Source organism: Micromys minutus (assembly GCF_963924665.1).
Source record: "Micromys minutus genome assembly, chromosome: 21".
Lineage (NCBI taxonomy): Eukaryota > Metazoa > Chordata > Mammalia > Rodentia > Muridae > Micromys > Micromys minutus.
The window spans coordinates 37274987-37412761 of NC_137956.1; the positions used below are offsets into that span (position 1 = coordinate 37274987).

General features: G+C 48.3%; 11 protein-coding genes and 2 pseudogenes across 21 annotated transcripts; 7 read left to right on the forward strand and 6 right to left on the reverse strand.

The window, feature by feature from the left end:
- Nucleotides 1-16031: 16031 nt before the first annotated feature.
- Nucleotides 16032-18063, forward strand: RPL29 (ribosomal protein L29). 2 transcript variants are annotated; one of them, XM_080933979.1, is made up of 4 exons: nucleotides 16032-16057; nucleotides 16370-16497; nucleotides 16767-16831; nucleotides 17579-18063. In XM_080933979.1, exons 2-4 carry the CDS (start codon nucleotides 16461-16463, stop codon nucleotides 17945-17947), a joined length of 471 nt encoding a protein of 156 aa, XP_080790105.1. In that variant the 5' UTR covers nucleotides 16032-16057; nucleotides 16370-16460; the 3' UTR covers nucleotides 17948-18063. The 2 variants fall into 2 exon arrangements, with proteins under 2 accessions (XP_080790105.1, XP_080790106.1); XM_080933980.1 differs by having other exon boundaries at nucleotides 16041-16057; nucleotides 16453-16497.
- Nucleotides 18064-19584: 1521 nt separating this feature from the next.
- ACY1 (aminoacylase 1) lies at nucleotides 19585-25100 on the reverse strand. 2 transcript variants are annotated; one of them, XM_080934051.1, is made up of 15 exons: nucleotides 24829-25100; nucleotides 24329-24433; nucleotides 23662-23726; nucleotides 23469-23573; nucleotides 22931-23025; nucleotides 22420-22496; nucleotides 22240-22329; nucleotides 22093-22149; nucleotides 21640-21713; nucleotides 21508-21557; nucleotides 21217-21361; nucleotides 21061-21129; nucleotides 20097-20176; nucleotides 19909-19969; nucleotides 19585-19822 (listed from the first exon to the last, which is right to left on the reverse strand). In XM_080934051.1, the coding sequence occupies exons 2-15, from the start codon at nucleotides 24420-24422 to the stop codon at nucleotides 19658-19660; spliced, it is 1227 nt and encodes a 408-aa protein (XP_080790177.1). In that variant the 5' UTR covers nucleotides 24423-24433; nucleotides 24829-25100; the 3' UTR covers nucleotides 19585-19657. The 2 variants fall into 2 exon arrangements, with proteins under 2 accessions (XP_080790177.1, XP_080790176.1); XM_080934050.1 differs by having other exon boundaries at nucleotides 24329-24437.
- Nucleotides 25101-26615: 1515 nt separating this feature from the next.
- On the reverse strand, nucleotides 26616-35596 carry ABHD14A (abhydrolase domain containing 14A). Of its 5 annotated transcripts, none has more exons than XM_080934053.1 (6): nucleotides 34638-35596; nucleotides 31383-31483; nucleotides 29964-30177; nucleotides 29703-29818; nucleotides 27138-27373; nucleotides 26616-26934 (listed from the first exon to the last, which is right to left on the reverse strand). In XM_080934053.1, the coding sequence occupies exons 3-6, from the start codon at nucleotides 30155-30157 to the stop codon at nucleotides 26752-26754; spliced, it is 729 nt and encodes a 242-aa protein (XP_080790179.1). In that variant the 5' UTR covers nucleotides 30158-30177; nucleotides 31383-31483; nucleotides 34638-35596; the 3' UTR covers nucleotides 26616-26751. The 5 variants fall into 5 exon arrangements, with proteins under 5 accessions (XP_080790179.1, XP_080790180.1, XP_080790181.1 ...); XM_080934054.1 differs by lacking the exon at nucleotides 34638-35596 and adding an exon at nucleotides 33853-33929; XM_080934055.1 differs by lacking the exon at nucleotides 34638-35596 and adding an exon at nucleotides 33508-33683 and having other exon boundaries at nucleotides 31383-31461.
- Nucleotides 33510-38502, forward strand: ABHD14B (abhydrolase domain containing 14B). 2 transcript variants are annotated; one of them, XM_080934057.1, is made up of 5 exons: nucleotides 33510-33548; nucleotides 34205-34287; nucleotides 35596-35808; nucleotides 36985-37226; nucleotides 37556-38502. In XM_080934057.1, the coding sequence occupies exons 2-5, from the start codon at nucleotides 34281-34283 to the stop codon at nucleotides 37733-37735; spliced, it is 642 nt and encodes a 213-aa protein (XP_080790183.1). In that variant the 5' UTR covers nucleotides 33510-33548; nucleotides 34205-34280; the 3' UTR covers nucleotides 37736-38502. The 2 variants fall into 2 exon arrangements, with proteins under 2 accessions (XP_080790183.1, XP_080790184.1); XM_080934058.1 differs by lacking the exons at nucleotides 33510-33548; nucleotides 34205-34287 and adding an exon at nucleotides 34577-34645.
- Nucleotides 38503-39460: 958 nt separating this feature from the next.
- Nucleotides 39461-49343, forward strand: PCBP4 (poly(rC) binding protein 4). 2 transcript variants are annotated; one of them, XM_080934850.1, is made up of 13 exons: nucleotides 39461-39567; nucleotides 45625-45769; nucleotides 45901-45924; nucleotides 46021-46053; nucleotides 46275-46391; nucleotides 46617-46748; nucleotides 46893-47021; nucleotides 47250-47324; nucleotides 47488-47532; nucleotides 47606-47669; nucleotides 47777-47829; nucleotides 47914-48083; nucleotides 48486-49343. In XM_080934850.1, exons 2-13 carry the CDS (start codon nucleotides 45689-45691, stop codon nucleotides 48772-48774), a joined length of 1212 nt encoding a protein of 403 aa, XP_080790976.1. In that variant the 5' UTR covers nucleotides 39461-39567; nucleotides 45625-45688; the 3' UTR covers nucleotides 48775-49343. The 2 variants fall into 2 exon arrangements, with proteins under 2 accessions (XP_080790976.1, XP_080790977.1); XM_080934851.1 differs by lacking the exon at nucleotides 39461-39567 and adding an exon at nucleotides 42816-42951.
- Nucleotides 49344-50033: 690 nt separating this feature from the next.
- On the reverse strand, nucleotides 50034-51110 carry GPR62 (G protein-coupled receptor 62; the record flags this gene model as incomplete). The annotated part of the gene is made up of 1 exon (XM_080934046.1): nucleotides 50034-51110. The coding sequence occupies one exon, from the start codon at nucleotides 51108-51110 to the stop codon at nucleotides 50034-50036; it is 1077 nt and encodes a 358-aa protein (XP_080790172.1).
- Nucleotides 51111-55245: 4135 nt separating this feature from the next.
- PARP3 (poly(ADP-ribose) polymerase family member 3) lies at nucleotides 55246-62362 on the reverse strand. Its single transcript, XM_080934462.1, has 11 exons — nucleotides 61928-62362; nucleotides 61226-61406; nucleotides 60628-60753; nucleotides 60287-60475; nucleotides 60011-60149; nucleotides 59678-59904; nucleotides 59273-59422; nucleotides 59035-59121; nucleotides 58639-58816; nucleotides 57371-57526; nucleotides 55246-57028 (listed from the first exon to the last, which is right to left on the reverse strand). The coding sequence occupies exons 2-11, from the start codon at nucleotides 61397-61399 to the stop codon at nucleotides 56859-56861; spliced, it is 1596 nt and encodes a 531-aa protein (XP_080790588.1). The 5' UTR covers nucleotides 61400-61406; nucleotides 61928-62362; the 3' UTR covers nucleotides 55246-56858.
- A 276-nt stretch (nucleotides 62363-62638) lies between these two features.
- On the forward strand, nucleotides 62639-70275 carry RRP9 (ribosomal RNA processing 9, U3 small nucleolar RNA binding protein). Its single transcript, XM_080934021.1, has 14 exons — nucleotides 62639-62878; nucleotides 63112-63197; nucleotides 66286-66395; nucleotides 66729-66796; nucleotides 66873-66914; nucleotides 67166-67292; nucleotides 68261-68385; nucleotides 68468-68560; nucleotides 68923-69023; nucleotides 69116-69250; nucleotides 69333-69395; nucleotides 69599-69824; nucleotides 69974-70047; nucleotides 70147-70275. Exons 1-14 carry the CDS (start codon nucleotides 62792-62794, stop codon nucleotides 70238-70240), a joined length of 1431 nt encoding a protein of 476 aa, XP_080790147.1. The 5' UTR covers nucleotides 62639-62791; the 3' UTR covers nucleotides 70241-70275.
- A 3744-nt stretch (nucleotides 70276-74019) lies between these two features.
- On the forward strand, nucleotides 74020-77235 carry IQCF1 (IQ motif containing F1; the record flags this gene model as incomplete). The annotated part of the gene is made up of 3 exons (XM_080934677.1): nucleotides 74020-74079; nucleotides 75244-75333; nucleotides 76795-77235. 3 exons carry the CDS (start codon nucleotides 74020-74022, stop codon nucleotides 77233-77235), a joined length of 591 nt encoding a protein of 196 aa, XP_080790803.1.
- Nucleotides 77236-93007: 15772 nt separating this feature from the next.
- On the forward strand, nucleotides 93008-93445 carry LOC308433918 (IQ domain-containing protein F5; the record flags this gene model as incomplete). Its single annotated transcript, XM_080934059.1, has 1 exon — nucleotides 93008-93445. The coding sequence occupies exon 1, from the start codon at nucleotides 93023-93025 to the stop codon at nucleotides 93443-93445; it is 423 nt and encodes a 140-aa protein (XP_080790185.1). The 5' UTR covers nucleotides 93008-93022.
- Nucleotides 93446-99415: 5970 nt separating this feature from the next.
- Nucleotides 99416-105441, reverse strand: LOC308434401 (IQ domain-containing protein F2-like; the record flags this gene model as incomplete). The annotated part of the gene is made up of 3 exons (XM_080934678.1): nucleotides 99416-99802; nucleotides 105198-105260; nucleotides 105424-105441. 3 exons carry the CDS (start codon nucleotides 105439-105441, stop codon nucleotides 99416-99418), a joined length of 468 nt encoding a protein of 155 aa, XP_080790804.1.
- Nucleotides 105442-106214: 773 nt separating this feature from the next.
- Nucleotides 106215-106630, reverse strand: LOC308433969 (small ribosomal subunit protein eS19-like; annotated as a pseudogene). Its single transcript has one exon. The product of its transcript is annotated as a small ribosomal subunit protein eS19-like (transcript).
- A 14461-nt stretch (nucleotides 106631-121091) lies between these two features.
- LOC308434476 (tubulin-specific chaperone A-like) lies at nucleotides 121092-121419 on the forward strand (annotated as a pseudogene). The gene has a single exon. The product of its transcript is annotated as a tubulin-specific chaperone A-like (transcript).
- The last annotated feature ends 16356 nt before the right edge of the window (nucleotides 121420-137775 follow it).

Below are 137775 nucleotides of genomic sequence, written 5' to 3' on the forward strand. Positions count from 1 at the left end.
TGAGAGACGGATGCTGAGGTGCCCACTGTATGGGATGAAGAGTGTGGGTTGTTAGAATGAGACCCAAAGTGAGGACTCAAGTGGTGAGAGGGTGATAAAGCCATCCAGGGTCTTTTTGCATGACTTCCTCAGGGAGGAGGTACAGGACATAGCTGAGGAGATGAAGTTGAGGGCCTGAATGTACCCCACACACACACCAAGAGCTGTGTAGGCTAGATCTGTCCTTGGGGATCCCTTCCATTCGGAACAGAACAAGATTGATGGGCAGCCTGTGTTCGGGGGAGGTACAAAGTCAGGGCTATGTTGGGAAGTTCTGGAATCCTACCAAAAATGGAGTGATCAGGCTGAGTCAGGTAAGGACAGCTTAACAGCACATTTGGGGGCCTGGAGGTAGATTCTCAAGCAGCTGTTGTGCACTAGGCAACCAACTGGAGAGAGCCAGATGGGCTCTGCCCTGGGATGATGAGTAGGAAGCTGGGTGGTTCAGTGGGCAGGGCAGAGACATGGGCTGTGTCTCATCCTGAACGTACAAGGAGCTGTTGTCTGTCAGGGCCCAACGGAGGAAGTGATATCATAAAGAACCAGCTTCTAGGAAATACCTGCATTTGTTGCCTTCCATATGGAGGCTCTTTGCTGGTTCCATTATGGAACTGGAAATTCCATCCAGATGATTAAGGCTCCCAAAATGGCCGGCTACTCAGAAAAGCACAGCCAGCCCCAAGAAGTCAAGAAGCTAGGTTTATCAGTTTAGAAATGCGCCCGGTTGGTAGTGGTACGCTTCATTTTGGTACGCGCAAAGCCAGGCACCCTGGTGCACACTGCAACCCCAGCATACAGGAAATGAGAGAGCAAGAATCAGACGTTCTAGGTCATCCTCGGCTACGTGGCAAATTTGAGACCAATCTGGGCCACGTGAAACCCTGTCTCAAGCAACAAGAAAAAGGAATTAAGTTAAAGAGACCTGGCCGGTTGGCTGGAGTGGGCTGGAGAGGCATCCCAGAGCCATCCTGGCCCAGCAGAGGAGGGACAACGGGGCAGGGGACAGGAAGGATGGTACTGACATGGCTGGACACTGGCATTTGAGAGCTGACTAGGATCCTTGTCTTCAAGTGCAACTTCAGTACCAGGGAAGAAGGGTATCGTCTGGAGGACCTGTTCTCATCCTTCTCGAGAGAAAAGGCCTAGGAAACCTTTGTGGCCTTCTTTTTGAGGCTAGCTCTTAAGATGCACCATGGCCAGAGGCCAGAGGCTGACAACTGAGTCTAGAGCACAGAGCCACTGAATCTCTTCTCGTTACTGGCTCCAGGGTGTTCTCTGTATAACCACAGGGGCTCAGCAGCCCTCATTGCTTAGGTATCCAGGTATTTCCTGACAAACATATGCAGTACCCACCTCAGAGATGTGGGGCCTCAAGGCTTCTGCCAACTGTTGCCCAGAGAGCCAGCCTTGTGACACATGCGCTCACGTATGCATAAACATACACCACACAGCCTGTAGCTCTAACTGCCTGTTGGCCTCTGAGCCCAACTGGGTTGAAACGTCACTATTCATTAGAACAGGTTGTGCCCTTGTGCCTTCAGGGCACCGTTCCAGACACCAGAGTCATCTGGCTGATCTGATTCAACTGGCCACGTGCTTTCTCCTGTCTAACCTCCAAAGGCGGGCCAGGCCTCGCTCCATGTCCTCTCCCTATGGTACCTGGCTTGGTGTACAATACACAGAGGGAGAGGGGTAGGAGTAGTGAATAAGTTACTTTTCCAAAGACCCTTTAACAGGTGGCATGTGTAGGACCTTGAACCTAGGACCTGTACTTACAAGGGCTGCCTGCCTTACCCGGGATTTGCCCCCCTCCACCCTGTAGGATGTAGGATGGGAGGGGGGACCTTCGATCTGTGCTCTCTGACCAGGGTAGATCACCAGGTTTTTGTGTGGTGTGTGTGTGTGTGTGTGTGTGTTCTGTTCTGATACCGGGCATCAGACTCGAAAAGGTGGTGCTCACCTGGAGAAAGAAGATACTGCCTAGTCTAGAAGTCCCCCATGGATGTCACCTTTAGGGTCTGGAGCTGGCAGAGAACACAGCTGGGAGATGGGGCAGTGGGGGAGGGCAGACAGCACAACACCCATCCCAATTCAACTTCCGCCTTCTCCATGCCTCAGCTTAGTCAGCCAGCCTTAGGTAGAGCTCGTTTCTGCCGGTCACTGACTCTGTGCCCTCGGGCAGCCTGCTGAATCCTCAGCTGACTCACCCAGAATCAGGTTAACAACTAGAGAGATAGAGTTGTGTGGATACAGACCCCAGGCCTTGTAGGTTTCACAAGTATGGCTACCCTGTATCTCCCCAGTTTCTGAAAGGAAAAAAACCAAACCTGGAGAAACAGGGTACTATCCTGAGGCAGTGACAGGGACAGGGCTAACACTCTGGTTCTTCTCTTATAAATGTGGCAGCATGCTCACCACAGTGACTCCTGACCACGGGGGTTGGGTCCAGTAAGGCCCAGCAGCTGAAATCTACGGTAGAAAAAAAGTTACTCATGTTCAGTGAGTGACCATAAACACGGTACCTGGGTTACCCCCATGAGGACTTCCCTGAAAGGACACTCTGCCCCGCATACGTTTGCCTAAAAAAATCTACCTTGCGCAGTCATTGTTCCTTCTCTGTGTTAAGCCCTGCCCACACCTCTGTACACCAAGTCTCCCAGATCACTGCCCAGAGGCTATCTTGGGCCACACTCTTGGCCTAAAACATCTGCTGGATGTGGCTAGACACGTCTTGCCTTTGAAGACATTGGACTAAGATGGCCAACACCTTATTGGCTCATTCTCAGAGCCACACCACGGTACAGGCTGTTCCTGGAAGACTGTAACAGGAGCTGAGCTTCGTAAGGACAGTGCCCATGGCCCATAGAGCCCAAGGCAGCTCTCAGGCGAGGGCCTGCTGGCTACGCAAGGAAGTGTACAAGCTCTACAGAGCTGTACCCTGGCAAATCAAGGCCTGGACTTCAGGGACGACATTAGATGTTTACTCGTAGCACCACACCAGCCTTCGTAGGAGAGCGATGTCACCTTTCCCAAGCGGTGATGGCTGTGGAGTTGTATATCCTGAGGTCTGAGCAGTGTTGGGAGTTGGTATCAGTTTCTCGCTGCCTTGGCTGACTCTGGGAGAAGGGGCCACCCTTAGTTCCCTTTTGTAGATGAAGTTGGAAAAACTCAGAGAGAATGATTCCGTTGTCAGCAATCACACACTCTCCCGGCTCCACTTAGCCTAATCCCCTGAGCAGGTGCTGTAGCGGCCATCTTTCCGAAGGCGTAGCTGCTACCAGCAAATGGGCTAGAAGCACAGAGAGCAAGGCTGAGTGGTAGGGCAGCCAGAGGCCTTGCGCTATGGAGAAGGAGGTAGATGTCACCGCAGGAGGACATCCTGGTTGGACCTATCTCTTTGCCTACTCATTGAGCAGGGTAAAGAGCTCTACAGTCTTGAGGAGGTGATGGCAGAGGTAGCAAGGACCGGAGCTCCTAGCAGACAGCCCTCAGGGGAGATGCTGGCTGCACAGATTCAACTGTTTTATAATCGTCTGTCTCATTCCTGTTACTAAGAGAAGCCTGGCTAAAGAGATGGCTCAGTGGTTAAAAACACTGACTGCTCTTCCAGAGGTCCTGAGTTCAACTCCCAGCTACCACAAGCTGGCTCACAACCATCTGTAATGGGATCTGATGCCCTCTTCTGGTGTGTCTGAGGACAGTGACAGTGTACATTAAACAAACAAACAAAAAACGGACAAGCCACAGATAGTCCCATAATCCTCTTCGGAAGCCCCACTCCTACCATCAGAGCAGAGATCTCTGGTGGAAACCCTGTGGAGTGCTTGAGACAGATAGGCACTGTTCGTTTCCACAGCTTAGTTGCAACAATGTATGTGTGGTGAAGCCCTGGATGGTTGGCTGGATGAGTGGATGGTATTTGCATGTGTAGTTCCTACGGCTGCTGTGAGAGAGCCCCACAGATTTAGTGGCAAAACTCTCCCAGGGAGGGCTACATCCAACTCTCTCCAAGAGCATCCCTTCCCTTGCCTCTCATGGCTTTCCACTCATTTCCTATGTCTTCTGGTCCTGTTTCTTCATCTTTAGACTCAGCCATGTTGACCAAATCCTTCTCACTCTGTACCTCCTTGGACCACTCTTTAGACTCTTCCTCGAGACCCTAGTGATTACATTAGCCTCACTTGGAAAAATCCAAGATAATCTCCCTATTTTGACTCCAGATAAATTAGCAACCTACATCCCATCTGCTGCCGTAACTCCCTTTTGCCATGTTAAATAACGACTGTAGGTCCTTGGGATTAGGACATCTTTGGGGGACCATTATTCTGCCGCTCACAGATGTTAGTTGTATGGCTGTGCTGATGGCGGGTTGAAGGATGGATGGAAGGATGGATGCTCACCAGACCCTGTGCCAGGCAGTGGGGATGAGCAACTTGAGACAGAGAACCAATTTACTTCTGTGGGACTTTGTACTGGGGTGAAGGAGGCCAATTAACTATGTGTCTGTCCCTGGTTTATCTGTTAGAACTATGTGTCTAACCCTTGTTTGTCTGTTTCAATGTAACAAGATTGACATAAACACCTGCAAGGGGCAGTGAATAACGGTAAGGAACACTTGTGATTTACCCCAGACCTTGCCAGTGGCAAGCTCCCTGAGATCTAGGATTGGCTCTGTCTTGCTCATACCTGTGTCTCCCCGTCATTATGAAATGTGCTTGGCACCTGAGGAGGCATCTATGGGGGGGAAAGCTTCCTGGTGTGCCTCCTTCACCCAACCCTGCTTCCTCCAGAGTGTCACAAATTGCCATTTGTCACTTCCTGGCCTCTTAACAGTTCTGTCACATTGATATCAAATCCTCAAACTATATTGTTTAGTTTTGCTTGGGGCTTTGAACTGAATGTAACTAACCCCTTGCAATTTGCTTGCTTGTCCTCATTAACATAGTTTAGAAGCTGCTGCTGCTGCTGCTGCTGGTGGTGGTGGTGGTGGTGGTACACTACTCTAGTCCCAGCACTCTGGAGTCAGTGGCAAACAGATCTCTTTGAGTTCACAGCCTGTTCTGCAGAGCGAGTTCTGGGACAGCCAGGGAGGGATACACAGAGAATCCCTATGTGGGAGGGAAAAAAAAGTTTAGGATTCACTCCTGGGGCTGGGGGAGAAGCAGTCAGTTGGATTTCTGAATTCTGTCACTGCTATTCCTGGAGTTCCTAGTTTCTGCTTAGGAACAGAGCTGCTAAAAATGTACCCAGAGCTGGCCTGGGTTATTGTTCTTAGAATCATCACTGATCTTGTTCCCAGACAGGTAGATACACACTTTCTCTTTCTTGACCTGGACCCCCTGCATGCTCACCAAGAGGTCCTAGCCACGGGGCTTTTGTAAACTCAAGGCAGCCAAGGGTGAGTCCTGGGAGAGGAGGTGTTGGGTCGGAGGCACAGAAGCAGGAAATGTATCACACAGAACCCCTGCTCTCTGCACATCAGATTGCTGGCCGGAACTTCAGGACAGGAAGAGTCAAAGGAGACCGGCTGTCAGGTAGTACTGGCTTCAGAAGTCCAGCCATCAGGTTAGGTGAGGTCCTCTTCAGCGCTTCAGTGTCATCATGAAGGGAGGACAGATAACCTTAGTACTATCCCCTCCTGGGCATTAGGGAGCACCCGAGGGTGCTCCGTGGCGGCTAGTTTGTATGTTGTTTCCTTGCTCCTGCTTTATTCCAGTCCACCCTGGAGTGCTTCCTCGACCCACCCCCTTTCCAGATGACTGCCATGCTGCCCTCTTGCTGAGTTGCCGTGGGCTCGCCTTCCGGCCAGTTGTGTTCCTTACCCCTGATGTGCCCAGGTGGCCCTGGTATATGGAACTGGGGCTAGCTTTGATAGCACCACTGCAGGTAGAACACCCACCAGATTGATTCCACACATGTCCCAGCTTCCAGACACCAATGTCTGCCAGCCACAAGCCCGTGGGTCCCCCACGCTCGCCGCCAAGCCTTCTCTATCCGGAGGACTCCAGGTCTGACGATGCCCGCACTGTGCTCTGAAGAGTGCTCACAGGGTGTAGACCCTTCACCTGACAAACGAGCCTGACGCACTATAGACAGGTAAGACACGGCCTGAACAGCGGGGACGGAGTCATCGCTTAGTTTTATAGCTGCACCTAATTTTCAGACGGGGATGCTGGGCTGTGTCTCACACAAGGTACAGATGCAGGCCTTTGCCTGATGCCTGGCAGGCCTGCATTCCAGGCAAAAAGCCAGAGTGCACAGGGGGTGGCGAGGGCTCTTGTCCAAACAGACTATGCTGTTGCAAAGAGCCCCCATGCCACACCTCTCAGCCAGGCCAGTCACCCCAATACAAAAGAGCAAGGGTGATAGCTGCCTGCCTCCAGCCCTGCTCCAGAAGCCTCTGAGGCATAGACCTGGAGGCTAGAGGGAAATGTGAAGGGACCAGGCTCCCTTCTGCAGACTGTACCCTTTTCCCACCTGCCAGCACACACTCCCTTCGGCTTCCTTTCAGGGAACCCCCTCCTGGCTGCTGCCACATTCCCTACAATGCCGCCCCCGCACCCCCCCAGGCCCCTCCTCTGCGCCAGGGTGGGAGCCGCAGCGATTCAAGTTATTTTTAGCCAAACAGCCTCCTCCAGGAGATTCGAGTCAAGGGGAAGCCGCCCCCGCGCCTCCAGGAGCTGCTTGAGGAAAAGCGACCGATTAAAACCAGGGCTGCGCGGGCTGGGTGCCAGGCGGGCAGCAGGCGGTGAGACAGTCCTCTCCCTCTCCCGAGCTGGCTCCGAGTGCTGGTGTGCGTTGTTAAGAGTGCCTGGGTCCCCATATGCCCTTTATTGCCACCTTTCAGCCTCTGTCCTTCAGCCCAACCCACCGGTTCTGCCTCCAGCCACCACCCCAAGCCACACCCTCATCACAAATCCATTCCAAGCAATGCACCAAGAGGACCAGCAGGCAGCCTCTCCTCCCATCAGGGGAGATTTGGGAGTAGGGTAGAGGAGCCTTTATTTTGCCTCTCTGGGTTTCTGTTCCATCAATCTATCCATTCACCCATCCATTCATCCTTCCTTCTGTTCTTCCCTTCCTTTTCTCCCTCTCCTTGTCTCTCTTCTCTTTCAATAAGGTCTCGTGTAGCCCAGGTTGTATCAAACCTACAGATAGCCTAGATTCCTTGACTTTTGATCTTCCCATAGCTCCTGAGCACTGTGGGGTTACAGGTATATACCCTCATGTAGGGCTCAAGTCACTTTTTGTCTTTTCGGTGAACAGGATGAGAAGGTACTGACTCTGGCTGCCAGCCAGCTCCTGGTCTTCAGGAGTTACCAAGAGGCAGAGGCCAAAGCAACTGTCAATCATAAGAAACAGGCGAGTAGTCTGGGAATTAATCAGGGCCAGAGAGCGCCCTTGTGAACAAGTCACTGAGTCAGGGTCTTGTAGATGCTTGGAATGAGCTGGTCCTGAGACCTCACCACAACCCCCCACTGTGGGGTGGGGTATTTGCTCAGGGCAACAGACTTCTGGAGAAGGATTCTGACAATTTGAGAGAGTGCCTGAGAAAGTGGAGAATTTCCTAATGACAGGAATGGAGACCAGGATAGGATAATCTACATCTCCCAGCTGCCACTGATGCCTCAGCTCCCTCTCCCTGAGAACCATTTACAGCATCAGCTTCCTTCCTCAAGCTGTCCGAGGAGTTCAAGCCTAGGAGAGTGCCCAGAAGTAGTTTGATGGAGGAGAAAAAGCTCTGTTCACTTTCTGGAACTTCAGTCTTATCTGTATCATAGGATTATCAAAAAGTCTCAGAGTGTAGCAAGGTCCCATCATAACCATGCAAAACTTCCCAGAACACGCACACACAGCACACACTTACTCTCTCACACACACTCACACACACAAACACACTCACACACACTCACACACTGCCAACTCTCTGGAGTTTCAAAAATGCAGTAACAGTTCAAGGACATCTGGATCAATTAGGACGACTGTGTTACACCTGGCCTTTGTCCTGCCCACCTTGCTATGCCCTTGACCCCTCTGTCTGACTCCACAGGCCGGCCTTTTCACAAGAGGGTTCCCAGGACTCTTCTCCATCTCCTGCTCCCCCTCTGCTCAGCCTCTCCGCAGCCTCCAGCTTCTTGGTGGTGGTTTTAGTGCTTTGCCAATCAGCTTGGGACTTGCACCTTACAAAGATAGCTGCTAATCTGCCAGGTGGAGCCCTTTGTACCTGCAGTGTCCCAAGAATTTCCTCAGTCTGTGTGGAGGGCAGTGAAGAGACAAGTGGAAAGGTTTAGCAGTCCCTGGACAGTTGGCTGAGTGTCTTACTCAGTGCCATCCAACTAGACAATAAGTCTGCTGGGTTGGGAGTCCCAGTGCCCACTCCCACATCTCCCTTTTTAGGGACATATGAGGTGTTTAGAGGCACCCCCATAGACCTTCTGCTCTTCCTGTAAAATCAAGTAGTCTCTAGGACCAGAGGCAGGCTTCGTTCTCCTTTCAGCCCATGCTGCCTCCGGTTGATGGTGGGAAGTGGGCATCTCTCAGAGTCCAGGAGCTGATGGAAGCAGGGCAAGCTTCCTGGGGAACCCCTAGGAAGAACTGAGAGGAACGCTGCTTTCTCCTGCTGTATGATTCCTTCTGTGGCCTTCCTTGCTTGGCATGCCTCAGCTCTTCCTTCCCTGCCTAACTTTGCCACATTCTTCCCTCTTGCCACGGAACTACCTCCTTTCCTGCCTCAGTTTCCCCACCCGTAAGCCTGTTGATCTTCAAGCCCTGTTTCAGGAGGTTGGTTCCCTAAACTTGGCAAGGGAAGCTCCCAGGTCAGACCCTCGGGCTACTGGAAGAGGGCCCGGAGCTCAGAGACTTGAGGCTTGAAGTCCTTGGGCCTTGATAGTCCCGGCATCCATTCTGAGGAATTCTTTGAAAGGTCACATCATTGTCATTTGCCTTCTCTCCCCTTCCAAGAGCCTTCCAGATGATCCCCAGGTCCTGGGAGGCAATCAGAGCTTTAACCCTAGGGCTGCTTGGTGAGCGGAGCCTTCTCTCCCCTACCGCCAGGCCCTTCTTTAGCCTGAGCTGGGGGTTGGGGTGGGGGGAGGATGAGAGGGGAATCCAGGCAAGAAGGGGTTACAGGAGAAAGGGGAACTGGAAGGGGGTTGTGGTTGCCAAGGCAACGGCATTGCTGGGGCCAGTGGAGGCTGCTGGGGAGGGAAGGAGAGGGGTGTCCCTCTCAGCTTGCAGCTTCTTTCTTCCTGTTCTGATGCTCTTTGTTTAAAAAAAAAAAAAGAAAAGAAAAGAAAAAGAGTCGCCTTAGCCTTACCCTTTTGTGTCTGGAGGTGGGAGAGGGGAGTTACTTCAGGGGTCTGCTCTGCCCTGCTGAGCTCACCTAGTTCATCCTCCCCTCCCACCCTCCTGTCTGGTCAGTTTCTTACTCTAAGCTTGGTTCTCACCCGACAGCCTGTCTTCCCAGAGCAACAACAGTGGCCCTGACCTGAGCTGGTAGGAGTCTGTCCCCCTCCCATGGACACACAAACCTCCTTTATGGGCCTGCCGAGGGTTGCAAAGAGGGTCTGAGTAGAAAATCCACCCTACCCCAGACTCCAGATATTCCAAGTAATTGTTGGCCAGGGACTTTTATATCACCTGGATGTCACGGGTATTCTTGCTTGGCCTCTTGGTAAACAAACCATCTTATGTTCCCAGGATCCTGGTGTGGACCTAGACCATAGCAGCTCTCCTCAGGGCTGTGGGCTCTCCAGAAGGACTCTGTTTCCCAGCTGTGATGTAGGTGACCAGACATCTCTATTGATCAGCTGCTGTTGTGTATCTACAGCTGACCCTCAGCCTCCAGCCTGGGTGCTGGGAGGCTTCCTGCTCATTCAGTGTTGGGTGCTGCAAACTGAGGTTCGGTGAGGGAAATGCACTTCTAGCCCGTGGAAGTCGGGATCTAAACTTAAGTGTAAACCTCGGCTTTGGGAAACCTGGAAGTGGCCCAGAGAAGCTGTGCCCAGTGGTGCCCAGGAATTGACCTTTTCTTCTCTGGGGAAAGACATCTCACCACCACCTTAGGACTCTTTAGTCCAGGGTGACCTGAACCAACCTAAACTCCATCTGCAGATCTGTCAGCCAGAAGGGAATGAGGGGTGGCTGGGTGGGGTGGCTGCAGGATCTTCCCAATGGAGGGCGCAGAGCTGGCATTAGTTGGCCTGCCTGCCTGCAGCCGCTAAACTTCATCTACGGTCCCATGCTGCCCCCTTGTGGACAATCTCACATTTCCCCATGTGGAACACCTTAGTCCCCAGACAGGTGCCATTAGGGGAACTAAAGGTGGTCTGTTAGGACCTAGCAATGGACTAGGCTGCACCTTCCACTTCTACTGGAACTATCAGATCCTGAGCCCAGGGCAGTGTTTCACACTGAACAGCTTTCTTTTCCCCAGGAACTTTGAAAACCCAGATTCTTGGCAGGAAGTACATTTAAGAGTTGTATTTTTTTTAACCCTTCATTCCCTGTTGTTTTGTTTGCCTCCAGGCTCTGTGACTGTATAGCTCTTGTATTAGGGTACTCACTGCCCCTGGGAGCAGACAATGGCTTGGAAACAAAGGGGGTGGGGTAGGGTCAAGGTCTGTCCTACCCCAAGGTGACCTGGAATCCTTCATTCAGTCAAGGACAACCTTGCATTTGTGAAATGTGTGCTTTTAATTTTTCAACCATCTGTCAGGTCCCCGTATACACCCAGTGCTGTGAAAGATGCCGCTAACATGTTACTTTGCTGAGCTGGCTCCACTGAACCTCACTGTAGATCTGGAAAGGCCAGAGAAGGCTGTGTGGTTTATAGAGATGGCGGGAGAATTGTTCAGTCCAAGTTTGTCTCGGACTTGTTTATCTCAGACTTGTCTTGCCTTGCTTTAAACCCCTCTCTGTCTTGTATCCAAGATGAGACAAACAGATCCTTGTGCTGCTGAGTTCAGCTTGAGAGAGTTCAGCTCAGAGAGAGGCAAGAGGGTCCAGACCTCCACTAAGACTGGACTCACAGCAAAAACCACTTTCTCAAAGATAGTTAGTGCTGGGTGTAGTGGCATACTCCTTAAATCCTTGAGAGGCAGAGGTGGGGCTGGAGAGATGGTTCAGGTTCAGTGGTTGCTCTAAGAGCACTGACTGCTCTCCCAGAGGTCGTGAGTTCAACTCCTGACAACCACATGGTGGCTCACAACCATCTGTAATGGGTTCCAATGCCCTCTGTGGGTGTGTCTGAAGACAACTACAGTGCACTTACATGCATAAAATGAATAAATAAATGAATCTTTTTTTTAAAAAAAGGAGAGGCAGAGGTCTTTGTGAGTTTGAGGCCAGTCAAGTCTAAATATTGAGTTCAAAGCCAGCTGGGGCTACATAGAAAGAACCTGTCTCGAAAACAAAAACAGAAAGAAAAAAAAACCCACAGAAGACACAAATAGAATGGAAAGACCCTGGAGAAAGGGTAGCATTCTTTATTGCTGACTTTGTACCTGAAGCGCCTTTGGTATTTGGTATTGCTTATTCACCTATTCTCAGAATAATTTATCGATATATTTATATAGTGTAAAGCTGGGGCTAGAACTCAGGGCCCTGCATATTCTAGGCCAGTGCTTTACCACTAGCTTACACCACACACTCCAGAATTGCATTCTTGCGTGTGTAAAATTGAATGAGGTTATGAAGGATTTTCTTTAAAAAAAATTAGATTTATTTGTATGAGCGTAAACATTTTTTTAAGATTTATTTGTATGAGTGTTTTCCCTATATGTGCACCATGTGTGTTCCTGGTACCTGTAGGAGTCAAAAGAGGTCATAGGATCCCCCTGGAACTGAAATTGCAGACGGTTGTAATGTGGGTGCAGGGAACCAGGTTCTCTGCAAGAGCACCTGGGTGCTCTCTTTAACAGCTGAGCCAGCCCACCAGACTTGTACAGACGGTTTTCAGGACAAAGATGTGTACACATTGTGACAAGATGTAACTAACTGAATGACAAAAGGGTTCCCAATAACATGTCCTTTATGAAGAAGATACACAGGAGTAGAGAATGAAAGAATAAACTGTTGCTAGAAAGAAAATTATTCTTGGGCCATGGCTGGCCTTAACACACATCACGCCTTGAAAACTATGGTTGGGCTGGACAGAAGGATCAATGGTTAAAAGCACTGGCTTCCATAGGTCCTAAGTTTGGTCCCCATCACCCAAATGACTGCTCACAACCATCTTTAATTCCAGTTCCAGGGAACCTGGTGCCATCTTCTGACCTCCCTGAGCACCAGCTGCTGGGATTAAAGGTGTGTTCCTCCCCTCCCCCAGCTGCCTAAAAAAAAAAAAAAAAAAAGAACTAAAGAAAAAATGTGGCTGGCTGGTGGCTCCAGGTCATGGATTCTCTTGGACAGGTCTCATTGAGTTATAGTCAGAGAAAGTCTTCATTCTCTGCCTTCTTAGGCTAGTAGCTGACCTTTCACCTAGGTCTCTTCCTATGGTCCCTCCCTGCCCAGCACTACTGCATCGACAACCACCATCTTTGAATTTGCCTCTCCATCAGCCTGTGACTTTTCCATACTGTTCATTCTGCTACTGTCAATTTGTAAAAAATGCCCTTTATTTTTATCTGGTGTGCATGTGTCTGAGGGTGTGGGATCCCCTGGAACTGGACTTACAGACAGTTATGGGCTTTGATGCAGGTGCTGGGAATTGAACCTGGGTCCTCTGAAGAGCAGCCAGTGCTCTTTACTGCTGAGCCACCTCTCCAGCCCCCACTACTAACTTTTCCAGGAGCTGTCTGAAAGAACTGGAAGATGAATGCGGATGTGCACTCGCCAGAATGCATGTGTGGAAGTCAGAGGATAATTTGGGGGAGTTGGTTCTCTCCTTTTACCAAGGGATCTGGGGTTTGAACTCAGGTTACTGGACTTGTGCAGAGGGCTTGACCTGACCATCTGAGCCTGGTCCCTTTAAAGTCATCACATTCCCTTTGTTAAACTCTTCCAAAAATAGTTACCTTTCATCCCTCTGTTCCAACCTCTGACCTCACCACTCCTGTTGACAATGGTTCCTGTTTATGCTGGCTGTTTCTGAGTTCTTGATGTCCTGTTTAAAAGAATCGAAACCCAAGAGCAACTGGTTACTACCCAGGGCTTCCTTTTGTGGGCTCCAGACTCTTTAAAAATATTGATTAAAACGACAACAAAAAAGGGCTAGGCTTTGTGGAGCAAACCTTTAATCCCAGTGCTCAGAGGCAGAGGCAGGCAGATCTTTGAGTTCAAGGCCAGCCTTGCCTACAGAGTGAGTTCCAGTACAGCCAGGCCTATGCAGAGAACCCGTCTTGGTAAATCAAACCAACCAAACAAGCAAACAAAACTGTTGATGGACAGATGTGATGGTACTCATGGTTAATCCCAGCACTAGGGAGGCAGACAGAAGTGGATCTCTTGTGAATTTGAAGCCATCTTGTTTTACATAATGAGTTCCAGGCATCCAGGACCACATAGAGAGACTATGCTTAAATAAAGAAAAATTAGTAAAAAGAGATTGTACCTGGTACAAACCTTTAAGGGGAGTGTGCCTTGGAGGCTAAGAAAGTAATTCAGTCAGATAGTGCCTACCTAGTATTCATGTTGCTCCCCAGTACTGCATAAAACCAGGTATGGTGGCTCATCCCAAAATCTCAGCATTCAGGAGGTAGAAGCAGGAGGATCAAAAATTCAAAGCCATTCTTATCTACACAGCAATTTTGAGGCTAGCCTGGGACATATGAGGCCTCATCTCAAAATAACTAAAATTAGAAATGTATAAAATGTATAGAGCCATGAGATGGTCGTTATGTCTGACAACCTGAGTTTCTTTGATCCACATGGGGCAGAGGAGAGAACTGACCCCTACATTATCCTTTGACATCCATCTGCATTTTGTGGCGCGCGCGCGCACACACACACACACACACACTTTAGAAGTTAGATTGGTTGGAGGAATGGCTTGGTAGCTAATAGCACTCAGTGCTCTTCCATGTTCAATTCCCAGCAACCACATGCAGCTACAACCATCTGTGACTCTTGTCACAGGGACCCAGTATGTTCCTTTGGTCCCCCTAGGAGCCAGGCATGCATATGGTATGGACATATGTGCAAGCAAAACACTCATATACATAAACAAATGAAACCTTGAAAATAAATATAAAAGGGACCCCAGGCCTTATGCCACATGGATTGTGAACTGTTGGGCAAAGTAGAGGGCAACCGAGATGCTAAGGAAGAGCACCACTTACTCAATTTAGATTTCTCTCTCTGGTACAGAGACTGAATTTAGGGCCTCCTGCATACTAGACAAACATGTACCACACTACCACGCTGCTATGTTACCACCATAACCTGTCCCGTCTTTAACTTTTTAATTTTATTTTTGATTAATTAGTTAATTTAACTTTTTTGAGACTGGGTTTCTCAATGTAACCAGCCCTGGCTGTCCTGAACTTGATTTGTAGCCCAGGCTGGCCTAGAACTCACAGAGATCCACCTGCTTCTGCCTCTCTAGTGCTGGGATTAAATGTTTCCGCCACAACTCCTGGCTTTTAAATTCTTTTTTTTTTTCCTTTTTTTTTTTTAAATTGGAAATTTTCTTTATTTACATTTCAAATGTTATCTCCTTTCCCAGTTTCCCTTCTGGAATTTCCCTACCCCACTCCCACTTCCTTTCAAATTCTTAAAATCACTATTTTTATGAGCCTGTATGTGGATGTTTAAAGCAGAGGACAGTTGTCAGCAGTCTGTCCTATCCTTCCACGCTTGGTTCTGGGGTTTGAATTCATGCTTGAGCTACAATTATTCTGACCCGCTGAACTATCTGCCCAGAACACTGTTTTGCAGTTAGACACAGGGCATCATGCTGCCCGGCCTAGTCCTAGCTATGTAGCTTAAGATGACCTTGAATCCCTTATTCTCCTGCTTCTGCCAAAAACTTAGGCCCTACACACTGAGTAGATGGTGTGAGCTACCATGCCTTTCTGGAGATAGGGTCTTTCTGCATAACTCTAGCTGATCTGAAACTCACGACCTGAGTTGGGGGGGGGGGTATCCTGGCAGTTTAAGTTTTTGTTGTTGTTGTTTTGGTTTGTTTCGCTTTGGTGTTTTGGAGATAAGGTCTACCTGAGTTACTCAGGCATATCTCAGACTTACAATTCTCCAGCCTCCAAGTAGCTGCGATTACCTCATCCGCTTCATCTCACACTTAATGCATTAAAAACAAAACAAAACAAAACAAAAACAAAAACAAAAAAACCTACAAAACTGCCGCTATGTGTAATCAGCACATTATCCACCCAGGCCTTTGAACCAGACTTGGACTATCGTTGCGCTCTCCCGTCCCCCTCTCTCTCATCTTCGGCACCCCAAGTCTAGTCTATTCCCTTTCCTAGTTCATCATTCTTCACCATCTTCTGGCAGCCAGCACCCTGTGTGGCAGTCTGCACATATCTCACAGCTCTTCCTCTCTCCTCTGCCCTCTACAGTTCATTACACAGAGGAGTCAGGCGAGGTTTTTAAGAACACAGAATGTTCTTCGTTCCCCCATATTCATCCCTCAAAGGCTCCCTCGGTTTTCGGGGTCTTTATAAGTCTAGCCCACGAGCGAAGTAGGCACTGGAGGAAGAGGACAGACGCGGGGCTGGCCGCCGTCGTGGTCCATGCGAGTAGCAAGCTCTTAACCCTAGCAGCAGAAGGCTGCGGCTGGAGGATGGACACAGAGGACGAAAGACCGGGTCAAAAACAGGGGGAGGGGTTAAGCAAAGAAAAAAAAAAATTGAGAGGCGAAAGAGGGCGGGACCAGGTTCTAAGCCCTCCCCTGTCTAGGCCTCGGCCCTTTCCGGCCTTGGAACCTTTTCCATCTGCCAGCAGTGAGGGAAGCTTTTCCGTTGGACCTTCCGGCGGCGTCGGCCCTATTTCCCGTGCTGCACTGCGGGTCTTTCTCTTTCTCTTCCGGTCCCAGGCGCTGCGGGAGCCGCGGGTTACCGTGAGTGTTGGCCTTACGGCATCCGATGCCATCCATAACTACAGGGTAGCTGCGGGTCGCGGGGCAAGCGACACGTGTCGCAGGAAGGACAGGACGGGCGTCTGCTTGGCTATGGGGGCGTAGAGAATGCCGGGCGGGGGTAGTGCATGGTTGTTCTCAGGGAATGGATGGAGGGAAAAGCCGCCACTGGGGCCGGCAAACTTAGTTTCAGGACCTCCTTGCTCGCGTTTGAGAGGTGGGGTCGCATTTTGTGAGTACGATCAGACTGGTGGATGGCGTAAATCGGAAGCGTCTGCTGCGGCCTTTTTCTAGTTTCTTCAGGTCTCACCAGTTCAGGGCGGCAGAGGTGTTCCAGTGTGGGGAACCCCAGGACCGATCTCATATCTTTCCTGCAGGTGCAGACATGGCCAAGTCCAAGAACCACACCACCCACAACCAGTGTAAGTTTCTTGAGCTCCAGCTGGTGCCTGTTCCCTAACAAAGATTGGCTTAGGGTACCTAGATTAGAGCTGAAGGGAGGACAGGGCTCCCTCGGGAGCCTGAAGCTGATTGTGTAGTTAGCTACTTTTGAGATTACAAGTTTGGGAGCCACAGTGCTCTGCACTCTGTCCTTAGTGTGTTCTCAAAAAGACTGGCAACAGTGATGTTAGGTGGTCTTATTAGAATGATATCTCATTTTTTAAATTTGTAAATATTTGTTACCCTACAGCCCGCAAATGGCACAGGAATGGCATCAAGAAACCCCGGTCACAAAGATACGAATCTCTTAAGGGGGTGAGTGAATACAGTGGATCATAAAATATTCCTTAGCTCCAGGTGCAGTCTAGGGCCTGTTGTAAGTCATTTTGTGTGTGTGTGTGTGTGTGTGTGTGTGTGTGTGTAGACAGGGTTTCTCTGTGTAGCCCTGGCTGGCCTGGAATGCACTATGTAGACCAAGCTAGCCTTGAACTCAGATCTACTCAGGAGTGGTGGGATTAAAGGTGTTGCTTACCTCTGGTAACCCTTAACTGCCCTTTGATGTATTGGTTTCCCAGTACCTTCTGTTCCTTTCCTCTGCCAGACTCGCAGAAAAGCTTTCTTTGACCTACCCAGTCTTTGTGTAACTTGGCTCCTGAGAACAGAACTGCTTCTCTTGCTCCATCTTGAGGGAGGGAGTGGTTCTGGGTATTGGGTACCTTATGGTCTGCTTCTAAGCTGTCTAGTTCTGTGCATTTGATCGTACCTAGTACTAGGCTGAGGGTATCTGAGCCTGCACTTGGTCTGTTTGTTGCCTGCAACCTTGCTCTCTGATGTTCATCTGATGGACTGGGCTTGGTATCTGATACTCTTCAGCTGAGGTAGGGAGGGTGGCCCTGTGGGAGTCTCAGGAAACAGCTGGTGGATATCTTGAAGTTCACACTATCCAACCTTTTCATGGTTGAGGTTAACTTAATCCTGTTTTTATATCATCTTTGTGGATAGGGGCTCGAGGAAGTGAGCTGGGACTGTTCTATGCTACCTCATATCTTTTCTATTTTCCAGGTTGATCCCAAGTTCCTGAGGAACATGCGTTTTGCCAAGAAGCACAACAAGAAAGGTCTGAAGAAGATGCAGGCCAACAATGCAAAGGCAGTGAGTGCACGCGCAGAGGCCATCAAGGCCCTTGTGAAGCCTGAGGTCATCAAGCCCAAGATGCCAAAGGGCCCCAGCCGCAAACTCAGCCGTTTGGCTTTCATCGCTCACCCCAAGCTTGGGAAGAAGATTCGAAGCTACATGGCCAAGGGTCGTAGGCTCTGCCAACCAAAGCCCAAGGTTCAAACCAAGGCAGAGGCCAAAGCTCCAGCTAAGGCCCAGGCTTCGGCTCCAGCTCAGGCTCCCAAAGGTGCCCAGGCCCCTGTGAAGGCTCCGTAGAAAAGGCCCCTGCCAAAGTGAAGACAGACGGACAGACTGCCGTGACACACCCACCTACACACTATTGCAGATGACCAGTGTCCTATGCTGTTTTTACAAATAAACTTGAAACAAGATCTGTTAGCTTGTGTCTGTTGTCATAGGATGAGGGTGGAGTTGCTGCCCTCTGGATGGAAGGGGTTGCAGCAGTGAATAGAATAGTCCTTTTAGGGAGCCCCGAGGTAGGATCCTGGAGAGGAGCTTAGTAAACAGAATGGCACCTTGGGCATTAGCCTGCTCTGCTCGCTAAGCTGAGGGAATGGAAGGGCCCTCCTTTCTAGTTATGCTCTAATCAGACAGGACCACCAGGCTAGGGGCCATAGGTAGGTTATATTGAATCTGGACAGAGTATGATGCTACCTTATTGCCCTGCTAATGAGCCATGGCTCTAGGTGAGGTGCAGCACAGGCATATGGTCTTTTCTAATACTCTGGGTGGAGGTCAGGGCACTTGTGGACTGTCGAGTAATCAAACTAGCTTGGCAGGTGTTTACATACTGAGCAACTGCCAATCTCATGGGCTTGCATCAGCCCAGGCTGGCATCGAGCCTTTTTATATTTGTGTATGAGAGATGATGTGTGGGTGTCATGACACCCCTGTTGGAGTGTAGGTTAAGAGGACAGCTAGGATCAGGACCTTTAGTAGCAAGGGTCTTATATGCTGAACCAACCTGATAGCCCTGGCCTTGACAGATGTGTAGCCTCTCCAGGTACAAAGATTGCAACTAAAGGTCTTAGTCTTCAGAGCAACCAGTAAGTGACTGGTGCTTGTGGGACATGTAGAACAGAATGGACCCTTTCCTGAGTACAAGTAGTAACCTTAATCCAACCCTGGAGCCTTTGGTTGCTCAAATAGTTGCTATCATCCCGTAGGTTTAACCCATGATAGGGTGGCTCTGAGGTGTGTTAGTGGTATTCTTGCTACCCATGTATGAAATTGATCACATGGCTAGAGATGGCAGGAGAGGCAGCCTTGTAGCTCTGAGAAAAATAGTGCCTTTAGGGACCTCTGCTCTGATGGGGGAGCCTTAGCTCTAGTGCAGTGTCAAGGACCCTAGTGCAAAGACTGGCAAGGTTCAACACGTGAGCAGTTCGAAGTGCTGGCCCCTTACTATGAGCAGGGTCATGTCTAAAAACAGCATACCCAGTGGCTACGGGCCAGTGTTTGGGTTCTTGTCTACAACTACAGTAGCTTCCTTGTCCTTATTCCTGTGCTTATGGAATTTAGTCTAGTTTTCAGTTCCTGGAGCCCTGGAACTGCTAACACTGTTGGGGATGGCCTGGCCTATTTCTAGAAAATCAATGGACCACTTCTCCAAACCTTCAGTATCCACTTGTGACGGGCACAGTATTTTGACCTTGCAGGTCAGAAGTGTGCTGGGTTCATGATACAGAAACAAGGGCCTCAGCCGGGCGTAGATGTGATGTAGTAGTACTACTGAATGATGTGCCATGTCAAAAGGCACAAAGCAGTTTAGGAGTAAGAAAGGTCCCAAAAATCAGGCTCGATTTTCCCATCTGTGAAATGGAGATGAGTCCCCAGAGAAACAAATCTCTACTCCGTGACTGTCCACAGTATAAAGAATATCCCATCCGATACTGACTTTATTACTGGGCAGGGGCAACAGATCCTTGGCAGTGGTTGGGCTGAAAGCTATGAGGGTTCTGAGGCTCAGCTTTCACCAGGCAGAGCCGGCACACTAGCAAGTGCAGCGAGTAGGCGTGTATATATGTCAACCCCACGTAGAAACACAGCCTCATGCAGCCGTTCGTTATGGTCATGTAGTAGCACGGGTGTGCGGTTCATGGGCGAGAAGCCCAGAGCTGGGATCCCCATCTGTAGTGGTGAGAAAATGCTGTTAGAAGAAAGGCAGCCTTCAGACTCCCCACTGCCTGGCTCTGCCCTGTGAGTGAATAGCTCACCGCTCGGATGTAGCGGCTGTCAGTGGCAGCAGGAAAGATCTCTGGCTCCAGAGAGAGGTTCCTGAAGGGGAAGAGCCTGGTAAATGGGGAGAACCCAGAGGGCCAGAGGATGGTGGGAAAACAGGGAGACGACAGGGAGGAGAGGTTCTGAGATGTGGGCAAACAGAAGAGGGCTGGTCAGTGCTCACATTTCCTTGCAGGCCCGGCTGAAGGCTGCCCACCAGGGATTTGTATCGTCAGTGGGTGTCATTCGAGGCTCTGTGAACTTCTGGAGAAGGGGAGGGATGACAAGGACATGGGGCTTTAGTTCTCACACACTGTGCTGTGCTTGGCACAGGGCACACCCACCCACCTACCAGGCTTCCCAGTGGCCAGGACAGCCCCAGGTCTTCTTCCAGTCCTTCCAGTGCCCTAGGTCTGGGTCTTTCCTCATCTACTTTACTCTGCCCTTCAGATCCTAACCCAAATGCTTGCTGCAACAGGTGTCCTGGGCCTCAGACTAGTACAAGGCCCCACTTTCCTGGACCACATGTGAGCACAATCACATAATCATATCATAGTAATTTTTCTTTCATTCAAAACATAACTTCTTTACATAGCTGTCGCTGTCCTGAAACTTAGTATGTAGACCAGGCTGGCTTCAAACTCACAAGAGATCTGCCTACTTCTGTCTCCCAAGTGCTGGAATTAAAAGCATGAGTCACCACATCTTGCCTTTGGATGGCTTTCTAAGATAGGGTCTCAGCTGGCCTTGAGCTCACTACGTGGCCAAGGCTGGCCTTGAGCTCCACCTCTGACTGCTCATAGGCACATGCTACATTCCTACTTTAGGAGGTGCTGGGGCTCAAACTAAGGGCTTCAGGAATCCTAGGCAAGTACTCTACCAACTGAGCCACACTCCAGATCTCCTGTCAAAGGTTGCAAACATGGTTCCCTGTTCCATGCTGCAGCGAACATGAGGCAACAAAGACTCACATTTTATCCCTTACCATTCAGGATGGTCTCTACACTTACTGGGTCAGTAAAACATCTCTTACAGTTAAGGAATCAGCCTTAATCAGATATACGCAGAGGTCCTACATAAGCCCAGACCTAGTAAGTCCACACTTCTGTGGCCCTGATGTTCCCTCATCATAGGTCCCAGATCAATACCTGAGCAAACTCAAAGGTGACCCCCTCTCCTGCTTCCTGGCACCAGCTCTGCAGCTGCTTCTCAAAGGCCTGAAGAAAGGAGTGGGAGCTGAGCCTCTAGTTTAGGATGGAGAGAGAACCCAGGCTCTCTCCCTCAAACCTGGGTGGAGGTGGCACCTTCATGTCTACATCTGGTGCCACTCGGAAGTCAAAGCTGGCGCTCATTGTAGCAGGTACCACATTATAGGCCACACCACCTTCGAGCTTAGTCAGATTCACCGAAGTCACAGCCCCTTCCTTCAGGTGAGGGTTCGCATTCAGCCTGCATCGGTGCGGGATGGGGTGGGGGATGGGGGTGGAGCGTGTGAAGAGTGGGGAGGCAGAGAGCAAGCGTTGAAGATAGCACACGTCTTGCACAGCCTTCCAGAGCCACCCCCTCACCCCACCCCCTTCCCAGGCTGCCTTTACCTCTGCCTTTCCTTCTCCCGGAATGCCAAGATGGAGCTTATAACCTTGTGCTAGAAGAGTATGAGGTGAGATGTTAAGTGTGGCCCTGGGACAGAGCCTCCCGAATGCCCAGACTCCCCATGGACCACACACCAACTTCTCTGCCGCTGTATCCTCAATGAAGCGTGAGGCATGGCCTGGCTTCCCAGTGCTGGTAACCCGTACCCCTGGGAGGAAGAGCGTTATTGGCATGAGAGAGCTGGAGACACATCCTGAACTCTGAGCCCATGGCCGAGAGCAGGATCCTAGCAAAAGTCAAGAGCTTGCCCTCAGAACCCAGGAAGGCAAAAGTCTGGATGCCTCAGGCATCAACTTCCGGAAGACCCTGTACTGTGTGAGACCTAGCTCTGTCTGGCTGAGTTTGTACCTGTCTAGAAAAGGCCACTGAGGGATGAGGAAAAGTCACTGGGAGTAAGCAGGTTAAACTGCACAGCATGAGAAAGGGTGGGACACAGTGGGACTGGTGACTCTGGTCAGCTGACCTGGGGGATGGCTACAGGAAAGGAGGCAGCAAATGGCACCCCTCTCCCCCAAACCCATACTCACACCAAGGACTCCGCTCACTATAAAAAACAGTGAAGGCATCAGTGGGGTTGGCCAGGCCTGAGGGAGAAAGTGGGTATATAGGGTGGAGTGACTCAGCTTTCCCTTACAGCTTCCCTATACCTGGGAGAGGCTGGCCAACCTGCTCACCCTCATCCAGAGCAAAGCCTGCCCGCAGAGCCTGGAACTCAGGCCTCTTCACAAACAATTCCATCCCCTTGTGACCTCCGACCTCCTCATCTGTAAAAGTGTCAGGGATGTGATGTGAGATACTTCCTAACAGACCTTCCCTCCCCTTCTCAAAGATGCCCCTCCCCAAGCCACTCCTACCAGGCACAAAGGTCATGTGGATGGTTCTAGGGAAGCGGTGGCCCTCGCTCTTCAGCCTCCTCACAGCCTCCAGGTACCTAAGAGAACAGAGGTTAAGCACTCAGGGTGTGTGCATGGTGTAGTCTTGTGCCCTAGACACTTCCCTGCCATGCATTTCAGGGACTCCAGAAAACTCCCTGCCCTTTTCTGGGCCTGTTTCCCCATCCATAAATGATCAAGATGATCCTTGCTTGGCTTTTTTTTTTTTAAAGATTTATTTATTATATATAAGTACGCTGTAGCTATCGTCAGACACACCAGAAGAGGGCATCAGATCTCATTATAGATGGTTGTGAGCCACCATGTGTGGTTGCTGGGATTTGAACTTAGAACCTCTGGAAGAGCAGTCAGTCAGTCAGTGCTCTTAACCACAGAGCCATCTCTCCAGCCCGGCTTGGGGTTTTTCAACACATCTCTGTGCTCTTGCTGACTCCAGAGGGCCAGCAGGGGACTGGGAAGGGAGAATACTCACTGAATAGTAACACTCTTCATGTCCTGGGCACCCCTTGCATAGATGTAGCCCTCGGAATCCTTGAAGGCTTCAAAGGGGTCATGACGCCAATGTTCCTGGGGGCAGAGGAGTGAAGAGAGGCCCGCCATAGAATTGAAATGAGAGAGACAGAAGGCTAGAAACCCTAGCTATCTGATTTCCATCCCCAATTTGTCTCCTGCCGTCACCCCCTCCCTAGCACAAAACCCTTACAGGACAAAGGCTGCTTGCGTGGAGCCATGCCATATGAATTTTAAGAGTTAGAGGTGGATAAGCTGGGCATAATGGCACACCCCTTTAATATCAGCCCTAGGAAGGAAGAGGCGGGTCAATTTTTTGAGTTTGAGGCTATCCTGGTCTACACAGTGAGTTCCTGGTTAGCCAGCACTACATAGCGAGACCCTGTCTGAAGAAACAAAACGAAATGGAACAAGAGAGATTAGCACCATGGGTCCCTGGGAAATCCTGATGTCTACACTGTGTCTTTCCTGCAGGCCTGCACACATCCCTCCATACACACCTTGAAGACAGGCACCACGTCTGTGTGGGAGTTCAGCAAGATGGAGGGAAGTGACGGGTTGGTGCCTGGCCAGGTCAGCACGGTGATCACATAGCCAGGCACCACCTGCAGAGTCAGGACAGGGAGCAGTCAGCACCAGGTGATAAGGTGTCCCCAAGCCATGGCCCCACCTGGCCCAAAGCCCCAGGCTCACCTCTATTTTCTGACAGCTCAGACCCAGCTGGTGAGCTCTCTCCTCAAGGAAGGCGATGGCACTTCCTGGGAAAACAGAGAGCCTAGGCATTGTTTTTGCTGATACCCACAGGCCCAGGCAGCCCAGAGATGTATGGCTGCTTTTCCAACACAACCTCAGATCTTTCAAGACATCTGCATCAGCGTCCCAAAGCCTGTCAGTGACCCTCTGTGAAGGTCAGCTGTTTTTTTTTCTTAATGATAGAGAAGTCAGAGATAAAGAGACTCACCTAAAAGCTCTCAGTTTGTTAATCTTACAACAGGATTTGGACCTATGCACAACATTCCTAGCCACTACACCAGATTCCCTAAGAGCTGAAGCCTTTGTATAACTTTGGTAGTGTTAGACCAGGGTTGGTTGCCCCAGTCTCCACACACTGGCCTTTGAGGAGTGAGGTGAAGCCATGCCTTCCTTAAACTAGCTGCCTTCCATAACCAGGAAAAGGGTGGGCGCACAGTGGGTGGGAACCGTTGCCTTTGTCAGCTGACCTAGGGGACGGTTACAGGAAAGGAGACAGCAAAACCAGCAGTCGGGTCTCCTGGGTGGCAGGTGTTGAAAGGTAATGTACAGCATACCCCCAGCCCTTGAGGCCTCATCACAGGCCCTAAGACCCTGCCTGCATTCTCACCATAGTCAGGATTGGGTTGCACAGTGCGGATGCGCAGGTACTGGCGGAAGAGCGTCACGGAGGGGTGCTCAGACTCAGGACCCTTGGTGGTCATGACGCGGCGTGCTGGCTGGAGTAAAGTGAATAGTTAATTGCTACTCCCACCCCCAGAAGTTGGGGCCCTGTGGTCTGTACCTGAACTCTGGCCTTTCCAATGTTGTTCTACGGGGAGGAGGATACTTTGGTTTGGCTCCCCCATTCTGTGCCAGGCCAGGTGCTGGCTGCTTTCTAGACATTTCCTCATTTAATCCTCAAAAGAGTGGAAGTAACTTTGATCCTCCGAGTGCCCACTTGACTTAAGAGAAAGCTACGGCACAGAGCCAGCTTAGTAGGAGAACTTGGTCTGAATGAGACACTGACTCCCTATACCCGCCTTAAAATATTTCTCCCAAAGGCCGGGCTTTTATGCCACTGAGCCACGGAGCCCCATACTCCTCAACCCCTCCTTAAGGTCTTCCAACCTTGCTCTCTCCAGGTCTGTCCTGTGCTCTCTCCTTTCTCAGGGCTCTCTTGAGACTGTGGCCGGAACTCAGGGTCCACCGAGGTCCAATCTCAAAACCGCCCGGGGCCACCCACCACGTGGCCTGGGCGGAGTGGAGGGGCGGAGACCGGAGACTATAAGGGCTGTCTCAGTTCCCGTAGCGGAACCGGTGCCGACGTCTCTGCCAGGCTCAGCGTGGGGCCTGTGCTGGGTAACTGGAAGCTTGGATCCCGGATCCACCCCCTGGGTCCTTCTCACTGAGGCCAGCTCCGCCCTCCCGACACCCCGCCTTGGAGCCTGGACCGCAATCCCAGATGGTCCCGCCCCCAGGGGACCCTCCTCCCCTTGCAGCCTCCGGATAGGGCGAGAAAAGAGGGCGGGGCCTGGCGCTAAAAGTCTCCGCAGCGCATTAGGTACTCATCTGTTCTCTAGGTGTCTCCCTGCAAAGTGCATCCTATCTTCTCTGCCCTTTCTTACCTCCATTCCTTAGGGAGCCCCCACTCCACCCCCAGATTGCCACATTCCTCCTGTAGTGAGGTTTTGTTTAGTGACTGTCCTCCCCATTCCGTGAGTTCCAGGGCGCTCATGAGCCCATGGGTTCTAACCCTGGCCAGGCAGAGTGGGTGTCTGGGCAAGGTACCATAACCATAAATGAAGTTTAAATACCCGGATGGGAGAACGCGTGACTCTGTCCACGAGTTTCTGGGTGGCCAAATCTGTGTAACGGTGGATAGAACCGTATGTGTGACATTATTCGTCTGAGATGGTGGGCAGAGCGTCATGTACAATCGTGACGCCTCTCAGTATGGGAGATGGGGAAAAAGCAGCTTGGCTGACCCTACACTGAACTCTAAGCTCTTCTGTCTCCAGCTTAGAGAGAAACAGAGGCACAACTGTTTCTCTGGCCGCCTGCAGGCGGTTTGTAACTGTAGCTGCCCACTACCTACCTACTTACCTAGCTGTCCTTTGTACTCCTAGAAAATTCTGCCCTCTGTTCCAGAGGCTGAGCCAGCTCTGGGAGGGGTAAGGGGCAGAAGACTTCAACCCCTGGAACCAGGGGACAATCAAGGAGGGGTTCATCCCATACCTGGGGTTGAAGTCTCTGGCTGCCTGCCCACCCTGTTCACCCTCATAAGGAAGCAAGTTTAGTGGCTCAACAGTAGTTTTAATTACTTTTTTCCTTTTTAAAATATTTATTTATTATATCTGAGTACACTGCTGCTGTCTTCAGACACACCGGAAGAGGGCGTCAGATCTCATTACAGATGGTTGTGAGCCACCACTCGGTTGCTGGAATTTGAACTCAGGACCTCTGGAAGAACAGCCAGTGCTCTTAACCCCTGAGCCATCTCTCCAGCCCAGTCATTTTAATTCTTAAACCACACTCCAATCTCTACCTTCACATACTCTGCCTTCACTTGGTGAATTGGAAAGTGACCTGTGTTCCCTACGGACCCCAGTGGGACAGAAGCCCCAGTAACTCACTTCCGGCTCCCTCAGCCCTGTTATCCACATTCAACCCCACTATCACTTCCCCTGTTAGATACGTTACCATGCCATTTTACAGAGGAGGAAACTGAGGCACAGAGAAGGGAGCACAGATTATGAGGAAGTAGTATACTCTCACTTAGACTTCCTGGAGCACCGCCTCCAGCCTCCCAGCCCCCCAGCCCCAGCACAACTGCAGTTTTGCTGCCCACTCCCAGCTTCCCCACACAGTCAGGAAACTCATCACTCTCCAGCAGGACAAAAAGGCTTTTCTTTATTGTGCCTGTGAGATGGAATACAGAAGTCCTGCCTAGGCTTGATCCTATGTCCCCCAATCCCAGCCGGGGACTGCCACCCTGGAAGAGGAGAGAGAGAGGGTCTAGTCTTCAAGGTCAGTCCTGGGAAATGAGTCCATTCAAGGCAAATGGTCGAGGAAGGCAAGAAGGGCGAGATGAAAGGCTTCTGGCTTGTGGAGGTAGCAGGCATGACCTGCCTTGTGCAGCTTCACCACAGAGTGGTTGGGCAGGTGGCGGAGCTGTTGAAGTGACTCTCGAGCCAAGGTGTGGTCCAGTTCCCCATACAGGATAAGAGTTGGGGTCTGCAGGGCAAGGCCAGAGCTTGTTGATCCTGGGGCTTGGTGAGGACAACCACAAGCTATTCCTTTATGGAGTCTTGTCCCACACTGTACTTCTTCCATGGAACTGCAGGGTCCAACCCTCTGAGATGACCCCACCCCCACCCCATAACACACGACACAAGCCAGGGACAGAGAACTTTGCAGATCATTGTCTGAGTAAGTACCTTCACAGCCTGGAACTGTTCCTGTGCGTAATTCCGGGTGGAGGTGGGTGCAATGGGCACAAATCCACGTAGCTGGTGGTGGCTTCGAATCAAGAAGGGTAGGGCATAGCTGCCACTCAGTGAGGGGCTCACCAACACAGTATTCTGCACCTGTAGGTCCTGGAGCACTCCCTCCAGCAACGCCACTCGGCCTGCCTCTGTGCTCACCTCCTTCGAAGGGGCTGAGTTCCCAAAACCTGGGTACAGCAGCAGGCACTACCTCAGAGGAGCTACGGAGTGCTCAGGACTTCCTGCCCATTGCAGTGGGAGAAAGAAGGACGCAGCACATTCTACCCCAGCTAATCTCAGAAGTGAGTTTTTATAATATAACTGGTCCACTAAATCAAAAATAAAAACGTGATCCTAGCAGGTGAGAAAGCTCACTGGGTAAAAAGCACATATCTGGATGACTAGAATCTGATCCCTGGAACCCACGTGGTGAGAGAACACTTCTCACATAAACTTCTAAGCTGATAACACCCGGTATTAACAGAGATGAGGAGTGGACACCTCTAAGACTAACAAAAGGATAAATCTATTATGTAGCCTTTCTGGAAGGAAAGACATTGTCGAAAGTGTATCTATACCCTGCCTGTAGTGATAATTCTTGAATTGTGGTTTCTTAAAAACAAACAAACAAACAAAATCCCACAGGAATATTATAAGAATATGTGTTTGTTTTGTTTTAATCTCAGGTGTGAGATATGGGGCTGCTCTAGACTGTCCACAGCAGCTGACTATGATTTGTCTCATGCTTTATCAGAGGTGTGGATTTACCAGCTGCAGATCGTTTCTGTGACTGTGATGTTTGAAATGTTGGGACTTTTTTAGAGGGTATATAAATGCTAGGCCCCGATAGATGGGGTTGGTGGCTGGTGATCATTCAGGGAGGTTGGTTGAGGTTTGTTAGTAGTTGTGCTCAAAGAAGAAACAAGAAAGTAGGTAGATTCATAGATCTCTCTCTCCCCTCTCCCCTTCTTTCCCTCCTATCTAGTGAGAGAGGGTACAACCAGGGGGATAAAGGGTGGGAAAAAGAAGAGTCTACTACATACCAAAGACCAATTATATCTGACCCACCAATGGTCCTTGATAGTTAGAGAAACTATTGCCCAATGTTTTTTGTTGCTGGTTTCCCACCCAACCTCCCACACCCTAGCAAGGTTTCTCTGTATATCTCTGGTTGTCTTGGAACTAACTTTATAGTCTAGGCTGGTCTCAAACTCAGAGACACCTGCCTCTGCCTCCTGAGTGCTGGTACCATGTGCCACCATGCCCAGCTCTCTTAATAGTTAACAAATATCCAGGGAGGTTTGGGTTACATGTTTGAGCATTTCAGGTGACAATGACAATGTTAGATCTACTCACTGAGGGATGTGCACACAAAGTCTACCCATGCCTCCCATGGCTCACAGTGCAGGATTAACAACAGAGAAGGAGGTTTGGAGGACCTGGCTTGGCCTACAAGTCATGGTGTAGCCAAGGAAATTAAGGTGTAAATACATTCCTTAAGCAAGCAAGATGCTAATACTCCCAACGCCCACATACAACCTGCATGCTGTTTGTCTGTGTCCTTATTCTCTCTCTCTCTCTCTCTCTCTCTCTCTCTCTCTCTCTCTCTCTCTGTGTGTGTGTGTGTGTGTCTGTCTGTCTGTGTATAAGTAGACTGAGCCTAGGACCTTGCACATGCTAGGCAAAGGTCTATCATTGAATTATATTCCCAGGGCTTTTTTTTTACTTTTTATTTAGAGGCAGGGTCTCTACTACATTGCCAGGCTAGCCTCGACCTCACTCTGTAGTCTATGCAGGCCTTAAACCTGTACACCAGGTCCACCTGTGTTATCTCTATGCATGGAAATACCTGAAAGTGGGGCTGTCACTCTCGGCTGTTTAGAAAGGAAAAAGAGAAGTAGCATTGGTTTCTAAGGACTTCATTTAAAAAAATAAAAGTGATGGGGCTGGGAGTGTAGCTTAGCAGTTGAGTGCCTGCCTGGCATTCTAGAGGTCCTGGGTTCAATCCGCAGTACTAGAAACAAGGAACCCAGAGAAAAGCATGCTCCATGTGTAAAGTTAAGGAGACTCCAGGCTGATGATTGTTTAGTTGCTTAGTGAGTGGGTAAAGGGGCCAGCTACCAAGCTTGCTGGTCTGAGATTGATCCATATAGCATAAGGTAGAAGGAGAGAACCGACTCTTAACAGTTATCTGCCCCTAATTGGAAAAAAAAAAAAAAAGCCACGAAAAATTAGTTACAAAACCCACAGAGAAATCCCTCTCTGATAGTTGCTCATGAAATGAATCACTTTTCTGTTTTCTCTCTGTCGTGCAATAAATAACTCACAGTGTAGTTTTCAAGGTAGAAAATAAAAAGAGGCTTTTATTGTGGTACTTTCTTGTGACCTGCAACTGTTTTGTCCAGACACGGGCACCCACATGCCCATGCTTTGCCACCCCTCCAATTCTCTCTCTGGTGACTTCCCTTGTTCCGACTGCAGCCTGCCCTCTCTAAACTTGAAAGTGGGGGTACTTGCCTGGAAGGTCAATGGCCACAGCCCGGTAGCCTCTCTTTGACAGTAGCTGCAGTGTGCCCAGCTGCTCCCATGTGTGGGAGTTAAACGCTTTTCCATGGAGAAACATGACTTCTGCCCTGCAGACACATGGGGAGACATGTGCTATGGGACCTGGGCAGCCAGTATCCCTTCTTCCCAGGTGTCTTTTGCTGCCCTCCTAGGCTCTGAGCCCCATGAGTTGGACTAGGGTCCCTCCATTAAACCCTGGGGTAAACCATTCACCTGTGTGCCTGCTGGATTGGCAGCACCTCCCGGTAAAAGATCTGAGAACTGCCTCTGGTGAATCCAGTCAGCACAGTGACATTAGGGCCTCTCCAGAGTTGGGAAGTCTGCTCGGGTGGGCCAGGCAACCCCACATACAGTAGGAACATGAGCAGCAGGCCTAGACCCAGCAGGGCTGCCTGGTACCGGCTCATGAAGATCCGTACCACACAGCCTGGAAGAGAAAAAGGAAGAGATAGGCTGAGGAACACTTGTAACCCTCTTCCCTTCTCTTGCCCTTGAATATCTGGACCTGGATGCTAATAGCAACCAGCTACTTCTCAGACCAGGGCAAAGGCCTGGGACACCCCACTATAAGAAGAAGTGCATGAGGGCTGGAGAGATGGCTCAGTGGTTAAGAGCACTGGCTGCTCTTCCAGAGGTCCTGAGTTCAAATCCCAGCAATCACATGGTGGCTCACAACCATCTGTAATGGGATCTGACGCCTTCTTCAGGTGTGTCTGAAGACAGCTACAGTGTATTCATAATAAATAAATAAATAAATAAATAATCTGTAAAAAAAAAAAGTACAGGAGATGTCCCTCATATTTTATGGTCATAATCACCACTGACTACTGTGCTTGGGTCTCTACACTAAGTATTCAGAGGCCACAGAAAACAGTGAGCAGATATGATTATAGTTCTCTGACACAAAGGAATCCAGGCTCACAGGTGAATTCTCTGCTGCAGTGGGGGAACCAGAACCCAGGGCTAGTGTCTGAGACGTGTCACGTGTGTCCTGGAAGAAACCGCTGTACCGGCAGGAGATGGGTGAACTACAGAATCAGTGGCCGATGGAGGAGTGAAGGCTGCTAAAGGTCAAAGTGTGCGGAGAGACCTCCACTGAGGGCCTGCCCAGAAAAGACAGTCTTTCTTCACAATGAATAAACTGCTAAAACCAGAATGTGCTCTACAATAGGAGATAATTCACGGTCGCCCCAACCTTTATGGGCCAGTTCGCAGAGAATCCTGGGCATAATGCTGAGGTGTGAGAAGGTGGGGGCTGGGAGGTCTGGAGGGGGGTCCAGAAATGGAAGGGGAAGCTTGAAGGCCAGAGAGAAGAATATTCCCCAACCTTCCCACCCCACTTCTGCCAAATGATCTTTCCATAGACTTCTCTAGCAGGTTTCGTCAGCCCAGAGGGCTAAACTCACAAAGGGCAGGTGGTCTTGGTTTGAGAATTCCCCTCTGCCTCGAGTTGAGTCCTGGTACCTGCCCAAGCTTCTTGTGTGATTTTTTCACAATATACTCTGCCTAAGCTGGTGGGGATGCGGTGTCCCTGTCATTTAACGGACCTAAGATAAATGTGCTTGTCTTATTTTGGGATTCTGGATGCAGTGGTAGGGCTAGGAGCTGGGGCCCACCTGGGGCCACACCCACCTCTGTGGAACTCTTCTGGAAGCCTCGGTCCCTAGCTCCGAAGTCAGGCAGTGTGTGGGCTGCAGCAGACCCTCCAGTGCTGATGGAAAATCAGGAGCCAGCTAGAGAAAGAGCACACTCTTCTCCCTAACCTGGAGCAGCCAAGGATGCCTGTCTCCAGCGCATCTTTAGCTCAAGTTCCCAAGAGACGAGCATCCCAATGGACCACTCTTAGTGTCCTGTGCTTCTTTCGGGACCAAGGAGTGGCATTTCACTCATTGCCACAGCAACCTGGGTGCCCAAGACTAGACAACTGTAGGGGTTCTGGTGCAGACTGCTCTGCAGGTGGAGGAGGTTGGAGTTAAACTGTGCTTTTTCTGGTTACTGAAATGCCCCTCTACCATGGGACACAGGTGTGCACACACTCATACACGAGAGCCTCGCTTCCACACACTTTTCAAGAAGCTATCCCCAAAATGTGCAGCAGCCTCTTTGCACTCCCATTGACTTATGCAGTCAGACTCTTACAGTAACACCCACAAAATCCCATGCATGGGTGTGATAACAGTCTCCTCCAGGGGCTGGAGAGATGGCTCAGCAGGTAAGAGCACTGACTGCTGTTCCAAAGGACCTGAGTTCAAATCCCAGTAACCATAAGATAGCTCACAACCATCTGTCATGGGACCCAAAGCTCTCTTCTGCTGTGTCTGAAGCACAGTGTACTCACATACAATAAATAAATAAAAAACAAAACCAAAAAAAAAAAAAAAAAAAAAAAAAAACCCAGTCTCCTTCATTATCAAAATATTCCAAGCTGCGGAGGAGTCCCTTAAGCAGGGAGGAGAACAACCAGAAATTAGCTTCAAAAACTCCCTGAAACTGGCAAGATTCACTAAGCCCTTCCCTGCCAGAGTAAACCACAAAAGCTGAGAACCCCCTCTCTCACCAAGTAAAGCCAGGCTACAGAGAAGACTCTGAGAGCACACCTTCTCCCTGAAGAAGCAGAAACCAGCTGAGCTGCCTACAAGAGGCTTTCACCATAGGCACTTGGGAAAGACTCTCCAACCAGCTGAGCTGCCTGTTGGCTGTGCAGTGTGTTCCGTGTTTCGTGGACTGTCACCTCTGCTCTGGGCTTTGGTGATGTAGCTGGCTCTGAGTCCTTTCTGCTCCCGTAACTAGTTCCTTATCTATATTTCTGTAAGTAACCCCAGTAAAAATAATTGGTTCACCAAGCTGGACTCTGGTGGTTTTGGTTCTGTGGTCTGTCATGGGTTCCCTATCCGGAATAAGTAGATAAGTAGATGTGTGTTTTCTCTCCCCAGGAAATATTTTGTCACAGGATGTTATTCTGTGACAAAAAAAAAAAAACAAAAAGGCAGAGGGATGGATAAATAGGATTTCAAAGTCAGGTATGGTGGCCCGTGGCTTTAATCATAGTACTCAGGAGACAGAGGCAGGAGGAGCTCTGTGAGTTTGAAGCCAGCCTGGTCTACATAGGTAGTTCCAGGTCAGCCAGGGTCACATAAAGACACTGTCTCATAAAAATAATCTGTCCTCTGACCGCCATACACATCTCCCCTAGATAAATCAAATATTAAAAGGGGAAGAGTTACAGGTGAAGACACTTGGTGCCAAGCAAGCCTGACAATCTGGCTTTAATCCTTGGAATTCACAGCAGTTTTAAGATGAATGGACTCCAGCAAGTCTAAACTTGACCTCTCTATGTGTTCCCACCAATATAAATACATGTTTAAAAAAATAAAAAAGATCCAGGGAAAACCAAACTACTAGCAAGCAAGGACCTGGGGGGCAGGCGGGGAGGGGGGGGAGGAGAAACGCACCAGCTGAGGGACACACGTAAGCCTTCGGAAATACACACACTCAGAGATAAACACAGAAAAGAGTCGTGCAAGCAGGCAGGCATACCGAAAAACACCTACCCCCACATCCCCCGCCAAAGTGAAGAGAAGCACTTAACACCCAGACCTTTAAAAACACACACACATTCGCATGCACAGGGACACGGGAACACTGTACACGTGTTGCCCCGCGCTTGCGCCTTCCAAAGAACTCTGCCCCAAGCGGCAGGGACAAGGATGGCTGATCCTGGGACAACCTGCAGGCCTCCTTCCCTGGGGACACTCACCGCGCAGACAGGAGTGACCAGAAGGGCTCAGAAGGACTCCGGTGAGGCGGGGCCCGGGCTAGGTGGAGCCAACTGCCAAACAGCCTAGCTGCTAAGGCATAGCCTCCCGCCTGGTAACAAGCAGGCCAAAGTCCAGCCACCGCGCTTGCGCAGTACGCAGCTGCAGGCCAACCATGGTTACCAGGGAAAGATGTGGGGCGGTGCCCTAAAGCACCGAGGCCCGCCCCTCTCAGCCCAGGATTTTCGGAATTGTTATTGGGCTGAGGTCTGAGAACCTGTGGAGAGCCACCCGGTTCATCAATTTTCGCAGGTTTGTTTGCAAAATGGGGTTTAGGAAAGACTCACCGCATAAGGATGTCATAGAACTTAAGGACAGGTCAAGAGTTCTTGGCACCGAGGTCTCCTAGCGTAAATGCCAGATGATGCTATTGTCATTGCAGCAGCTCCAGGCTTTGGACAAGCATTTTCCTTACTGGCCCCATTCCCCTGTCGGGTTAGGGATTGAGGGGTCCTTTAACTCTGATCTGCTCAAGACATTTACTATTGGTTGGCAACCTGTGATCAACGTCTGGTCTGTCCCAGGTTCAGGCCTCTGTGTAGCAACCAGACCTGGAGCAGGGAGGCCGTGAAGGGCGCAAAAGATTCACTGCTCATTGGTACCCTGCCGAGGTTGGCATTAACCAGATTCATTCTACAGGCTCAGAACAGACTCCAAGGCCATCTGGCTGAACTTTGGCAGAGCCTTTCACTCAGATATGTAGGATGTCAGCGTTATGACAGGTGCACAACTCTTCTTGTATTATCCTGACTGGGGGTGAGGGCTGGGACGGGGGGATGGGGGCGGACAGCAAAGATACTAGCTTTCGCCCTTAAGTCAAGCCATTTCCATGTGGAGCAGATTTTTGAGGGTTTCGAGATCAACCCTGCACATGGAGATGAAGGTGGGCTTGGGGAAACAGGTTGGATCAAAGAACGAAGGGTTAAGGCGCAGACGAGCCTAGTGGCAGCTTGTGACCAAGAGAGGGCGTCTGGAACTCTTAGGCCTGTCCCACCTCCTGCCCAGCCCCTTTCCTACTTCCATTCCCACCCGCCAACAGCACACGCCATTCTCCCGCCGGAAGACCACGCACATTTTCAGGTAGCACCCTGGACTCTCGACTCTCTTTGCGTCTTCACTCAGAGCCCACCTTGTCCCAAGTCTTCTCATCTCGGCTCTCCAGGTCACCTCTCTCCGGGCTACCCCTCCTTCCCGTGCTTCCTTCAGACAGACTCAGGGATCCGGAACGGTGGCCAGTGAACCGAGGGAGCCTTGGCACCGCGGGTGCCCGCAGCGTCAACTGGTTGGGCTCCAGCGGCTAGCACCCCGCGTCCCTGGCAGTCAGAAACTCCAAAGTCCTTGCTGACCCATGCATGTGTTTATGCTTCTGGAAAAAGGGCCTTCATCCCAAACTAACTTGGTCTCCTGCCTGTATTACTAGTTCACTCACAGTACGCTAGTGCCTGTTTAGATGAGACAGTATTTATCCTCGATTGAGCACTTACTATGTCTTTGGCATGCATACTTTTTGCCCTCCTGCATAATTTCATTTAATGTCTATGAGCTAGTATTAAATAATCCCATATACCAGTTTTTACTGGTAGCGATCACCCTGTTTCTTTTTTCTTTCTTTCTTTCTTTCTTTCTTTTTTTTTTTTTTTTTTTGCATAGTTTTGGGGTTTGTTTTGTTTTCTTAAGACAGGGCTTTCGCTGTGTAACCCTGGCTGTCTTGGAACTCACTCTGTAGACTAGGCCAGCCACAAACTCAGAGATCCACCTGTCTCTGCCTCCCAACTACTGGGACTAAAGGTGTACACCACCGCCGCTCAGCAGATTTTCTTAAATTCTTAAGTGACGTGCGTAATTCTGCCATGTTTCCGTTAAGACAGTTAAAAGCCCAACGTCAAGCAACCAAGTGAGAGCGGCAGAAACAACACCCGCCTTTCCTGATCTTAATTCAGATCCTAGAGACCTGGTAGTCACCTAACTGCTCCCTGCTGCTCGCAGGCTGGGGTTCCTTCATTCCTCATCAGTCTGGCTTTGAACTGCAGGAATGGCCAGTGTGGATCAGCGCGAGGGCACCATCCGGGTGCAGGACCAGAGCCTCTTCTTCAGAGAGGCCCGGCCTGGCAATGGGCAGACTGTTCGCTTCTCTGTGCTGATGTTGCATGGCATCCGTTTCTCCTCCGAGACTTGGCAGAACCTGGGTACTCTGCGTAGGCTGGCCGAGGCTGGCTACAGGGCTGTGGCCATTGATCTGCCAGGTACTTCCGGGTTAGGGCTTCTGGGCCAGGGTTGGGGAAACTTAAGGACGCAGGACTGGAAGGACTTAGCCAATCTGGGCCCTGAGCTTGAGAGAGTTAGGTAGCTAGACTTTTGAACTTGTCAGGTCTTGGCTCTAGAAGGGTCAATACACTGCTCGGTTTCCTTTCACTGGGACTGGGCCTGTGACTCGATGCCTCTGAGCTCACTTCCTCATCTGTAATGGTAGGTAACACACTCCTGCTGGTCACGGTCCCTAGTGAGCACAAGAGGTCATCTGTGTGAATGTATTAGCTAGTCCTTGACAGTAGAGGGTGTCCAGCTGACTGGAAGCAAAGTACCTGGATAGAACCATATTCACAGTCTGGTGGTGACAGTCACAATGAGTCTTCCAGAGCCTTGGGAAGCATGGCAGGGCCTGATCGGTAGCTAAGTACACGGTCACCTGTTTGCAAGCAGAGTCCTTGGACTGGGCACTGGAGGGGGTGGGAACAGCTTCCAGATTGCTTGACATAACCTGAATCACCAGGCTCCACCACTTTTAGCCCCTAGTGAGGAATTGGAGACACAGCCTATCTGACAGGATCTAATCCCCTCACGAGCTAGAGCTGATACAGTTTCAGGTTTCAAGGGCAGATTTCCAGCCTAGCCAGGCTGGCTTCCAACAGTGGGTTGGGCTGAGCTTCATGGTGAAGATCTACACTAATGTTGTTGTGGGGAAGGGCCACTGGTAGGTCCCACTAGGGAAGCATTCTCCTCATCTGTGATCCTCCAGGACCCTGCTACCAAGTCAGGGCTCGATGCCTTTTACACAGTTAAATATGCACAACTTTAAATTCCTTGTCCGTTTTAAAGAGGGGAAACTGTGCAGCCGAGGAGGGCAGAGAGGCCTTACCTATGGTCATCGTTATAGCAAATGGACAACTGGGACCCAGGCTAGCCCTGATAGTCTCCAGAGCTTCATTCTTTTCAGACACTGTTAGTACAAACACAAACATGGACGGAATTGTCTCATTCTCGCCACAGATAGAATACGCTGGGCTGTGGACGTGGATGAGTTCAGTCTGCTGGGTGTTACATGAACCTGGGCACGGAGCGGTTGACCTAGGAGCACTTGCTGGAGGAAGGGACCCTTCCCATTCATTGCTCTTGTCTCTCCTATGCCTGAATCCCTGCAGGTCTTGGGCAGTCCAAGGAAGCAGCAGCCCCTGCCCCTATTGGGGAACTGGCACCTAGCAGCTTCCTAGCTGCTGTGGTGGATGCCTTGGATCTGGGACCCCCAGTTGTGATCAGTCCATCATTAAGTGGCATGTACTCACTGCCCTTCCTCGTGGCCCCTGGGTCTCAACTCCGAGGCTATGTACCGGTGGCTCCTATCTGCACAGACAAAATCAATGCTGCTGACTACGCCAGTGTGAAGGTACCGTGCGTGTGTGCTTGTGTGTGACAGTATCTCAGGAACAATCGGGGTCCCTCCCTGGCCTGCCTTCATCTGGGAGCTGGGTAACCAATGGGGTGGTTTCTGGGGAAGACTCCTTTTGGTTGACTTGGCCGATTACTAGGCCAAACCCTGTACAGAACTGTGTCCTAGAGAAAGTACAAAACCACGTCCCCACCCACCGGATCGGCTTGTCTCTCCTCAGGAGGGTAGGAAGAAACTTTAAGTGGTGGTGAGGCCTGAAGCTAACTCACCTTTAGAAGGTGGGCTGGTGCGACAAGCCCCCGATTCTGTCCTTTCCTTCCTCTCAGACTCCAGCTCTCATTGTATATGGAGACCAAGACCCCATGGGCTCCTCCAGCTTTCAGCATCTGAAGCAGCTGCCCAACCACAGAGTGCTGGTCATGGAAGGGGCGGGGCATCCCTGTTACTTGGACACGCCTGATGTGTGGCACAAGGGGCTGCTGGATTTCCTGCAGGAGCTAGCATGAGACTCGGTCCTGCTGATGGGGCGACAGACTGCTTGCTCTAGGATCTCTTGCTGTCTTCTGCTCTCTGGCTTGTGCCTCACCTGCAACAGGTCTGTTCTATGCATCTGTCTGGGTTCCTGTCATTTCTGTTCTTCTCTTGCAGTGACAGATCAGATCAAGAAGGTAAAATCAAGTGGAAAAAGCCTTGGATTCAAGGGGAGAACTCTGATTGTGGGTAATCCGTGAGCTTCTCCTACAGGCTTCTTGCTTGACTCTCACTTCTGCCTTACTTTACTTTCTGATCCATCACCCTCTTTAGCTGCACTACAGGACGGTCATTCCTCTTGCTCCCCTACCCTTAAGGCCACAGTTAACATACGTGTATGCTTGTTTAGAGCCATCCCACACCCTAACAGAACCTTTCCCTTGGGGTCCACATGGCTGGACCGATACCACATTCTTTGCCTGCACAGGTACGTGTGCGGTTCCCAGAAGGAGGGAGTCTTTGTAAGAGATCCACTTGCCAGGATAAAAATGTGGCCGCCCCTAGATTTCTCTTACCTACCCCTTGCAACTGGTCCCAAACCAGAATTGCTTCCTCAGAAGGAGAGATGTGCCCCCCTGCTTTTCAAATCTCCCCATTTTTTTCCCCTTTCTTGGTGGCTGCACATCTCCCCAGGATATCAAACATAAATCTTCTCAACCAAGCCCATTTCCTGCTCTGAGGTTTGGGATTGGGATGGGGAGACCGACTACGGAGGTCCCTGGAATAAAGTGATTCAATTAGACCTCACATGCTTTTGCTGTCTCCGGCGCGCCGCCCCTCCCCCCTCCCCTTGGGACTGCCACTGTGGGCTCCTCCCCCACCCTGGCGGGACCAGATGGTCCCCCTGCCCTTTGTCCACTAGGCCAGATGGAGGGAAAGGGAGATTGGATTCCCCTCCCCACCCACACACATCCAGGTGCCAAGAGACTAGGCAGAGGGGGGAGGTGTAGGTCAGTGGGACCCACAAGAGCCGATTACCGAAAGAGGGAGAATATCTGCTGAGATGGGGGAAGGGCAGGCTCACCCCCCACACACACACCAAACACACCTATCCCTTTCCTAGTACAGGGGTTAATGGCACACTGACCCTAACAACCCTAACTCCAAAAGAAATTTGGCAGTAGATTTGAAGGATCACGAGACAGTAGCTTAAAGGCCACACGGCTCTCAGGCCCCTCCTTCAGTTGGTCGGGTAACCTCTCCAGGGAGGACCAGGGCCGGACAGTGCGGATGCTGTAGGTGGCGGGTCTAGGTGGGCTGGACCCGGGAGTGAAGGATGGTGAAGAAGCAAGAGCCAAGGCAGGGTGGAGGGCTGTGGGACAGAAGCCGGGAGGCTCGGCCAGGACTGAGATGAAAGCTGCGGGGAGCTCGGCAGAAGCGCTGGGCGGGAAGGACAGGCCGGGCGAGAGCCACACAGGGAAGATCCGGGGCCCCTGGTGAGCCGCAGAGGAAGGGTCCATCGCTCCCTCCCGGAAGCGGCGGATGCTTGGGGCGCCGGACCACGCGGAGCGGGGCGGGGCGGGGCGGGGCGGGCGGCTGCGGCACTGGGGCTGCTGGGGCGGGCCCGCCGCGCTGTAATCGGATCCGGGGAGGGGGCGGGGCCGGGCCAGGCGGGCCGGGGGGTGGGGGTGGGGGGGCGCGGAGCCGGGCTCCGGGCCGGCCGGGCTCCGCGCCTGTCAAACCCCTCATTGTTCGCAGCTGATGTCACTCGCAGTTGTGAGCGGCCGCCTTTCCCGGGGACAATGTGGGACTGAGCGGCCCAGCCGCCGCGCCGCCGCTGCCGCCGCCGCAGAACAGCCCCAGCGAGGTAAGGCGCGGGCCGGGCGGGGCACCGCGGGCCATTGAAGTTTGGGGGTTCGCTGGGGGGTGAGGGGCGGAGAATCCGCTCTGGTGTACATCCGACCGACCGCGGACCTCGGGGGGACTGCGAGGAACACGTTCTCTGTCCAATGCGGCTGAGGCCTGTACAGGTGGGGGGCGTTGGTTTTCCAGGGGAACACCCCACTTCAGGGAGGGGTTTCTTGGACCTTGGGTACCAGGTTTGAGGCTCTCACCCTATTTGCCGTTTCTGTCCTTTGGGCTTGCTCTCAGTTCTGGACCTCATGCCCCGGGTTCGGGTTTTACTTCGCTTCTGCTCTCATCTGCCATTCTCTGCAGCTCCTGGCTCACACACACCCCTTCCCATTCTCTGCAGTCCTTAGAGGAGCCAGACACAGACCTCTAGGCCAAGGTGGATGGAGATTATGGTTGGGAGCACAAACTGTTCTCCCGTTTCCTGTGGCTCTTCATCTCCAGCTCTGACCTAGCTTCTTGGCTAGGGTACTGCAGATGGAGGTGAAGGGGCTCTGCCACATACTTAAACCTGGCCCTCATGCATCCCTGGCCAGGAGAGGGAGGTGCCCACCTCCTCACTCTCCTAAACCAGGCCCGCCATCTTGAGACCTGTGGCACCCAGGGCCCCGCCCCACCCCAGCACCCAAGGGAATGGTCCCCAAGGGGGATGTACTTTGCTTGGTCCATTCATACCCCTTCTCTCAGAAAGCGTGGCTTCGGGTCCCCACCAAGCCAAGGATGGTTACCTTCTTTCTGGACCAACAAGGCATGTGTCCCCAGGGCCCCTGTCTTCCCCATAAGCACACCAAGCTTTGGTCAGGAGTTGATCTCTGACTCTCAGTGTTCAGTGGGGTCACCCTGGTGGGCCTCAGGGCCAACACCTGGGAGGGTCCATTGTTTTTACATTTGAGAATATTTTCCTTCTTGGTCCTAGAACCCCCTCAACTTTCAAAGCACCCCTATCCCAGCCCCCACCCCATAGGCTTCATCAGCATGCAGGCTCAGGCTGCCCAAACACAAGGGGATTGTTCTCTTTGCATGCTCAGGGTGGGGGGCTGGGAGAGGGCGGCCCACACACCCTGGCAGGCCCAGGCTGCAGAGAGGCTGGCTTGCCCCACCCTGTGTCCCCAGACAGACTCTGTCCACCCGCCCACTCTCCTCCAGCCTCCATACCAAAGCCTAGCTCCTGAAGGAAAGGGCTCTAAGCTGTACAGGTGGACCATGAGTACTCCTGGCCTGCCTGCCTGCCTCCTGTGAAGTCCTCTAAACAACTCCCTTCCTCCCTTAGGCCTCAGGTTCCTCTCTTGATTGGTGAGGCTTTTCCAGTTGTGATTGGCTGAACCCACCTCAATGCTGTGAAACCTATCTCTCACACTCCAGTGTTCCTACCCAGCTCCTCTTCCTGCTAGGGGACCCAGTCTGGTTTCTCAGAATTCTCAAATTCCTTTCTTCAGCAACATGCCCGGGGAGCCCCTGGGGCTGAGAACCCAGCAGAAACGGGGGGGGGGGGGGGGGGGGGGCTGGGAGGCTGAGTGAAGTTGGAGTTCTAACCAGGCATGTCCTAACTCTGCCCACGTGCTCGGTCCCCCAGCCCCAGGATTCTGAGGCATGGTGGTGATGGTCTCTGATATTCAAGGCCTGGGAGCCCTAACTCCTCCCCTTACCCCCAGGGCCAGGTCCTGTCTCAAATTTCCTATTCTTCTGTAAGCAGAAAGATAGGCTCAGAAACGTCCACTGGGCCTCCTTTGACTTGCAGCCACGTCTTTGGAAAGTGCAGAGGCTGGAGGAATTTCATCTGACCGAAAGGTTGGGGAGGGCTTCATGGAGGAAGAGGCTTTTGAGAATTTTGTCAGAGTGAAGGGGATACGTATTGTATTTTAAGCTGGCATTGTTAGCTGGCTAAGGTTCTTCTGTCTGAGGCTTGCAGTTGCTGGGCCCATTTTGTGGCCTGGTATGTCTGAGGGATGGGGCAGAGATGCGACAAGAGAAGTCAGTAGGAGCTAGATCAGGTTTTAATCCCGAGGGGTCTTAGGGAATCATGGATGGTTGTTAAATAGCAGAATGAGCATTCAGTATGAAGATCTGCAAGTAGAGAGCTCTTTCAGCTTGGAGACACAGGACCAGTGAGCGGGTCCTGAGCCTGCCTTGGGTGCCCTGGCTGTGAAGACTCTTTGGAGGCTCTGCAGAGGGTAGAACATTTCTGGCGCCCACTAGTTTATCAGCTTCTAATCGACGTTCCTCTTCGCTGGTACTTTATAAGACAGGCTTAAATCAAGGAACCAGAGCCTGGAACGTCCCTGGTTCTTTCCCCTCCTCTCCTTCCTCCAGACTAGGGATGATTGGTCATCCCGGGAGGCTGAAAGGCTGAGGCTGGGTCCGAGGATGCTGGGCAGTTTTGTGGAGACCAGGCTAATCAGCAAGGGTGAGCTGCCCAGTATAGGGATGGACAAGGGAGTCAAGGCTGTCTACCCCCTCCCCAAGGCCCAGTGGCCACACTCCTGCCACACCCTGCCATGCCCGATGCTCAACCATTCCCAGCATCATCGGGTGTGGCCAGTATGGCTGTTTTTGGAGTGAGGCTTGAAGGAGACTGTTAGTTAGGATTGCTAAGGGAAACATGTTGTGAGCATGAGATCTGGGGTGAAGTTGGAGACTGGATTTCCCCAACCTTCCTCGGCCCAGGTGGGTCCACAGTATCTAGTGGCCCAGACACACTGGGCAGTAGAGCAGAGGGAATCCCCCAAGGGGCGGGCCAGTCTACTTGGTTCAACTGGCCCCAGGAGCCCTCCCCTCCTCTGGATTGTTCTTCCATTAGAACAAAGCCAGGGAGGACACTTGATCCCCGTGTGTGGGGGGGAGCTGGCTAAGCCCCCGGCCCTTTGATTGGGCAGCTGTCATGGGAGAGAGACAGCTGGGGGGGGAGGGGCAGGAAGGGGGCAGCCACCATCGCTTACACAGCTGTCACCCCCCTCCCCAGCCTCTTCAGCCAGAGTGGCAGGAAGCCAGGTTCAGAAGGAGTAGGCACTTGGTCTGGGGAGGGGGCCTGAGAAGCAAGAAGGAAGGCCTGAGGTCAGAGGCTTGGTCTGACTGTGGGATGTTCTTGCCAGGGAACTCTGCTGACCAGAGGGGGCTGGGCACCCTCAGAGGTGAGCTGGAGGTCAGCATGGCATGATGTGTGGCTGCCACGTGGGTGGCCCAGCAGAGACCTGGGGCCCACCAGACTGGAGCAGTAAAGATACTCCTCCAAACTCCAGAGAAAGCAGGGCATCTGCTCATGAATGCCCAGTGGGCCTACTTATGCTTGGGGCTCTGAGAGAGAGGCCTAGAGGAGGATCAGAAGCCTTATTCTTTCCAAAAGGTAGGAAAAACTCCAGCGTCTCTAGAACAGGGTAACAGAGATACCAACAGCTCTTTCTTACCCCAGCTCTCCAGACAGGGCAGGTGGGTAAATCCAGATCCAGGCCAGGGAAGAGCTAGGCCAAGATCACCTACTGGATTTGGGGCAGTGGGTCTTTGCTTACAGACCCAGTCTTCATGGCAAGACTGAGCAGTTCTGCCCACATTCCATCTTTCCTGGGGTCCCACAAGAAGTGAGGAGATGATGTGGGGGTTGCTTTCAGATCTCCCACTATTTATCACCCAATTAGAGTTCACAGAATTCTGGAGCTGAAGCTATCCATCTGTCCAGATAGGATGGACAGCCTAGGTCAGGCAGGGGCTCCCCAGGCCACTGAAGTCTCAATTCCACTTCAAAAAAAGGCTGAGAGACCTAGATTGGAACAGCTACAAATGGGACACAGATGGAACCTGGTCCAGCCCTACACTAGCTTATTGGACCCTGTTGTTCCCTCCACTCCCTTTCTTTCTGTGACCTTGAGCAGATTACAGACCCTCTAGCTATTAGGTTGCCCTTGTGTGCCGCAAATTCATCTGTTCCCGTCACCGGCATGTCTGAGCACCCTCTCCAGCCTGGCTCTGAACTGAGCCCTGGGGACACAAGGAGAAGGTGGCAGCTTTGGCTTCTGTTCTAAGGGGCTCCCAGGCTTGGCTGTCCAGGGAGACAGAAACTATTCACGTCATCACAGGCGCTTTGATGGGGGAAGTGCAGGCAGCCAGGGGAATGTCTAGCAAGGGCAGCCAGCATGAGGTTGGCCAGGATGCCCAAAGAACACAGGCCCCGAATCTATTTGCCGTCTCCACCCTCTTGAGAGTCGATGGCAGAGCTCAAATGAAAGAAGTGGGCATCCAGGAAAAGGCACTTAGGAACAAGGTTGCCATCCTGATTATCTCCAAAGCAAGGAGGGAAGGAGGCTGTGTTTGGTACAGTTCCTCACTCAGGCATCCAAGAGAAAGCCAGGTTGGGAACTTCCTGTACACTCTCCGTAACCAGACTCAAACTCAGGTTGACATTCTGAGGAGGGCTGTGGGCAGAGTGCTGAAACCTGGATCCCTGTGTCAGGATAGGACAGAGGATTGGCAGAGCAAAAGGCGCTTCCGCTGGGAACACTTATCCCTTGCTTCAGCACCCTCCTGGGCAGAAGGAATTCCTGTGGTTAGTGATGTCTGGGTCCAGACCTATTGTCTGTCCTCCTTGGGCTATGGTCCCCAGTGAGTTCACCATCAAGGCTGGTCCTTGAAGAGAGACAGCCGCTGCTACTGAAGGATTTCTGAGGAGGATTAAGGTTCAGGATTAAGTTGAGGCATGAAAAGGGGTCGGGTGGGGAGGGTTGGGACAGAGCTAATCCCAGGAACTAATCTCAGGCTGGGCCTTACTCCATCAGTTATTGGCCCTGACATCCCCGCAGCCCACCAAATCCTTCTTTCTCTTACCCATTACTACGCCCCAAGGAGGTAGATCCTTTTTACTGTGTGTGGAAATTGAACCCCAGAGCCCCAGTGACATGTTTCTAGTACATTAGTGTGTTCTCGGTGGAGAGACCTCGTCTCTGTGCTTCTTGGTGTGTATGGGCCATTCTGAGCACACAGGAAATGGATCAGAAATACCACCATAGGGAGAGCCAGCCCGCCTTTACTTCTGTGTCGATGTTGAATGGATCATACCCAGAGCTATTTGTAGTGACCCTCTCCTGACCCCTGGTCTATAGGAGATCACCTCAAGGACTCCTGACCCAAACCTTTACTATGCTCTCGCTTCCTTTTTCTCTGGAAGCAGATACCTCATATTTAGAGTATATTTTTCTTTCTTGGTTGCTTTTTTTTTTTTTTTTTTTTTTGAAATGGGCTCTTACCACATAGCCCAGGCTAGCCTTGAATGAGAGCCTCCTGCCTTAGCTTGGGTGCATCCTGGGTTTATAGGCCTGTGCCACTATTCCTGGCCCAGAGTACGCTCAACCTTAACTCCACAATGGAGGCTAGGTCTACAGGGATCCTCTCTTCCAAGTCGGGGAGGAAGCTATCCAATGAGTTATCATAGATGTCCAGACCACTGTGTTAATTGCGCTCTCCTCTCATGCTAGGACAGCATGTGTTCTAGGCAAGCATTCAACTACTGAGCTATAATCCCCTACCATCCTTCTAATAGCTGGGAGGAAGGGAACAATAATCAAGGAAACTGGGTGTCTATCATGTGACTGTCTTATTTTAACACTCAGAAATTTGGAGTGTAGGGATTCAGTAGTTATTTTCTAGGTTGGATGACTAAGGCCCAGAAAGCTTAAATGACCAGGATTACAAAGCCAAGAAGATACACACAAACACACTGGTCAGAAAGGCATTTAGGACTCAAGGTCTGGGGCTGGAGAGATGGCTCAGTGGCTAAGAGCACTGACTGCTTCCTGGGGAGAGGCCAAGGGCCCTGATGCTGAGGGTAGGGGAGGTGGCCATTTCCCTCCCTGAATCACTCTTCCAGAGGTCCTGAGTTCAAATCCCAGCAACCACATGGTGGCTCAGAACCATCCGTAATGGGATCCAATGCCATCTTCTGGTGTGTCTGGAGACAGCTAAAGCATGGGGTTCCATGCCAAGATAACTGGGACTCCTATCAGACACTCTTCTCTCCTGCCCTGTCTAGAGCCAGCTGAACCACAGCGTGGACACAGTCCCAGGCCGCTGTGGCCCCAGCCCCGCCTGACAGGATGAGCAGTTCAGATGCGGGGCTGGAGGAGGAGCCGGAGCTTAGTATCACCCTCACCCTGAGGATGCTGATGCACGGGAAGGTGAGTGGGTGGGGCTGGCACAGCCCGGTGGTAGCCTGGTCTCAGTGCTGCCTCCTCCCTGCATGAGTGACGGGAGGAGCTGGGCCTGGAGCATTCACACCCATCTGAGTCCACTGTTGTTATCTTTGCAGGAGGTAGGCAGCATCATTGGGAAGGTAGGTGTCCAACTCTGCTCCGTATATTCCCCTTGACCAGAGCCTTAGCCTGGTAATGAGGTGACCGGTTAGGAATCTTGGTTTTGTCTCCTACAGAAGGGAGAAACTGTGAAGCGAATCCGGGAGCAGGTAAAGATGCGGTCAGGGGAGGGGCCCGGGGCCCTGATGCTGAGGGTAGGGGGGGTGGCCATTTTCCGCCCTGAATCACTCCACCTGTGATAAATGAATGCACAAGGAGAATGGCAGTTTCTAGTCCTGGCTGGGGCCTAGTGAGAGGGACAGAGAGAGAAATCCCTGCCACCACGGTGGGGAAGATGCCCTGCTGCACAGTGCTTGTCCCACACCTGCAGAGCAGTGCCCGGATCACCATCTCCGAGGGCTCCTGCCCCGAGCGAATTACTACCATCACTGGCTCGACTGCCGCTGTCTTCCATGCAGTCTCCATGATTGCCTTCAAGCTGGATGAGGTCCGTGCCTAGCTGGGGTGGGAGTCTGAGGGTGGCTGCCTGTGAGAAACCTGACCCTGTCTCCAGATAGCAGCTATGGGGGAGGGAAGGTCAAGTCCAAGGCCGAGTTGCCTTGGAGGAGGTCTAGGGAGGACGCTTTCTCCTTCCTCTTCAGGAAAGCTCTTGAGGGAGGGTGGAGGAGTATCCGGGACCTACCTGACTGACTCACTGTCCCCCTGCCCCTAGGACCTTTGTGCTGCTCCTGCAAATGGTGGCAGTGTCTCCAGACCCCCAGTGACCTTGCGTCTTGTCATCCCTGCCAGTCAGTGTGGATCACTGATTGGGAAGGCAGGCACCAAAATCAAGGAGATCCGAGAGGTGAGCAGAGAGGTAGCTACCTACCGCCCATAAGTGTATGTCTTCAACCTTTCCATGAAGGAGTAAACTAGGCACTCTAGGCCCTTGTAGCCTTTCGCTCGGCTATCAGAGTCTAAAGAAGTGGTCACTGATTTCTATTTGTAGACTACGGGAGCCCAAGTGCAGGTGGCCGGGGACCTGCTTCCGAATTCCACAGAGCGTGCTGTCACTGTGTCTGGGGTGCCTGATGCCATCATCCTGTGTGTGCGGCAGATCTGTGCTGTTATCCTGGAGGTGCTTCCTGGGGTGGGAGAGAGGGATGGAGAAGCCCCGGGTGCTTGTCCGCCATCTAGATTGTATGGCTGTAACATGGGGTGGGGTGGGGTAGGCAGAGCTGCAGCTGTGGGTTATTGGTAAGCTTTAGGGCACTCTGGGATACATTCTCCCAAGACTATGGGAATGTCTTAAAGCTCTTGGGTACTTGGGGAAGCCTGATAAAGCTTCTCAATTTGTGCCTTCCAGTCCCCACCCAAAGGAGCCACTATCCCGTATCATCCGAGCCTCTCCCTAGGTACTGTTCTCCTCTCTGCCAACCAGGTGAGGGAAGCATCTAGAGAGGTTAGAAGCCTTACTGGAGAATGGGGGACCGGGGTGGAGGAGGGAGAGGAATAAAGAATTGGGGGGGGGGTTCTGAGAGGAGGATGGGGAATAATCTGACTGGATTTCCCTAACTCCCTTTTCAACCACTTTGTTCCCACAGGGTTTCTCTGTCCAGGGTCAGTATGGAACAGTGACCCCTGCAGAGGTGAGTGACTCATAGCCTGAAACACCCCTTCCTGGATTGCCCCCTTTAACCTTTGACCCCTGTTCTGGCCCAGGTCACCAAGCTCCAGCAGCTCTCAGGCCACGCAGTTCCCTTTGCATCACCCGGTGTGGTGCCAGGTAAGCAGTTCCCACTGCAGGAGGCAGCCAGCACTGGGCATCCCTTGCAGTGGACTGGGAGGTCCACAGAAACCTCAAACCAACCCAGCCCTTCTTCTCTGCCTCAGGACTGGACCCCAGCACACAGACCAGCTCGCAGGAGTTTCTGGTTCCCAATGATGTGAGCAGAAGCTTGGGCTGGGGGTGGTTAAGGTGATCCAGGGGTCTAGCCCTTGCTCAAGGTCAAATTCTGCCTCCCTTCTAGCTGATTGGCTGTGTGATCGGACGCCAGGGCAGCAAGATCAGCGAGATCCGACAGATGTCAGGGGCACATATTAAGATCGGGAACCAAGCAGAGGGTGCTGGGGAGCGGCACGTGACCATCACTGGCTCACCGGTCTCCATCGCCCTGGCTCAGTACCTCATCACTGCCTGGTGAGTATGAGCGGCCTGGGAGCACAGGTGGGGGGAAGGGGGGGAGGAGGGAGAGCATCTCCTGCATTCTGAAGCAGTTCCTTAGTGCTCCTCAGCTCCTCCTCTTCTTTAGGTATTCTAAGTCATCCATGTTGCCTGTTTACTACTTCTGTATCCATTCTTCATACCCTGTCTTATCCTTGTCGGTTTTCCCGGATCTTCTCTCCTATTTCTCCTCTTAACCTGTTTTGTCTGCCTGTGGTTTTTGCCCTCCCTCCCTTCATACCTTCCCTACCCTTCTCCCAAACACACCCAGCCCATGCCCACCTCCGATCTACTCCTCTCCTATTTTTTGGCTAACCTCATGACTCCTGTCTCACCCCCATCTTTCCCTTCATCTCCCCTCTGTATCCCTCTCTCCAGTCTAGAGACGGCCAAGTCTACCTCTGGGGGGACGCCTGGCTCAGCCCCCGCAGACCTGCCCACCCCTTTCTCGCCACCCCTGACGGCCCTGCCCACAGCTCCCCCAGGCCTGCTGGGCACACCTTATGCCATCTCCCTCTCCAACTTCATCGGCCTCAAGCCTGTGCCCTTCCTGGCTCTACCACCTGCTTCCCCAGGGCCACCGCCGGGCTTGGCGGCCTACACTGCCAAGATGGCAGCGGCCAATGGGAGCAAGAAAGCTGAACGGCAGAAATTCTCTCCCTACTGAGGCCGGCTGAGGCACAGGCGGGGGCAGGCAGGACTGCCGGCAGGGGCTGCCTCCACATCCTTCCTGCCCAAGGAGACTCCACCATGGGGTCTCAAGCGCCAGTAATGCCAGACGCATGGATGCACCCCTTACCCTGCCCCATCTTTGGAGATCCTCCTTAGAGAGGGGACAGTTTCTGGCCCATGGTTCTAGGAGTATGGCAGCCCCAGGGCAGGGGCCCCACCCCTTCAGATCTATGCTTGGATGCAGGGAATGGCCAGGGCCTCCCCAATGCCCTGCTGTGGGAGTGGCTACTCTCCATCCCTTTGGGCTTCATCCTGCTGCCCTAGTGGGAATTGGAGGAGAGTGAGGGGTGGCTGGGGCCAAGCTTCTCTTCATCCCCTGCAGATCCTGCTGCTTCCACTGATACCCTTTTGACTGGAATAGACTGGCTGGGCTTGTCCAGGGGCAACCCAAAGAGAGGGCTCTGCCTGTAGCAGGGGACGTGGCCTGGGGGCAGGGGCCCAGTTCTCAGCAGCAGACACTCTGTACAGTTTTTTCAATCCCTGTTTTTGAATAAATATTCTCAGCGACCAGAAAGCCGTGAAATAATACTAGTGTTGGGGTAACAAAACTTCCAGGGATGGGATGTAACCGAAACCCCAAAGAACCCCAGTCTGAATCCACCAGATCTAGTTGACCCACAGTCCCTTCTTTGTGTCAGTTCTGGGGTGAAACCACAGGGCCCTTTGTGCGGTCATGTGTTCAGTCTCCTGCCTTTAACACCAAACCAATCAGGCCGTTTTCTGAGCAGATTGGGTGATGAGTTTGAGTCGAAATGCCCAGCTTCTCCATGGTCCAGATGGCAGGGAACTCTGCATGCCTCTCCACTGGTTCCTCCTGCTATGGTAAAATCCAGACCTTGTCCAGCTTGGCTCATCCCTCTGGCTGTGAGCTCTTAGGACCCATTTTCTGACCATGCCTGCCTTTCTCCTTTCTGTTCATGAGTTCAAAAGGCCTACACTGGAGGGGTCCTCGGGTATGAATGGTGCAGCACACAGATGGGAACACTGAGGCCCCTGGAAAGGTAGGATTGAGTTCAAGGCCACACAGGTAGTCTTCTGCCCAGGATCAGGTTCCCAAGAAGCCTCACCAGGCTAAGTACCACCCCCTTCTGCCATATCTGGAGCCAGCAGTACGGTAGAGTACCTGCCACAATCGGAGCAGAGGGTGAATGTGCGCCGTCTGATCCCGCCCTACTTTCCCCAACTCAGGAGAAATCAGGTGGTTTCTGACACACTGGGGCTCTGTCCTGCCAATTCTCGGGTCTGTTCTGGTGCCTCAGAAGGGCCTAGGGCAGGATCCTTGCGGAGTCCCTGGAGGCGCTGAAGGAGCGTCCGCAGGTCCCAGGCTTGCGGCGTGCAGGCTTTCGGGGCCCGAGGCAGTGCTCTGCGGGTGAGGCGGCCCAGCGCCAGGCGCAACGGGCGCTGCAGCAGGCCATAGAGAAAGGGGTGAGCAGCGAAGGCGGAGTAGGCTACCCAGGTGACAGGAGCCTCGGCCGCTGCGGCGCGCGCCGCGGGCGCCAAGCACGCGCAAGCATAAGGCAGCCAGCAGGCTGCAAACTGGCCCACGGCCAAGGCTGGGGCCAGGGCCGCCTTGCCCCCGGGCAGACGTGGCCGGAGGGACGGCAAGAAAGAGAGGCGGCTGTCAAGAGAGTCGGAGCGGAGCCGGGTCCCGCGCGGGGGCCGGAGGGCGGCGCGCCGCGCCACCAGGAAGATGCTACCGTAGGCGGCCAGCAGCAGGAGGGCGGGCAGCGCGAAGGCTAGCATCGCCCAGAGTGGCCGGAAGGGCCCGAGCCCCCCGGCCAGGACGGAGCAGCGAGCCGGAGCAGGAGGTGGCGCGGGCGGTGGCCCGAGCAAGGAGAGCGCGCCTAGGAGCGCGGCCGCCGACCACACCGCGGTGAGCACCAGCGCCGGCGCCGGGCGCGCGCCTGGCCGAAGCGGGTGCACTATGAGGCGGTAGCGCGCCAGGCCGAGAGCCGCCACCCCGAGCGTGCAGGCGGGGAGCAGAGCTGCGGAGAGGAAACGCGCCGCCCGGCACGACGAGGGGTCCAGGGGCACACTGCCCAGCCCGGGTGGCGCGGCTAGCAGGCCCAGAGGCATGATGGAGGCGGCCGCCAGTAGATCCACTACGCACAAGTGCGCCAGGTAGAAGGCATCTTGCAGGTCCGGCGTGCGCAGCACCACCACGAGCAGAGTGCCATTGCCCAGCACGGCCCCCACCTCCACGAGAACCGCCAGGATAAACCCCACCGAGCCCGCGAGTTCCGTGACGCCTAGCCCCGAGCTGCTGGCCATCTATCTGAACGCTCAGGCTTCACTAGTGTTGCTATAGGGAGAGCGGAAATGGAGCCTCTGGCTCCAGGATTCCCATCACCTGTCCCATGCTCCTCAGGGTCCCTCACCTCGTAGACTGCCCAGGAGGTGACTCCGACGCCCAGGCTGCCATCTTCTGAGCTTGGCTCCGCTTTCTCCCCCTGCCTATCACAGCTCCACAGCTCCAGCAACTCAGCCTCTGTGGAGATGGTACCGGCTGTCACTCTGATGCTTCCCTTTGAAGACACACACAGCTTAGTAAGGGAGGGTCAGGGCCTGGTGCCAGCCCCCTTGGCCCTAACATCTGCCAGCTGGAGACTGGAGGCTCTTCTGTGAAACTGCCCGAGGGTACAGCTTACTGAGCCTAGACCCATCCCTGTCTTGCTCGTGGGGACGTGGGGCATTGCTTTTCTCAAGGTAGCCCAGGAATCAGGAAAAAACTTTCAGATTTACTTGGACACCCCACCCCCTCCCTCCCCCCCGCCGCCACCACCACCACCACCACCACCAAGGAGGTCTGAGGGAAGGAGAAAGAGAAATATCAGAGCATGGCATGCAGTGGCAGACTCTTCTAAAGAATACCCTGCCTGTGCATCATTAGCACCCCCCCCCCCAACCTCAGAACATGAAGCTTGAGCTAACAGTATCTCCACATAAAACAACAGTCCTGGCCTGTCAGTGGGTAGCGTCCCTGCCCCCCCTCCACCAGGTAGGTGGCTCAAGGAAAGCCCTGTAACTCCAGAGCCGCCCATGTTCCAGTTATAATCACCCAAGCCCTTGAGAACCCTGCTTAGACACTGAGAACCGAGCAGGTGTCTGAAGGGCCTTTTCCCTTGAACCAGACTTGAGTCTCCCTAGGACTTTGATTAATGGGCTTCTCAAACATCCTGTGTCCTGAACAAAACCAGGACCCTTGACTGAACCTAAACTGGCTCCTTGCAGAATCCTCTTGGCAAAACTCCTATCTTAGAAAGATAGGAGTTTTCTTTTCTCCCACACCTAATCCAATTTGTCAGAGGTCCAGGAACCCAGTCATTTCTTATCACCAACACTGCCCTACAGACACTGCTGCCCACCCAGAGTGTCGTAGCCTTCGCTCAACTGGCCCGGCCTTTGCTCTTGCACCTCACCCTGCTTACCTGATTTGTCTTTAGGTCCTTTCCTGCTCTACCTTCCTATACCTGTCTTTCCCAGGCTTCACTGGGGGAACATTCAGCCAACGGAAGTTATCAGCAGCAAACTAGAGAGTGGGAAGAAGGAGGAAGCCAGCTTGTTTCTCCTCTCAGCTTAGCCTAGGTCTCTGCAGCCCTCTGTAGAAGACAACCTCTAGTCCTGCAGCTATAGCTTCCTCCATGGAGGCTCTTCTGTGTTCTTTACGTACAAGATGAACTACCATCACTGTCTACCACCACCACTGTCTCCTCCCATTGTCCATCCAGCCTCTGAATGGGTGGGTGGTGATTTCCTTGCTATTACTGCTCATCTCTGGATTGCTTCATTGTCTCCTGTGCTATGGTTTCTGTTCTTTTCTGGTATCCAGTTCCCCTTGTGTGATTCCTGTCTTGCCTACTGGATTTTTTTTCTCACCAACTTGTCCCCTACAGTCCACTCTGAGCAGTGGTTGGAGTGGATCCTTTTTACGAACGGAGTGCCATTAAAACCAGTCCCCTATTGTCCAAGAGCTGTCTATCCATCATCAGTTTGAGCTTCTCTGGGCAGCAAGGTGATCTTCTGCTCCTCTTTGCCTCTTCTCCTCACCCGCCATGCTGTGGGCACGGTAGGTAGACACAGACTGTTTGTGCCTCTCACTCGGCGAGCTGCTCTGGTGGGTCTTTGCATCGCTGGTCCCTCTGCCTGCCCCATGACTCGCTCTCTTGCTTTGCTCTGGTTTATTTGTTTATTATTTTTGAGGTAGAATCTACCATAGTCTAGGCTGGCCTCAAAACTCATGTAGCTAAGAAGGACCTTAAGTTCCTAATCTGCCTTCATCCGGAGTGCTGGGACTCCAGGCATATGTTACTGTAACTTTTGTTCTGGTATTAACTTCAGTTTTCTACTCACAAGACAGCCCTGCCTTGAGCATCCATTCCAAAACCATCCCAGCTTTAACTCACATTATTCCTTTCATCCTGCTTTAGTGGGTTTGTTTCCTGATGTTCTGTCTCACAACTATGTGCACGGTCATTTGGAGCCTCTCTTCCTGGGCTGTAAAAGGCCCTGTGCCTCCAAGGTCATCACAAGGTTGAAGCCAGCATCCCTTCAGTCCTCAAGATCAGGTTCCCCTCTTGGTGTGTGACTCATTCCCTGATGGACTTTGATAGGTCACCGTCCAGTTTCTCATCATTCAGACGAGGAGACTGAGGGAAAGAGGGGAGACGTGCTTCAGAGAACACCACTGCTACCCTGGTCACCTGCTTCCTAGAGCTGGGCCATACTGACATCCCCTTCCTTACTTGGCCACAGCTTAGATGTTGTTTGCCTCTAGAGCGTGAAGCTGGATCTTTGAGGTATTCATTCAGAGAGTGGAGAAAAGCCAACTCCTTACTCTTCTCCCTACCCTGACAGGCCCGGGGGAAGTTCAGCAGGGTCCATGGGAACAGCAGATGAGAGAAGGAGTCTAGAGAGGACAAAGAAGAGGGAGGGAACTGGTGTGGAGGGGTGGTTGGTGGGTACATACTCCCTCCCAAATAACTAAACTTAATTTAAAAAGACAAAGATGGCTCAGTGGTTAAGAGCACTGACTGTTCTTCCAGAGGTCCTGAGTTCAATTCCCAGCAACCACATGGTGGCTCTCAACCATCTGTAACGGGATCTGATGCCCTCTTCTGGTGTGTCTGCAGACAGCGGCAGTGTACTCACATATACAAATTAAATAAATCTTTTAAAAAAGGCTCAGCTCTTCTTTATGGGCCTCACAGTTGAAAAGATAGTAAATTATTCAATGATGGATGTAACTTTGATATAGGGACATAAAAAAATAGACATGCCTTTAATCCCAGCACTTGGGAGACAGGCAGGAGGATCTCTGTGAGTTCAAGGCCAACTTGATCTATATAATGACCATACTGGCTACACAGTGAGACCCTGTATTTATTTTTTTAATAGAATTTAATCGGGCAATGGTGGCACATGCCTTTAGTCCCAGCATTGGGGCAGAGTTCAAGGCCAGCTTAGTCTACAGAGTTATTTCAGGACAGCCAGGGTTACACAGAAAAACCTTGTCTTGAGAAACCCCCCACTCCCAAAACCACCAAAAATTAGAATTCTTTGTAGTGAGTGTATATGCCTGTGTGAATCTGCAAAGGAATGTAAGGACATAAACTCAGCTCAGTGGGCTCACTCCACCAGATGAGGGGGGATGAGGAGGGAGCAGGGAGGACCTTCTGCTTTATTTAATTTATTATTATTATTGGGGGGATATTTTGGGGTGCTCAAGCACATGTGTGGAGGCCACTATGTGCGTCCTGGGGGTCCAACTCAAGTCACCAGGTGTCATACTAGGAAGCTCACAACCATCTGTAACTCCAGTACCAGGGGATCTGATGCCCTCTTCTGGTCTCCATGGGCACCAGGCCCACAAGTGCACACATGCACGCCATAAACATAAAATAAGATGTAAACAGACATCATATGAAGCCACTGTCCTGCACTCTCCCAAATATCGAAATAAGGTGGGTGTGACAACAGACACTCAACTGGAACCTCAGCACTTGGACGAATGAAACGTTCAAGGCAGCCTAAGCTATATAGCAAGACCTCCATCTCAAAAAAAAAAAAAAAAAAAAAAAAAAAGTTATGAGAGAAAAGTGGTTGGGGAACATTTTCCGATTTAAAGAGATGCAATGGAAAGCAGCCCGTGACCCACAGACAGGACCTTGACCTCGTTTTCTGGCACCGGCAACGCAGGCTAGGACAGGGATATCCGGATGATAGCTGTCAATCTTTGAGGACAGCAGAACTGTGCTCCTCTGACACAAACTCAGTTTATTTACAACAAGGAGACAGGAGACACAGGGACGCCTGGTTCGCCTGGCAATGTTTAAGCCAAGGAGACAGAATCAGGTGGCTTCCCAAACGGAGGCTTCTGAGTTGATGTGAGGCTCCCATTTGGATGTTACAGGGGACATGGTGCTCCAGGGGTAACCTCGGGTGGGCAGGATTATCATGTGAGCACACACTGCTGGGTGTGCAGCTGGAGGTGTCACGTGCAGGGCCACGGTGGAGAGAAAGAAAGCCTGTGGCCACCTTAGTGCAGAGAAGCTGAGGTTAGGCCTCACGCTTACTAAACCTGCCTGTGAGTCTGGGGTGTAGCTGATCACCTCCCTTAATAGACCCAAGACTCCATTCAGTCCCTGAGCACAAAAACCAAAATAAAACTTAGGAAAAACTGACAAATGGCTGAAGATGTCAGGCAGGGCAGGAGGTATTAATCAGTGAGTGCCTCTTTAAATACCACTTTAGGGGCAAGAGCTGGGGCACAGCCATGACCAGGCTAAGGGAATTAGAGGCGCTGGGAATCACTCTTTTAGATATAGGGGGGGCTTGTCAGGGAGAGATGAGATGGATCCAGCAACACCACAATCCCAGAGGCAACGAAACCGGTGGGTTGCTGATTTCCTTTGTTGTTATTGTTGCTGTTTCTCAGCACTGTTCACAATAACCGACACGCAGACCACCCTGTGTCCCTTGATGGGTGACTAGGCAAAGACAACCTGAGCAGACACTGCAATACTATCAAGCCTTTAAAAAGGAGGAAATGCCGTCGTTTGAGACAACTAGGGAGGACTCGCAAGATGTTGAGTTCGTCAGGCCCAGAAGGGCAAATGCCACGCAATGTCACCTAGATGTGGAGCCTAAAAGAAGCTGGACTCCAAAGTAAAGAGCAGAGGGGCTTAGGAAGATGCGTGTACAAAATCCAGTCGGAGGAACGAGCTTAAGAATCTACTGCACAGCATCAACTATAGATAATGATAACGTGAAGTCGCCTTCTACCTCATGATGGAGAGACGCTCCCATGAACATGCCACTGAGTGATTCTGTCATTGTGTGTAGATTCTGTTCACACAGACTGAGATGACAACGGTGTCTTTAGGTGACAGAATCTTAGTGTGTCCAGTCCACCATGGATTGGAACATTGGCTTCTACATTTTTGAGGCAGGGTCACCATTTAGCTCAGGCTAGCCTGGAACTATTCTGCCCAGGATGACCTTGAACTCATAATGATTCCCCTGTGTCTCAGCTTCCCAAGTACTGGGATTATAGGTATGAATCAGAACACTGCTATTTGGCTTTGACTTATGATTGTAATTTTTTTTTTTTTTTTTTGAGACATGTCTTACTATGTAGCCTAGGCTGGACTCCAAATCCCAGGGTAGTGTTTTTCTTTTTTTTTCTTCTTCTTCTTCTTCTTTTTTTTTTTTTTTTTTTTTTTTTTTTCTTCTTTGCAGATGTGCTCCCCAATTCAATCTGGACTGCCACAAAGGCAGGCAGGAAGCACAGGGAAAGTTTCCTTTTGCATCCTAGTGCAAACTGAAAGAACCACAAACTGTTCAAGGTCTATCAGTGGATGCAGGTAAAGTGTTTCTCTTGCTTCTGCCCCTGAGCAGCTGAGGCCATGGGTGTGTGCCTGGTGTGTGTTATATTCTCGGGAGGCAAAGTGTCATGAGAGTCAGAGAGAGGAGGGTGAAGAACATGGCCCAGCAGGGCAGGACCTGGGGTGGACGAGCAGCTCAGAGGTGAATCTCCAGTAGGTAGCGCAGCCGGCACTGGCTCTCCTTGTATATGAGGTACTCACTCTGGCTGAAGCTGGAGCTTTTGAAGGATGGGCACACCACAGGTTGGCCTTGGGGCACCACCACTGGCTGCCCATCCAGCTCTATTTCAATGTCCTGGGAGGGATCTGCAAGGGATGGAGAGCCAAGGAGTCACAGGTGCCCGGAGCTACCCATGCCTTGTCTCCTGTGACTTGCCACTTGTTATAGGGAATGCCACCTTATCCCCCCATGTTCCTCTGGGAAGGTCCTAGGATAGCACTCAGTCACTGACAAGACTCTTTACAGCCCTCTTAGCCACCCTGGAGAGAGTTGCTACAATGGGTGTATCCTGGGTGACACAGGGAATCTGTTTGTCCATGTTTTTTTAATCTCTCCTATAGTCTACTCTTACTGTCTTCTTTCTGAAAAGTCCTCCCTCATGTCAACCCTACTTTTAGCTGTAGACCTGCCCAATATGTGGGGCTCACCAGGCTCTGTTTGGCCTCGGGCGATGACGCTGTCAAAGCCAGGGGGTGGACTCTTCAAGCTGGGATCATCGATGGTGATGTGGTGCTCTTTGCCTAGGGCCACCTCGCCCAGGAACATGTAGCCCACCTGGTAGCCCCCACAGCGCATGCCAGTAACTAGGGTACACAGAGGCCTCAGTGGTAGGAGGAGGCAGCTCAGGCCCCTCCCCCATCTCTCCTGCAGAGGCGCTGTTGTCCCCCACCAGTTTTGCAGCCCTAGGAATCGCTCCCGGTTCTTCCAGCGCATCCTGACCTGGCCCCGCCCCTCCCACTTTAGGCTCCTCCCAGTCCGCAGCCGCTCAGCCCCCATAGGCTCTCAGCGGAGTCAGCCAGGGCATCCCAGCCTGGGAGCTGGGGAGGGGCACCTTTCCCTGACCTACTTTATTCACGTTGTCACTGACATCCCTCAGGCCTGGCCACACGGACTCTTTTGACTGGCTTTCTGGAGGCCCCACAGCTAGTCTTTCTTGGGATACGCTTGTCATCCTGAACCCCATTTGTTTTGCTTAGACCCTTGCTTTCTTGGGCTGAAAGGTAATCGCACCCTCCAGTGATGGGGACAGCCTGGGCTGATGAGGTCACTAAAGTGAGGATCCCCTGGCCATGAACTGGAAGTAACTGAAGTTACCTTTGATCTTTTCCCACACTGTCTCAAAGCCTGCCCCGCCACCATGAGTTCTCTCTTCTCATTTTTGCAGCCCTGTGGCCAGAGCCAGTGCCCAGAGAGAAAGGGAGAAAGACAGGGAGACAGACAGAGACAGAGAAACAGACAGAGACAGCGGGACCAGCCTCTACCCTCTATGGCCCTCTCCCCTACTCCAGCCACAAGATTCTCCGATGTGCACATCCAACCTAGGCTCTCTGTGCCTTTCCAGAGAAGGCTCCCTTGATGGTCCCATGTCCCTGCCCCCTTTCACCTGATACTGCTGTGAATTTCCACATAGACCAAGCTGTCCTGCCGAGACCTGGCCCACACAGCCTTCACCCCTTCCCTTCGGGATTTCTCTTACTTCTGAGTCTGTTTGCTCTTGTCCTATCTGTCTCCCCTCTTCTAGGATGACACATTCCCACTGCCAGGTGCTTCTTCAAAGTCCCCCGAGCCCTGGGACACCTCACTGTGTACCCTGGTCAGTAATGCTCTCAGAATTCATCTCTCAGAACTCTGCCGAGTCTGTCTTGGTACCTCCATCCCCACCCAGGTCTCAGCCCAGGACCCAGGGGTGCCTCACCATAGCTCGCTGACTTGCTGTTCTCTGAGGCGAAATAGATACCCTTGCCAACACGACCACCGGAATGCGGCATGATTCGAAGCCCACTGGTGAGGATAGCAGCTACCACGGCCACATTGGTGCCATGCCATAGCAGCCTCCGATTGCCCAGTTTGGAGTGGGCCCGGAACCTGTCTCCCTGAATGGGGGAAGGTAGAAAATGGTAGCCACTTGAGGGTTCAGGTGTCCCTCCCTCTTCTTGGGTGACCAAAGCCTAGGGCTCCACGGGTCACTGGCATACACTCAACCTGGTGGAAACTGGTCAGGGTTGTTCAACCAGCTTAGCAAGGGGCAGATAAGTAAATGTTATCCCTCCTAAGGGACAGGGTGGTGATACCGAGGCTGACAACTTCTCACCTCTCCCTCTCGGTTCACTTTCCAAATATGCTGCAGGGTTGGACATCTGTGGTTACTGCCGGTCTGCTTCAGGTAGGTCTGTATTGCCTGTGGAGAACAAAGGCCGGCAGCCGAAGGTGGGAGGATTGTAGACCGTGGTCTCCTCACTCCAGAGCTCTCCTCCGGTCTGGGCACATAGGAGAGAGAACTGCAAGCTAGGGACCCCTGGGTATCTCAAGGGCAGGTGGGCAGAGTTCACCTTGTACTCAGACTCCCCAGAGTCTAGCAGGTGAAGCTGGCATTTGAGGAGCTGGTAGTCTCGGTCCAGTGGGTGTGGCACCTCCTCCACTTTCTCCTCCTCACCGGGGGCTGCCTGCAAGGTCTGGGCCAGCTCGATGTCCGCTAGCACCTAAGATAATAGGCACTGAACTCTGTCTGCTCAATAGACTCCACTTCCACCTCCAGCCTCTCCCCCTGCCTGTTGCCTCCCCACCCCATCTCTCTGTCTGGCTCTTCCCTCCCCCACCCCATCTCTCTGTCTGGTTCTCCCCTCCCTTAGCTCTCGGCTTGCCCATTGCAGCCCATCCCTCTGGACCGAATGGCCATCTGCTCCTTTCCTCTTGGCCCAGTCTGCCTGGTATCCTCTGGGTCTGCCATTCCTCACCAGCAGCATGTCCTTCTTGGCCTGAAGAATGTCAGGGGAGTTGATGGTTGGGGGTCGGCTGCGGCCAAAGTTGTGTGGGATGACAGTGTAAAAACAGGAGGACAGCTCTTCCAGGCTGCGGCCATCCCCCGTGGGGCTTTTCATGGCCTCCTCTAGGGCTTCCAAGGCTTCAAAGCCACGAGCAATTTGCTGCTTGCTCAACTTCCCCAAGGGCATCTTCTTCACATCTGGGGGATGAAGGGATGAACCTAGCCCTGTAGCTGACCCTGAACTCCTCACCCCCTGATATCAGATATCAGAGGCCCTGCCACCCTGCTAAGAGCTCCTCCTCACCCAGGTTCATGAGGGTCATCGCATTCTTGAACATCTCTTTGCTGAAGATGTTTGTGATAAGCTTCTGGGTGGCAGGGTCTAGGGAGCAGGGCTTAACCACAGTCCTCACTGGGCCGCCGTCCACCTGAGGAGATAAGGCCTGCACCGGCAGGAGCCGTTGGGCACGGTGCCCACACAGGGAGCAGGGCAAGACGCTAGAAACAGTCTAGGCTGAGGCCGGACAGGGAGGATGTCTGGCAGGCAGTCCCGTCCCTCTGTCCCCCCCTGCCCCCTCACCTTCACTACAACCTCTTGGGTCTCTGCTTCTCCTTGGACCTCTATAAGTGTGTACTTGTTGGGATGGGCCACAAAGTGGTCCCGCTCTTCCCATTTGTTCTTAGTCTTCTCCCAAAATTTCTTCTTAAAGTCCTTCTTCGCATCCTCCAGGCAGCTGAAGTGGTTCATCTTGCTCTGGCCCACCTCTCCCTGCAAGTGACAACTCTCAGGGGCGGGCCCACCAAAAATGTTTGTTGGTCTCTGGGCTGGGCCGATTGCCTCTGAACAGCTGGGCCAGTCACTTGGTGTGTGCCCAGAGGACTGGGCGTGGGGGGGGGCAGCCCTGGCGATGGCTCACTCACCACACGGCCCCAGCGGTTCCAGCAGGAGAAGCGACCGTCCTCCTCCAGCAGCTGGATGATGTAGAACTTGTTGTTGTTGTTGCCGATGTTGGTCTGGTTCAGGGTACAGTCATAGTCCTCGTGGACCTATGTGGAGTGAGTTCGGAGGGCATGGGCTGGGCGCCACACTGGGGAACATTGGGGACGCGTTGGGGGTGCTTGTTTTGGCACTTGGTGACTGTGCCCTTGGGGTCCCAGTCTGACTGGATGTAATGAAGCCCTGCTGTGCGCATGGGAATTTGGAGAGGATGCAGATGCTTCCTGGGTAGGGGAATCTGCGGAAGACCTGGCTCCGCCTTGAGGACTAAGTTTGAAGAAACATGGAAGAGTGTCCTGGGGAAACTGAGCCAGGCCCCTACCTTGAGTGTGAAGCAAGAGGCAACACCCTAGTGTCTGATGATCAGACATGACACACCTTGTCCTGGTGGAATAATAGCCCAATTGGTGGTCATCAGAAGACATGTCAGCAATCCCTGGGTTACTTAGAGATACTGAGCTACTGGGCTAGAACAGAGAACCCAACGAGGAAGGCTGTGGTCTGCACACGGCTTCAACTGACCTGAATTCTGGGGTTCCGGCTGAATGGACAGGGGGGATCCACACGAATAATGCGATTCCCAGCAGGAGCTGCTCTGAGCGCCTCAGCAGTGGACCGGAAGCTGTCCTCCTCCCCTATCCCGCGCTGCTTCTTAGAGCCCTTGGTCTGCACGGAAGACTTTCGTTTTGGAGCCATGGCTCTCCTGGGGCAAGAGATAGGAAGTGTTGAGATTTGCCTTTTAGCCGGCTGGCCTCCCACTCCTTCTTGGTATACAAATCCCCATCTCCAAAACCGGCACTCTGTGTCTCAGAGATGCCCCTCCCTAAGTTGCAAGTACAAGTTTAGAGCCCTGGTCAGTTCTGCCCACCCTGGAGCTGGAGAGAAGTTGTCTCCCTACCCTATGGAGCGCTAGGTGTGCCCTGAGGTAGTAGAAGAGAAAGCCGACTCACCCCTCCCACTTCTGGGGCACCTCCCTTTCTAGAACATTTCCTCTTGTCAGTCATCTGGAGGGGTTGCTGGGCTGAATCATTTGAACTATTGGGGAAGGGCTCTATAAGTAGCCAGATCTACCTCTCTAGAGCTTAGAGCCAAGTGCCTAGAGTTCTGGGGTGGCAGCCAAGGTTGCAGGTAAGTGGCCTTCAACGGACAGAGATCAAAAGCCACTTTAACCCCACCCTTCCCTGCCCGGCAGAGGACTCCAGGGCAGGGCCAAAGGACACTCACCCAAAAGAAACAGGACCCTGGAAGAGGTGGCTATTAGGCAGCCTGGTATCAGGAAGTGTGCCTCCGAAGAAACAAGTTCCAAGTCTGGGATCCCATTGAGTGACCCTTTGTGAGCTTTCGGTTTGTCTTTGGTAGGGATTTCCCAGCAACCACCAGAGGAGGGGAAAGAGCTTAGGGGTGGTGTAGAATTCCAGATATTTGACCGCTAGCGGGGTGAGTCAGAGGCTGGGTAGGTCGAAGTTGGTGCCCGATCCCACAGATGAGAGGACACTAATCGAGAAGTATCCAAAGACGCAGGGATTGACTGGCTCCTCATGCAACTTTGACTAGGCACATGCAGCATGTATCCGTTATTTGCCCGCCGATTTTGGCTCTGGGTTTGGATACTGACTCCTCTCCAGAGCTGCTGAATTTCATTCTCTTGTTTTAGAGCCTTGGCTGGGTTAGTTCGATTGCGGGCCCCAGCGGAAAAAATTATTACAGAACCCCGCACCTCTTGTGCCCCCTTGTGGCCATAAGACGCAAGCACAGGCATGCCCTCCTTGTCCCACCCCTCCCTGGAAGTCACGTGTTAGCAGGACGCAAGCGCCACAGGCCCAGGCCGGAAACAGCCGGAAAGACTTGCTTCCTACTCTAGGCTGGCGCCGGAGTCTACAGGAGCTTTTAAAGGCGTGTCCAACTGTATCGGTCCAATAGACGATTGGAGGCGTGACAGGATCGTCTAAAGGGTCCATTGGAGCTGTGGAAGGCGGGGCCCGCCGCGCCGTGGGAACCTATCAGGGCTCCGGGTCTTGCCATGCGGCCGGGGTTTAGCAGCCATGTGAATAGTTCTTCTGCAGAGGCAGCGGCACCTTCTTGAACAGTATGTCGACTTCTGTGGCATCTCGTAAGCGGGCAAAGCCAGCTCCCGGGCCCGGGGCCGCTCCGGTGGCCGGCAAGCGGCGACGAAAGGTGAGCATGGTGTTTTCTTGGGCGGGGCTGATCTAGCTACTGGGACAGCCATCATTCCATCCCAGGGCCCACATCGGGGCATGTATCTTGGCTAAGGGCTCCATCAGGAGCCTCCATCTCTTTTCTTCCACCCATCAAATCCTGGGAAGCCTTCTGCCTGGCCAGGACAAGGTGCCACTTGCCTTTCTCATTCCTGGGGTTCTTGGACCAAGAAAGGATCGTTTTATTTCCAGGTAGACTCTGCTTCGGACAGAGGCAAGTCCAAGGGTGGCGGCGGCAAAATGAATGAAGAGATTTCCAGCGATTCTGAGAGTGAGAGGTGAGTTGTTTTCTGCCGAGAGGAAAGATAAACTGAGGCTCATGGTGACAAGAAGACTCAGTGCGACTGGTTACTCAAGCTGGGTGTTTGGCTTGAGATCCTGGGTCTTACCTTCAATTTCTGGCAGTGAGATGTCATTTATTACTCTGGTGTGTCTAGGAGGAGGACCCTGGGCTCCTAGGGGAGGGGAGAGCTTGAGACCTTTTTCCCCCCGCTTTACAACATGGAGACAGGCACAGGGCTGGAGTGATTGAGAGCAAGGGGAGAAGGGTACAGAACACACCTTCCTCTTCTTAATTCCATTTTCACACAGTACCACAACGACTGGTGTCCTTGGACCCCATTTTGAGATGAGATCTCTGTTGTTTTGCCCAAGGGGGCCTTTACCTCCTGGGTTAAAATGATCATCTTCAGCTTTCTAAAGAGTCCAGGCTACAGAGTGTATTGTCACATAGGTAGCCTTCCTAACCTTAGGGACTTGTTTCACTGTTGCGAACACAGGTGAGTAGGCAAGCAGAGAGGCGGTGGAGTGGGGAGGTGTGTATCTTGGAGGCATGTGTTGTGAGAAGGAAGCCTTTTTAAAAGTTTAGCCTGGAGAGAGGAGTGGGGAAGAGGTTCAGGGATCAGAGACAAGTCTGGTGTAATAGTGTGCCAGGGTGGGAGGCTGAACCATTAAGAGGGCAGGTGGTAGGTCATATAGACTTCCCTCATTTCAGCTTGTCATCAGGATGGCTACAAAGTTTCAGAGGACTGGGATAGGTTGTTGTTCCTGGGGTGTTCCCCGGAATCCTGAAACTTTCCTTATAAACTGGGTTTAGTAATTGTGTAGTATACAGACTCTCTGTGTAGCATTTGTCCTGGAACTTGCTCTGTAGACCAAGCTAGCCTTGAACTCAAGAGATCTGCGGCTTCTGCCTCCTGAGTGCCAGGATTAGGGACCCAACTATCAATTCTACTTCTGATATGTGTTGCCTTAACTTGCTCATAGAAACAAGCTCTTTTCTTGAGGCAAGGATTTTCCGTGTAGCTATGGCTGCCCTGGAACTAGCTATATAGATCAGGCTGGCTTCAGCCTCAAAGATAATCTGCCTGTTTCTGCCTTCAGGACCTGTGGTAAACACTTTCGTTTTTGTTTGTTTTTATTTATATGTGTGTGTGTATGCATGAGTTTGTAGACACTGCCTACATGCTGATGCCCAGGGAAGACATAGGGCATTGGATCCCCCGGAGCTGTCATGTCTGGTGGTTGTGAGCCTCCTGAGGGTGCTGGGGCTGAACCCAGGTTCGCTGTAAGAACAGCGCAAGTTCTCTTTTTTTCCAGCCCACTCTTTACCCACTGTTCAGTATTTTAAGTTGTGTTAGGAAATAAATGAGTTAACTACAGAATCACCACTCAGTTTCCTTCTGCTGATCTTCTAACATGGGCAAAAGGAAAAAGAAATGTATACACGCATTACATTCAGGGTCGAAACAGCTTTTCTTTCAAAAGGGATTTTTTTTTTTTTAAATGAAAAGAGATGCTGGGCATGGTGGCGGCACATACCTTTAATCCCTGGCACCGGGGAGGCAGAGGCAGCCAGATCTCTGAATTTGTGGCCGGCCAAGACTACATGGAGAAAGTATGTCTTGGGAAACAGAACAAAAGAAAAAAACAGAAATGCTAAATCCTTGTTTAGTCTTTACCTGCTGAGCCACCTTGCCTCTAACTACCAGTCTATTTTCCTGTGTGTGGGCCCTTAAATAAGAGTGAGTCTGATTGGTTTGGGTACATTCAGGAAGGACATAACTCTGGGGCATGGTCTGGCCTTGTCCTTCCTGAGACATGTTTTTTGTTCTGTTTTTGTTTTGTTTTATTTTAAGACAGAGACTTTGTAGCTCTGGCTGTCCTGGAACTTGCTATGTAGACCAGGTTGGCCTCTAACTCAGAGAGATCTGCCTGCCTCTACCTTCAGACACTGTTGTTCCTGACAAGTTTTGAAGTCCCTCTTGGTGGATGTCCTGGACAAGGGTGCTGGGAGACAGCAGGTAGCAGACTGGATGTCTGCAGGCTTGTGATTAGAGGGTGCAGGCTGCCTTGGACTCCAGAGAGTTCTCAACACCTACCTCAGGCTCCCAGGAACAGGTCAAAGCTGGGCCTGTCTTTGAGTGAAGGGAGTGTCCTGAGCTGGCCCAGGGACACTGGGGCTTAGAAGGGACAGCAAGAAATTCATTATACATGGCTTAGTCAGTACTATTTAGGATTCACTTGGAACCTAGTCTTTGGGGTAGAAGGAGGGTGCAGGGGCAGCATCCCCAACATGTCTGTGTTTTGGGTTCTTTTTGAGACTAGCCCCCCTCTGTCTTGGAGTGGTTATCATCCTGACATTGCCTTCTCTGTTCCGTATGTTGGATTTCCTGTTTTCAGTACCCTATGCCTTTCTCCTTTAGTTTGGGAAGCTCAGTAGAAGGACAGGATCAGTTCTCTGTCACTTTATACCTGACAATGTCTTCTTAGCTGGGAGTTTTAAAGATAGTCTTATTCTAGCTCAGGCTGACCTTGAACTTATGGCAGTCTCCTTGTCTTAGCCTTCCAAATTCTAGGACTTTAGGTGTGCCACCCTGCCAGGCTTGACAGTGTGGTTTTCTGGGGGCTGGTGATTAAGTTCAGGACCTTGCTCTGTCACTGAGCCATACCCATGGCCATGTCTTCATTGGTCACCCGGTTTATCCTGGTACCACTTCTCCCCTCCTCCCTTTCCCCCTGCACTGGCTGTTGAGCCCAGGACCTCGAGGATGGCTGTTTACTCTGTCACTAAGCTAAGCCTGCTGGTCGGCCACCTTTTACTTCTGATCTTCTGTATATAACCTGGTTTCTCTTTGAAGCTTGTGGAATCTTCTCTTTCCCTTCTTGTTGAAATGTTGTGGTAATTTGCTGGTGTTCTGATGACCTTGTGCTGGACACTGAGTAGGACCTTTCAGTTGGTGAAGTCACATCCTTTTGTTTTATGCATGTGTGGTGTTGGCTCTGAGGGTTGGCAAGGGCAAGGCTGGCAGTTCTAGTGGCCAGATGAGGGGCCCATCCCCTTGATCCCACCTCTTCTTCCCACAGCTTGGCTCCAAGGAAAACAGAGGAGGAGGAGGAGGAGGAGCTGGAAGAGACTGCGCAGGAAAAGAAGCTACGATTGGCCAAACTCTACCTTGAACAACTTAGGCAGCAAGGTGAGCCAGTGGCTTGATAAAGGCCAGGGTCTCTGGCAGAGCCTGCTGCCCCAGACATCTGATGGGTCAGTCATGTAGGTTCCCATTGTCACTGGTGCTGCTGGTGTTGGGTGGCTAGGGTCCCCAATGGGCCAGTATATTCTGGGACAGACTAGACATTTAGGGAGCTAAGCCCAGTCTAAACAAAGGCAGGTAGGGATCGCTGAGGCACCAGGAGCTTCCTAATAAGGTCGGCATTTGTGGCCCAACCCATGGGTAGAGGGCTAGGCATGGGATGGAGGAGGGGAAGGGGACCACAGCCTTGGATTACGTGGACCGATCTCTCCTGCACAGAGGAGGAAAAGGCTGAAGCCCGTGCATTTGAGGAGGATCAGGTGGCAGGGCGCTTGAAGGAGGATGTGGTGAGTATGGAGGGCTGGTGAGGATGTGGCGGAAGACTGGACCCTCCCCGGGTCTTCACTCCTCCTCTCTTTGCAGCTCGAGCAGAGAGGCAGGTTGCAGAAGTCGGTGGCAAAGGAGGTGAGTGTGCCGGGCCCCTTGGTGTATGGGTAGTCGATGTTCACGTGGGTCTGTGAGCAGTGGGATCAGCGCTGCTCAGGCTGTTGGGGTCTTTGTGGAGAACAGTGGACACTTGGGCAGGTATGCACATGTCTTATTCTTGTAGCCTTGGGTCTGGTTTCCTCTGGCCAGGGTAGGCGGGGAAGAATGGCTCTACGTTGGGAAGTGTTTTCATGGCTCCTACTGCAGTGACCTAGTCTCTGTCTTTCCAGATCCAGGCCCCAGCTCCCACCGACATTCGAGTTTTGCGGGGCCACCAGCTCTCCATTACGTGTCTGGTCATCACTCCTGATGACCTGGCCATCTTCTCCGCCGCCAAAGACTGCACCATCATTAAGTGTGAGTGAGATCTTGAGGGTGTGTGCCTGGGGTGGAGCCCTGATGATGGAAGCTTCTAGACAGTTGCTACCAGGGGCTCTGATTGACTGACAGTTGAAGTTTCCTAGCAGCCACAGGGCTTCTGAGCTCTGTGGGGGCAAAGACAGGGCGGTAATTGGAGCAATCGGATTAGAAGGAGTTTGAAGCTCTGCATGGAGTCCTCGCTTCTTCTGGGCTCCTAGCTCCGTCCTCACTTGAGCATAGTGCTCACCTTCCCACTGTCATCAGAGGGGGCAGTTAGTGGTCCCAATGCACGTTGTTGCTATTATTATTGTTGTTGTTGTTGTTCTCCTCCTCCTTCTTCTCTATTTTTAAAAGATTTATTTATGTATTTATTTATTTATTATAAGTATACTGTAGCTGTCTTCAGTCACACCAGAAGACATATCAGATCTCATTACAGTTGGTTGTGAGCCACCACGTGGTTGCTGGGATTTGAACTCAGGACCTGGAAGAGCAGCCAGTGCTCTTAACCGCTGAGCCATCTCTGCAGCCCTCTTCTTTCCTTACTCTTATTATTTTAATGCTTTTATATATCTTGTGTGTGTGGTGTGCACACACATAAGGCACAGCTCAAATGTAGAAATGTCAGAAGACCATTTGTGGGAATCGCGTGGGAATCGCCTGGTTTCTGGGGATTGAATTCCTTGCACATTGCAAGTGATCCTCACTGAGCAATACCCCCACGCTCCAGGGCAGTTTTGCATTCTTCCTCCTTTGGAGGTTGTGGCTGCCACTGGGGACTGTTGCCTCCATTTGGCAGATGGGACCAAAGTGACTGGTGCAGAGGCTCACAGCTGCTGACCCCAAGTGCAGGGTCCTTTCTGGACCCCATGTCTGTGCTGCCCTTTCCTACCGGGGGAGGGGAGGTTGCTAAGCAGCCAGCCCTGTCCAGCATCCCAGTAACTTCTTTCCTCTCTTGGCGGCAGGGAGCGTAGAGAGTGGGCGGAAGCTGCATGTGATCCCTCGAGCCAAGAAGGGTACTCAGGGGCAGCCTTCCGGCCACAGCAGCCACATCCTCTGCATGGCCATCTCCTCCGATGGCAAGTACCTCGTAAGACTGGGCTGGCCCCGTGGGCGGGTGGGAGGGTTGGGTGTGTGGTGTGTGCCTGTGGCCATTACCTTCACCCCCACAGGCCTCCGGCGACCGCAGCAAGCTCATTCTAATTTGGGAGGCCCAGAGCTGCCAGCACCTGTATACGTTCACGGGACACCGGGACGCCGTGTCGGTGAGCCTCTGGATGCTGACTACCTGCTTAGCATGGGATGCCTGCTGAGCGTGCCCACCGGGCGCCAGGCGCCAGACCCCAGGCTTGTCTGCAGAGGTCTCTCTGGGTAGTGAGTGGTGTGTAAAAGACATGAGTGTGCTGAAGAGATGGGGAGGGATGGAGGGGGACCAGGTTCAGCTGATACGGGCCGCGGAGGGCCTGAGGGGTCTGCAGCTGTTCCTGGTGGCTTCACCCAGGGCCTTACGTGGTACTCAGAGTGCTCTTGGGAGCAGGATCCTGGGTCATGTGATTTACTTTCAGGAGAGCCTCTCTGGGCCTGCCCTCTGTAGTCCTTATCCTTTGACCCCTCTCTGCTCCCTTAGGGACTGGCCTTCCGGAGAGGTACCCACCAGCTCTACAGCACTTCCCACGACCGCTCTGTGAAGGTGTGGAATGCAGCAGAGAACTCCTACGTGGAGACACTGTGAGTGTGCCCAGGCAGACAGTGTGTGGACAAGTCCGCGTGGGCGTGAGTTCACGTGTGACCCTCTCCTCCTGCTCCGCTCTTTCCTCCAGGTTCGGGCACCAGGATGCTGTGGCTGCGCTGGATGCCCTGAGCCGAGAGTGCTGTGTGACCGCGGGGGGCCGGGATGGGACTGTGCGCGTCTGGAAGATCCCAGAGGAGTCCCAGCTTGTCTTCTATGGCCACCAGTAAGGCAGTCAGCCGGGCTGTGTCGGGCTCTGTGGGCAAGCGAGAGGGCTGGACCTTGTCCCTCACAGCCTCTCTTTCTAGGGGTTCCATCGACTGTATCCATCTGATCAACGAGGAGCACATGGTGTCGGGCGCAGACGATGGGTAAGACTGCCTTTCTGATGTGTCTGACCACCGCTGCCGCCGTGCCCTCTGCCTGCCAGGCCCCCGGACTGAACTCATTTTGGATCAGTGACCCTAGCCACATTCCTCAGCCACATTCCTCAGCCGGCTTGCATGCTTGGTCCTCCCAGCCGTGTGTGCCTCTGTCCTGCTCTGGCCCCTCAGACTATCTTCTTCATCCACAGCTCTGTGGCCCTGTGGGGCCTCTCCAAGAAACGGCCACTCGCCGTCCAGCGCGAAGCTCATGGGCTTCACGGGGAGCCAGGCCTGGAGCAACCCTACTGGGTGTCAGCCGTGGCAGCCCTACTCAACACAGACCTTGTAGCCACAGGCTCCCATAATGCTCATGTGCGACTTTGGCAGTGTGGAGAGGGCTTCCGGCAGCTTGACCCTCTCTGTGACATCCCCCTGGTAAGTGATCTTAAATGCATAACTCTGTCTGCAAGACTCTGGAGGCCCGCGGAATGAGCAATTTCTGCTCTTCCCGCGCAGAGAAGTCTCTTCAGGGCAAGGCTGTGGTGAGGAATGTTCTAGTGTCTTACCGTGTGCCCCTCTCTCAGGTTGGTTTCATCAACAGTCTCAAGTTCTCCAGTGCTGGGGACTTTTTGGTGGCTGGAGTGGGACAGGAACACAGGTATGTGATTGATGGGTTGAGGGCAGGGTAGCACTGACCGGGTGGAAATGGGAGAGGGGTGTCCGTGGGTCTGCCTCAGTGGTTGTTCCTTCCCTGCAGGCTGGGCCGATGGTGGAGGATCAAAGAGGCTCGGAACTCAGTCTGCATCATCCCGCTCCGCAGGGTCCCTGTGTCCCCTGTTGCTGGCTCCTGACACCTCACCCTTATTTAAGAGCTTTCCAGGCCTGCCCCACCCCCTTTTGTATTAAAGCCTCCTATTTTAGACCTGTTCTTTCTTGTTCCTCTGGCTTCTGGAAGGGTAAGGGGGTAGGTGTGTGGCAAGGACCAGGAGGTGGCAGAGGCCCGGGAAGGACAGGACTCTAGCTGACTCTCAGCTGAAGGCTTTTGTTTTCAGAGGACTGGGTGGGAACCGCAGCCGGCTCTTGCATGACCTCATTAGACAGCTGCTCTTGACTGGGCTGATGGGGTCAGAGCCGCTCACCCATCAGCCAAGAAACTCTGGCTTTCCATTGCTGTGTGGAGGCTCAGGCTGGGGTCTGAGGGCCTAATAAAAGCTCGCAGAGCCTTCGGTTCAGCCTGACCCCACTTCCCTGCTCAAGAAGCTGGAAGGGGTACACTGCCCTGAAGTGGGAGTTGCTGTGCTGGGAGACAGTCAGGGAAGAGATTTTCAGTCTGATGGAACTAGGCAAGGATCTTGCAGGGAAAATGTGTCAAATACTGCCTGCTTCTACAGACTGGGGACTCACTCCGGTCATGGGGTCCAGCGCTGGATGAGGGGGAGACTGGGAGCAGGGAGGTCACAGAGTAGGACAGATGGGCAGGTCTTGAAATCTGAAAAGTGATGGAGGACAGCACCCCTCCCCCAGGATAGCTTGTGCAAGGTCAAGAGGTACCAGTATGCAGGTCAGATGTTGGGAGAAGAGAGTGAGATGCTGGGTCCTTGAACTCTTGGAAAGTCCTGGGGTTTTATTCCGGTGCCGTAGGAAGCCATGAGAGGATTGGGAGCTAAGTGACCGATCCTGGGTCACATTGAAAAGATAACCGGGCCAACGAGATGGCTCAGTGGGTGAAGGCGGCACTGTGCTGCCAAGCCTGATGACCTGAGTTTGATCCTCAGAACCTCGATGGTGGAAGGAGAGAGCTGATCCCTGAAGGTAATACTCTGACATCCACATGCATGCAATGGCAGGCGCCATCCTGATAAATAGATTGAAAACTAGCTGCTAGGGGGTGAGGAAGGGTCCTGGTCAGGCTGGGGAGTTGGAGGCAGGGAGTCCAGTCAGGAAGCAGTCGTGACAGGCGGGATGGTGGGGGTAATGAGAAGAGAGCAGAGGCAGGGACATTGTCTGAGGTGGGGGCTTGGAGGTGGAGCTCATGGAAAGGCTGGGAAGAATATGAGAGAATTGACCAGCGGTGACATGCTCACTGATTATAATAGTTTTGAAAATGTGGGTGAGTATGGGGGCTGGAGAGATGGCTCTGTGGTTAAGAGCACTGACTGCTCTTCCAGAGGTCCTGAGTTCAATTCCCAGCAACCACATGGTGGCTCACAACCATCTGTAATGGGATCTGATGCCCTCTTCTGGTACATCTGAAGACAGCAAAGGTGTACTCTATCTTTAAAAAACCCACCACCAACAACAAAAACAACAAAAAAACCTGACTATTCCAGAGGTCCTGAGTTCAATTCCCAGCAACCACTTGGTAGCTTACCACCATCTAGAGTCTGATGCTCTCTTCTAGTTTGTCTGAAGACATACACACACACAGACACACGTGTGTGTGAGTGTGTGTGTGTGTGCATGTGAATAGAATAGAATAGCCAGAGCATAGAGTGCTGAGGAAAACCGTAGGCTTTATAAGCAGGATTCTAGGTCAGACAGAAGAGGGTCCCAGGAGCAGCCAGGCTACACCTGCTTGGGAGACAAGAAGAGTCAGAAGTCCATGCATTTGAGTTTTCCTCAGTGGCATGACTGAATCGCTGCCTGTGTGGCTCATGTGTGCTCGCACACTGGGAAAACACGGTCTTTCCCAGGTCACTCCCTGCTTCTGCAATGGCCATCCTCCTAGTCTCTGGTGATCAGTAGCTTTCCTTGGAGCTGTATCCATGAGGATTGTGGTTGAGCCTGTGGTGAGACCCTGCTCTCCCATGGGCTCACTTAAGCCTGGATCTGAAGGTCCTGGAGCTAGGCTCCTGGATGCAGGAAGAGCAGGTCCATGTTTCCTAGTCCTTCAGGACTTGTATAGCTCTTCCACAGTTCTCTCATCCTTTGTTCAATCTTGGCTGATAAAGCACTCCAAGGTATGACAAGATGGTGTTTGGTCTGGGCTCACTACCCAAGCTTTGTGTCCCGGGAAGTGAGGGAGAAGCTGGGCCGTGACTTCATTCCAGCCTGTGCTCCTGACCCACCACAAACTCAGAGACAATGTGCTCTTCCAAGTCTTCAGAGCTTTGTGGAATGTGAAGGATTCTCCCTTAAAGAGAAATGGTCTTATGATCTTTCTTCCACATTGAGGTTGAGTACATGATTCCTGTCTTCCTACTGGATTGTTCTAGAACCAGTGAGTACTCAGGAGACTCCATGGAACAGTGTGTAAGTAGATAAGCACTACATTGGCTAGTGTAAAAGAGTTCTGTCTCGGGCTGCCCTTCAGCGCTGCGTTGATGCTACCTGGTCTCCGGGTCCTCTAACTCCACAGCGATACAGTTGCCTTCATCTGTGTCGGCATCTTCTACAACAGCCACAAGCATTCTCCACAGCCAGTTGAGAGAACATACTTTTCTTCCTGGAATCAACCTACAAAGTCACTGCAGTCACCAAAGTGACTTGGTGCTTCATCAACACAGTTCCAGAAAACAAATCACAGAGTCCTAGACTTGGGAGGACAGCAGAGGATATTCAGCTTATCTCCGTGTGTTTTCAGAAATAAAGGCTGGGCTCAAAATTTTTGTACATGCTTCATTTAAAAAATATGTATTTATTTATTATAAATTATGTTTATTATAAATTATATGAGTATACTATAGCTGTCTTTAGATATACCAGAAGAGGGCATCAGAACTCATAGATGGTTGTGAGCCATCATGTGGTTGCTGGGATTTGAACTCGGGACCTCTGGAAGAGCAGTCAGTGCTCTTCACCACGGAGCCATCTCTCCAGCCCCACTTTGATATTTTTACTTCTGTGTGTGCTTGTATGTCTGTGGATGTCATATGAGTGCAGTGGCCTTGGAGGCAAGCAGAGGACAGTGATCCCTCGGGGCTGGAGTCATGGGCAGTCGTGAGTTGCCTAGTGTGGGTGCTGGGACTGGAGCTCAGGATCCCTGCAAGAACAGATGTGTTTTTCTTAATCACAGAGCCATATCACCAGCTCCTCAAAAATGTACTTTTTAAAAAATGTCTTTCTTTGGAATTGTAAACTCCCCCAGATGTCTCTTACGTCTGGCTTTCCTCACATTCCCACTTAGAATGACACTGAGGAATCTGAATCACACTAGAAAATTATTCATTCCGCCCCAGAACCGACTTGGTCAGGATCTCAGTATTTTCTGAGATCATGAGATTTTTCCACTGTGTTAATGTAACTCAATGCCAATGTCACCTGACCTCTGGTAAGGTGCGTGTGGCAGAAGGCAGGAGCATGTGTGTGAGAGAAAGATTTGTTTTATGTATATGAGTGCACCATTGCTGTCTTTGGACACATCTGGAGAGGGCATCAGATCCCGTTACAGATGGATGTGTGTATGTGAGGTGGCGGGGTTGGGGGGAGGGATTTGTTTGAGAGTTTAAAAATAATTATCACAAAGTCCTGTCCCTTAGGCTTTCCAAATGGAGATGCCTCCACATCTCCCTCACCCCATTGGCCTCACATTGACACGTCTATCCTCACAACATGACCCCTTCCCTTCAGTATACTCTATTCTACCCTAAACGTGCACATTCTGAAAGGACCACCCAGTGCTCCTGGGACCATGGCTCGGAATGGAGTCCAGGCCTCATGCAGTCAGGATGGGTCTTTGGGAGGTGGGAAGGTAAGCAGAAGGGGCTTCTCTGTAGCAGCCGCCTTTCATGGATTGCATCCCTGTCATCTCCAAGGGCAGAAGAAAGAGGATGCTGAACCCAGAACTGAGGTGATGATGATGGAGCCCAGGCTGGTTCTTGGGGTCTCCTGGCACTGGCTGGGTGGGATGTCAGCTATTTACAGCCTCTGTCAACACTAATGGTTGTGCAAATGCCTTTTGCCTCCCTTGCATTCAGATCCATGTACCATTGTTCTATTGATGTAGCCACAGTGATCTGCAGTGTTTTTACTTACAAATGTATCCAGGCAGGAGATGGACTCATTTTGACCTTTAGAGGTTCTGAGCTAGCTTTGACCCCAAAGCAATCCTCCTGCCTCAGCCTCCTGAGGAATTAAAGGCTACCATGTCTGACTTTGCTACTTTTGATATTTCTATAGCCCTTGAAGCTATAAGCAGTCTGTGGCCATACTGCCTGAATGTGTCCCATCTTGTCTGAAGGGATGAGCAGACGATACACCATTAAGTAAATCATTGATTATTTAAAAACATGAATGAAGTGTTATCATCAATGGTTCATTATACACCTTTACATCAATGGGCCATTCTAGCAATTCGGCCATGAAGCCAGGGCACTGGGCATACATATGACAGAAAAAGACCAAACAAGCAATAGGCATCACTCTGCCTTTTCCTTGGAAGTGATTTAACTGCTGCCTGAGTCACAGCTGCCCTTGTGACATCATGGGCCACCCTCTGCTTTCTGTGCATACCAGTGCCAGAGCGACACAGACCTGAGGGGATTTGAACCATCTACACCCAATCCATGTGAACAATGGTGAGCAGAGTGGACGGACACATTATGCTTGTATGTCCCCATAGATCTCTCATGACAAGGGGACCCTCTGACGCCTCGAAGTCTGGGAAGGAAGTAGCTTTGTGGTGGTGGCACTTGCCTTTAATCCCAGCACTCAGGAGGCAGAGGCAGGCGGATCTCTGAATTCAAGGCCAACCTGGTCTACAGAGTGAGTTCTAGAACAGACAGGGCTACACAGAGAAACCCTGGCTCACAAAATGTAAGGTGGGGGGAAGAGTCTGGGGAGCTGGAAGTGTGGGTACAGAACAGCGAGGGGAGACGGCAGCCCCACCCTTGATTTCCCCAATTGCTGGGCACAGGATGAGGAGCAGCCGAAGCCTGAAGACCTTAATGCACCCCAGGACGAGCAGCGGCCAGATGATGTACCCTCAGAAACAGAGAAGGCAGAGGTAGGAGGAGATCGGGCCTCGGTGTCTCCTCCGGCCCTTGTCCTTTGCATGGTCCAGAGCTCAGAGCGGGGCAAACGATCCTTGATAGCCACTCTCTCCCATTTCATTTTCAGGCTAAAACTCTGGTCCAGAAATGGAAAGCAGTCAATGTTAGTGTGAAGTTGGGAACCAACAGCTCAGACCAAGGGACTGGGGCCGATTCGGGGAATGCGTTTATGGAATAGAAGAGCTAAGATGTCAGGAAGTTGGCTTTGAATTGTGTGTGTGTGTTTATGCTTCTGCACATATGTCTGCTTTTCAATTAAGATGAGAAGTGTGAAAATCATCAGGCTTGATGGTGCACACACCAATTGTCCCAGCAGGTGGGAGGCTGAGACACTTAGGAGAGAGATTGAGGCCAGTAAAGATTCCATAGACTCAACACATACACACATACACTCACATATACTCACACATACATACACTCACATACACATGCACACAATCTCACAATACACACCCATACACAGACACACACATTCACACACATACATACTCATGTACTCATACACACACATACACAAATACACTCACACACATACACACTCACACATATACACACAAACACGTACACACACATCCACACACAGTCACATACATACACACTCACATACACACATACTCACACACACACACACATATACACAAACATACACACACTCTCACACATACACACATACACTTACATTCATACATACACACACACACACACACTCATACACAAACACACATGCACACATACATACACACAAATGCACACATACATACTCACACTGATACATACACACACATACACAAACACACATACATATACACACACATACATACACTGATACATACATACTCACACATAAACACACACATACATACACACTCACACACATTTATACACACATGCACACACGATGGGGGCAGGGTGGGAAGAGAAGAGAGAATGGGAAAGAGAAGATTGGGTTGTATGAGTCGAAGGAAACCTAACGTGGGTTCAACAAGTGAGAAGGCAAGGTGAAGGGCCGGGGAGAGTCAAGAGGGACAAATGAACAAGAACCAATTCGCCAGAAGGTTCTGATGGGAAGGGACCTCCTGGTTAGGCGGACAGGCTCAACCTGGCATAACCATTCCATGTGTATGGGGTCACACACAGGTTTTGCCCTCAGCCTGCCAGCCTGGTCTATGGGGATGCTGGAATGCCTGGGCTGAGGCTCAAGGAACACAGTGAACTGCTAGTGGCCTGAAGCCAGAGAGTGATGGACAGAGGCAGGACACCAATCCAATCTTATAGTCCCAGCCAGTGTCCTGACCAAGGCTATGACTTTCAGGGAAAAAGGGAGAGGGCAGTGATTGACAGGACCCTTTTCAGCATCTGCTTGTGCTGAGGTAGATGAGGAAACTCACTGAGCATTCCCTCTTTTTCTTTGCAAGTCCCCAAAAAACCAGGTGCTTTCTGAAAAGGTCCAAGTTGTAAAGATCCAAGCTTGGTGGCGAGGCACACTGGTACGTCGGGTGCTGTTGCACGCGGCCCTCAGAGCCTGGATCATCCAATGCTGGTGGCGGCTGATACTGCCAAAGATTATGGAGAGGAGGCGACAGTCCATACTGGATACCTTCCAACAGGAGCAATGGGCAGTCGTCAGTTTGCAGTCCTGGATCCGCATGTGGCGTATCCGCAGGCGGTACTGCCGGTTGCTTAAGGCTGTCCGGACCATCCAATTTCACTGGAGGTGCCATGCTTGCTCTACACGGGGTGTCATCAAGGGCCAATACCGAATTTCAGCCAGCCAGATGCATCTTGAGCTGGAGGTCTTGCTGGGTTCAGGGCCTTGTATTGTGACCGAATGTATTCCCCTCCCAATAAAGCAGTGAGGTGGTAGACTTATGTGGAGTTTCTGTTTAACAAATTCCAGGAGGGCATGATGGGAAAGTCTTGGCATTTTATATACTGACTCTGGGGAAGTGGCAACCTTGGCTTCTTGTTGCCTAGCTGGACTGGTTTTCATCCTCAGCTTTGAGTCTAACTTGATACGTAAACTGGAAGAAAGAGTCCCACTAAATTCTCCTCCTCCTCCTCTTCTTCCTTTTTTTCCTTTCCCTTCCCCTCCCCCTCCCCTTCCTCCTCCTTCTTCTTCCTCTTCTTCTTCTTCTCCTTCTCCTCCTCTTCCTCTGCCTTCTATTTTTTCTTCTTCCCTTTCCCCTTCTTTCCCTTCCCCTCCTCCTTCCCCTTCTCCTTTAATAGGGGTTCTCTATGTAGCTCTATCCTGGAACTCTGTAGACAAGGCTAGCCTCAGACTCAGAGATCCATTAACCTCTGCCTTTCCAGTGCTGGGATTAAAGTCATGTGTTACCCCTCCTAGCAACACCATATTTTTATTCACATTTTCTCTTGAGCCCCACAAAGAGACTAGGTTCACCTTCTCCCCATATGGCCAATGTGGGAGGTTCTACCAGACCTCAGGTGATACAGGCCCAGGAGCTGAGGAAATTTTAGCTCTGTTTTCTTCTGTAATGATGATTCGGGCAGTGCTAGGCTTTTGAAGTGCTAGGCTCTTCCTGTGGCGTGTCCACGGGATTGGATTAGGGTTAGGTGATGGCAAAGATAGCCCAGGCTAGGTGGCTCCTGTTCCTGTCTGGATATTGCTACCCCAATAATACAGAAAGGGAGGGTGTCTGAGATCTGGGTCTTTCCCTGCAAGACTACCCTGTCTTGTGTCTGTTCAGAGCCATGTGTCTTATGCCCACTCTGAAGGACTTCTCTGTCTCAGAGTAGGATGCCCTCAGAGGCTGGGTCAGATCCTTGGCTCTGCCTCTCACTCTTGGTTTTTTTGTCACTTTTCTCTGGGTCTCAGCTTCCTGAGCTGGGCCTTCTGCCATATTTCAGGGCTGAAGGTCAAGTACACAGTTTTGTCTCTTTCAAGCATCTCATTGTATACCTTAAACATATACATTGTTAATTGCATCTCAATAAAAAGCTACTAAGTAACCAGTATCAATAACAAAGACACAGACTTTACATACTGGTGGTTGTTAAAAAACAAAACAAAACAAACGTGGCCAACTTTGGCCAGTTGTAGCAAATCCAAAGAGACTGACCAACTGGTACATTTGTGTGATCTCAGCACTTCAGAGGGAGAGGCAGGAGGATTACTGCAAGTTCAAGGACAGCCCAATGTACATGGCAATTTGTGGGCCAGCCAGAGCTCTGTAGCAAAACTATGCCGCCCAAAGCATGTGCACCATATCCAGCGCTGCTTGCTACTGTATGTGCACTGAAATTGTATGAGACCTTCAATCTCACTGTAAACTTAGGTCATTCTACGGTTCCCCTTCCAAATTGGAAAAAAAAAATCACGTGTTGTGGTTAAGAGCACTGACTGTTCTTCCAGAGGTCCGGGGGTTAAATTCCCAGCAACCACATGGTGGCTCACAGCCATCTCTAATGGGATCCAATGTCCTCTTCTGGTGTGTCTGAAGACAGCTACAGTGTACTCATATGCATAAGATAAATAAATAAATCTTTAAGAAAGATCACGTGTTGTGGTTATGTCTGTGTGAGGGTATGTGCATGTGTGTGCAGGTACCTATGGAAGCCAAAGGAGGCTCCTGGGTCTCCTGGAACTTGGGTTATTGGTGGTTGTGACTCACCAGGTATGGTTGTTGCGACCTCAGGTTGGTGGTTGTGATCCACCAGGTATGGTTGTTGCGACCTCAGGTTGGTGGTTGTGACTCACCAGGTATGGTTGTTGCGACCTCAGGTTGGTGGTTGTGACTCACCAGGTATGGTTGTTGCGACCTCAGGTTGGTGGTTGTGATCCACTAGGTATGGTTGTTGCGACCTCAGGTTCTCTTCTAAGAGCAGAAAATGGTTTTAACCACGGAGCCTTTTCTCCAGCCCCATATCTAACGCAATTCTGAGGTGGAGATGACTTCTGATTCTCACAATCGGAAACCAATGGGATCTTCCTTGTGACAGCCTCCCTTCTGCACAGACTTGCCTGTACCCTCTACCTGAGTAGTGGCAGACCCTCTCGTTGACCCCTGGCCTCCCTGCATTCTAAGTGGCTCAGGCTTCTGCCCAGTCAGAGCCCCATCGCTCTGCAGAGACACTCCTCACCCAGCCTGGGCTGGGAATGTGACGCTCAAGTTCTGATTTCTCCAGAACACAGATGCCCTTCCCCACCCCACTGAACGTGATTTACTTCAGTGATGTAGCTGAGGTTTGTAGAGTAAAAACCTGGGGGGCGGGCTATGGTAGCCCAAGCAAGCTAGGCTTGGTCACCCATCTCCAGAATGCCAAATAAAGGGACAAGGAATGGTGAAAAACAGGAGATTCATTCAATGTGGCTGGCAGTGTAAAGATGAGCAAATTAAGGTACCCAGAGACTGCAAGTTCATTTTGGGGGAGCTGAAATCAACTTTAGGTTTAAGTAGAACTGGGACAAGGGGCAGGAGGTAGGTGTCGTTAGGCATGGTCTAGGTGTGGGCTCCTTAATCCTTCTCTCCATTCTGGTCCTTCAAGATGCTCTACAGAAGTCCTTCTTGCTTGAGGGAGCAAAGTAGCCAAAGTACCTGGGCTCCAGGGTGCAGCCTTGTTCTCAAAGACAACAGCCATCACCTGGGGACAGTCTGTCTTGGAGGTTTGGCAGCTCAAGGAGTTTGAGATGACTGTACACTTAGGTCAGACTTATTTCTGTGCCCTGAAAGCAATGAGATTATTCAGATACTCCTTGGGTGATTAACAGTTGACCCGCAGAGGTTGTCAGGTGGCCGAAAGGGAAGGAGACAGACAGGAAATGAAGGCGAACATGCCAGGCTTTTGTCTTGAATCTATTAGGCCCATTTGAGGGGCCAGTGCTTCTCAGAGCAGTTTCTACATGCATGTTTCAGTGATATGATCTTGGACCCCTCCTCCCATAGCCTGATTTTCTGTTGGTCATTTCTCCCATAGCCTTCTTTTCTTCCTTAAAGCACTTGCCGTTCTCACTGGCTCGGAGCCATGTGACTCTCTTCCTAACTCGGTAACTTTCAGTATTGTCTGGGAAGGGGCAGGGGAAAAAAAAAAGGAAAGAAGAAAGGACAAAAGAAAACTAAACATTGAGTTAAGCAGAATCACATCACCTTCAGAAAGATAAGATGACTGGCTAAGTGTTTCACCCCAAACCTCAAGGAAACAACCTCTCAGAGAAGCTGAAAAGTGTCCCTCAGCCGATAGGCCTGAGAGCTGGGCACAGGCTCTGCTCCTTTCTCTTCACACTCATAGGAGTAACAGGAAAAAATACATTAGTCTCTAGGGCAGAACAGATGGCTCAGTGGTGAAGAGTGTATACTGTTCCCACAGAGGGTGAGTGCAGTTCCCAGTGCCCATCTCTGATCTCTACAGTCCTCATCCATACCCCCCCCACAACATGCATATAATTACAAATAATACAAATAAATCTCCTGATTGTACTTAAAAATGAGGATGGAACATAGAGTAGATAGCAATTATTAAAGAAGGCAAATGTGATATCTATCTCTATCTATCTATCTCTATCTATCTATCTATCTATCTATCATTCATCCCATCCGTCTGTCCATCTATCCATCCATCCATCCATCCATCCATCCATCTATCTATCTATCTATCTATCTATCATTCATCCCATCCGTCTGTCCATCCATCCATCCATCCATCCATCCATTCATCCATCCATCCATCCATCCATCTATCTATCTATCTATCTACCTATCTATGTGTGTGAGACAGGTCTTTCTATGTAGCCCAGGCTATTCTGATACTCATTTTGTAGACCAGGCTGGCCTTAAAATCACAGAGATCCACCTGCCTCTGCTTCCCAAGCTCTGGGGTTATAGGCATGAGCTGCCATACCTGGCAGATCCAAGCTGTTTTAAACGTCTTGAGAAAGCCAAGAGAGGCCATGTAGGCCATCTGAGGGCAGAGGTGGCTGCTGGTCCAGGGACTGCTAGGCACTGGCTAGAGCATGGGCTGTTTGGCTCTTTTCCAGAGGAGCAGCTGATGCTCCATGCGGCCGAAGAAGAGGGTCTGTCTCCAGGAGGACCTGTAATTGGCCCAAAGCCTGGTTCGACACTCTTGCTTGTGGACACTGATGTTCCATCTCCGTAATTCACGGAGTCAGGGGCGGGGCCCTCACTCATCAAAAGGCTAAGGTCGGGATCTAGAAACAAAGATGAACACTTAGAAAAATGATCAAGTTTTTGAGGAGACCACGGACATGAGAAGCCATTGCTAATCCTACAGTAGAAGTGTGATGGTCAAGAGAGACTCGACTCTTATGTAGAGAGATAATGTAATTTTCAAGCTGAGTGTGGGGGTGCACACCTTTAGTTCCAGCACTCAAAAGGCAGAGGCAGGCAGATCTCTGAGTTCCAGGACAGCCAGGAATCTTGTCATGACAAATCAAAGGGGAGGGGAAGCATATGTTTTTTTAAAAAAGGAAATTTTAGCTGGAGTAGTGGCACATTTCTGTAAGTGTGCAGAATTTGGGAGGCTGAGGCAGGAGGATTGCTTGAGGCAAACCTGAATGAGCTGTATATTGAAATGTCCTCTCAAAAACAAAACAAAAACTTCAAAGCATGGGGCTAGAGAGATTGCTCAGTAGTTAAGAACACTGACTGCTCTTCCTAGAGGTCTTGAGTTCAATTCCCAGCAACCACATGGCTCACAACCATCTGAAATGGGATCTGATTCCCGCTTCTGAAAGGGCAGAGAAATGCAAAAATCAGAAAAAAACAAAAACCAAAACGGAACAGGAGAAGCAACAGTGTGGAGGTTCCAGCCATGGCTGAGTCCCCAAGAATGGAGAGCAAAGATGGTGAGCGTCCCATTAAAGCAAGGTCAGGATTCCTACAGTGATTCATTCATCGGCCCTCAGAAGATGGAGACAGATGGCACTCCACACCGGCCACAACACACTGCCATAACCCATGACAATAAATACTTTGTAGTCAAGAGGTAAAGAGATTAACAGGTTACCTATCCAGGGACCAAGTATCAGCTCGGCATAGGTGCTCTTAACATCAATGCTGGGTGGGGGAAGGGTATGGAGGGACCCCAGTGCTCTGAAAAAGTTCAAAGAGTGCTGAGGCTCTCTCTCTCTCTTTCTCTCTCTCTCTCTCTCTCTCTCTCTCTCTCTCTCTCTCCACACACACACACACACACACACACACACACATATGGAGGCTGAAAGTTCATGTTTCCTCTCCTCATACTCAGTTACAAAGTTGAAAGTGATGATTTCCCCGTAAACGCAGAACTTGGATGACAGAGGCAGGAAGCTTAAGAACTCAAGGTTTTAGTTCACAGCAAGGTCAAGGCCAGCTGAGCTTGATGAGACTCTTTTTAAAAAAGAAACAACAAAAACCTTAAAACAACAGGAAAAATCATAGAAAATGCTTGTCTTGTGCCAGAAAGGATGGCACACCCCTGTAATTCCAGCCCTCAGGAGGCAGAGGCTGGTAATCTCTGAATTCAAGACCAGCCTGGTCTACAGAGTGAGTTCCAAAATGGCCAAATTTTCCAAAAAAAAAAAAAAAAAAAAAAAAGAAAAAAGAAAGAAAAAATTAAAAAGGAAATGCTTGACTTTAATGAAATATTGCATATTTTACCTTTAAAAATTTTGTTTTTCATAATACAGCTGTGTAAGATTGACTGTGTTCCTGCCAAACACTGATACACCCTTCGAACACACTATATTGAGAATATTCATTACTTGGGAGACAGTTACAGAGTTCTATTAGATTCCCCTCTTGATACTTCCCTTAAATGTGTCATCGAATCATGGGTTACTTCCATCTGGAATGTGGGTGGGGTTGCTCTTCATTTGCTTGATAAATATATCTAGACATATGGCAACCATTCTCATATTTGCACAGGCAAAGTGACAAACCGTGGCTACTGTACCTATAATCTGAGCTCAAATATATTCAGTGCAGATCTGCAGACAAGTGGATGTCTTGCTTGCTTTAATTTTCAATAATACAGGACGTACGCAGCGAAGCCTGACATACTTGGGATTCTTTCCATCATGACTTTGCCAGGGTACCAAAGTTAGCTACGAGCACTGTGGTTTTGCTTTCTTTTTCCTTAAAGATTATTTTTATGTGCGTTAGTGCATGTCTGTGTGAAGGTGCCAGATCACCTGGAACTGGTATTACAGACAGGTGTGAGCTGCCATGTGGGTGCTGGGAATTGAACCTGGGTCCTCTGGAAGAACGGCCATTGCCCTTAAGTACCGGAACTAGATCTCTCTAGCTCCCGTGTGTAGGCAAATTGCTATTGTGCATTGTGTAAAGACACGGTGATTATTCAAATGGTGATTTCTGTGCCCCCATGTCTGGTTGCAAGCTAGCTGATCAGCCAATGACTGAGCAGGGGAGAGAATAGGGCAGGACTTCCTCCTAGCCAGGGGAGGTGTAGGAGAGAGAGGAAGTGGGGTTTGCCACGAGGACAGAGTCCAGGAGAGACCACTGGAGAAATGCATGGAGCAGAGAAGGCTATAAAATGCAAGGAACATGAGGATCCTGGCTGGGAGGTAGCCAGGTTAGCATAGAGGATGAAAATAGAGGAATACTGCTCAGTTGTGCCCTTAAAGCTTGTTAAATAAATATAATAGTCCAGTTTCAATTATTTGGGAGCTATCTGGGATAAGAGGAAAACTGCAGTACTTAAAAAAAAAGCACTGATGGATGTGTGTGTGTGTGTCTGTTTTAACTTATTGTGCACACAGTGTTCTGACTGCATGCATTTCTTGCACACCAGAAGAGGGTGCCAGATCTCATTATAGATGGTTGTGAGCTACCCTACAGTTTCTGGGACTTGAACTCAGGACCTCTGGAAGAGCAGTCAGTGCTCTTAAAGTCTGAGCTATCTCTCCAGCCTGGACTTGCTCCCCCCCCCCCCCAAGGTCTTATTTTTTTAATTTTGGGTTTAATTCATCAAGAAATACAAAGATGTGGGAGAAGAGAAAAGATCTTATTAGTTTGTGTGTATGGGGATTTTTCCTGCCTGCATGTCTGTGCCTGGTGCTGGTAGAAGCCAGAGGACAGCATTGGATTCCCTGGGACTGGAGTGACAGATGGTCCTGAACTGCTGGGGAATCGATCCTGGTCCTTTGGAAGAATAGTCAGTGCTTTTAACCGGTGAGCCATTTCTCCAGCCCTAGAGGAAATATCCTTAAAAAGGAAGAAGAGGGGACTAGAATACATGTGACATGAAAGGAAATCTTTAAATAACATGAATCAAAACAACAAAACCCAAAACACCCCCTACACAAAATCCATGGGGAAGGGAGGGTCCAGCAGGAGCGGAGTGGAGGGCCTGGGGGGTGGTGAAGGAAAACAAACAGGAAGGAAGACCTGGTGTGTGCATGCCTATGGTCTAGTACATGGGGAATGGAGGCAGGATAACCAGGAATTCAAGGTCAGTCTCAGATATACAGTGAGTTTGAGAGCAGCTTGAAATACACAAAACCTCATCTCAAAACAAACAAACAAAAGAAACAATCCTCATCCCCACCCCAACAAAACCAAGACCAGGACTTGAGCTCAGTTGAAAAAGTGCTTGTTCCACAATTGTGAAGACTTGAATCTAACCCCTAGCACTCATTAAAAAGCAAGCATCGGGTGGAACAGGCTTGTAATGGCAGCGCTGGAGACAGAAAGATCTCAGGGACTTGAGAGCCAGTTAGGCAAGGCGAATTGGAGAGCTCCGGGCCAATGAGATTCTAAAGACAGAGGAAAAGGCGGGGCCTATGGGATGGTTGAGCAAACCTGACAACCTGAGTTTCCATCCCTGTGTAAATTAAACCCAAATGAACTGGCATGCATCTGCATTCCCAGCATTCCTATGGGAGGCAGAGAGAGAAGAATTTCCTAGAAGCTCATGGGTCAGGTAGCCTAGAGCAGGCAGCATAGTAGAAACAGAGAAACCCCGTCCTTAACCTGTTGTCCTCTGACCTCTGACAGGTGAGCCAGAACTCACACCTGTCTCTGTGTCTCTGTCTGTCTCTGTCTCTCTGCCTTTGTCTCTGTCTCTCTCTCTCTCTGTCTCTCTGCTTTTGTCTCTCTCTGTCTCCCTGTCTGTCTCTCTGACTCTCTCCCTCTCTCTCCCTCCCCCCCCCACACACACAGAATGGGGGAGACATAGGCAAAGTGTAGATCCACACCTTTGATCCCAGCACTTTAGAGACAGAAGTAGGTGGATTTCTCAGTTCCAGGCCATCCTGCTCTATGAAGCAAGTTCCAGGTCAGACAGGGCTACCCAGTGAAACTCTGTTAGAAACAAAACAAAACAAGGGGCTGGAGACATGGCTCAGTGATTAAGAGCACTGGCTGCTCTTCCAGAGGTTCTGGGTTCAATTCCCAGTACCCACAGGGTGACTCACAACCATCTATGACTGTAGGCCCCATGGAAAGCCCTTTTGGTGTGTGTTGGGATTCTGTAAACCCCACCTCTCAGTTACCTAGCAACAGCCAGGTATACCCCACCCCTCAATTACCCAGCAGTGGCCAGGTATGCTCCGCCCCAGTGACCTGACACTATAAAAGGAGCTGCTTGACCCCTCCTCTCTCTCTTGGCCTCTCCTGCCCTTGTGCTCTTGCAGCCTCCCTCTTCCCTTCCCTTCCCCCCTCTCTCCCACGTGCTCATGGCCGGCCTCTACTCCTCTACTCCTCTACTTCTCTCTCTCTCTCTGCCTCTACCACCCTCTTAACTCTCCCATGACCTGAATAAACTCTATTCCGTACTATACTGTTGTGTGGCTGGTCCCTCAGGGAAGGGATTCCCAACATGGACCCCTCAGAGGCATCTCCCCTGCCCTCAGGCCTCGCCGCACCTCCATGGGCCATATGCCCCCCACTCTCTTCATCCTTCCCCTAACATTGGTGCCGTGACTCGGATCGTTATCCTTTCACAACATTGGTGCCCTGTGACTTTTCCTTTCATTGGTGCCCCGTCATCTTTTCCTTACAGTGTGCAGTTGTAAATGGAGAGAAAACAGCATTATACACTGATGTGTTTATAAAAAGATTGAAAGGAGGGATATGTCTTGGTGGATGTGTGGTGAGGTATGGGGGAATGGGGTGCCTCCATGGGCCTATGCTGAGGCATCCCTTCCTCCTGAGGGACCAGCCACACGACAGTATAGGATAGAATAGAATTTATTCAGGGCATGGAGAGGGAGTTGAGAGGGTAGTAGTGTTGTTGTTAAATAGATTTTTCGGCTTGACCCTGGACAAATCACACCAAACCAACAGGTTCCACGTGGAGAGGTTTTAACAGAATGACAAGACAGGTGGGAGTTGAGAGAAGAGGAGAAAGAGAGAAGGGGAGGGGGGTTCGGTCTTTTATGGGGGTAGTGACGTCATTTGCTCCCCGGTGGAAGTGGACTTCTGAACCTGTGTATCCTGGAATGCTTGGCTGTTTCCATGGTGATGGATGTGCCAGGTCCCTGTCACCTGTGGGTGGCGCCATCGCTGTGTGTAGGAGCCGTCCTAATGCCAACAAATAGAGGCAGAGAAAGGCAGAGAGGGAGAGAGAGAGAGAAGTAGAGGCCAGCCATGAGCATGTGGAGAGAGAGGGAAGAAGGGGCTGGGGGGGGGGGAGGGAAGGAGCAAGGAGAGCAGGAAGGGAAGAGCAAGAGAGAGAGGAGGGGCAAGCAGCCCCTTTATAGCGTCAGGCACACCTGGCTGTTGCCAGGTAACTGTGGGGCAGAGTTTAGACAAAATGCTAACATACACAAATAAATAAATCTTTAAAAAACATGAATCAAAGCAACAAAACACAAAACAATCCCCTAAACAAAAATAAGACAATAGCAAAATCCAATTAAACAGCCACAGCACAAGCAGAGGAGCTTATGAGGAATTATACCTAAGATTGATCTATAGCTTCTACACAGACATGTACATCTGATGCACACACATGTGTCCCTATACCCAGAAACATGCACACACACACGAAGTATGTATGAACATGTCCAAAGGAAACCCATTACTTTGCACACTAATCTTACTTTCTTATATATTTTTATAACTTTAAAAATAAGATTTATTTTTTTAGTGTCTGGATGTTATGCCTGCATGTATGTCTGCACACTGCATTCATGTAATGCCTGTAGAAGTCAGAAGAGATGTCAGATCCCCTGGAATTACAGACTGTTGTAAGCTGCCATATGGGTGCTAGGAACTAAACCTGGGTCCTCTGTAAGAGCAGCAGGAACTTTTTAAACCCCTGAGCTTCTTCCCATCCCCTTTCCTCATGATAATTTTTAAAAAAGATTTATTTATGTTATATATGTGAACATATTGTCGCTGTCTTCAGACACACCAGAAAGAAGGCATCAGATTTCATTACAGATGGTGGTGAGTCACCATGTGGTTGCTGGGAATTGAACTCAGGACCTCTGGAAGAGCAGTCAGTGATCTTAACCACTGAGCCATCTCTCCAGCCCCTTTAAAAATATTTCTATATCTATTAATAACACATCTATTTATGGATATGGATATAGTGAGAAGCTATGGTCTATAAGCCCTGCACACTTTTGTCTGTTTGTGGTGGTGAGACCAAACTCCCAGGGCTTTTCACATGAACATACAAGGCAAACATTCTGTGTCTGAGCCTCTACCCAAGCCTTTCATGAGCTGGCCCCACCTCCAGCCCCAGCACACCCCACCTCCTTTTGCCCCACTCCTATTTTTCTCTACTAGGCCTATCAGGTCCAGGAAGAGTCCATGTCAAGAGGTGCTGAGTTTTTTTCCCCCTTGACTTCAGCAGATACTCTCACATATATCTCTTTCCTACATACTACTTATTTATAGAGGCTCATTCTCAGCCACTTCAAAGCTGGTGTTTGCCCTGTCAGTAACAGCAGCTGGTCTGTATTGGTACGTCTGTCAACTCATTAAGAGCCAAGGAAAGCCACTTGAAAACATTCTCCTTGTTTGGAAGTTGACTATTGATGTTTCCCCCTCGTGTTTTCAAATTCTCCAAGAAGCTATTTTCTTCGGAAGGCTAATAATGCTGTTTGTTTTCTCTGGACACATTTCCTCAGCGGCTGCAATCAAGCTGATTTAATTAAGCTCACTCCCGGTAACAGCTTTCCTTGTTTGGTTAGCGCATGAACAACGTTGGAAATTCATTTTCTTTGCAGTCCTGTCGTCTCATTCTAGTTTTGGAAAAAAAAAAAAAATTCTGCTGTGATGAGATAGGCCACTGAGCCATCTTCCCAGCCCCTAACTGCTTTTTTTCCCCCTTTTTTCTTTTCTTTTCTTTTCTTTCTTTTTTTTTTTTTTTGCTTTTGCAACTTGTTTACACAGATACCCAAAAATTGTTTTCAGTTGCCTTAACACTTAAACTTGGCAGAACAGAGCAATTTTTACTTGCTTGCATAGATACTGAAGGTTTTCTTGTGGTTTTCCCCTTTGAAAATCTTTCTCCATCCCCCCTTCTCAAATTTGGCTCAGAGATGGTTTGTCCTGCTAGCAGCTAATCAACAAACCTTTTAATTATAATTGGATTGAGTCTATTTTCTTTTCCCAGAGTTCACAAACTCCATAACAATATAAGGTTTTATTTCTCTGGTTTTTTTTTTAAATGGAGGTGGGGGCATAGTTCTCAGTAAATTTGACTTGCCTTAAACTTCAATTAAAAAAAAAAGATTTATGTAATGTAGGTGAGTACACTGTAGCTGTCTTCAGACACACCAGAAGAGGGCGTCAGATCCTAGTCCAGACGGTTGTGAGCTACCATGGTGGTTGCTGGGATTTGAACTCAGGATCTTGTAACAATTGAGCCATCGCTCCAACCCTTAAGCTTCATTTTTTAAAATAGTAAATTTTATTTTATGTGCACTGTGTGTCTTTCCGTCACATCTGTGTGTGTTAGGGTGTTGGGTCCCCTGGAACTGGAGTTACAGACAGCAGTGTCCTGCCATGGTGGTGCTGGGAATGGAACCCAGGTCCCCTGAAAGAACAGCCAATACTCTTAACCACTGAGCCATCTCTTCTGCCCCAACAACTTTCTTTTCTTAGCCTCCCAAATGCTGGCATTGCAGACACACACCACCAGGGCTGAATGATACCGAATTCCTTTAACACAGCTTTAGTGGCTTTGTGTAACGAGGCTGACATTTCACCATTATCTTGTAAGTGTGACTAATTTCTCTTGGTTTGCTTTTTGTTGAGACAAAAATCTTACTGTGTGCACCACCAGGCAGGCCTCGAACTCATAGAGACCTACTTGCTCTGCCTCCTGAGTGCTGGAAATAAAGGCGTGCACCATGATGCCCACCTCTTCTTGGTTTTCAACAATGAGTGTGGGCTTGTAATGACGAACAAGTCCCAGCACGGCAACAGGCAATAACAGTGGGCAAGAGAGTGACCTGTCACTATTTAACCCTGTCACGGTAGTGGAAACATCACTGTTGACCATATAGGACACTGATTTATGGCAGGGCTGGGATGCTACCCTGTGGGAAAACCCTGCTGCTAAGGTCAAAGTCTGACATTACTGGAAAGCCCTGAGCTCAGCGCAAAATGGTGGATTCCCTTTGTCAGCAGGACATCCTCTTCTCTACCTGGGGGATGCTGGACCCCACACCTGAGCTTCCCCGCATGCCTCCCCATGCTAATGAGCCATCTCAGTGTCTTAGCACTCAGCAGATGACCTTTACCTACCCTGATATCCCTACCCTCTTCCCTACAACTATACAACCTTTAATTCATTCAGGATAAAGCTGATCTGTCTCCCCGAAGCTAATCTGGGAGGGTCACCATACCCATCATACTCATAGAGTTTCTGATCTCCCGGTTAGTCACCCCCACCCCATTTTCTCTCAGGCCCATAAATCAGAGCTAACATAATACCTGTCTTTGTACATCCCAAATACTTTAGCATGAGCATGACCGTTGTCCCATAAAACTTTATGAACACATACAGACATTTGGGTTTTCTTTTTCTTGAATTTTTGTGGTCCTGAGGAATGAACCCAGGGCCTCGTACATAATATGCAAGCATTCAACCACTGAGCTATACCTTCAGGTCTCCTTTACTTTTTATTTTGCGACATAGCTTCATTAAGTTGCCTAATCTGGCCTTGAACTCACCATGTAGCCCAGGCCCTGGGTTTGTGATATACCTGGTTTGAGCCTCCCAAGTGGCTGGGATTATCAATCTGTGCTACTAGGCCTAGCTCATTTATGCTTTATGAAATACAACTATTCTGTGGCTTCCTAGCCACTGGAAAAAAATGTAAAAGCTATTCTTCCTAGGATGCACAGGATCAGGCTGCGGGTAAGATTTGTCTTATGGGTTGTAGCACACGTTAGCTCAGGCTCTAGTCAGTGACTGTCATGTGGCGTTCAGTGATTAATGGAATGTAGTCTAGGGGCTAATGTGTGAAAACGGTAGCGGATCTGTGAGTTTTCTTTCCTGTTATCTGCTGTGGGCTTTGATCTTCTCTCAAAATCCTTGCAATTACAAACCCGGTTTGAGAGAAGGCTTCAGATTCTGGGGGAGAAAGGTGCGCACTGAGGATGAGAGCAAGAATACCACTAAATTTAAAATTATGCTATGATCTGGAAATGTCAGCCTCCATTTTCCCAAGATGTGCGAGTAATGGAGAAACACCACCGTGTCCGCAGGAACTCGAATCTTGAGCATTATGGGATGGGGATCTGCTGCAAGGTGTCTTGGTACCTTGCTGCCCCGTGCAGTGCCAGTCATGGCCTGGCAGTTACAAACCAAGAACAAGAGGCAAGAGTCTAGACCACCACCTCTCCTGTTGGCAGATACCTTGACCAGCAAGAGATTCCAGCAATGGGAAAGGGAATCTAGAAAGGATACCGGGTAGAAGGGGTAAGAAGCGTAACAGACAAACAGCAAACTGTGGCAGTAGGGACTATAGTTTGTCCAAGACAAGACCTTTTAGGATCCAAGGTTTCATGTAGTTCATCATGGCTGACAATGACTTCCTCCCACTCCAAGTGCTGGAACTATAGATATGTGTCCCATACATAGCCAAAGAAGCCTCTGTGTGTGTGTGTGTGTGTGTGTGTGTGTGTGTGTGCATGTTCTAATGTGAGTATATGTATGCACATATTTATTTGTGTGCCTGTGGAAGTCTTGGTGGGCAATTTTTGGTGTGATTCCTCAGCTGACCCACTTTTTTTTTTTTTTTTTTTAATCTGATATGAGGTCTCATAGCCTGGAGCTCACAGAGTAGACCAGGCTGACTGGTTAGGAGGCTCAGGCATCCTTCTGTCTCCTCTATAAAATGTGTGCTACTGAGCCCAGTTATTTTATGCAGGTTCCAGGGATCCAATCTTACACAGCCATCACTTTAATATCTGACCTCTCTTCCTGGCCCAAAGAGGCTACTAAACATTTATTCTTTTATGTGTATGAGTATTTGCCTACATGCATGTCTGTGCACCATGTGGGTAGTACTCATGGAATCTGAAAGAGGACTTTGGGTTCTCTGGGACAGTTGTGAGCCACCATGTGGTTGCTGGGATTTGAACTCAGGACCTCTGGAAGAGCAGTCAGTGCTCTTAACCACTGAGGCATCTCTCCAGCCTGGACATATAGATTTGTATATGGGTGTTTTGCACCCTCCCATCATAGCCAATGACACACGACACAGGTGCTGAGAATGTTGGTTGTTGGAAGCCATCCTGGTGCCTATGTCATAGGCACCCTTATGACGTCATCACTCTCTCCTATCTACTCTCTCTGCTGGGTCAGAGTTAGGAGAGCAGACCGGAGGGTGATGGGAACATCTATCCCCTAACCATGGGTAATTCATAGATTACAAATTTGAGGGGGGTTTAACCATGCATGCCTAACTCAGGGGTTTGAATGTTTTATAAGAGATTGATCTACCCAGGAATGTTCAACCCACGGTCCATGTGCAGCATTAGATGAGGCTAGCCATGAATGTGGCCCAATATAAAGTTGTAAACTTCCTTAAAATGTTGTAAGGTTTATGTGTGTGATTGATTTTGTAACTCAGTTGTGTTTTTTGATTGTTTGTTTTTGTTTTTGTGTGAACTTAGTAGGGCGACAATGTTATTCACAATTTCTAAAGGTTGAATACAGTTGATGGGGTGTAGTAAATTTCTCATGGTTACCACAGGAGGGAATTTATAACAAAGGCCATAAATAACTGGGTGGGGTGGCCCATAGCTTTAATCCCAGCACTTGGAGAGGCAGAGGCAGGCAGATCTCTGTGAGTTCAAGGCCAGCCTGTTATTGGACAGACAGAGCTGCATAGTGAGACCCTGTCTCAAACAAACACACGCCGGAAGCTGAGTCTTGTTCACTTGGCACCAGGGAAAACATTCTTCCCTTCTCTCCTACTTTCCTCCCAAACACGGAAAGAGAGTTTTAAATTATGATCACAACAATCGTTCTCAAACGTCCGGAAACTCAGATGTCAGGTTGATGTATTCATGCTGGTTAACAGGCATGTACCACAAGTAGGTCAATTAAGCTGGTCTCCAACTGTGGCTCTGCCGGGTTCTGCAGTTCCTGAACTTCCGGGATAGAGGATCGGGATTCCTGTCTGGCTCACCCTGAACTCCCTAAGCGTTCTAAGAGGTCTGTTCTCTCTTGCAAGGCCCAGAAGCGACTACCAGCATGACGGAAACATCTGCAGCTGTGCTCATCCAAGCGTGGTGGCGTGGCGCGCTGCTGAGACGCACACTGCTGCGTGCTGCCCTCAGTGCGTGGGTCATTCAGTGCTGGTGGAGAAAGATGATGATGGTGGAGCAGGGGAGGAAACGGCGGATGGCTCTGGAGTTATATACTCGAAAAACCTGGGCAATAGTCAAATTGCAGTCCTGCTTCAGAATGTGGCATATTCGCCAACGATACTGTCGCTTGCAAAATGCTGTTCGCATCATCCAGGTTTATTGGCGATGGCATAGTTGTCACACTCGTGGCTTTATTCAGGGCAACTATGAAATCAAAGAAGACCAACTGAATATTCAACTTGAAATCTCCCTGGGCTCACAGGCTTGTAAGGTGGAACAATGCATAACCCTACCAATAAAAGAGTGATCAGGTCTGCTACCCCCGTGTTATCCGCCTCTTTATCAGAAGAATTTCCAAGCCACTATTAGGATCAACATGGCTCTAATCACACTAGTACCTGGCAAATCAGCTCTGAGGGACACTACTGAGAAGGAGCCTCAGTGCTGAATAAGGATCTGGGATGGATTAGCAATGTCTGCCAAGGGGAGTGGCATTAAGATTTCACGGTTGCCAAGTGTAACGTATCGGTCTCCCTTGACAACGCAACATGGAAGCCTGTATTTTGGGGTTTTGTGTTTGCTACAGAATTTTAAGATGTATCTTAAAAATCACGGTAAAAATATGACACGAACTCACCATTTTAAAGTAGGGTGAAAGGTACTTATATGAGCGGTTGCTACTGACCATCGATCACCCTGTCTTCACAGCGTTTTCCTCTTGCAGAGCTGAACTCTTCTTTATACTAATTCTTTGCCCTCTGCCCTTGAAACTTATTTGTCTTTATGACTTCAACTGTTTATATGAGTCACCCCTCCCACCCCATTTAGAGAGCCCAGAGAACTCATATAATACCAATGTTGTAGTGACTGGCTTATTTCACTTCAAGTTTATGCTGCAGCCAGTGTTAGGTTTCTTTTTTTTAAAGGCTGAATGACAATCCAGGGCATACACATACTGCCTGGTGTTCATCTGTTGATTGATGTGTGTCCCTCTGCCTTTGGGCTATTTCAACAATGTGGCCATGGACCCAGATGGGTCTTCACTTTTTTCTTTAAAAAAAAAAAAAAAAAAAGCCTCATCTGTTGTATGTGTGTGTGCTTATGTGGTGTAGTGTGTGATGTATACATATGTGTGTGTGGTATATACATGTGTGTTTGTGTGTGTTTGGTGTATGAATGAATGTGTGTGTTGCATGTATGTGTGTGGTGTATGTGTGTGTGTACTGTTTGCATGCATGTGTGCATACTCATACACATGCACATAAGCTACCCTTACACTCACTGTGTAGTTAATGGTGAATTTGAACCTTGACCCCTTCCTGCCCCCATCTCTCCAGTGTTAGGTGCACATCACCACACCTAAGTGTGAATTTGTTTGCTTTTTATTTTATTATATACTCTCTGTTTTTACATTTAAAATGTTATCCTTCCTGTTACCCTTCCCCCACCCCACTGCTTGCTTTTTGAAAACGAGTCTCAGGCTGGAGAGATGGCTCAGTGGTTAAGAGCACTGACTGCTCTTCCAGAGGTCCTGAGTTCAAATCCCAGCAACCACATGGTAGCTCACGACCATATGTAATGAGATATGATGCCCTCTTCTGGTGTGTTTGAAGACAGCTACAGTGTACTTATATATAATAAATAAATACATCTTAAAAAAAAGAAAACAAGTCTGGCCATGTAGCTGGTCTTGAACTTGGGTCCTCTTGGTAGCTAAATGTTCCTTGGTGTGCACACAAAGGAAAGGAAAACTTACATCCCCATAAAATCCTGAGCATGTGTGACTACAGAAGCTTTACTCATAACTGCCCAAATCTGCAAACATCTGAGATGTTCTTAGGCACAGGAGGGGATGGATAAACTGTTGTTGTTAAGGCCAGGCAAAATGTTAAGGCCAGATGGAATGTTAAGGCCTAGATAACAGATACCTGGTTAGCCTACCGTTATAAGGAAACTTTCTCATGTTTCTGCCATTACTAGGAAACTTTCTAATGCCAAGTTGATTACATATTCTGTTATGTTCTGTGCCCTTGGGAACCAATCATGATAGAAGTCAGTAGAACTGTTTTGTATAGTTTCCCACAGTAAGCTTGCACCTGAACCAACCACCCAACAGGGATTCCTGCACCTGTCTATAAGCTTTTATAGTATAAGCTGCCCTTGGGATAGACTTCAACATGAGAGACACCCGCACCAATATTAGAAGCTATTTGGAATAAGACTTCCATTTGGGGGCTGGAGAGATGGATCAGCAGTTAAGAACACTGACTGCTCTTCCAAAGGTTCTGAGTTCAATTCCCAACAACCACATGGTGGCTCACAACCATCTGTAATGGGATCTGATGCCCTCTTCTGGTGTGTCTTAAGACCATGACAGTGTACAGTGTACTTACATAAAACAAACAAACAAACAAATAAACCAGACTTCTATTTTGAGTAGTGGTCCAGTAAAGTTTAAGTTCCCTGGGAACATCCTACTTGGCAGAGAGACATGTATATGGGTAACTGATATCCTGGTTGGCAAGTTAAGACATGAATATTAGACAAGGCAAATCCCCTGCCACAGTTGAACACCCCAACCAATGGGAGCAGGACAAATATACAAGGAAGACATATTCTTAAGGAAGTCCCCTATCCCTAAATGCTGGTTGGTGGAATAACTTGGAACAGATGTTTGCGGATTTTGGGTCTAAAAACCCTGTAGGATCTTAACTTGGGGTTATGGTTTGGTTCCCGAATCTGGACCATGGCTCTGGTTGACCATTCCTGGGCATGTGCTCAATAGACGATCTCTGTTTGACTGAGGTTGGTGTTTGTGTGGTTCGTGAGGCAATTGCTAGACCCCAACAGTAGTATGTCCCTCAAGTGGTGTATTAGGTGGTATTAAAGAGTGTGAGCCATTATAACACATAAAAAACTTCCACGAATATTACTTAAGGTAGGAAACCAACCTGAAAGGCTACCTAGAGTGTGCTTCCAGCTCAGTAGCATTCTGGTAAAACACACACACACACACACACACACACACACACACACTATGGAGAAAGCAAATAAACGTCATTGTCTAGTTAGTTGGCTTTTTAGGGGTTGAGGAGAAAGGAGGATGTAGCCCAGGCTGGATTTGAACTTGTAATTCTCTAGCCTCTGAGCGCTGGGATTACAGGTGTGCACACTTATCTGAGCACATAGGAATTAAAAAAAAAAAAGGGGGACTTAAACTATTACTCATGAGTCCATAATGGTGAGTCCCTGGCAAATCTGAGAGCACGCAGTAATGGGAAGCAACTACTTTGGGGTGAGATTGTTGTCAGCTTGTGGGCTTATTAAACAAATGTGCTGTTCTGGTTAAGGATACTGATAATGAGGAAGGGTTAGAAGCATTTGGGGACAGGGATGGGTGGGGGTCTTGGTACTACCAACTTATTATAAACTTAAAATTGTACCAAAAAGTTAAGCAAAACAACAACAAACACTAAGGACTTGTAGTTTGGCAAGGTGGCTCAGTGGATAAAGGTGCCTGTCACCAAGCCAGACGACCTGACCTCGAGAGCGAGTGAATTAAGGCTGCATCTCAGGTTAGTGGCTAAACTTTACAGAGTAAATGGCATCTCTCATTTAGCTCGTGAACCTTCACTGATTGTGGTATACTTTGGCATTTCATATCACTATTTAAATTTTTTTAGTATCTAGATCTGTATTTACCATATTAAGTGATTATCCAAATTTATTTCTCCCCCCTTTTAAAAAAGTACTTATTTATTTCGTGTATTTAAGTACACTGTAGCTGTTTTCAGACACACCAGAAGAGGGCATCAGATCCCATTACAGATGGTTGTGAGACACCATGTGGTTGCTGGGAATTGAACTCAGGACCTCTGGAAGAGCAGTCTGCTTTTAACCGCTGAGCCATCTCTCCAGTCCTTAATTCCCCCCCCCTTTCCTTCTTTTCTTTCCTTCTCCCTTCCTCCTTTCTCACCCGACCTTCTTGCTCCCTTTTCTTCCCCTCTTCCTTTCTAGTAGGGTCTCATGTAGTTCAGGGCTAGCCTTGAACTCACTACGTAGCTAAGAATGCCCTTGAACTTCTGACCCACTGCTTCTACTTTCCACGTGTTGGAATCACAGGAGTGTATCACCAAGTCTTGTTTTATATGAGTGCTGGCCTTGTACTCTGCCAATGGAAGTAACCCCCATTGGGTGGGTTCTCATTTGTATTTGGGTTCTCAGATCTGCAATCTCAATCTGTAAATATGAGCAGTTTTCCCGTCTTGTCTGTCTGCCATTTAGTTCTCCTTATTAACTAATTGCATTGGCTACAATTCCCAGCACAGTGTCGAACAGAAGCTCTGAGGGTAGATCTTGTCTCGCTTGCGGTCTTGAGGGGTTGGGGGCGGGGTGGAGTGTGCTGGTACAATGATGCAAGCTGTAGGGTTCTCATAGATCCCCCTTTATCAGATTTCTAAAATGCTTGAGAATTTTTATCATGAACACAATAAAACCCAGAATATGAACTGGTAAAAAAGAAGGCACCAGAGGAGCAATGGCCTGAAAAACTAGCAGAATCTACAGAGAGAAGACATTAATATTTGAAGACACCCTTGGTCTCTTCACCCTTGGTTATTGAGAAGCTGTACTGGAAGGAAAGGAGGAAGTAACCAGAGACAAGACCCTGGGAAAAGCAATCTGAGCAGTAGTACATCACTGGGATAATTGTGTCTAGTTTTATCCAGTAGCCACTAGCCATGATTCAATTATTTAAACTTAAAGAGCACTGGCTGCTCTTCTAGAGGTCCTGAGTTCAATTCCCAGCAACCACATGGTGACTCACAACCATCTGTAATGGGATCCGATGCCCTCTTCTTGTGTGTCTGAAGACAGCTACAATGTACTCGCAGACATAAGATATATAAATAAACTTAAGTTTAAAAAAAGTTAAAAACCCATTTCCACAGTTGCACTAGGTGTATTTCTAGGGATTTCCCATACCAGACAGTGCAACTAAAGAAAGTTCTGCAAAACAGAGCTATTTTAGTATGACCATGGGAGCAGAATTTAAAAGCTTGGGTGGGTTGTTTGAGGGGAGGGGAGGGGAGGAAGTGATGTCAGAGAGAACCCTGTTTGGGTGAGAGAACTGTAAAGAAAGAACTGAGGGGCTGTGAGTGTCTTCCCTGACTGTTCTCAGGGTCACCTTACCTATTGACACGCCCAGCCCTAGTCCTTCCAGTCACTAAGGCCAAATTCCTATCCTCACTTGGGGCCACTTGGTAATGCTCAATTTAGATGCTGGTACTTTCTTTAGATGCTTCCCAAAGAGGAAACTGAAACACTCTAGAGCCCAGACAACCCTGACTTCAGCCCCCAGAGTCAGTCTGTGCATGCAGAGGTGTCAAGAGTTTTCAGAAGATGTAGCTCAGACATCTTCGGATCAGAGGGGAGAAAGACCAGGTCTGGGAATGGGATTTGGACTTCTGTCTGCATCAGGTCAGGTCAGGTGAGGTTGGGACCTAGCTGCTATTTTGAAGACTGAATGGCACATGACTATTCCCATTCCAATACGCAGACACAGGAAAACCTCACTGTTGTGGATTTGGTTTAATGCTTGTATTATGTTAATTAGGCTCCCAAAAATTACATGGGAATCCTCATGTCTGCATGTAAGACGCTGAAAGTCCCTGTCCCCAGTTGGCTTCCGTTAGTAAATACTGTTGCCGGTGGCTAATGGATGGGCAGAGAGGCAGAGGCGGGACTTTTAGGAATCCTGGGCAAGGAACTCAGGAGGGAGGAGAGAGGACCTCCATGCCAGGGAAGGAGAAGGCCCAGGTCTGTAGGATAGAGACAGCCAAGATGTGAGAGTTGGGAATTGTGGCCCAGGAGGGCTGCAGATCTGGGTCCAAGGCAGCCAGAATGGAATATAGGTTTTAGTAAGTAATAATGTAGTAATATCGGAAGGGAGAGTTTGCCAGCCAAGTGGAGGATTTAAGTGGCCCAGCTATTGAGCTGATTAAGGGTGCGCGTGGGCGCGCGCGTGTCTCTGTGTGTGTGTGTGTGTCTTTCATTTGGGAATCCAGAACACTGGGGCGGGTAATAAGGAACTTGCGCCACCTCCACCAGGTGATATGAGCAGCTTCCAGTAACCCCTCACTTTTGTTTTTTCTGAGGAACAACAGGAGTCTGTGAGGCTCAATTCTCATGGCTTCCATTAGCTGGAAAACACAAACGCGTACCGGCCACCGAGACCTTTACTGAGGACCAGAGACACAGCATCTCTTCCCGTCAGCCCTCAGTGGTCAATGATCTCAATATGGAACTGCAGGTGAGTGGTGGTAACCACACAGTGACCCCGCAGGAGCGAGCACGACTGGCAGTTGTGGTATTTCCAGTGACCCTGGATGGTGTAGATGGCGCTGAGGACCTGGCAGTACCGCCAGTGGATCCGCCACATCCGAACCAGGGACTGGAGCACCACTACCGCTCTCTCTCTGTTTGAGAAGTTGATCAGCGCTTTCCTCCGTTTCTCCTCCAACGTCCTACTGAGCGTCAGCCGCCACCAGCACTGAATGACCCAGGCTCCGAGGGCTGCGTGCAGCAATGCCCTGCGCACCAGGGTGCCACGCCACCAGGCCTGCACCTGAATGGCCGCTTTCTTTCTGTCTTTCTCGGACTTTTTCTAGACAGAGACAAGAGAGATTTCTCAGAGACCTTCTTGCTACCAACTTCCAGAGTCTTCTTGGAAGGGCTCTGGGCAGTCTCTTAACATTGGGTCTTCCTCAGAGAGTTCAGGGATCTAGCAGAAATCTCACCAGGATCTAGGAGACCCAGTGGGGGCCCTTCTCTGCCATTGTGGACACATTACCTCCCTCTCAGCGGCACAGTTCCTCTTTCTCATCCCATGTATTCTAGGCTGGCCTTGATCTCCTTAAATTTCTGTTCATCCTGCCTCTATCTCCCATGGGCTAGTATTAGAGGGATCTATCTCCACCCTTGGCTCATAGCATTCCTCTCTTGCCTACCTCACTGCCGCCTAAATCAAGGGAAAAGAGTCACCAGAAGACTGGGGACTCGAGCTGCATTGTTCAGTCACACCATGTCCTTAGGGCTCACTGGTTTAGGAATGTTTGCTCTTCTAATGCTTTAACCTGGCTTTCCTTGCCGACTCATGTCCCAGAATACATCATCTGATTGTTCTCTGCAACAACCATGTATTTTGATTTTGTGATAGGGTTTGCAGAGCTTCCTGCATATTCTACAACCAGTCCTCTTGTAGTTAGAACTTAATTCAGAGTACTCATGTTCTTGACTTTTAACCCCAAGCAGTTTCTGATCAGTTTCCCTCTTTCCAGTCTCTATATCAGATTGTCAGACTCAGATCCAAAGTCTAGGCTGAGAAGGAGACATAGGGGAATGAGCAAATATTAACTTGACTCTCGGTTATTTTAGACTGAGATGTATTTATGCAGAATCCCACACCTGTTGGAGTTTGGCCTGTTGCTATGCATTGTAATGCTAAGTGCAGGTCCCCAAGACCTGGTTGCCCCAGAGACAAGAGAGTCTGCAAGTAGACCCAAGTGATGTTATGTGATCTAGTCCCCAAGTTATTTTTGATTGGTGAATAAAGATGCCTACAGCCTATAACTATAACTGGGCAGAACTGAGATAGGTGGGGCTTGGTGTTCTCAGCCTTGAGGTTGGAGGAGACCATGGGGAGAGTGAGAAGAAGATGGAGAGAGGAGAAAGCTGCCATGGGTTAGGAATTGAGAAAGCATGGCTAATCAGAGTTAAGAGCAGCCCAGATAAAATACTGTAAGTAATCAATAACTTGGGGGTTATTGATAGGAAAGTAGATGCTAACAGCATAGAGGGTAGCTCTGTTGCTGACTAAGGTTTACTGCAAGTAATAAGATTTGTATGTCTTTTTCCAGGAACTGAATGACCAAAGGCAGGGTAGAAGCCTTGGACTGAGATTAAATATTTTCTACAACATATTGGCACCTGACATGGGGCAAAAACTCACTTAAAAATTAATTTCAGATTCCCAAATGAAGAACACATGCTGTCCCTTTGAGAATATGGAGGTGGGGAGAATTGGCTTCTTAGCAAAGTTGGTTTATCTTTAAGTCACAAGTTTACCCCACAAGCAGCAAGGGTTTAGGACTAGGACAAAAATATGCACGCATGATTCTGGGGTTCATAGTGCAAGCTAAGACACAGCTGCAGCTCCCAAACCAAACCACATGCCAGGTGTCAGGCTCCAACTCCAGCCTGGGGTCTTTCCAGTGCTGTTCTATGCTGCCTGGGAGAGGAAGCTTAATCACTCAGATGATGAGAGGCCCTGCTGTGTGATGAAACAGGCAAAGCCCGGCTACTAAGAGAGCAGAAAGCAAGGCCACATGCCTCCTGCAATCAAAAAAATTATAAAGAAAACATAAATTAAGATGTCAGCACTACTGAAGCAGCTGCTTCCCTTCAACTCTGCCTCCAGGGAATATTGGGATGGCTGGGCTTAGCACAGGACACAAACATAATGGCTTAAAAACTTGCTTATACAGTAAATAAAATGAAATTTAAATAAAGTTAAATATAGAGAAGGATATTAAATTAATTTATATAAAGAAAAAGGAGATGTAAGTACATTTATCCCACAGAGCTCTTAATATCCAAAGAAGGGAGAAATAAATGAGAATTGATATAAATGTTTTTGAGGATACATAGATAAATAAATAAATGCAGGCCTTTGATCTCATTACTTGGGAGACAAAGGCAAGTACAGGTAGATTTCTTGTGAGTTTGTGACCAGCCTAATCTACAGAGCTAATCCAAGTCATCCCTCAATAAATAACAATAATTGTTTTAATTATCAAAGTCAAAATGGTTATAATTTTCAGTGGCTATAATGGTATTGCAAATCCTCTATGAGAGAGGTCAAAGTAGAGCAGACCTAAATAAAAAAGAGGCTGATAATTGAATCAATCTATACTTTTGATGATTTTGGGTTGCTGGACCAAGGACATGCTATTTTGGGAGAAAGACCCTGTATAACAGGAAAGAATAAAAAAAGGCTTTGGACTCCTTCCAAAGTAATAAGGATAAGGTCTGATAGAGGAAGATGCCCTGGAGATCTTGGCTGCATACAAGAAGAAAGAAGTCAAGAAGACCAAACAACACAGCAGTTTGCAGCTTCCTCTCTATATGGGAACAGCTCTAAACTGCCTGAGACAGAAAGCTGTCTCTAGCCAGAACTTCAGCTATGCGTAGCCAATGGATCTCGTTGGCTACAGGGTCCTCAAGGATCATCATGCCATTCTTTCAAACGGCATGAATGGAGATTTATATTACAGTTTTACTATATGACCAAACTAACTCAAGAAAGACAGTTGTCTTTCACCTGCTCAGCTAAGAGCAGAAAACCATCCTTAAGTGATCAGTGCACCTTGTATATCCCATACAGATGTCTTTATAGAATTATGCATACTGCCTATAAGATTTATATATTACGGAATTAAAGAGAGTAGCCCTGACAGGATTCACCCTCAAGAATGCTGAGCTGGGAGGTGTTCCAGCTCCCTCATCAATCCTGCCTCAAAATGATGCTGTTTCCAGAGACTTGCTTCTAGAACAATTTCAAAAAGAACTGCTGATCTCAAATGGCATTGGTTTATCCAGCTTTTCAGACTGTTCCAGTCAGGACTTCAGTTAAGCCCTGAACTTTCCCAGCACATAGACACTGGACAACAAATAATGCCAGACAGCTTTCTTATGCCTTAAACGTTTTTCCAGTGTCCTTTTGTGCTCCCAGGCAGAAATTTTTTGCCCTAATGCTACAAGAAGCAATTATAAGAAGATTATTGTCCCAATCCCTTAGGTTGGTATGGATGGTTTTGGTTATTTTATGAATTATAGATATGTTGTCAGTTTAAGGGATGATTTACAAATAATTATAGTTTTGGACAGGGAGAAAACAAGGAGCTTAGACTTAGGGATTTCTATCTTTCCTTTCTTCTTTTCTATCTTTCTTTCTTAGAAAGGGAAAGTGGGCTGAGAAGAAAAAGAAGGAGATATAGGGATATCATAAGACGTTAGACAAATAGGGGTAGATTATTGAATCTATTCTTAAACAAAAGCATTTTATAGCCATAATCTTACATTGGTACCAATCTTTATATTTTGATGCAGAATTGGAATTATATTTTCTTGCATTGATACAAATCTTTGTTTACTGATAGAAAATTTAAGACTAATTTTGTTACAACATGATATGTGAGTTTTTCAACTCTGCTATAGGTGTTATGCCTGTGCAACTCATTTAAGAATACGAGGCTTGGGATGGAGAGATGGCTCAGTGGTTAAGAGCACTGACTGCTCTTCCAGAGGTCCTGAGTTCAAATCCCAGCAACCACATGGTGGCTCACAACCATCTGTAATGAGATCTGATGCCCTCTTCTGGAGTGTATAAAGACAGTTACAGTGTACTTATATATATAATAAATACATAAATCTTAAAAAAATACAAGGCTTAGTCCCAGACTTTTTAATAGCTGCTTTACAAATTGTTTAGAATAATTATATAATGTAAATTAGTATTCAGATAGTCAAACTTATGGTCCTATTAGATGCTAATTCAGTTAATTACAATAAAATGTTTTCAAAGTTATTCAAATAGTAAATAGCTAAAAATAAACAACGTTTAACAATTCAGATACGCTATCTATAGATAGATGGTCTTCAAAAGTGTCAGAGATCCACAGAAAATAGCATTTAAAATAATTTTATTATTAAGAGATCTTTTGACTAGGAGACAGATTTGCTGCTGACAGTACCCCCATTCCACTATAAAGAAGATGGTGAGCATCAGTAACCTCCACATGGAGTTGCTTCAGTTATGGTGAGTTAGCCACTGGGGGAAAAAGCCCTAACTTTATCTGCAGACAGATCGTTGCCAAAAAGGACAAACAGATGCAAGATACATGAAAGGGTAAGCTGGTTCTTTATAATTCCTGCTCCACTTAAAGTCTGTCAGATGTCTGGGCCAGAAGGCTAAATATACATGCTCTAACATTATAAGAAATATTGAAGATTATCTAGTAGTAAGCTATCTCTGTCATTTTTATGGCTTCTGGAAGCTGTGTCCCTGTGCTTCCTGTATACTCAAATAATATTTATTCCTTCTCAGATCTCTGATGGGGTTGAACACTAGATAGTTATAACCCCACGAGTAAAAAGTTGTTTAGGGTTTAAGAAGATGTTTTTATGATGGTATTATAAGTTAAGATAAAAATAATTTAGAATGAAAATTCTAACTCACTAAGATAGGATAGATGATAAAGCATTTTATCTAAATTGCAAAATATAATGGACTGGACATTATAAATGTATATCATACCTTACAACTTTTATAATTGTTATAATCATGTTTAATTTATATCTGAGAGAAAAGGACCCTTTTATTGGACTAAAAGGGGGAATTGTTGTGGTTTGGTCTGCTGCCATGCATTGTAATATTAAGTGCAGGGCCCCAAAATCTGGTTGGCCCAGAGACAAGAGAGTCTTGTAGGTAGACCCAAGTGACTTGGTCCCTAGTTATTTCTGATTAGTGGATAAAGATGCCAACAACCAATAGCTAGGCAGAACTGAGATAGGCGTGGCTTGGTATCCCCAAGCCTTGGGGTCAGAGGACACCATGGGGGAGAGAGAGAAGAAAGCCGCCATGGGTTAGGAGTCAAGAAAGCATGGCCATGAGGGTCGACCAGTTGGAGTTAAGAGCAGCCCAGATGAAGCATAGTGAGTAATAATGGTGTTATTGGTCGGAAAGTGTATTCTAACAGCATTGTAGGTAGGTATCTATCTGCCCAACTCTAGTGCTGATTAAGGCTTGTTGTAAATAGTAAAAGTTGTGTGTCTTTTTCCGGGAACTGAATGATCAAAGGCAGGGTAGGAGCCTTGGACTGAGAGTAAATATCTTTTACCACATCCCCCCAGGACACGCACGGATACAAATGATTTGCAGTTCCCTTCACCGTATGGTACTCACTACCACAGCCATAGGCTGCAGGTATCTACTCTCTTACCTTTAGAATCGGCTTCCTTTGAATAATTTCATCTTCATCTTCACTAACTAAATTGCTCTTGAACTGTCACCAAAATTAAATGAGAAATCCATGCATGAGTAAAACAATCCTGTGGATCAGTACAAAACCACCCATTGCTTTAGCACCTCCCCCTTTCCATAGACCAGAATCATACTCACCCATACCCCTTCTCTAACCACCTGGTAGATCTGGTCATGTTTCTTACACAAAATTTAAGCACCATAATTAATCTCCATCTTTTTGTGCTCCCCAAGGTCTGGTATGAGTGATTTGAGAGAGAAGAAACTTAATTTACAATGGCCTTGTGATATAGCATTAAGATATCTGCCTCAGACTCTTCTCTCTCTACTTTTTAAAAAAAGATTATTTATTTATTTATTATGAGTACACTATCGCTGTCTTCGGACATACCTGAAGAAGGTGTCAGATCTTATTACAGATGGTTGTGAGCCACCATGTGATTGCTGGGAATTGAACTCAGGACCTCTGGAAGAGCAGTCAGTGCTCTTAACCACTGAGCCATCTTCACAGCCCATCTACTTTTATATAACTTATGTACTTTTAAAAAAAGATTTATTTATTTATTATATATGAGTACACTGTAGCTGTCTTTAGACACAGCAGAAGAGGGCATCAGATCTCATTACAGATGGCTGTGAGCCACCATGTGGTTGCTGGGAATTGAACTCAGGACCTTTTGGAAGAGCAGCCAGTGCTCTTAGCCACTGAGCCATCTCTCCAGTCCTGTAACTTGTGTTCTTATGACCCTCCTCTCTTAAGTTCTATCTCCAAGTGGCTCCTTGATAACTTTGTCACCTCTGCAGGCATTTTAATAGAAAACACACAAATCTAATCATTCAGAACTAGGATCCTTGAATATGAGACAGCATGCATTTGTCTTTCTGAGCCTGGGTTACTTCATTCAGTAGAACACTTTCTTTTTTAATTTTTAAAAAATTTTTTATGAGGCAATATATTAACCCAGTATCCTTTGTTCTAATGCTTCTTGTTGGCAGCTGCCACCTGTCCAGCGATCCTGTCCAGATCTCTCTGTCCCTGAGGTGTTAGCTTGCAGTCCCCATCTTGGTCCTTCTCCACCGTTTTCAGCCCCTCCAAGGCTTGGAAGACTCGGTGGGCCACACTCTTAGAGCCTCTGCTTAAGTGTCTGGGCCTGACACCATTTCTCTGTCGCCCTCCGTAGATCTTGGTTGTGGAACCGACCCCTGCACCACCGCGGAGGTACAGGTGTTGTATGTAGAGGCAGTTCTCATACGGGGCAAGCTCTTTATGCTTGGCCCGCTTGACCGTGTCCACCCGTTCGGGGGCTTTCAGCTTCCCGGACTTTTTGAGGGAGGCTGCCAGAGCTCTGACGAACTCCCGCTGGTTAACATCTTTACAGTAACTCCGGGCATCATGAGGCCTCCGTGCTGCCAGCCAGGGGAAAAGTAGAACACTTTCCAGTTCCAACTATGTACCCATAGGTTTTCTTTTTTACATCTGAATAAAATTCAGTTCTGTTTATATACCACGTTTTCTTTATCCATCATCAGTTGGGTGGGCACCGAGGCTGACCGGCTCCTATGTGAATAGAGTATTGATGAACATGGATGTACTAATATTTCTGTAGTCAGAACTAGAAGCTTCTGTTCTACTGGCTAGCTTCCATAATGCTCAAAGCTCAAAGGTTGTATGCATACTGCCAGGGGAGAAAAGTATTCAACAGTCGTATCCAGCTGTGAAACTTGCAAGCTACAAGAACAGATCTGACAAGTTATATACGTTAATGCAAAACGACACAGATATTATTGGGGCGACCAACCACTTTCAGATTGGATTTTAAATACATTCAACAATGAAACCTATGTCTGGCATTAACTCAGCCAAGAGCCCAGGGCAGGCTAGGTCCTAGGGGAGAACCTAGTAATATCATTCTGCTAACTGGCCATAGTCACAAACATCCCCCAAATTCTTATCGTTATACCCATACATTAGTACACCTCTCAACTCTGATCAAAACTGCTTCTTTTTATGATAGATGGAGATTAAATACAGAGACCCAGAACCCATTGGGAAGGTCATTAAAGACCTACCATAAATCTGATAGATCCAATCTGAATCTTTTAAAACTTAGAAATCCAGATGTTACTTATTAAAATCTTTCCCCCCAAAAGATAAGAATTTACATCAAAAATTTCATGGGTGGTGGGGGGATGGCGTGGACCAGGGCAGCTGGAAGAAAGACACCCAAACACCTGCCATGGGTACTACTGTGATGGATAAATACATGATGGAGAGATGGGAAAGATGGCATACATGGTGGAGAGACAGAACAGAAAGAAAAGCCAAGGGATACACTGTGGACAGGTCGAACTGGAGACCTGAAGGTGGTGAGGAATAGGCAGATATGGGAAGGCCATGGTGAGGGTCTAGCCCAGGCTGCCACCAAGGGCTATGCGTGCATAAGTGGTCTTGTTGCAGCTGGGTCTGTGTCAATGAACCAAAGACCAAAGGACATCCATGGTCTGGGCTGCTACAGAGACCACAGTGGGCCATGCTGATCTGAGTGGTCTGTGCTGCCACCTGAGGTTATAGGGATACCAGGGCCCATGCTGCTGGGCATGTCTGGGTCTGCAGTCTTATGGCCCTCAGGATTTGTGCTGATATCCCAGGCCCACATTACCACCAAAGGCCATGCAGACATTCCTGGTCTGGACTGCTGTCTGAGGCACCATGTTAAGTCGATCCCATTCCTCCCCAGCCACCACACTCAGGAGAGCGGCCCCACCTCTTGTTTGGGCAGCACAGCAGAGCCGACCTAGATGTCAGAGAGTGGTAGAGTCAGTCCTGCTTCTAGTCTACTGTGGGGTGGCTTGGGCAAGGGAAAGATGCTCTCCCTCCCTCATACATCACTGCCTGTGGCAGTGGGAGAGCGGATCCTGAGGTCATGCAAGCAGGAGAGCTGGCCCTGCCCCTCACCTGCTGCAGCACTTGGAAGAGTGGACCCTGCACCTCACCTGGGCAGGACAGTAAAGTTGGCCCTGGGAATGAAGGCAAGGATGAGCTAGCTGGAGGGTGTGAGAGCAGGAAAGCCGACCTTGCCCATTGCCAGCTGTGGCACTGGGTGACCTAGCCCAGGGAAGTGTTGGAGAGCTCGCCCTGGTGGTACAGACACAGGAAAGTTGGTGGGCTGACCAACTCAGCTACCTCCCAGGCCCGGATCCAGGGCTTTTTGTTGTTCCACTCCAACATCTACTTCATTGATAATCTGCTGGAGTCACAAGTCCAGTCTTGCAGATCCAAAGCTGCAGGATCTCCATGACACAGGGCAGCAGCAGGATATCTGAGAGGAGACCCCGTGTGGATCCAGTATTGTTAGAGTAGCAGAAGCCAGAGGGCTTGGAACAAACCAACGACTCACTGCAATGAACATCTGTAAGTAAAGATGTGTGGACAAAAGGCTATACTGTGGGACACACTGTGTGCACCACCGCTTCCACGCCGAGATGTGTGTTTCTTTTTAAAATTCTTATTTTCTTTTGTGGGGAAGGTTGCAAGGACAAAGAGTAGATACAGATGGTGATGTTGAGTGCGACTGGTGTGCACGATGTGAACTTCACAGAGAATTAATAAAAAGTAAAGAAGAAAAAAAGAATTTTGTGAGGACAGTTCAGCTTGGTGGCAGACATCTGTAAGCCCAGCACTTTGGTATTTCTTAATAGAACGGTGCACGCATTTCGTTGTGTCTGGATTCTTTCACTTACTGCATGAATGTTTTTATAATTTATACCTGTTGCTGTATGTATCAGTACTTGATAATTTTTTATTGCTAAGTAGTAGTCCACTGCATGGACATACTGCATTCTACTTACATGTCTACCCTTTCATGGGCATCTGTGCTATTTGATTTTATCTTTGGGTTATTATGAATAATGCAGCTATTAATACCCATGTACAAACTTTCTGTGAACATCTCTCATTTCAGTGTATAGGAACTGAACACGGTTAACTCCGTGTTTAACCATTGAGGAGCAGAGCCACTTTTTCCCCCCATAAGGATCAGCCATTTACATTTTCTGTATGTAAATTCTTATTCTTTCATATTTTTATTAGCACTTGATACTATCTGATGTTTTAATTATCTTACTGGGTGTGTAGGGGTATCATCTTAAAGTTTTTAGTTTTTATTTTTTTTAAAAAGATTTATTTATTTATTATATATAAGCACATGTCACTGTCTTCAGACGCACCAGAAGAGGGCATCAGATCCCATTACAGATGGTTGTGAGCCACCATGTGGTTTCTGGGATTTGAACTCAGGATCTTTGGAAGAGCAGTCAGTGCCCTTAACCACTGAACCATCTCTCCAGCCCTAGTGTTTCTTTTTAGTATAATTTTTTTGTAGATTATCTGGAGGGGGAGGAATGGATCCAGGAGGAGTTTGGGGTAGGAGGAGGAGTAAATACAATTGAAAAACAATGTATAAAATTCTTCAAGAATTAATAAAACTATTATATTTAAAAATCACTTCTCCCTTCCCTCTCAGAATTTCCTTTCTTGTTCCATGACCCCTCCAGACATAAAGATACAAATGTAGGTATAGATATTTTTTTAAAGTAAATGTTCTTATTGATTATTTGGGAATTTCATATAATGCATCCCAATCGCATTCATTTCCTGGTCTTCTCAGGTTCAACCTTCACCATTGTGACCTCCTCCAAAATAATAAATAATAAATAATAATAATAATAACACAAGTTCAGTTTATGTTGCTCATAAATTCACTGGAGCATGCTGGAATTTCCAGCCTCTAGAAGATGACTGAGTCCCCCACAAGAGGCCATCAGCTGTGAAAAGTCACACTTCAGCATCCTTATCACAATTTTTAAGAGTTTTCTTCAATGGCTTCCTGTCTACACTGATTCTTTTTGAGGGGTGGAAAGAAAGATTGTATCAGAAGCCTTCTATGTCTCTTATTCTGTGAGTCGGCCTCACCAATGTCAGAAGAAGCTTTCCTGCTCTTTAGTGTCAACATGGATCATTTGGTTCCACATGGTTTCTGGCTATAGCATGCACCATGGACATGTAGCACGGACCATGGACTTAGGTGGTTACACAGTCCACAGACATCCCATGGCCTTCGGTGGTAACATGGGTACTGAACGTCAGTGCCACCCCCAGGCCCAGCAAGAACCATGTATGTCCACATGGCATCAGGTGGACGTCATCTTGGCCTCTAGCAGGAACACAGACCATAGATGTCCACACAGCCTCTGACTGCAGAATGGACCACAGACATCAACATGGAATCAGGTGGCCACACGGACCACGAACATGGCCCTGGGCAGCAGCACAAACCACTGACATTATCATGGCCCTTGGCATCAACATGGGCCACAGACATTAACACAGTTCCCATCTGTAGCAAGGCTTGTATGCATATAAGAGAAGACATATATATATATATATATATATATATATATATATATTTTTTTTTTTTTTTTTTTGAGACAAGGTCTCATTATATAGCACTGGCTGTCCTGGAACTACTTGTGTAGACCAGTCTTGCCTCAAACTCAGAAGAAAGCCACCTGCCTCTGCCCCCCCCCCAGTGTTGAGATTAAAGGCACATACAACCACATCTGATATTTTTAACTTTTTTTGAGATTAATATTGTTAAATATATTTTGGGTGCTTATTGGCCATTTGTGTCTTTGGATAACTGTCCATTTTTAGATCTTTTGCATATTTTAATTTATTCATTAGATTTGGGGGGGATTAAAAGAACTTAAAAATACAATAACGTAAGTCTAGAGAGACAGCTAAGGGGGAGGTACTGGCCGACAGGGTTAATGATCTGCGCTTTCTGCATTTATCCACAAGGTGGCAGGAGAGAGCTGATTCCTCAGCTCTGGAGACTATCCTCTGCCCACAAGGAAGCAGGCTGTGGGTACCTCGTACACACCCACAACACCGCTTCATGAACGCCTAAAACAATAATAAATCAATAAAAATTAAATTGCAATTTAAAATACAATTTAAGAGACAAATGGCAATGCAGAAGCCTTAACAATTCATTCTGTCCAATAGTCCCCTAGATACTTTGTAGAAAATTAACACATTAAAAAAAAAAAAAAAAAAAAAAAAAGCAGTACCATCAGCGCCTAGAAAGCAGGCTTTTGAACAAGAACTACAAAGTTATAAGAGGGTCGTCCTAGCCAGATGCTGCGTCAGTCGCCTTTCCCAGCACTAGGGAGGCAGAGACAGGCAGATTTGTGAGTTTCCACGCCAGTGTGGTCTACATAGTGAATTCAGGCTATCCAGGACTGTATAGAGAAAGTCTGTCTAAAAAGCATTCCTATTCCACAGTGGTCACTGAGTTACTGTTAACTCCGGGCATGGCTTGTGTTTACTGCGCATGCTCTGTTTGCTTCCAGCACGCCACTGGGTCAGACATAGAGCAGGGGCTTCACAATACCCCGATTTTTAATTAAACAATTTAAATACTGCAGGGGCTAGAGATATGGCTCAGTAACCACTGACTGCTCTTCCAGGGGATATGGTTCAATTTCTAGCTCTCACATGACAGCTTACACCTCTTTGTAACACCAAGATCTGATAATACTCTCCCAGACACACACGCAGGCAAAACACCAATGCACATAAAACAAAACTAAACCGTAAAAAAGTAAATATCTCATTTTCTCTTATATGCACTCAGAAGCTAGATTTAAAAATATTTAAAAATAAAATATGCATGTGTGTTTTTATATATGTGGAGGGGTTAGGAAGCATGAAAGGGGATCATGAACAGGAAGAAGTATATATTGTTTGTTTTACTAACATAAATTGATAAAATTCACACTATTTATTCTCATTTCCAACGACAAATAAAGCTTTTGTTTGTTTTTATTTTTATTTTTTTCTGAGAAAAGGGTCTACATAGCTCTGGATGGCCTGAAACTCACTGGGTAGACCAGGCTGGCCTTGAATTCATAGAGATCTTTTTTTTTTCTTTTTAAAAGAATTATTTTATGCATGTGAGTACACTGTAACTGTTTTCAGACACACCAGAAGAGGGCATCAGATTCCGTTACAGATGGTTGTGAGCCACCATGTGGTTGCTGGGATTTGAACTCAGGACCCCTGGAAGAGCAGTCAGTGCTCTAACCACTGAGCCATCCCTCCAGCCCCCCTAGAGATCTGTCTTGCCTCTGTATCCCAAGTGCTGGGATCAAAGAAATATAGTTTTTTTTTTGCTTGCAATGTTTAATCCCTTTGTAGAGCGACTGAGGGACCCCCCCCCAGTAGTTCATGGGTCCTTCTATTATTTTTCTTTGTACCTTTAAAAAAAATTTAAAAAATTTAGACATGTACTACAATCATACCCTCCTTTCTCTTTTCCCTCCAACCCAATCCTGTGTTCTCCCTGTGTGCATGTGTGTGTGTGTGTGTGTGTGTGTGTGTGTGTGTGTGTGTATGTGAGCACTCACAGGTGTGCATGTATAAATACAATCTACTACTAAGTGAGGCCATTTAGTGTTTGTTGCTTGTATATATATATATTATTATTTTTTTTTTCTGGCTAAGCACTTAGTACTGGATAACCAATGAGAGAGTTTATCCCTGAGGAAGACTGTTTTTTTGGTTTTTTGTTTTTCTCTCTCTGTGTCATCAATCTGCCTGCAGCTTTTCATCTAGGTGCAAGCCTTGTGAGATTTTCCTTAAAGTCACAGTAGCCTGGGGGCAGGGAGAGCAGGCAGAGGCCGGAAGGAAAGCTGAGGCGGAAAGGGAGGAACAAAGAGGAAGAACTGAGTTCTGCTGCAAAGCTGGACTCCAGTGTGGGAAGGTGTCATTCACAAAGTTGACACATCCACAGGTTTGAGGGGTTTAGTCTAGGAAGGTCCTCCTGGACATCAGACTCCTCCATCCCATTAGGGGCCAGTCTGTAGGCGCCCTCCAGGGGACGTCCACAAAGATGCACAGAATGCCTACGGTGGTACTTACAAGAAAGGTGATGAGGTGTCCAGTTAACAAGGACCCTCTTTGGTGAGATCTGTTAGATATGTTTGCCAGGCGGACGGACAAACGGCATCCTTATGGTTTGTTTGGAAGTGTCTAAAAAACAGATCCTCTACGGTCGGTCATCGACTTGGTCACCGTTGTTTTGCTGTGAAGGGATGCCTCTGCCACCATAACTCTTATAGAAGAAAGCACTACTGGGGCTGGCTTATGGTTTCAGAAGTTTAGTCTGCTGTCGTCATAGCAGGGAGAACGGTGGTACACAGGCAGACATAGTGCTGGAGAAGTTCTACATTTGGATTCTCAGATAGCAGGAAGAGAGGCATTGGCCCAGCATGGGCTTTTGAAACCTCAAGGCCAATAACTTCCTCCAACAAGGCCACACCTACCCCAATAAAGCCTCACCTCTAATCTTTTCAAGTAGTGCCACTCCCTATGCATTCAAATACTTGAGCCTTTGGTGGCCATTCTTACTCAAACCAGCACAATCCTCTTTCATAGTTTGCTTCTTTGAAACTTGGTCATCTGTGCTAAAGGTCACCTTGTTCAGCAGCCTCTGAAATGAAGATGCGGGACGCACCTCAGCGACCCTGATCAAAGGCTTCAGGGAGGTCGATAGCTAGTAGTGTTCAGGGCTAGACTTTGTCTGGTAGGCCTGGCAGGGAGGGTACAGGCCCCTCCCCACTGCTGCCAGGGCCAAGCTGCTTCCTTAGCCTTGACTCAGAAGCTCCAGGCCAACTGAGTTGTTATACAGGAGGCACAAGTTCAGGATCAGATCTATGACTTGTGAAACATTTTCTTTCATTCTGTGGGTAGACTTGCTGACAGTGTGGGACACAGGAGCACAAAAGACCTGTTTGGGTCTCCGCCACCTACATGAAAAGCCCAGGAAGGTGGCACACACCTGTAATCCTGGTGCTGGGGGAGGGGAAGCCAGGAGGATCCCATACCACGCGCTTAGGAATGACACTATCCCTTCAAGGTCCTTCTGTCCTCTGGGTGTGTCCTCTGAAACATGGTTCTGGGTCACATGGTAGTTCTATTTTTATTATTTTTTTAAAGACTCTTCCATATTGTTTCCCATATGGCCGTCCCAATTTTTCTCGACACCCGTACCCACACTTTCTGTCCCTTGTTTCTTGAATGCTCACCATCTCCAACAGATGTCGGGTGATGGCTTGTTGTGATTTTGGTGTTGAGTTCCCAGATGGCTAGTGATGCTGACTACCTTTCCATGTACCTGTTAGCCAGATTTATGTTCTCTTTGGAAGAAAATGTCTTTTTAGGTCTTTTGCCCACTTTTAATTTTCTTTCCCCCGCCCCCTGATTTTTTAAGACCAGAAACTTCATTCAGAGCTTCTTCAGCTGCTCAGAGTCCCGTGTGCTTCTGTATGCATTTCAGTTGGGAATCTTTTTTTAAGTGCTTAGAAGAGTCCCATTTATATTTTGAAATGTTGAATTTAAAAAAAAAAAACCTCATTTTTAGAAATATTGTATTAAGGGCGAAATGTCACTTCAGGGACTTGAAAAAGAATTCTAATATTGGATAAAGCTTTAAAAAAATAGAGATGCAATAAAAAAGGTTCACAAAACAGCTAAAATGATCTCCTCACAGTTTTAAAAAAATGATGTTATTTAATATGGAGCAATTGAGTTTCTTGGTATCATTACAGACAAAAGTTTTTAAGAATCTATGGAGGGTTTGCTGGGATCATAATTAGGCTAACATGCTCTTGTGGGTAGCTTGCAGCATGACCGAAATATGAAAGCTGAACACCGTGGGTCATTTGACATGTCTGATACAGGGTCGTGTTTTAAAGCTCTTTTGAAAGGCTGTGGGATCTTTAGTGGGTGGGTCTTAGGTGGGGGAAGTAGGTCTGTCGGGGTCAGCCTTTGAAGGTCGTAGCCTGGCTCTTGAGTCCTGTTGCTTTTTGTATCCTGATCTGGACGGTGGTAGCAGCTTCTACCACACAGTCCCCCTGCCAGGAACTGAGATGCCCTGCCATGCGTTCTCTGCCATTCTGTATGAAAATGGTAAAGCCTAAATATAAATCCTAAAATAGGATCTCTCTATGTAGCCCAGACTGGTTTTGAACTTATAATTCTCCTGCCTTGATCTCCTTAGTTCTAGGATTACAAGTATACCACACGGTGCCTGACTTTTTTTTTTTTTTTAAAGCTTCCTGGAAAAAATAAATAGTAACCTAAGCTGTATGTCCAATTATTGCAATGTAACATGTGTACCGTGAAGCAACTATTCAGTCTAGGACACGGCTAGGGTAGCCCAGCATTCGGCTTTCTCTATTTGATGGTCCAATTTGTCACTGAAGTGTCCCAGAGTGGCCAGGAAGCTGCGTAATCTGTACGAGAGCAATGTTGCTTTGAACTTGGACCAAAACTCAGTGAGTGATAGCTATGCTGAGGAAATCAGCTGCAAACATTTAATTATATAGTGTCAACATTTTTATTTTATATTTTGAGATAGACTGTCATGTAGCTGGGGGTGGCCTTGAACTCCTGATCTTCCCACTTTTACCTCCTCTCATATACTAAGATTACAGGCATGTGTCACCATATCTGGCTCAATGTTTATTTACTTTATTATTATTATTATCATCATTATTATTTTGAGCCAGAATCTCTCTATATCGCCCTGAATGTCCTGGAATTAACTATGTAGACCAGGCTGGCCTCACAGTCACAGAGATCTTATCTCTGTCTCCCAATTCCTGGGGTCAGAGGCATGCATGACTATAACCAGCTCTATACTTATTTTTGAATAATTTTTAGGGAGTATATTTTAATTTATAAAAATATTTTAACTATTAGCGGTATAAAATATTTGTAACAAAGCGTATACATAAGCCATTTTTAGAATACAGTAGTACAGCTTTAATTATATCTACAACGATATGCATTTTACCCATAGGAACAAAAAAGATCTTTTCTGGGTACCCTTTGTGCATGTCTTGGACTTGGGTTTTCCTGCCTGGATCAGTTTTTCTCCACCAGTCTCCATCCTATGTGAGAAAAATGCACAGAATGCCCAGGATACTGGCATCACATCTGAATTTTCTTTGAAAGTAGCTGCAACATAGACGACTCATTCTTGGGGCTTGGGAGACAACTCAGTCAGTCAACATTTGCCTCACAAGTATGAGGACCTGGATTCCCATAAATACCCATAAATAAAAGCCAGCTGTGGTGTGTGGTGGTGTGTGCCTACAATTCCAGTGATAATGAATTGGGAGGCAGAAATCATGTGTGAACTCACCAGTACAAACACAGAAACAGACATCACACACATGACAGACAGACAGACACACACACACAGGGGTACATCTGCGACCCTGGTGGTGGGACAGCAGAGCTGGGCGAGTTCTTGGCGCTCGTTGGCCAGTATGTCTAGCTAATTCATGAGCCTCACGTTCGAGAGACCCTATCTCAGAAATATCAGGTGGAGCAATGAGGTTCCCTAATGCTGGCCTCTGGCTTCACACACGTGTGCAGTGCCCGCACACACACAAATAAACAAGGCAAGCACATAAATGAACACACCAATTCCTTACTTTACAAAAGGGATAGTTAGGCTGCTGCCCGAGGTTTATCATGAGGTTATCAGGAGCAGTGAGTATGAGTCTGACTCGGGTTTCAACCTTTCCTTTTCTAAAGTCTTCATAACATAACTATAAAAGAAGTCAGAGGGTTTCTGTGTTTCAATAAAAATAACATTCACACAGTCTTAAAGAGTATTATTATAGAGTAGCTAAATGGTAAGGTTCATTCTTAGCCCCAAGTTTTCAGTGATCTATGCTCCAACTTTTTTTCCCCCATGACCCTGATTCTCTGTATAGTCTCGGCTGTCCTGGAACTTACTCTGTAAACCAGGCTGTCCTCAAACTCAGATCCACTTGCCTCTGCCTTCTGAGTGCTGGGGTTCAAGATGGACACCATCACTGCCCAGCTATGTTCCAAGTTTTAAAAAGGTTTTAGAGGTTTTTTCATTTTAAATCATGTGTACATGTGAATGCAGCTCCCACAGAGGTCAGAAGAGCGTGTCAGATCCCCTCGAACTGGGTTAACAGAAGGTTCTGGGAATTGAAGGACATGGGCTTTGGGCACCAACTCCAGTCTTCTTAACCATGGAGCCATCTCTCCAGTACCTCCTGTTATCATTTAAATAAAGCTAGTATACCTTAATGAGAGGGTCATTGTCATGTAATACTTAGGACAGCACCCAGGCCTTCTTTTCTGCTGGGAATACACTCTGCCTCTGAACTGCCTCCCTAGATCCTGACAGCTTTAAAAAAACAAAAATGAAACTGTGACTTGCTCGTGGTGGTGTACCAGTGCACGCCCTTAATGCCAGCCCTCGAGAAGCAGGCAGATCCTCTGAGTTCAAGGCCAGCCTGGTCTACAGAGAGAGCTCCAGGATAGCCAGGGCTACACACACATTAAACACACACACATAAATGCACAAACATACACACACACACAAGACCTGTGACTTAGTTTATACACTAAGAGGCTATATTATTAAGAAGAAATAGAGGCTATATTAAAAAAGAAACTTCCAAAAGAAGAAAAAAATTAAATTTTCATTTTTAAAAAATTAATTTTTAAAGTTATGATACAATGTAGTAGATTTTATTATGATGTATTATGGCGTTGTCTTTTTTTAATGTGTGTGTGTATCTATGTGTGTAGATTAGAGGGTAATTTGCAGAGATCTTGGGGTTAAACTTGGTTTGTCAGGCTTGGCAGCAAATGCCTTTACTCGGTGAACCATCTTTCTGGCTCCATATTGAGGTATAAGGAGCTCTATTGGATCAATAATTAGAATATCAGCTGGGTCAGAGAGTATGAAAAAACGGTACAGCTTGGACTCAGGGAAGATCCTGATAGTTCTGGGTCAACCAAAGCTTAGGAAAGTATGAAGAACTATCAACCAATTCCCACAAATCTTCATATAGACAAAGGTATAAATCTGGCAAGCCTTAAAACTGACCATCAGGAGAGATGACCTTCAGATCTTGTGTTCTGAAGTATGTTAAACTCAACCGGCTGTGGCTCTGTGCAGTTCTGTCTTAGAGCCCTTAAGAGTCTTCTGAGTCCCAAGGTTTATACTCTGGATTCTCTCCCACTGCTCTCTACTTTGTCTACATTATGGAGAGTTTTTAATCTTTGTTCACCTGGGAGTGAGCATCTTAGGTACTTTTCTATTGCCACAACCAAACACCATGATCAAGAAACTTAAAAGAGAAAGCATTTAATTTAAGGGCTCACTGTTGCAGAGGGTTTGAGTCCATGATCATCATAGTGACAGGGAAACATAGTGACAGGCAGGCAGGCATGGTACTGGTGCAGTGGGTGAGAGCTTACATCTGCCACAAGCATGAGGCAGAGAAAGGAAACTTGAGACCTCAAAGCCCACCCCCAGTGTCACACCTCCTTCAACAAAACCACACCTCTTTATCCTTCCCAAACAGTTCCACCAGCTGGGAACCAGGCATTCAGATATATGAGGCTGTGGAAGCCATTCTCATTCAAACCTTTATACTAATTTTGAGAGTTCATAGCCTTGTTTCACTTCCAGTTTGCTGTTCCTGCTTCCTGTTTGTGGTGGAAGATGAGATTTTTCAGCTTCTGGCTCCTGTCACTTGTTCCCTTGCTTCCCCTGTGCCATGGTAAACTCTTCTCCCTCTGGAACTATCAGCCCGAATAAACTCTTTCTTCCACAACTGACTTTGGGTCTTTGTGTTTTATCATAACAGAAAAGTCACCACTACAGTGGTCATCCTTGGGATCTGATTCCATGACAGTCTCACCATTCAAAACAAAGAAGCCACCACCAACAAAGCCCCTGTAACAGTCACTTCTTTCCTGCTGATGCCAGCAGCTACTAGTTTATTTATAGCTCTATAATTTGCCTCCCTTGGGCATTTTATATAAATTTTATATAACTCTGCAATATGTGTTTTTTTTTGTCTTTCATGTAACATAATGTTTTCAAAGTTAACTTATGCCACAGAACTTCTGTTTCTCACATTTATTTCTGTGTGAATGTGTGTGTATGGGCCACATGTATACCACAGGGGTATATGGAGGTCAGATGACAACTTTTTTCTTTTTTAATGTTTTCTAAGAATTCTGTGCAGAATATTTTGACCATACTCCCTCACTCCTCTCAGATCCAACCCCATTTTCCAACTAATTCAACCGTGCTCTTCTTCTCACTAGCAAGTACAATTTGTGCTGCCAGTGTACCCTTGGATGTGTGACCTCCACTGGAGGGTAGTCACCTCACCAGGCTGCACCTTAAATTGTCTGTCATGTCTGTCTGCGTCTCTGTCTCTCTTCCAGCAGCTAACAACCACCAATAGTTCTTTAGCTAGAGGTGGGACTTCATGCCTGCCTCTCCTCTGTATGTTGGGATCTTGTCTGATGCAGGTTTTGTGCACAGTCTCAACTGCTGTGACTTCATATGTGCAGTTGCTTAGCTGTGCCCAGAAATACCGCTTACAGGCAAGTCATCCATCACCTGCAGGTACCATCATTCTGCTCTTTCTTCTTCAGTGACCCCTGAGCCTTGGGAGGAGGGGCTACGAGACAGGTGTGTTACTTAGGGCTAAGCCTTTTTCAGTTTGTTATTCTTTGTACCTTGATTGGCTGTATGTCTCCAAGGTTATGTCTATTTACTGCAAGAGGAAGATTCTCTGGCTAGGGTTGAAAGGTGCATTGATCTAGGGGTTCAACAAGCCATTACAAGTCAGTTTAATAGTTTGTCTATTTAGTAGAGTTATCAGTAGGTTCTCCTGTCTGGTCAATGACCTGTCTAGCCATATATGTTCATGGCCCCAGTAATGGTGCCAGGTATGGGTTTCAACTTGTGAAATGGGCCTTAAAATTTAGTAAGAGATTTATGGCTACTCACATGATACATATGCACTAGCAGGTATCTTTTGATAGACCGACCAGTCATTGTTGTAGGTCACAGGGTCCACAGCTTGGCAAGGCTGCTTCCTTTTCTCTTCCAGCACCATGAAAGTTAGAATGGGTGGCGCTGCCATGTTGAACACCAGCTTGATATCTGTTCTGTCATTCAAGGCACGTCACATCTTTAGCAATAGGGTCTTATCGAGTCGTGGAGGCAGCTAAGAGTGTTGACAATGTCCTGTAGTATTTGGGGGGTCCATGTGGCTCACTCACCACCAACAAAACTGTATCACATTCCCAACACTGGGCTTTTGTTAGCCTGTGGTGTCTAGTAGGGTGTTTTGTCCTGTAATAAGGTAATTCTATTTAAGCTTGTATATGTGTATGTGTATAAGATGTATATATTTTAGAAAGCTTCTCCATATGACTTTTCAAAATGTCTTTAGTGTTAGCTATCACTCCAGTAATCTTTCCTCTACCTCTTCCTCCATTTCCAAAGGGCAACCTGTGGGAGTCAGTTTTCTTCTAACATGTGGATTCTGGGAACTGAACTCAGGTCATCAGGCTTGGGGGCAAGTGCCTTTACCCACTGGACTACATGCCCAGCTTACTCTCTACCTGTGTCTTTTTTTTTTTTTTTTTTTTTGGACAAGGTTTTACCATGTAGAACAATTTGTCCTCCCTGACTCAGCCTCGACAATTCTGGGATTACAGGCACACTATAGGGTTTTTTTTTTTTTTTTTTTTTTTTTTTTTTTTGTGGAATTAACTGCTTCCTCCCATTCAAAAACTTCTTTTAGCTCGTCTGGTGCAGAGATGAAGCAGGATAGAGAGCCAGGCTCATTCAGAGGTGGAGAGAAGGGTCATTAAGTTAAGACTGTAGATTACTGGTCTCCTTCCTGTGGTGCCTTAGGGACCATGGCCGATCCTCATGTGAGGCAGATCAAGATCAAGACCCAAGTGGTGAAGTGATTGGTCAAAGAAAAAGTGATGTATGAAAAAGAAGCAAATCAGCAAGAAGAAAAGATTGAAAAAAATGAAGGCTGAAGATGGTGAAAACTATGTCGTTAAGAAGCAGGCAGAGATCCTGCAAGAGTCTTGGATGATGATCCCAGACTGCCAGTGCCGGTTAGAGGCTGCATACACTGACCTTCAGCAGGTATTAGAAAGTGAAAAAGACTTGGAAGAAGCTGAGGAATATAAAGAAGCCCGTATTGTGCTGGATTCTGTGAAGTTAGAAGCCTAACATTTTTCTGTACAGGGTGTTTTTTTTGCATTAAATCCTGGGGTCCATTCTACAATTCGTCATTTTTTTTGCCACTGCTGTTTTTAATAATATGAAACGTGGTTCTTTGTATGCAGTTGCATATAGCTTTCTTTGCATAACTTAAATGTGTCAAATAAATGAGTTCAGCTAAAAACAAAAAACAAAGACTGTAGACTGCTGAGGGACAGGGACATGAATGGCACAGCTGAGAGGAAAACATTGGTTAGGTCTGCCTCTGAGGAGTTCTAATTAGTCACTAGAAAATATCTCTTAGTGCATATGAATCGTAAGAGCCAGACAGTATATTGTATTGGGCTTAATGAATGCTCAGTCTCTGTTTGCAACAACCTTGCTGTGCAGGCCATAATATTCTGACCTCTCACCTAGAAGAGAGAAGGCAAGAAAACAATAATGAATTGGAGGTTGTATTCTTTCTGTGCTGAGGAGGTGCTCATTAGTGATTATACCAAGTGCTTGGTAGTAGTCAGAGAAACTACGTGTCTCATATAGAAATAGGAAGCTCAGTCCATTTTAATTCCAACTTCAAACAACAGGAATGGTTCCAGGGTTGTGTGATAGGATGCCTGGCTCTGCATGGATACAGACATCTTGGGCCTCATTTCTTGGTTTGGAGGTGACAGGCCCTGTGGGGATGGAGAAGGTCTTCCCCTAAGGAAAGGTAGAGGTGTAGGGTCTGAACCCCTGAGGTGGTGGTGTCTCTGTGGCATGATAATTACTGAGACTCACAAAAATTATGTCAGGTGTTTATTTAGGCATTGGAGCCAACTCTTTGTGCTGCGGGCCTTTAGATGGACAGGATTTCAATGTGGAACTCTGGTTGCCTGGAAACAACTTCATATTGAACCTGCAAAATGTCTTCACTCTTGAGGGTAAGGCTGTTTTCAACGGACTGGACCACACAGTGTGTTTTGCATATTTGATTGAAGTACCTACGGCAATTCCACATGCGAATCCAGGCCTGGAGCCTGACGGCAGCCTCTTCCTGGATGACGTATATCCTCAGCAGGGACAGCCGTCGTTTAAGTATCTGCCTTTGGAGGATGTTCCTCCACCAGCACTGAATCACCCAGACATTGAGGGCAGCAGCCAGCAGAGTTTGCCTCACCAGGAATCCTCTCCACAAGGCCTGGATCTTCCTGGCTGCCCGGTTCCTTTTTATCCCTGAGTCCTTGGGTGGTTTTAAAGGAAGGAGCTAACCAAGCAAAGGACAGGATGCTCAGTGGATGGAGATACAAGAGAGATGGGTAGAGCTTTGTTGTCTCTACCTCTGTCTTGCTCATGGCTATGGCCATAGCTGCTCATCTTCTGAGCCACAGTAGCCTCCTTTATAAAGCGAGGTATACTTGTATTGTGGCACTCACGGGGGACTCAGGGGACAGACTTTCTGATCCTGAAGACCTCATGAGGTCCTCATAAGGAAGAACCATTACATCCTGAGTCTCAGTTCTAAACCAGCCCATAATTCTGCTAGGTGTCACATTTCTCTAAGTATCGGCCCTCATCTCTTTCTACCTCTCAATGATACTGACCCACAGCAACCCTTGTCTACCTTCTTAAAGTAGTGACTTACCTTCCCGTGTCCTGTACACAGTTAATTCAGGATAGGGATGGGATTTAAGGCATTAGAGAGTGATACTGAGCCCGCTGAATGTGAATAAAGATGTCACCCCCATTACTATAAACACTGAGGCCAAGGATCAGGGGCTTCTGGGTCATTTATGGTCCAGGGTTGTACCTACCTTTGGTTGGGTTGTTTTCTTTTGTTGCTGGACTTCAGGTTCAGATTTCTGCAATTAAAACAGGGGAAGGGTAAGTAAAAGTCAACTCCCATGCAAACATCCCTGTATCTCAGCTCCCTAATCTTCTCCAGGCCCCCTACAGTAGCTTGGGATTTCCCTCTGCCAAGTAGCTTCCCCCCCTCCCCCCCAACATGAAGTGAGTGAATCTGAGAGTCTTACAACACACAGACAACCCATGGCAAAGAGCAGGAGCTCAGGTGGTCATTCCCCTTTGGTTGCTGCTCATCTAACTCCAGCAGGCCCAGGATGGCTGATGGGGAAGATGACCATGATGTCACAAGGCCAACTGTGACCCATGGACTAGATTGCCTTCTCCAGTATCACAGGCATTGGATGAAGAAAAAACAACTTCCTGTTTCTAGTCAGGGATGGACTAGAGTCCTTAGGATGTGAGTTGTCCTGCTCTAAGGTTTATGGTTTGTCTACATCCGGCACATTCTGCCATTGGCCTTTGAGGGCAGCAGCTTAAATGACAAAAAGGTACATGTGCCTCTCACATCCCATTCTCTGTCATTCCCTTGGGATGGGGAGAGAGCTTTAAATGGATCCAGGATGTGTGGGAAGAATATCTTATTAATCTTTTTATTGCTCTGGAAAAATACCTGGAGAACTTTAAAGGAGGAGGAAAGATTTTTTTAAAAAAAATCCTCAATGATATATTTTATGTATGTGGGTATTTTGTCAGTATGTATGTTTGGGTTACCCCATGCATGCCTTGTGCCTATGGGAGTCAGAAGAAGAAGGCATTGGATCCTCTGGAACTGGAGTTACAGATGTCTGTGAAGTCCAGTGTTGGTGCTGGGAATCAAACTTGGGTCCTCTGCAAGAGCAATAATTACTCCTAACTGTTGAGTCAAGTGCTGTCTAGTTTAATGTCAATTGGACACAAGCTACAGTCACTGGACAGGAGGGAGCCTCAACTGAGAAAATGCCTCCATAAGATTAAACTGAGCTAGAAGTGGGGTGGGAGGGAAGGGGTAAAGGAGTTGGGGTGATGGCTTCATGCATGAGTGCTAGGACAGCCAGGACTACACACAGTGAAACCCTGTTTTGAAAAACAAAACAAAGCTAACAGGGAGCTAGAGAGATGACTCAGTGGGCTTCTAGTGTGAGGTCATGTATTAATCAGGGTTCTAGCAGAACTTATAGAATGAATCCTCCTCTCCCTCCCTTCCCCCCTCTTATACATATGATTTATAGGGATGATTTATAGGCTGCAAAACCAGTTAATCCAACAATGTCAGGCTGTGAATATAAAGTCCAAGAATCCAGTGTCTGTCTCTGACCGCGTTGTTTCTTATCTGGGGAAGCACCAGCTGGGACCCCTATAAAGGACTGTTTTGCATCCCTTGAGTGGCTTGCCAGCAGTGCTTGGGCACCCCAGTGGTGAGGCAGGCATGTAGCTCGACAGCAGCCCATTCCAGATTCCAATTGACAACCCAGAATAGCCACTGCAGGTCAGTAGACACTGAGGTGAGATGCTCGGGACCTGATAAGAACTTGGTGCCCAGAACAGCAGAGTTGGGAGCTAGAACGCTCAGAAGGTGGTCAGGGACAGCTACTTAAATCTGGATGGACACCTTCTACCAGCTCTGTGCAGAGATAAACCTGAATGAAGAGAGAGTGTCGGCAGAGAATTCCCCAGGGGAGTAGCAAGCCAAACGGTCTGAGATGGGAGCGAGCTTGGGTTGTCTGCTTGGGGTGTTTGGTAATAGGCAGAGTGAATAGGTAGGACAGGAACCACGGTCCCAGAAAAGGAATGGATAAGTACTGGGCCTTAGTCCGTGTTCTGATACCCACTTTCTTCCCCTTTTCAACAAGGTACGGAATGTGTTTATCTTTATATTTTCCCCTTATTGCAAGGGCTAGATGCACTGTAGTGACCAGAGTGGGGATGTAATGTTTTCAGTGATGAACTCACTGATTGTTAATATGTATCAGATACAAGGAAGATGTTCCTTTAAAAAAAATGCCATGCGCAGGGGCTAGAGAGAAATGGGTCAACAATTAAGGGCACTGGCTACTCTTCACACCCATCTGTAACTCTAAATCTATGGGGTCAGATGCTCTATTCTGGCATCTGAGGGCACCAGGCATGAAAGTGATACACAAACATCCATGAAGGCAAAACACCTGTATACATAAAAGAAAAAATTTAAATTTAACTTAAAAAAGTCTACCTCTTGGTACCTGTGATGGCTATTCTTGATTGTCAACTTGACTACATCTGGAATTAAATAAAACCCCATTTCGGGCTGGAGAGATGGCTCAGCGGTCAAGAGCACTGACTGCTCTTGCAGAGGTCCTGAGTTCAAATCCCAGCAACCACATGGTGGCTCACAACCATCTGCAATGAGATCCGATGCCCTCTTCTGGTGCGTTTGAAGATAGCGACAGTGTGTACTTATATAGAATAAATAAATAAATCTTTAAAAAAAAAGTTTCCCTGGGTAAATCTGGGATAGAGTTCTAATTAATTGGGTCGCTTGAGACAGGGAGAAGAGCATCCCTAAAGCCAGGCCACGCCTTCTCCCAGCAGCATACATAAAGAAGAAGGGAGCTTTGGCTCTTTGCCTGCTTGCCCTTGCTCACGATTTGCTGGCCCTGCAGCCGACTTCTTTCCGACACATACTGAAGACCAGCTGAGACATTCAGCCTGGTGAACTCAACAACTCCTGGGTTCTCCGACTTTCTATCCATAAGTTATTCTAGTGAATCTCCTTTGTCTGTACATAGATTTATTCTGTTGGGTTCTATTCGTCTAGAGAAGTCTGATTAATACAGTACCTGATTCAAAAATTAAAACAAAACCAGAAATTTAAGAAAGCCCATCATACATAGCCATGATCTATGGGAAATTTCTAGGCCCTAGTCTATCTTCAGCAACTCAGTGAAAAGGCCTGTTGTCTTTCGTGCAAGGGGTAGCCTGAGTTTTGTCTGTGCTGGCTTCTTTTAGCTCTAGCTGAACCTATCCTCTCCTACCCATAATGTTTTTTGCTATAACATTCATACACTGAAATTAAAGTTCTCTCCTGTCCAATGATAGCAAGAAGGTGCAAAGACAGAGCCAGACCAAACAAGGCCAAATGGACTATGGTGAAAAACTTAAACCCAGAAGACAATGGAAGACGAATTCCTCCAGATTGTACAGCTTAGGGGACAACATTTAAATAGACATCAGTGAGTCAGGATCTCTGGAGTTGGTCACATAACACCCTACAACACCAAAATTCCAATGTTCCAATCAACATCGCTCATCAGTCATAGATCCTGATCATTTAAATTTCAGGCCCCATGTTGTCTGTCCCCAGAGAGTGCAGATTCCTGATTCGGCTGAACAAACGTGCTTTAAGTCCACAGACATTTTCCTGACCCATTGTTGAAACTGAGACATCCTGTCTTACAGAGACCCAAGAGACACCTATTAAAAGCAACCCTGGTCAGTTCTGTTCCATACTGAGAAAGGTAGGCAGTCTGATATCCTACAGACTTGTGATTCGAAAAGATATCAACCTGAAGCTTTAGCTTGTTTCCTGGGACCTCACGGAAGCCCCGGAGCATGTTATGATTTTTACAAGCATGGTTAGGACGGTTGCGGTTTGCGGTCAGCATTGCGAAAACGGAGGTAACATGGATGAGCCGCATCTGCACCCAGGACTGCAGCTTCAAAGCGGGCGTATACTCACCTCAGTTTGCAGCGCATCACCTCATGTAACTTCCTCCCCTGCAACCTGGCCTTTGCCTCTCTCCACCAGCACTGAATGGTCCAAGCGCTGAGGGCAGCAAGCAGCAGGGTTCGGCGCACCAGCGTGCCTCTCCACCAGGCCTGGATCTTTAAGCCTGCCAGCTGCGGTATTTGTAAAGAGAAGTGGTGTGGAAAAGAAAGGACACTCGGCCCTCAGACACCCTAGCCTCAGGACGCTCTGAAATCAGGAAGGGCGGTCCGGCATTACGCCCCCCCGCCCCCCCCCCCCCCCCCCCCGTCTCCCCTTCTATCCTTTTTTTTTTTTTTTTTTTTTTTTTTGAGGCAGAGTTTCTCTGTGTAGCCCCGGCCGTGTAGCCCCGGCCGATACAGGATAGCATGTAGATTAGAGATCCACCCCAACACTGGAGCCCTTCACCACCTACCTCTATCTGGGGAGTAAGATTTGCTATCTCAGTTTTCTCAACGAAATCTCTGATGGCCTCTTCAGTTTCAACTTCCTCGTCTTGGGTTTGCTTCTATATAGTCAGAGTCAAAAGGCAAAGTAATTAGATTTTTCTGTGTCCAAATCCGTGTGGATTCTAATAGCCACATGGCCCTGTTTGGCAATTTATTCCCTAAATACACCCCATCTCCCAGCTTCACATAGTCCCTATTTTCTCTCTTATGGACCACCACATCCCCATCAGTAACCTGTCTCTCTAAGGTTATCAGGCAAATGGGTAAGACAGAGTCAAGGCTAAGCAAGCCTTATTCACAGCAGCACTGGAGAGGGTGACTTTGCCCCCAGAAGTGTGGGCAGTCTTGGTTTCTGATGGTTGTTCAGAGTGATGGTTTGACTCAGACCTTCCATTCACACGTGTGTCATGCTTGGAGCACACATTCCCTGAGTATTCTATTGTATGGGCCACAAAAATGCCATCGACCTGGGTGACACGGATCAAGATATATGTAGATTAGAGGCCCACCCCAGCATCACCTACCTCTGCCTGGGTCGAATTTAACGACTCACTCCTCTCAAGTATGGCTCCATCTGTCTCTTCAGCTTCAGTTTTCTTATCTTGAATTTGCTTCTACAATCAGAGTCAAAGGGCAAAGTAATTAGACTGTACTCCGTCCAAGTCAGTGAGGATTCTAATATGCACACAGTGCTTTGCCTGGTCAGCAAGCATAACACAGGCCTTGTATCCTGACCACTAGTGAAAACCCAATTTCACCTGAATAAACCTTGTTTGTCCATTGTCTGACTTCAATCTGATTTTTCTAAAGTGCCTCTGGCAAACACCTTTGTCAACAGTGGGAACCCTCCCAAACACTGTGCTGTTCCCTGACCCCCAGTTCTGTGTTCTTTACTTCCTTTCTTAGGAGCACACACTTACCTAACTTTGGAACATCAGTATCTTCTGTTCTGTGGGACAGGTAGGCTGTGGTGTCACTAGTTACCTGTGTCCTGGTGTTACCAGTGTCCTGGCAAAGATGTGACACCAGACCTTGCTATACCTCCTTAAGCCAGCCTCAGAGCCAGCCTCTTGGAGACAGACCCTCTATTGTCAGCTACAGAAAGAGTCAATGGAACTCTTAGAAGAGTCCGACCAGCCCCTCAGTAGCTAATCCCATGCCGCCCCCAGACCAGCTGCTTCTGAACTTGGATTTTTTTTTGTGGACTCTCTTTACTTTTGTGATATCTATCTATCTATCTATCTATCTATCTATCTATCTATCTATCTGTCATCTATCTATCTATCATCTATCTATCTATCATCTATCTATCTATCTATCATCTATCTATCTATCTATCTATCTATCTATCTATCATCTATCTATCATCTATCTATCTATCATCTATCTATCATCTATCTATCTATCATCTATCTATCTATCTATCATCTATCTATCTATCATCTATCTATCTATCTATCTATCATCTATCTATCTATCTATCATCTATCTATCTATCTATCATCTATCTATCATCTATCTATCTATCTATCTATCTATCATCTATCTATCATCTATCTATCTATCTATCTATCATCTATCTATCTATCTATTAATCTATCATCTATCTATCTATCTATTTATCTATCATCTATCTATCATCTATCATCTATCTATCTATCTATTTATCTATCATCTATCTATCATCTATCATCTATCTATCTATCATCTATCTATCTATCATCTATCTATCTATCTATCATCTATCTATCATCTATCTATCTATCTATCTATCTATCTATCATCTATCTATCATCTATCTATCTATCTATCATCTATCTATCTATCTATTAATCTATCATCTATCTATCTATCTATTTATCTATCATCTATCTATCATCTATCATCTATCTATCTATCTATTTATCTATCATCTATCTATCATCTATCATCTATCTATCTATCATCTATCTATCATCTATCTATCATCTATCTATCTATCATCTATCTATCTATCTATCATCTATCTATCTATCTATCTATCATCTATCATCTATCTATCTATCTATCTATCTATCTATCTATCTATCTATCTATATATCATCTATCTATCCAATTTACAGCTTTGACCTATATTCCTTGTCTCATCACATTTAACTTCTGTGTTTTTGGTATTTCACATCCTTGCTGCCTATGTTCCTTGTCATATTCTTTTAAAAGGTGCAATAGACATTTTTGAAATGAAACATTTATTTTCTGATATTCCTATGTGTATGTAGGAGGGTGAGGAGGTCAGAGCATTTGGATCAAGTGTCTGTTGGGCAGTTTGGTTATTGTTTCTGGATGGTTTATTTTCTTTGGACCCTGAAGTACATTTTAGACAGTGACTGGAGATTTTCTTGTACAGATAACTTGAGTCTTATTTGTTTGCTTCATTAAAAAACAAAAAAAAACTAGAGCTGGAGAGATGGCTCAGTGGTTAAAACATTGACTCCTCTTTCATAGGTCCTGAGTTCAATTCTTGGAACCATATGGTGGCTCACAACCATCTGTAAGAGGATCTGATGACCTCCACTAGTGTGTTTAAAGACAGCTACAGTGTACTCAAATAAATAAATCTTTTTTTAAAAAAATATAAAAGTATATTTCTCTTCATCTCTCTCATTTTAACTCCTTATCCGGAGGGCTGGCCCACCACCATTGGAATTCACAGCCTGACTGCAGAGAGTTGAGCACCCAGGACCTATCTCTCTCCTGAGCCCACGGGTGAGTCCTCACTTTGCTCTACTGACTATCCAGGGAGAGACTGCCAGGAACTCTTGGGGTACAGGAATCATGGTGCTGCCAGGGATTGAACACTTCCAGACTCCATCTGTGTCCAGAGCTAGGGCCGGCTCACTGCCATCCAAACTCACAGCCTGCCTGCAGAGAGCTGAACACCCAGGAGTGAACTCCCTCTTGAGCCCATGGGCTCACAGGCTCACAGGAGAGACAAGCTCCAGTTAGAGACAATAAGATCAACTAGCATCACAGATAACAAGCTAGCAAGAGGCAAGTGCAAGAACCTAAGCAACAGAAACCAAGACAACCTGGCAACATCAGAACCCTCTTCTTCCGCCACAACAAGTAGTGGATATCCCAACACAGCAGAAAAACAAGATTTGGACTTAAAATCTTACCTTAAGTTGATGACGGAGAGCCTCGAGAAGCACATGAATAACTCCCTTAAAGAAATACAGGAAAACACAGGTAAACAGGTGGAAGCTCTTAAAGAGGAAACACAAAAATCACTTAAAGAGCTACAGGAAAACACAACCAAACAGGTGAAAGAATTGAACAAAACCATCCAGGATCTAAAAGCAGAAATAGACACAATAAAGAAATCACAAAAGGAGACAACCCTGGAGATGGAAAACCTAAGAAGGAGATCAGGAGTTATAGATGCAAGTTGCATCACCAAAAGAATACAAGAGATGAAAGAGAGACTCAGGGGCAGAAGATACTATAGAAAACATTGACACAACTGTCAGAGAAAATGCAAAAATCACAAAGTTCCTAACCCAAAACAACCAGGAAATCCAGGATACAGTGAGAAGACCAAACCTAAGGAAAATAGTTGTAGAAGAGAGTGAGGATTCCCAAATAAAAGGCCTAGAAAATATCTTCAATAAAATTATAGAAGAAAAATTCCCTAACCTAAAGAAAGAGATGACCATGAACATATAAGAAGCCTACAGAATTCCAAATCGATTGGACCAGAAAAGAAATTCTTCCCAACACATAATAGTCAAAACACCAATGAAAGAACAAAGAAAGACTAGTAAAAGCAGTAAGGGAAAAAAATCAAGAAACTTATAATGGCAGACTGATCAGAATTACATCAGACTTCTCAATAGAGACTATGAGAGCTAGAAGATCCTGGACAGACGTCATACAGACCTTAAGAGAACTCAGATGCCAGCCCAGGTTACTATACCCAGCAAAACTCTCAATTACCATAGATATAGAAACCAAGATATTCCAGGGGAAAACCAAATTTACACAATATCTTTCCACAAATCCAGCCCTACAAAGGATAATAGATGGAAAAATCCAACACAAAGAGGGAAACTATACCATAGGAAAAGCAAAAAAATAATCTTACAACAAACCCAAAAGAAGAAGAGCACACAAACATAATTCTACCTCTAATAACAAAATAACAGGCAACAACAATCACTATTCCTCAATATCCCTTAACATTGATGGACTCAATTCCCCAATAAAAAGATTATAGACTATCAGACTGAATACATAAATAGGACTCAGCATTTTTGCTGCATACAGGAAACTCATCTCAGTGATAAAGACAGATACTACCTCAGAAAAAAATCTAGAGGCAATGGACAATTTTTTAGACAGATACCAGGTACCAAAGTTAAATCAGGATCAGATAAACCATCTAAGCAGTCCCATATGCCCCAAAGAAATAAAAGCAGTCATCAAAAGCCTTCCAACCAAAAATAAGCCCAGGACTAGATGGGTTTAGTGCAGAATTCTATCAGACCTTCATAGAAGACCTAATACCAGTACTCTCCAAACTAGTCTACAAAATAGAAACAGAAGAAACACTATCCAACTCATTCTTTGAAGCCACAAATACACTCATACCCAAACCATACAAAGACACTACAAAGAAAGAGAACTTCAGACTAATTTCCTGTATGAACATTGACACAAAAATACTCAATAAAATTCTTGCAAATCGAATTCAAGAACACATCAAAATGATCATTCACTATGATCAAGTAGGCTTCATCCCAGGGATGCAGGGATAGTTCAATATATGAAAATCCATGAATGTAATTCACTATATAAACAAACTCAAAGAAAAAAAAAACCACATGTTCATCTTATTATATGCTGAGCAAGTATTTGACAAAATTCAACACCACTTCATGTTAAAAGTCTTGGAAAGATCAGGAATTCAAGATTCATACCTAAACATAGTAAAATACAGCAAACCAGTAGTCAAAATCAAACTAAATGGTGAGAAACTTGAAGCAATCCCATTAAAATCAGGGACTAGACAAGGCTGCCCACTCTCTCTCTACCTATTCAACATGGTACTGGAAGTCCTAGCCAGAGCAATTAGACAGCAAAAGGAAGTCAAAGGGATACAAATTAGAAAGGAAGAAGTAAAAGTAACACGATTTGCACATATAGTATACTTAAGTGACCCCAAAAATTCCACCAGAGAACTCCTACAGCTGATAAAAAACTTCAGCAAAGTGTCTAGATATAAGATTGACTTAAACAAATCAGTAGCCTTCTGCTACTCAAAGGATAAACAGGCTGAGAAAGAAATTAGGGAATCGACACCCTTCACAATAGTCACGAATAATATAAAATACTTTGGTGTGCCCCTAACTAAGAAAGTGAAAAATCTGTATGACAAGAACTTCAAGTCTCTGAAGAAAGAAATTCAAGAAGATCTCAGAAGATGGAAAGATCTTCCATGCTCATGGATTGGAAGGATCAACATGGTAAAAAATGGCCATCTTGCCAAAAGCAATCTACCTATTCAATGCAATTCCCATTAAAATTCCAACTCAATTCTTCATAGAGTTAGAAAGAACAATTTGCAAATTCATTTGGAATAACAAAAAATCTAGAATTGCAAAAACTATTTTCAACAATAAAAGAACTTCCAGGGTAATCACCATCTCTGACCTCAAGCTGTATTACAGATCAATTGTGATAAAAACTGCATGGCATTGATACAGAGACAGGCAGGTAGATTAATGAAATAGAATTGAAGACCCAGAAATAAACCCACACATCTATGGTCACTTGATCTTTGACAAAGGAGTTTAAAACATTCAATGGAGAAAGAACAGCATCTTCAACAGATTGTGCTGGTTTAACTGGCAGTCAGCATGCAGAAGAATGCAAATTGATCTGTTCTTATTTCCTTGTACAAAGCTCAAGACCAAGTCGATCAAAGACCACATAAAACCAGGTACACTGAAACTAATAGAAGATAAAGTGGGGAAGAGCTTAGAACTCATAGGCACAGGGGAAATTTTCCTGAACAGAACACCAATGGATTATACTCTAAGATCAAGAATCGACAAATGGAACCGCATGAAATTGCAAAGCATGCTGACAGGAGCCTGATATAGATGCCTTCTCAGAGGCTCTGCCAGAGTCATACTGATACATATGAGGATGTTTTCAGCTAGCCATTGGACTGAGCACGGGGACCCTAATGAAGGAGCTAGAAAAAGCACTGAAGGAGCTGAAAGGGTTTGCAACCCCATGGGAAAAAACAACATTATCAACCAGCCAAACCCTCCAAAGCTCCCAGGGACTAAAACACCAAACAATGAGTACACACGGAGGCACCCATGGCTCCAGTTGCATATGTAGCAGAGGATGGCATTGTCTGGAATCAATGGGAAGAGAGGCCTTTGGTCCAGTGAAGGCTCGTTTTCCCATTGTAGGGGAATGTCAAGGCACCGAGATGGGAGAGGGTGGTTGGGAAAGGGAGCCTCATCCCATTGAGGACTGTGTTAAGGTAAAGACGTTGCCTGGCAAGTGGTAGGGTCTGAGTGGATAAGATGAACATCAGTGTGGAAGATGGCAGGGACACTTGATGTGGGTGTCAGAGCTTCAGCAGGGGTCAGGGGGTGAGAGCACAAGGGTTGGATTGCTGAGGCCATGGGTCAGATGGTCATGAGAGGAGAGAAGGGATGACCACACAGAAATCACTATGGGTAGCTATCAATGACTGCTGTGTCTTCTCTTTCAAGGTGTAATTTCTCAAAATTCTTGTTTATTGTTACCATGGGAGCGAGGCATGACAGGGTACCTGTTTTAAAGACTTGCACGTGTTATGAAACTGTGGTCTAAGCTTCAAATCCAGACACGGATGACAGGCAGGATGGAGGCTGGAGTCATCGAGCGTGAGGAGTCAGTGTGTGTGTGTGTGCCTTGTCAGCTGATTTTGGAGTGTTTAAGAGTATCACTGTGCTTAGGTAGGAGGGGACTGTGCACACCATAGAAAATCGAGTACTAAGGGACAGGATTGTGCCAGAAAGTGAGATCTGCGCTAATCTGTACTTTTTTTTCCCATAAGGAGCAACTAATATGGATTCCCAGTGTGTTTGTCAAGTCAAACATGTGGGACTCTAACAATCACCCCTTTTCCTGGTGCTTCTGAGGACACAAGGGAGGGGAGTGGAGTTCTACCTGTACCTTTTTGTTTTGCCCTTGGCTGTGGGCCACATTGGCCCTCAGACCTACATCATTTTTGTCTATCAAGTGGGGGTTATACTTGCTACATGGACTTTCCTGGTGAAACTTTGGGGAGACACCTCCTTCTGTGTATAGGAAGCAAATAGTCCTTATAGGGAAGAAACTTTGAATCTATGGCTTGTGACTGTCCTGAGCCCAGAATGCTGCTCACACAGTGTCCTAGACATTCAGGGTCTAATGTCTACACAGTATCCTAGACACCCAGTGTTAGCATTTCTTCTAGGCTCTACCCCACAGTTACCTAGCAACAGCCAGGTATGTCTGACTTACTATAAAAGGGGTTGCTTGCCCCCTCCTCTCTCTTGCTCTTCTTCCTCTTTTCCCTCTGTCTCTTCTCTCCCCATTTCCCTTCCCTCTCTCCCCCACGAGCTGATGGCCTGCCTCTACTCCTCTCTTTTCTTCTTCTCTCGGCCTTTCTCTACTACCCCCTCAACTCCCCTCCCCATGCCCTGATAAACTCTAGATAAACTCTATTCTATACTATATTGTCATGTAGCTGGCACCTCAAAGGGAAGGGATGCCTCAGCATGGGCCTGCAGAGGCACCCTGTCCCCCACACACCATACAGTACCTCCACCAAACATACCCTTCTTCTTCATTCTTTTTACCAAACACAACACCCAAGGTCTCCCTCACCTCATGTCTATTAATGCCTACTTCTGCCTTTCAAATCACTCCATAACCTTTTTGGGGCTCATCTTCACCCATCTACTTCCCCATTTCTCACCACTCGGTTTCATGTCTTGTGTGCTCTGTGCACTGTTTGCCCAGGAGAGGATTTAAGAGACAGATCAACGGGGTGAGAGCTGGCTCTCCTAAGTCTAGGGAATGAGATTATGAGTTTTCTTGCCTACCTCTAGTTGCATCTCATCCTTTATGCTTTCTGTTTCTTCTGATGTTTCTGATGTTTCCTTTTTCTTATCTTGATCAAGTTCCTAGGATCAGAATTGGGGTGGTAGCTGTGGTGGTTTGAATGAGAACAGTCCCCCACCCCCAACCCCACAGTCTCATAGATTTGAATGCTTGGTCTCCAGGGAGTGGCACTATTTGAGAAGATTAGGAGGTGTGGCCTTGTTGGAGGAAGTGTGTCACTAGGGGTAGGCTTTGAGGTTTCAAAGAGCCCATTCCAAACCCGAGTCTCTCTCTCCCTGCTGTATGTAGAACTCTGGGCTGCTTCCCCATTACCATGTCTGCCTGTGTGTCACCCAAACGGGCTAAACCCCAGAAACTGTAAACAAGCCCCAACCACACGCTTTCTTTCATGAGAGTTGCCGTGGTCGAAGTATCTCTTCACAGCAATAGAGGAGTGCCAGTGACAGCTGGGTCAAAGGTAAGACTAATTTCTCTGGGTTTTGTCTAATGCCCAGATCCATATTCTATTCCTGAATCTTATGGAGTCACCCAGGGCTTTGTTCTGTCAAGGACGAGTCTTTATCCCAGGGCAGGTGAGGCTGGCAAAAAGTCTTATACAACCCTGACTGACCATGGTGAGAGGGCCCCAGCTTCAGATGTTCATTCCTCTCTTGATGTTGCTCCTTTAGCTTCAGCAAGGGCAGGGCAGGTGGTCAAGGAGGAGGCAGCTATGACGTCACAAAGATATCTGTGACTCACAGACCACCTTGTCTTCTACTAGCTCAAAGGTGCTTGGTAGAAAGAGAAAACACCTGACCCTGACTTTTCTGCCGGGGATGGGTCCAGGATGTCAGGATGTGTGAGTTTTTCCTACCTCAATGATGACTGCTGTTGTGACTCATGCCATGGCCCACCCTGGATTTGCCATTGAGAATATTTGATGTTGTCACAGGAAGGGACATGGGTCTTCCTACCCTCATGACTCAGGCTGGGTTTCCCTATCCTCTCTGCCTGTCCTCCGAGGTGTCTGTCTCTCAATACTGCCTGGCAGCCCTCTGGGGTGTTTCTCGCACTTGATGGTCCTTCAGCCTCATCTCTGCCTTCTTTCATCTTCTTTTCATTTCTGCTTTGCTCTGCTTCCCTCCTGAGCCGCTCTCTGGAACTGTTCAGGTGCAGCGGGATGCTACCGTCCCCTGTCACGGCTGCCATCACAGGGGAAGGAGCAATTTGGCCATTACTGATGCTGCTAGCCACTGTTACATAGTGTTGCGACCCTGCTGATGTCTCTGCTGTCACTCTACTGTGGCACTTGTCAGAGCCATTGCTATCAGACTGCTCCAGCTTACTCCCTCTTCATCACCATGGCTCGTACCTGGCTCCACGGCTGCTGTCACTGATGCTATTACATTGAGCGGCTGCTGCCGCTGACACTCCACCATTGCAACTGCCAAGGCTGCTGGTCACTCTCTTGGTTGCACTGTTAGGACTGTCCTGGCTCTTGGCCACTCCTGTAACTCCGCTATTGCTATTGGGAGAGCAGGGCAGCAGCTTAGCTCACTCTGTGAGTGATGGGGTCAAAACTATGCTAGGAAAATGCCCCTTGAGAGAAGCTTTTCATGGGGCCCAATGTTAGCACACACAGTTTTGTTGTTGGTTTGTGTGTGTGTGTGTGTGTGTGTGTGTGTGTGTGTGTGTGTGTGTAGAGGGGATAGCCTAGGAAGTTGTGTTTCAGTCAGCTCAGGAAGCAATCCAAACGAACCTGTCTATAGCTAACCACACAGACCTTTGTGCAAATGAAGAACTATATTGACACAGATCATCCCGTTTGTCCCTTTTGGACCAGTCAGAACAGGAGGTGACTACGACGGGACTGTGCTCCCTCTCTGGTCTTGGTAGACAAGTGGTAGGTTCCTTAGAGTTCACCAAGTTTTGTGACAACAAACCACTTCAGAGCAGACTGAACCCGTTTGCCTTTAGGACCTGGAGTTCTTTAGTAGTAAGCAGCTTTGCTAATTATGTAGCTTCCTCAAAGGGTCAATGGAATACTGACAACAGCCAATAAGAGGGCTTAAGGGTAGTTCAGATGGCTGCCTGGCTGAGAGTTCTTTGTTCAAGGTAGCCAGGGCATTAGGGACAAGTTTAACTGCTGCCAATTAGGAAGTCAAATTGCCCCTCCTATCCAATGACGTAGCTTATTTATAGGGAAAACAACCATCAGGAAGT

Coding starts and splice junctions, on each gene's coding strand:
- RPL29 (XM_080933979.1), top strand. CDS start 16,461: ATGGCCAAGTCCAAGAACCACACCACCCACAACCAGT. Junction 16,498..16,766: donor CCACACCACCCACAACCAGT/GTAAGTTTCTTG, acceptor GTTACCCTACAG/CCCGCAAATGGCACAGGAAT. Junction 16,832..17,578: donor GATACGAATCTCTTAAGGGG/GTGAGTGAATAC, acceptor TCTATTTTCCAG/GTTGATCCCAAGTTCCTGAG.
- ACY1 (XM_080934051.1), bottom strand. CDS start 24,422: ATGACCACCAAGGGTCCTGAGTCTGAGCACCCCTCCGTGACGCTCTTC. Junction 23,574..23,661: donor TGAGCTGTCAGAAAATAGAG/GTGAGCCTGGGG, acceptor CTGACTCTGCAG/GTGGTGCCTGGCTATGTGAT. Junction 21,130..21,216: donor CACCAGATGTAGACATGAAG/GTGCCACCTCCA, acceptor TCCTTTCTTCAG/GCCTTTGAGAAGCAGCTGCA.
- ABHD14A (XM_080934053.1), bottom strand. CDS start 30,157: ATGAGCCGGTACCAGGCAGCCCTGCTGGGTCTAGGCCTGCTGCTCATG. Junction 29,819..29,963: donor CCAATCCAGCAGGCACACAG/GTGAATGGTTTA, acceptor ATGTGTCTGCAG/GGCAGAAGTCATGTTTCTCC. Junction 27,374..29,702: donor TGTGGCCATTGACCTTCCAG/GCAAGTACCCCC, acceptor TGCTGTACCCAG/GTTTTGGGAACTCAGCCCCT.
- ABHD14B (XM_080934057.1), top strand. Junction 35,809..36,984: donor TGTGGCCATTGATCTGCCAG/GTACTTCCGGGT, acceptor GAATCCCTGCAG/GTCTTGGGCAGTCCAAGGAA. Junction 37,227..37,555: donor CTGACTACGCCAGTGTGAAG/GTACCGTGCGTG, acceptor CCTTCCTCTCAG/ACTCCAGCTCTCATTGTATA.
- PCBP4 (XM_080934850.1), top strand. CDS start 45,689: ATGAGCAGTTCAGATGCGGGGCTGGAGGAGGAGCCGGAGCTTAGTATC. Junction 47,830..47,913: donor AGTTTCTGGTTCCCAATGAT/GTGAGCAGAAGC, acceptor CCTCCCTTCTAG/CTGATTGGCTGTGTGATCGG. Junction 48,084..48,485: donor CAGTACCTCATCACTGCCTG/GTGAGTATGAGC, acceptor CCCTCTCTCCAG/TCTAGAGACGGCCAAGTCTA.
- PARP3 (XM_080934462.1), bottom strand. CDS start 61,399: ATGGCTCCAAAACGAAAGTCTTCCGTGCAGACCAAGGGCTCTAAGAAG. Junction 60,754..61,225: donor GCCGGAACCCCAGAATTCAG/GTCAGTTGAAGC, acceptor CACTCCACATAG/GTCCACGAGGACTATGACTG. Junction 57,527..58,638: donor CAGCAAGTCAGCGAGCTATG/GTGAGGCACCCC, acceptor TGTGTACCCTAG/TTACTGGCATGCGCTGTGGG.
- RRP9 (XM_080934021.1), top strand. CDS start 62,792: ATGTCGACTTCTGTGGCATCTCGTAAGCGGGCAAAGCCAGCTCCCGGG. Junction 66,797..66,872: donor GGCGCTTGAAGGAGGATGTG/GTGAGTATGGAG, acceptor CTCTCTTTGCAG/CTCGAGCAGAGAGGCAGGTT. Junction 68,561..68,922: donor GACACCGGGACGCCGTGTCG/GTGAGCCTCTGG, acceptor CTGCTCCCTTAG/GGACTGGCCTTCCGGAGAGG.